Below are 140134 nucleotides of genomic sequence, written 5' to 3'. Positions count from 1 at the left end.
ACAGGGTCTCACTGAGTTGCTTAGTGCCTCCCAATTGCTGAGCCTGGTTTTGAACTTGCAATTCTCCTGTCTCAGCCCCCCAAGCCTCTGGGATTTCAGACCTGCGCCACCACACCTGACTCTCAATAGTCATTTCTCTAGTGCTTTTTTGAGCTCAGATTACCTACTTTGAGTATGTCATCATTTTGCTGTTAGACTTTGCCAGATTAAAAAAAAAATGTGTTTATCTGATGTTCAGACCTAAGTCCAAGCATGCTTCCACGCACCTCTCATCCTGTACAGGGCAGTGTGGGGTGGGTGCCACTTCAGTCCGGGCAGAGCCTACCAGTTGGCAAAGAGCATAGAGTCAGGCAGTATCCCCCTAACCTCCCTGCCTTTTCAATGCCCTTTCAGTATCTCCGGTGAATTGCTTGGGGAGCAGGGGCCAGAGGATAGGCTGAACCAGCACACAGATGCCGTGAGTGGCATCCTGGGAAAAGGAGCAGGGCCCACTGAATAAATGTCCCCAGATGAGAGAGCCTGCGATAGGATCAAAGAGGAAGATTTTGTGTGAGAAGATGGGACATCCCTTGGGATGTCTTGGACAACAGAGCTAGTCATCATGCCATATGTTATGGCATCATCCTCAGAACGGAGCCACTGTGGTGGCACAGTTGCCCCTCACTGGGGGGAAGGCAGCCTGTTTCTACTAGTTCCATCTGGGATGACTTGTTCCCTCCCTCCTACCTTTGTTGCTTTTCCAACTTTGTTTTTTGATTCATAGGGTTTTTGTCGTTTGTTTTTTTGGTACTGGGGATTGGATCCAGGGGTGCTTTACCCCTGGACCACAATTCTAGCCATTTTTATTATTATATTTTTTTAAATTTTGAGATAGCATCTCTTTAATTTGCTTAGGGCCTTGCTAAATTGCTGAGGCTGGCCTTGAATTTGTGATCCTCCTGCCTCAGCCTTCTGAGCCGCTGAGATTACAGACATGCCACGGGCACCCAGCTCCACCTTTGTTTTTAAATTTTTTTTTTCATTTGTAGATGAACACTATACCTTTATTTTATTTATTTGTTTTTATATGGTGCTAAGGATCAAACCCTTTGCCTCACACATGCTAGGCAAGTGCTCTACCACTTAACTACAATCCCAGCCCCTCCACCTTTTTATTTTTTATCACAAATGCTCAATAAGCATTTCTGAGTGCAGCATCACTTTGAAGAAATGTTCCGCACAGAGAAAACCAGCTACTCCTATGGACAGAATCAAGGGAATCAAGGGGGAAACTATCCCCTTGCTCAGCTGTTCCAGCCATATTCCTTCCAAGACCTGAGATTCTTCCATCATGTCAGTTACTCTTACACCAGAAACCAGTCCAGAATCAAGGGCCTCGGACTTGACCTTACTCCACCCATCAGCGCCCAGCATGGTGGCCAGTTTGTAGAGCTTAATGGCCCCAAGTCCAAACCCTGACTCCAGGTCAAGGATGTGGCTCAGTATACAGTGCTTGCCTAACATGTATGAGGTCCTGGGTTCCATCCCTACCCAGTACTATAAAACAGGTAAATAGATATAATGTCCTGACTCTACCACTTGGTATTTGCATCTGTCTGGGTGTTTCTTGTTTGTTCGTTTGTTTTGTTTTGTTTTAGTTCTGGGAATTGAACCCAGTTGCTCTACCACTGAGCTATACTCCTAGCCCTTTTTTATTTTTTATTCTGAGATGGACTCTCTAAATTGTGCTGACTGACCTCAAACTTGCAATCTTCCTGCCTCAGCCTCCCAAGTAGCTAAGATTGTGCCATTGTGCCTGGGTAGGAAATGTTTTGTGTAAATTCTAGGCTTATTTCTACAGGTCCATGTGGATAGAAAGTGGGAGATGATGAGAATCCCCAAATTCCCCCATCACATCCTAAGAAGGCAAGAACAGAGTCAGTGGGGTCCATTCAAAGGCAATCTTTGAACTATAAATGGTGCCTGGGATTTCCAAAGGCTTTAGACATTGTCAACAAAACCTAGGCCCTGCACCAAGATTTGCTCCATCATGGGTGAAAGGCAACCTTTCCTTCCTTGAGTCCTCAGAGTCTCAGAAAAGGCAGATCAAGGGTTCTTTGCTATGGCTGTCCCTGACTGGACTTTAATAGGATCTGGGCACTCTATGGAGCATCTGACATTCCTGATTAGAATTGAGGTGGACGGTGGAATCTTTCACAGTGGATTCACTTTACCCCCAAAGGGAAGGAGATTAAGGGTGATGGTGTGGGCAGGGACTCAGAGCTTAAGGGTCAGGAGCTCTGTGAAGGGAGGTAAGTCTTCATAAACCTTAGACCCTGGGGACACCCACAGCAGCAGGCCTCTGCGCAGGGCCCTGCTCTCAAGCTTCTTTCATTTTTCCTGTCCATCAAGAGCTCTTTTCAGAAACATTTGGAGAGGGCAGCTCCTGCTCAGTCCAGTATATCCATCTACAGCTCTGATGTTTAGGCTCCAATTTGCTTTTGCTCTAATTCTCAGTCCAGTTTCTTGTGCTGAGCCAGATCAGATTAACTTCCCAAATCTCCCTCTTACAGATATGTTACTTCATCAATACTGGGCCTGGGCCCTTCTGGAGTAGGATCAGATCCAGGGATGGGAGGTCCCTGCTGGTCTTCTTTATGACTGTCCTGGGGGCCCAGCAGCCTCCAGTGGATGAGGTAGATGCCATACTCTGGCTTTGGGGCTGGTGGCTCTGTGGAGAGAGTAGCATGGCCTTGGTGCAGCCTTGGCCCAAAGTGGACTGCCACCACAATACAGACCGCAAGCAGGACAAAGGCAGCAACAATGATGGTGAGTGGTGGCAGCCCGTCTCCTTGAAGTGGTTCCCAGGCTCCACCAAGCACCTCTGGAAGCTGCCTCTGGGGCTCCTGCCCCAATGAACCATTCACAGCTGGAGGAGGAGTCATCAGTCTGGGAAGGGAGGAGAAAAGAGAGGCTGAAGTGGGCAGGTACACACAGAAAAAGGTCAAAATGGAGCTGGGAGTGATGGTGCATCCCTGTAATCCTGGCAACTCAGGAGGCTGAGTCGGGAGGATTGCAAGTTCAAGACCTGCCTCAGCAATTTAGCAGGAAATTAAAAAACAAAAAGGGCTGGTGAGGGCTGGGATTGTGGCTCAGAGAAAGAGCACTTGCCTCGCATGTGTGAGGCACTGGGTTTGATCCTCAGCACCACATAAAAATAAATAGACTGTGTTCATCTATAACTAAAAAATAAATTTTTTTTAAAGAGCTGGGGATGTAGCTCAGAAGTAAAGCGCCCCTGGGTTCAATCCCTAGTGACCCCCTCCAAAGAAAAAGACAAAAATAGAAAGAGATTGACACCCAAAGGAAACAGAGAGAGAAACTCAGAGAGGAAAACACACACACACACACACACACACACACACACACACACACACACGAGACAGAGAAACAGAGATAATCACACACATAAACAGAAAATAAAAGACAAAGACAAAAGACAGAGGGGGATACAGCGAGAAAGATACACATGGGAAAAGGAAAAGAAAAGGAGATAAAGATGGAGACTGAAATAAAGATGAAGACAGAGACAAAGAAATGGAAAGACAGCAAGTTAAAGTTGCTCAGAAAAGGGCGAAGAGAAGGGCATCATTATAATCTGGCCAATAGTTTGGTCCCAAGTCCCTTCCCACTGCTTGCCTGCTTTCCCCAGGTCTTAGCAAGATTCCTAAATAGGTCCTGTGTCCTGGGTCAAGAATCTGAGCATGCTATGGGCTGCTGTCCCACGTCCTGGGCAGTGGGCAGTGAACAGCTGCTTCTTAAAGTCCTGGAGAAAGGGAATCATTGTCTGGCCTCTTAGGCTCCCCTACTCCCACTCACTGGAAGGCAAAAAGGTGTTCCTCTGAGGGAGGAAACAGAGAGCATAAAGAACCCCAGAAGCTTGGGGTGGGGCGGGGAGGCCTCATTCTATACTATGTGCCCCCTGCTCCCAGGCCTCAGGGTCAAGTTCTGGAGGCTTGAGGGGGCAGTATCCACCGTGTTTTGCTGGCTCTGCCAAGGACAAACTGAGGAGATTCAGTGCCAGTCTACACCCTGTCAGGATCTCTGGGTTCTACCAAAAGCATGGGACATAATCCCCACCTATCTATCTCCACCCTGATGGATGGTAGTGAAGGAAACAAAGCTCAAAACTGTAATCCCCAGAGTGAGGTTCCCCTTCCCATCAGGACCATGCTACAGACCCTAGGGGGAGGGGCACCCTTCTAGCCCTCAGCGCTGCCCTCCTCGTGGGTAGGCAACTGGGGCTCAGGAATGGCTTGCCCCAATTGTCCTCTGTCACACTGTCCTTTCTATCCCATCTCCCCTTGCATAATGTGGAAAGCCCGATACTCACCGCCCCTCCTTGAGTTTTCAGGGACCAGCCATAGGGCTTCCAGGGCAGAGGACAGGAAAGCAGCACCGGATGTAGGGGGTTGGGGGGGAAGCCCAGGACTGGGAAAGGCTTGGGGCCCCTGCAGGGAGTCAGGCCAGCCTGGCAGGAAGGGATGAGCAAGAGTCTACCTGGTTCATTGTCCGGGACTGGTGCAGGGCTCCCGTGGAATTCGAGGCCAGGTAGGCAAAGGCGAGCTGGCTGCCCCCGCTCAGCCCCTACCCGGAGCTGCCACGTCTTCAGGGCTCATGGGGCACACACCCTCTGCACACAATTTTACTACTCTTTCCCGCGCTTGCACTTCCGGGAACATTTGAGCTACCCTGGGCCAGTCGTTAACTCGGATAGTTGATCTTCCTCCTTGGCCCCTCCTTTCTGGCTGCCTGCCAACTTCAGGAGCTGGGTCAGCCCGCCCACCCCTCCTCCACCAGATCTCAGCCTCTCCCGCACCAGGATATGCACTCCCCACCGCCACCTATTTCCTGAAGTTACTGTCCTTTGATCTTCTTTTTATATATTATACTTCAAACTCAAAGGAAAATGTAGATTAACATACACTCCCTATGTAACATATTGCATATATAATAAATCTCTATCTATGGCCCAACCTCCGGCTCTGTTCCTTTCTTATTAGTTTTCTGACATTTATTTATAAAATGTTAAGAATTAAAGTTTATTTTAAAAATCTATTTTTACTTCACGCCTGTTATCCCAGCACTCAGGAGGCTGAGTCAGGAGGATCACAAGTTCAAGGCCAGCCTCAGCAATTTAGCAAGACCATAAGCAACTTAGTGAGACCCTGCCTCAAAATATAAAATATAGAAAAGGTCTGGGGATGTGATTCAATGGTTACATACCCCTGGGTTCAATCCCCAGGAGAAAAAAAAAATCGATTTTTACTTTTAGTTAATTTGGTGTGCGGTGGTGCATGCCTATCATCCCAGCTACTCAAGTGGCTGAGGCAGAAAGATCCCAACTTCAAAGCCAACCTCAGCTATTTAGCTAGACCCTGCCTCAAAAAAAAAAAAAAAAAAAAAAGAGTTGGGTACATAGTTTAGTGTTAGAGCACCCCTGTGTTTAATTCCCAGTACTGCAAAAGAAAATCCATTTTCACTTTTTATTTATTATTATTGTTGTTGTTATTATTATGCAAGTAATACTGGGAATTGAACACACACCTGAGGTAAGGGCTCTATCACTTAGCTACTTCCCAGCCCTTTTACTATTTATTTATTTATTTATTACTTTTTTTTTTTTTTTTTTTTGGTACTGGGGATTTAACCCAGAGGTACTACTGCTGAGCTACAATCTCCAGCCCTTTTTGTTTTTTATTTTGAGACAGGGTCTCACCAAGTTGCTTAGGGAATCGCTAAATTGCTGAGTCTGGCTTTGAATTTGCAATCCTCTTCCCTCTGTCTGGAGTTGCTGGGATTACAGGCATGTGCCATGGCATCCAGCAAAAAAAAAAACCAAACAACAAAAAAAAAACATTCCTTTTCTTTTGGGTTCTCTCTCTCTCTCTCTCTCTCTCTCTCTCTCTCTCTCTCTCTCTCTCTCTCTCTCCTCTCTCTCTCTCTTTGGCAGTTGTAGATGGACAGAATGCCTTTATTTTATTTGTTTATTTTTATGTGGTGCTGAGGATCAAACGCAGTGCCTCACGCATGCTAGGCAAGCGCTCTGCCTCTGAGCAATAGCCTCAGCCCTGGTTTTTACAAATATGAATTTTATATCTCTTTGTATTTATTTGAATGTAACTTCAATTGCAAAAGTGTTTTATTTAATGTGTCAAAGTCACAAAAAGTGTCCAACAGAGTGCTCTCTAGTCAGTTGTTTGTTTGTTTGTTCCAGGACTGGGGATTCAACTCAGGGGCACTGAGCCACATTCCCAATCCTTTTTTGTTTTTTATTTTAACACAGGGTCTCGATAAATTGCTGAGGCTGGCCTTGAGGTTGTGATCCTCCTGCCTCAGACTCCTGAGTCCCTGGGATTAACAGGTACATGCCATGCACCCAGTTCAGAGACAGTTTTTACAAGATTTTTTTTTCTGGCTGGCTTCACGGGACCAGCCATTCTTCATCCTGCCACCTGATGCACATGCATTATTACCAGAGGATATAGGTCACTGGAAGAGGGTTTCCAAAGTGTTCCCAGAGAGGGCAGAACAAGTTCCTGAGTCAAGCTCAGGATAAGTGGGGTCCTTGGTTTATGTGACAGAAAGGAATTTCAGTACACACCAATACTTACACGGAGATTTATTAAGAAAAACAAGTAATGCACATTCAAGGAGAATGCAGAGAGTGAGACACAGTTCTGGGTTCTCTGACTCTTCTTTTAAAGGAAACTTGGTGAGGGGTGGACATGAGTGGGTATGCTAGGATGGCATCAGTATGGTTCTTCTCAATGTACTTAGGCTGTCCAGGTCTTCATTATCTGATCAGTAGAAAATATTGGAAAGTCCTCTAAGTTGTAAGTTTCTATTTATTGGGCTAATTAACAGCGTGAAAGGTAATTTTCCTAAGTGAGTCAATTTATAGTAAATTTAAGATTTCCCAGAAATTTGGGAGGGACCTGCCTGGGAGAGAGAGTGGCTCAGAGAGTGACAGGCCTGGAAAGGTATGTCAAACCTCAAATCAAAATTATATTTCCTCATTGGACGCAGTGGTGAACTCCTGTAACCCCAGTGACTCAGGAGGCTAAGACAGGAAGATTGAAAGATCAAGACCAGCCTGGGCAATTTAGAAAGACCCTGTCTCACACTGAAAAATAAAAAGGATTGGGATTGTAGTTCAGAGGTAAAGCACCCCTAGGTTCAATTTCCGATACCAAAAAAAAAAATGTTTTTGAAAAGAGGAAATGTTTCCTTTTCCTTTTTTTTTTTTTTAAAAAAAATATGTTTTTAGTTGTTGATGGACCTTTATTTTATTCATTTATTTATAGGCTCAGAATTGAACCCAGTGCCTCACACGTGCTAGGCAAGTGCTTCCTCACTGAGTTACAACCCCAGCCCCTCCTTATCCTTTCTTTTTTTATATATATATTTATTTTTTCGTTGTAGTTGGACAAAACACCTTTATTTTTATTTATTTATTTTTTATGTGGTGCTGAGGATCAAACTCAGTGCCTCATGCCTACTAGGAGAGCGCTGTACTGCTGAGCCACAACCCCATCCCTCCTTGATGTCTCCTTTCTACTTTTTTTTTTAAATTGTACTGAGATCAAACCCAGGGACCCACTGAGCTACATCCCCAGCCCTTTTTATTTATTATAGAGGCTGGCCTCAAGCTTAAGATCCTCCTCCCTCAGACTTCAGAGTTGCTGGGATTGATTCCAGGCTAGTGCCACAGCACCCAGCTGTCTACCTATTTTTTATGTCTTTTATCCAACTCCAACCTCAGCACCACTCTGTCTTTTAGATGGGAGACCAGGAACCCCCCCTTACCCATGACTTGATGAAACAGGGTATAACCTCTTGGTTCCTTGTCTCTTAGCCAAACAGCCTACACCCTGACATGCAGGGAGTCCACTGAGCACTCCATGATCACTTGAGCCCAGGTACCTTGAGCTGAACTGACCCTTGAATTACATGAGCATGGTTGCTGGTTGATTCTGAAGCCTCTGGTTAGCACTTGCCCATGCAGTTAAGGGCTCTGGTCATCCTCTGCCTTCTACTCTGATCCACTTAGACATTAGCCAGTGGGAATCTGGAGTGTGTCCCAAGTCCAAGGTTTTAGCCACTGCTTCTTGCCTCCCCCCTTCTCAAGACACATGTGACAATGCTCTTATAGGCACCTTCACTGGGGCCTTGGGTCAAAAAGCTCAATTTATAATCCTTCTGATGGAGATATATATATATATATTTCATCAATACTGGATCTGTCTCTTAAAGGGGTCCATGGAGGATAAGAAGGTGGAACTTCTCCACCACTTTCCTATCTCCACACTCAGTATTGTGAATTGCCTTTCCCCATTCCTACCCTCTAAACCTTAACCATCGATATGGCTTAATTCTAGTGTCACCTCCTTCCAGAATGTATTCTACCACCCATTATACTTGAGTAGCCTTCTTTCTTTTTCTTTTCTTTCTTTCCTCTCAGTACTCCCTAGTACCAGGGACACTTTATCACTGAGCTACATATCCAGCCCGTTTTTATTCTTTGTTTTGACATAGGCTCTCACCTCTAACTAAATTGTTGAAAGTCTCACTAAATTGCTGAGGCTGACCTCGAACATGTGATTCTCCTACCTCAGCCTCCTGAGTTGCTGGGATTACAGGCATGTACCACCATGCCTGGCACCTTCTTTCTTTTCTTTAAACCCTATAGTAGTTGGTTTCTCAACAGCTTCTAATATTTGTTACATTTTTATTATTTGGTACTGGGATTGAACCCAGGGGCACTTAACCACTGAGTAACAGCACCAGCCCTTTTTAAATTTTTTTTATTTAAAGACAGCATCTCACTAAATTGCTTAGGGCCTCACTATGTTGCTGAGGCTAGGGGATCACATGTTGCAATCCTCCTGTCTCAGCCTCCTAAGACACTGAGATTACAGGCATGCACCACCATGCCTGGCCATTTTATTTTTATTTTAAGACAGGATCTTACTAAATTACTGAGGCTGGTCTCAAACTTGAATCTCCTGCCTTGGCCTCTAGAGTCACTAGGAGCAGAGGTATATGCCATTATGACCTTCTCACTCTGCAGGAGGTGTGGGATTTCTTTTGGGGGTAATAAAAATATTCTAAAATCTATTTTAGATGTGATGGTTACACAAGTATCTGAATATACTAGTGCCACTGAATTGTACATTCTATCTTATTTTATTTTTTGATACTGAAGATGGAACCCAAGGGCACTTTACTACTGAGCTACGTCCCCTGTTCTATTTATTTATTTATTTAGGGGAAGTACCAGGGATTGAACCACTGAGCCACATGCCCAGCCCTATTTTGTATTTTATTTAGAGACAGAGTCTCACTGAGTTGCTTAGCGCCTCACTTTTGCTGAGGCTGGCTTTGAACTCAAAATCCTCCTGCCTCAGCCTCCCGAGCTGCTGGTAGTATAGATGTGAGCCACCATACTGTGCTTATTTTTAATTTTGAGACAGGGTCTCACTAAATTGCTGAGGCTATCTTTGAACTTGAGATCTTGCTGCCTCAGACTCCCGAGTTGCTGGGGTTACATGAGCCACCATAACCAACTCTGAATTACACTTTGACTGAGGATGATTGAAGGTGATGAAGGTATCCTTACAATGGTGGGATGTCTATCACCTGAGTGGGATGAGGAAGGCATCCATGAGGCAGGGTGTGGAAACAGAGACTGTAGAGTGGTTACTGAAAAGGAAGTGATCAAATAAATAAACATATCAAGAATATGTGAGGGCTGGGGTTGTGGCCCAGCGGTAGAGCGCTCCCCTAAGCATGTGCAAGATCTTGGGTTCGATCCTTAGCACTACATAAAAAACAAACAAATAGGGCTGGGGTTGTGGTTCAGTGGTAGAGTCCTTGCCTAGCATACATGAGGCATTGGGTTCGATCCTCAGCACCACATAAAAATAAAATAAAGATATTGTGTCCACCTAAAAACTAAAAAATAGATATCTTTTAAAAAATAAATAAAATAGAGTTATTGTGTCCAACTAAAACTAAAAAACAAAATATTTTTTTTAAAAAAAGAATATGTGGGGCTGGGGATGTGGCTCAAGCGGTAGCGCGCTCGCCTGGCATGCGTGTGGCCCGGGTTCGATCCTCAGCACCACATACAAACAAAGATGTTGTGTCCGCCAATAACTAAAAAAAAATAAATAAATATTTAAAAATTCTCTCTTTCTCTCACTCTCAAAAAAAAAAAAAAAAAGAATATATGGGGCTGGGGTTGTGGCTTAGTGGTAGAGCACTCGCCTAGTGTGTGTGGGGCGCTTGATTCAATCCTCAGCACATCTATAAAAATAAAGGTATTGTGTCCAACTATAACTAAAATAAAACATTAAAAAAAAAGTATGTGAGCCAGTTGGGCAGTGGTGCACACCTGTAATCTCAGTGACTTAGGAGACTGAGGCAGGAGAATTCCAAGTTTGAAGACAGTCAGGGCAACTTAGAGAAATCCCATCTTAAAATTAAAAAAACAAAAACAAAAACAAAAAACCTGGGATTGTAGCTCAGTTGTAGAGCGCGTCTGGGTTCAATCCTCAATATTACATACACACACAAAAAGGATATGTGAGTGGGTCTGCAGTGGCATACACAGCTCCAGAGGCTGAGACAGGGGGATCACAATTTCAAAGATAGCCTCAGCAACTTAACATCTAAGGAACTCATCGAGACCCTGTCTCAAAAGAAGGGGCTGGGGATGTTGCTCAGTGGTTAAGTACACCTAGGTTCAATCACTGGTACAAAAAAAAAAAAAAAGATGCATGAGTCAGATTGGCCTGGGAGAAGCTACCAGTTTCACCATCTGCTTGTAAAAGGAACTAAGTTTCCTTGGAGAAATTGCTGATTCCAAGACTAGGCAGGTTACACAATAAACTTGGAAGATCTCATTAAGCTAGGAAGTAAAAACAGTGCTCATGATGGAGCTTTGTCAGAAGGACTCAGAAACCAGCTTGAAGGGGCTCCCACTGGCCAAAAAGGGAACAATTGGAGCAGCAAAATCATAAATTATTATGATATATTATAATCCATTGAATAAAACAGGAATGACTTCATACAAATATGAATTTGAAAATAAAGTTGAAAATTTGTTGAAGAGTGAAATATTTAGATAGTTTCTAAGTATCTCCCCACAAAATACCCACTAATGATACAAAGGAGAAAAGTATAACTTTAGTATAGAGAAAACCAGCTGATTAGTGACCTCCACCCTCACTCCTCACACTCCCTTCCCTACCACAAGATATAACCCTTAGAATTTGTGAATGTTACTTCTTTGGAAAAAAAAAGAGCCTTTGCAGATGTAATTAAGCCATGGTCCTTGAACTGAGATGATCATCTTAAATATGCAGATGAGTCCTAAATTCAATGGCAAATGTCCTTCTAAAAGACACACAGAAAACAGGGAGGAGAAGGAAAGACATAGGCACAGATTAAAGTGATGTGGCATAAGCCAAGGAGTTCCAAGGAAAGACCAACAGCCACCAGAAGCTGGAAGAAGGCAAGGAAGGTTCTTTCCTAGAGCTTTCAGGGTAGAATGGCCTTGCTGACATCTTGATTTCAACTTCTGGCCTCCAGAATTGTGAGTGGTGCTGGGGATTGAACCCATGAGTTCTCTACCACTGAGCTACATTCACAGACTGTTTTATTTATTTATTTATTTATTTAGAGACAAGGTCTCTATAAATTGCCAAGGCTGTCCTGGAACTTAGGCTCCTCCTGCCTCAGCCTCCCAAATCAGTGGGATTACAGATGGATACCACTGCACCTGACAATTTCTGTTGTTTAAAGCCATCGCTGTGTGGTAATTTGTTAAGAGGACACAGAAAATGGATATAGTGGTAGACACCATCTCGAGCAAGTGATCAATGTGAACACCCTCAGTAATGGAACAAATAAAAATCATGCATCACTAAATAGAATATGAAGGCAGGACACAGCACTGCTTCTGTGATACTCCTGCCAAAGACATAAACCTAAATCTGATCATGAGGACACATATTGAGGGACAGTCAACAAAATAACCAGATCAAAATCTTCAAAAGTGTAAAGGTCTTAGAAGTCAAGGAAAGCTGGGCACACTAGTACACACCTATAACCCCAGCGACTAGGGAGGCTGAGGCAGGAGGATCACAAGTTCAAGGCTAGCCTTAGCAACTTGTGAGACCCTTCCTTTAAAAAGGGAGGTGGTGGTGGTGGGAGGAGGTCTCAAAATATAAAAGAAAAAGGGCTGGGGATGTGGCTCAGTGGTAGAGTTCCCTGGCTTCAATCCCCAGTTCTACAAAAAGAAAAAAAAAAAAAAGCAAAAAAGATTTGTATTTTTAATTTTTTTAATAAATGGTGTAGGGTTGAACCAATGCTCCTAAAATTTTTGAGTTTACTTCAGTAACCTGCCATATGGGAGGCATTATGCCTGGTCCTAGGGGTACTGAAAAAAGTAACCATGCGGGCTGGGGATGTGGCTCAAGCGGTAGCGCGCTCGCCTGGCATGCGTGTGGCCCGGGTTCGATCCTCAGCACCACATACAAACAAAGATGTTGTGTCCGCCGAGAACTAAAAAAAAAATAAATGTTAAAAATTCTCTCTCTCTCTCTCCTCTCTCACTCTCTCTTTAAAAAAAAAAAAAAAGTAACCATGCTGGTCTATAGTCTGCAGGAGAGAATATCATGAGATGCAGATGAGTGATAGATGGAGGCTAAGGACAGGGTGCTGCCAGAGCACAGGGAGCACCTAACTCCAATGGGGTCAGGAGGCAGAGGGAGGGATGCTTAGCACGTGGTGTTCTTGCTTTTCTATTAGGAAAAATAATAATATTTATAAATTCTCCTTGAAAGATGTTGGGAGTCCTGTATGGATTGGGAGCCCTGAGGAGGAGAGGAATGTGGAGAATTCAGAGTCTACAGAGCATGGGCGGCTAGTGGGCTCAGCCTCAAGCTCGATCCTGGGAGAGGAAAACCTGGTCTGAAACAGCCTGCTCCAGGAAAACCTCCAAGTAGTATAGGGAAGGACTTAAGGGACCCCCTAGGCAAGGAAGGCAGAGATGTGACCAGATTGCTATCATTGCTCATCGGGCCCTAGAGCCAACCGGAGGCACACTGGCCACAGTCACTGCTGCTCAGCATCACATCCTCATCTGGGCTGCGTGCTGAGCTTGGCCCCTGGAGCCAGTCCCAATCTGTTTCCTTCTATTCTTTGACAGGAAGCTCCTGGAGAGCCAACCCCCACCCCACACCCCGCCCCAGTACTCCCTTTCTCTTCTCCACTATGGATAGAGTCTCCACAGAGCAGCTGCCTGCTGGCCACCTACCCAGCTGACATGGGGACCATAGGAGCCAGGCAGCTGTGCTGGGCGATCCTGGGCTTGCTCTTCCTCCAAGGTAAGGAACGCTTGCCACTTTCCCTTAGTAATTCCCACTCATCCCTCCCCTGGGACACAGGCCACACATGCTCTGCATCCATGGATCTGCCTGAGGGAGGGAAATTCCAGACCCTTTCCACAATGGGGATCAGTCCGACTGGGGGGTGGGGTAGGCATTACCAGGCAGGGACAAAACAGAAATACTATTAAATCCATTTGTGGAAAAATTTTCAGGGAGAACTGAGTCCCTCATAGAGGTAGGCCCCCTGAAATGTGAGAAGCAACTGGCTTAGCTTGAGCTTGAGGCTGGAAAGTTCCTTCCAGAAGGTACACAGGCAGGAAGAAGCCTGCAGCTGTTCCATCCAACCTTTCCCTTGGGTCTGGGTGCTATGGTCACCCTATAGATTGTTGGAGTACAAAATTGTGTCCGGGCCTTTACAGATCACCTTTCTCTTTTTTTTTTCTTTTCTTTCTCCTTCTCCTTCTCTTTCTCCTTCTTCTTCTTCTTTTTTCCTTGCTGGTGAGAGGTAAGAACCTGGGATTTCTAAAAGCTCAAATCACAGCAAGAAGGCCTAAGGTTAGACACAAAGAACTATTTACCAAAGCAATTGTGTATAACATTCTCACCCAGGGGGCTAGATGAGATGACTTCCAGAGGAGAGGACTCAGAAGCAACGCCTCTCAGACAGGTCTCTTGCCAGCTCATGAAGGAGCTCTAATTAGGGAGCAGTTGCTGGTAACCGTGAGAAGTCCAGGACACTCTGACTCACAGGGTAGCAACTTCCCTTTGGTCAATCCACCCCCCCACCACCACCACCTCCCAAGTCCTCTATGGAAGATTTAGGAGGTTGTGTTCAAAGCAGCAGAAAGAGAGAGTGCAAGAGCACTTCAATAGAGAGAGGTGACTGCCCTGATTGGTGGTAGGATGAGAGGGCCTGAGTACCAGAATATTCTGCCTCCTAGAGATACCGACATTTTTCTGAAAGCCACTGGCTGGGAATAAAACTCTAACCAGGCCTCTCTGCCCACAGAGAGAGGACAGAGTCAGAGATTTGATCTGGGGCTGAAGAGGAGGCTGTAACAGAAACTGCAGGGGGAGACTCATGAGGCATTTTCAAGGGCCTAGACTTCTCCCAGTTTTCTGACCCACTGCCCTGTCCCAGGCACATACCCAGGCTTTATATACACTCTACCTAAGTGACTAGCCTCCTTGGGTTCCCTAAACCTCTCATCCTCAGAGCTCTGGGCATTTGCTATCTCCTTCATTTTGGTAAACCGAGGAATCCTTTTGAGCATATTCATGCCCACAAAGAGACTTGACTGTGGCTACAGAGTCAGGGCCGACTTGTAACTCAGAGGATTTGAGAAAGTGGGGCAAAAATTAAAATGTCTAGCATTGATTGAGCATGTACTGTCAGGCACCATGTTAAGTGTTGAACATGTGTTTTCTTTTCCTTGCAACAACTTATACGATACTAACATCTCATGGGGTTTTTTTGTGTTTATTTATTAATTAGTTAATTTTGGCCCTGGGGATTGAATCCAGGACTTTGCCCATGCTAAGCAAATGAGCCCCACCACTGAGCCACACCTCTATCCCCTCATAAAAATTGCATTTTAAAGAAAACTGAGTCTGATGTCAGACAGTGAGTGAGTGACAAAGGCAGGATTTGAACCCAAGCTTGTCAGACTGTAAAATCCATGATTTTACCTACTAAACATGCATCTCTGAGGAAAACAGAGGGATAGGGAAGTGGTAGATTGGGAGGAAATGAAGCAGGGAGGAGTTAGGGAATGGAGACCAGGAAAATCAGAAATTCCCTTGGCCACAGTTCTTTGGGTGTCTACATGCCAAGTGGTCAGAGGTACCTGGCCTGCTGAAAAAAACCTGACTCTAGTTCCTCCCTTACTTGCAAGTGAATCTTTGCAGGTGAATCTTTACAGGTGACAAGTTGAGGGAGCAGAAGGGGACAGGAGTCAAAGAGAGGACAGGCAAATGAGACTTGAAGCTTGTGACTTTGGAACTCCTTCCAAGATGCTAGACAGGTTTCTTTCTAGGTAAATGCTGAAGTTGGTGCACTGTGACCACTTCTTGCAGCACTTCGATAATATGTAAGATACGCTGGATCAGTAACTGATAGTGTTAAGGTGCGCTATGGGTTGAAAGTCTTCCCCAAGTTATCCCCAGCTAGAAAGGCTTCTTTCTAGCCTGGGGTTTCTATAAGTTTTAACTCCTCTCTCTATCCTTCACCCACAAAGGAATGGGGTTGTCAGATTGTGCCCTGATAAAACATGGCCTAGGGTTTGGGCAAGCTTGGGCTTGGAAACAATTAATTCCACACTCTCTAAGTGATAGCCCCATGGAGGAAGGCAGTGGCTTAAGAAAAATAAACAAACCAGCAGGCTGCCACAGGCGGGGGTGGGCTCCTGGCACCCAGCCGCCTCCATCCACCCAGGTTTGGGCTCGATGCTTCCCTGATGATGATAGGCCATGGGAGCAGAAGGGCCAGGCAGGGGCCTTTGGCCCAGGCTGAGTAAAGGGACGGGAACCCAGCTGGGCGGCTCCACTTCCCCGTTGTTTTCCTTTCACATTGTTCACAGGTTTCAAGCATGATTTCATTGTGGAAAGTGAGCAAACCCAACTGACCCTTGAGGGCCCACATCCACAGCAGGATACAGATAGGGGACCATAAGCACACACACATCTGTAATAAAAACCCACAGACACACATACAAATGTACTAAATGGCTAATGAGGACTTCTGACCTGGGACTCCTAGTAACTGACTCCTCTCTGGGTTTGGTCAATAATGACCATTTCCAAAGAAGCCTCTGCCTGTGAAAGTAAACTCGTAGGTAGCTCCTTATAGAGCTTCTTTGCCTTCTGTACACATCTCAGAACCTGCTTCCTGTGCAGGCCCCTACCACTGGCTGGGAAGAGGGGGGGGGAGAGAGAGAGAGAGAGAGAGAGAGAGAGAGAGAGAGAGAGAGAGACCCTAATATAAGCATTATATCTCTGTGCCCTTCTCTTCTTCTCTATATCTGGCATTTTCTGGTCTTTCTTCCTACCCATTTCATTCATTCACCTTCCCATCTCCTCCCCTTGGGAGAACAATCTTCACAGAGGAAAATGAATGGCCTGAGCAGTAGTATAGGGTGCGCATTAGCCTAGAGACCTGGAATCCTGGGTCCTTGTCCAGTCATGCCAGGCTACTGACTCTCTCTCTTTGAACATGCCGTTCATTTAAAGTAACCTTCCTCTGGGCTGGGTAGAGTGCTTTCCTAGCATGCATGAGATTGGGTTCAATCCCCAGTACCACAAAAAACAAAACCAAAAAATCCTTCCCCTGATCTTGTGTGAGGTTGGTACCGTACCCATAGATTAGTCAAGAGCCAGGAAAGGACTCTGGGACTCTGTACCATGAGGTGGTGGTAATGATGCAATCGCGTCCCATTTCTAATGGAAGCCAACACCATGAGCTGGAGACCTATCCTTTAGCCCTCTGCCATGTGCGCCTTCCTTCCAGTCCATGAAAATCCAGACTGCTCAGGGTAGGATCCAATTTGTGGGTCCTATTCTAGCATCTGGGCCTAGAAGCTTAGGAAAGGTAAGAGGAGCGCTAGGCCAGTTTAGCACTGACCCCAGGGCTCTGGGGCTGGGGCCACAGTTCTCAGTGGCTCAAGGCTGAGCTCACAGAGGGATATTTTTCACTTGGCCCAGCCTAACATGTCTTGAAAGAGGGGAGAAATGAAGGGGGTGGAGGACGGGTAGGAAGAAAGACCAGAAAATGCCAAATATAGAGAAGAAGAGAAGGGCACAGAGAGCTAGGAGGTAGCAGACCCTTCAACCTAAGATGATCTGTTTCAGGACCCTTTAGCAGTTTAAGTCTGGTCACGGAGCCAACTTCTCCCAATACAGGTGAGTGAGTGTGCTTGCCTGGGGGCCTTCCCTCTCCCCATCCCCTTCCCCCAGCCATTCAAACCTGTTTAAAGCTCCAGAGTTCTTGGATGGGCAAGGGATTGGGGTGTCACCAAACCTGCCTAACCCCCAACTCTCCATCTGCCTCCATCCTTGCAGGAGAAAAATCTTCCTCCGAGTTTGGCAGCCCAAGGCTTCTTTTCAGCTCCAGTATTCCAGGTACTCGGCCTTTGATACCACAAATGCCATCCAGGGAAGAACTGGGGAGGACCCAGACACTGCATCTTCTCTACAGGAGACTATAGACCAGTGGGGGAAGGGACAAGCCTACAAAGCCTCACACTAGCAATTTTTATAAAGCAGGGGAAAAGTTCATGGGCAAGAGTAAAAAATGCTGTAAAGGCCAGACAAATATCAGCCTTCAGACTTGGGGGGCCAGGGATGATTCCCAGAGGCATTGGCCTCCAAAACTGACCCAAGAAGGAGTTATGAATAGGTGAAGGTGGTGAGGTGGAGGATGATGGGGTATGTGCCAGGCAGAATGAACATCAAGGGTAAAGGCCCAGAGGTGAACCAGAGAATGGCCGCTTCTGGAGTTGTAAGCAGTAAAGAAGAGGAGGATTTTGGACTAACAAGCCCTCTCTGTGCATGGGCTGCCTGAGGCCCTGAGCAGGCCATTTGTGTTTCCTAATGCACAGCAACTTCACAGAAGACCCCACAAAGCCCCCTGGGATCCAGGAACCCTGTAACAGGGAGATCAAGCGTCACAGATGGGCACTCCTTTAAGAACCTGACTCAGGCCCAGGCACAGAAGCACACAGCGGAACTTAGTGAGTACCCAGGGTGGGAGGGGCAGGGGGTGAAGAACCCTGGGTTACATCTGGGTGGGGTCCTTCTTCCCCTCCTTGGGAGGCGTGGGGGTGTGGGGGTCTTGAGGCCAGGAGCCGAATCAGTTGCACCTTAGTTTGGAAGTAATGAAAGAGATCTGGAGAGGAGTTGAGACAGGAAGTTAGGCCTGGCCACAGAGAAGGCAAAATGAGACTGGACCTGGGACCAAGAAAGGCATAGATGAAGAGAAGAAGGGGCCGGAGGGCAGAAAAGGTCGAGAAAGGCTATGCTTCTCAGACAAGGCTGGGGAGGGTGGACACCCTCTGTTGTGGCCACCTGTTTCCCGCACAGGCACTGGAGCTCCACACAGCAGTAGCAGCAGTGGCGGAGGCGGCAGCAGCGCAAGGGGAGGTATGTCCTGCATGGCAAAGAGGGGGGTTGGAGATGTCTTGTGGCCCTTTCTCTCAAGCTGTCCCGTGGCTCTTGGATAGTTTACTCTCCAGACTTATTTGGGAGGGGGGTGAGGAGAGATAAGGAAATGGAATAGCAGTCTGGCCTGAGATACAATTAGTTGAACAGGGGAGGAGTGGAGTGACATGCCACTTTTTAAGAGGGTCCAACACCTGTACTGTCTCCTTAACTGACAACCTAATTTGTTGAATCATTTCCAATCCTTGGCAAAACACAGACAACTCTACCTAGCCTGATCTGGCTTCCTAGCTCTAAAGCATAAATCCTTTTCCTGTGGGCTCCAAAGAGTAGTGGGAAACATCCTGAACCTTCTGGAATCCTCTGAAACCAGTAACGTGAGCAACTAGCAATGCTGTTCAGATGAGCCCACATCTTCACAGTCCACATTTCCAACCTCTATCCCCATGAGATCTGGCCAGAGCAGCAAAGAAGTCTTGTAGGGTGTGGCTCTGTAGCCTTGTATATGGGGAGCAGGAGAGAAGCTAGCTGTCTTTGGTAGCTGTGTCAGCACCCTTCACTGATACATCAAACCCACTCTGTTTCAGAAACATCTCAAAATGATACTTCTAATTCAGTCACCATGAACTCAAGTATGATGGAAGACTTGACCATCCTGCCTAGCCCCACATTAGCGACTGTGCTCACTGTGGCTGCCTTTGGTGAGAAAGGAAGGGAAGATTAGGATGTGGGGGTAGGATCTGGGTCTGAGCACACAAATTCAAATCTTACCCATTTGTTCCAGGAGGGATTGGCTAATGAGCAAGGCACTGATGGAAGAAAGGTTCTATTGGCCCTCTAGCCAGCTCTTTTTGGCTGTGCTGGACTCCATGTTCTTATGACAGGAGGGAGCTAGGCTGTAAAGCCCACTCCAGCCAGGGACAGCAGGCTGATAGCTCATTTGTTCAGCAGAGAAGTGAAATTCACTTTATTCCCCAAGCCTGTCTATATAGTACTTAGCCAGGAAGGGTATTCTGAACTCTTGTTGCCCCCTCTTGTCCCCTGTCATCATCTTTCCTTAACCCCATTCTTTTCCCTGTTCAGGTGTGATCAGCTTCATTGTCATCTTGGTGGTTGTGGTGATCATCCTAGTCGCTGTGGTCAGTCTAAGGTTTAAGTGTCGGAAGAACAAGGAGTCAGAAGGTATATGTCTTTCCCCCGTGCTGGGGGACCTGGAGCCCAAGGCCAAGGTGGACACCCAGTTCAGGCTGAGGGAAGGAATGGCACAAGCCTATAAGCCCCATGGATGAGTTGGAAAGATCCCCTTGGGTGGGCTTTGAGGGGAAGGCTGAACTTCTGAATTATAGCATGTTACCCTAATGTACGTCCTTGCATTTTTACAGATCCCCAGAAACCAGGGAGTTCAGGACTATCTGAAAGGTAAGACTGTCAGAAGTTCAAGGGAGGCATCTTCTATCTGACCCTCTTTTTCTCTACTCCAAAAGGAAAACACTTCCTGCCTCCCACACACATGTGTGCACACACACACACACACACATCACTCGCCACACACCACGCATCACGTACACCTCACACATATATACACACCCCATACACACTCACCATACAAATCACACATCACACACCACTGACACACACACACCATAATCCTGCTGCCTTTACTGAGGCAGGGGATAGGTGTAGGAAGGCCAGTGGTAGATCTGAAAAGAAACAACCAAGTGACACGAGATGGATGGGAACTCTTCTTTTTTGATACCAGGAATTGAACCCAGTGCTTAACCACTGAGCCCCATCCCCAGTCTGTTTTATGTTTTATTTTGAGACAGGTTCTCCCTAAGTTTCTTAGGGCCTCGCTAAGTTGCTAAGGCTGGCTTTGAACCTGTGATATTCCTGTCTCATCCTCCTAACCTGCTGGGATTCTGGGCAAATGCCACGCCCGCCTGCCCCCCCCCCCCCATGGAACTCTTCAGCTCCAGGGCTAAGCCCTTAATGATAATTATAGGAATGCAGATTCTAAGATAAGACCTCTCCTCTAAGTTTAGGAACCTCTTATTGACTGGGCCACTCGTAATAGTATGTAATGTGCAATATGAGCTCAAATCCTTTCAACAATTCTCCAAGGTAAATATGACTTCATTTTATATAATTAAAAACCTGAGGGGGTCAGCTGTGGTGGCACATTCCTATAATCTGAGCTACTTGGGAGGTTGAGGCAGCAATTTAGCAAGACCCTGTCTCAAATTTAAAAAATAAAAAGGGCTGGGGGTGTAGCTGGGGGTGTATCTCAGTGGTAGAGTGCCCTGGGTCCAATCTCCAATACCAAATATAAAAATAAAATTTAAAAATTGAGGCTGTAGGGAAGTTGTAACTTGATCAAGATCAAATCAGTAATGGATAGTAAATGCAAGTCTTTGAAGCTTCAAATCTCACTCTTTAAAAAAAAAAATTTATTTATTTTTTCGTTGTAGTTGGACACAATACCTTTATTCCATTCATTTAGTTTTACGTGGTGCTGAGGATTGAACCCAGGGCCCCGCGCATGCTAGGCAAGCGCTCTACCACTGAGCCACAATACCAGCCCCTCAGAGCTCACTCTTGGTTCACTATGGTGCATCCCCTAAATATAGATGTTTTTGAAGCGTACCCCCCCCCCGCCCCTGCTGGGTTCCTTGCCTCTCATTGCCCTTCCAGCTTCTTTCTGTAACACAAACTTCCTTCCTGTCCCAGCTGCTCCACAGCCAATGGAGAAAAAGACAGCATCACCCTCATCTCCATGAAGAATATCAACATGAATAACAGCAAAGGCTGCCCCTCAGCAGAGAAGGTACGTTTATCTATTTCCTTCCTTCTCCGAATTCATATTTCCCTCCTCCTGCTCCTATTTTCAGGCTCTGGTTCTTGGTCAGCAAGGAAATACTTCCAAAGACCCATGTTCTTCTGCCCTTTCCCCTACCCTCCCCTTCCTAAGAAGTTCACCCTTCCTCATTATGTATTCATTTTGCAGGTTCTTTAAAAGTGACTTTGGTCCCCATGGGTCCAAGGATGATGCAGCTATTCCATGACTATAAGGAGGAAGAGATGAAATTGATAGAGGCAATAAACCATATATAAATTATTTTATTGTTTTGTGTCTGCTCCTGGATCTAAAGGACACTGGCACTCCTCCAGATCTGGCAGCAAGCTTCCAGCATGAGAGACTGCTTCCCACACAGACAGAAATATGGCCTGATCCTCTTCTTTCTAGAGTCATATGAAGGAGCAGCCTATAAAGCAAGAAGAAGGAAAAATACCGCAGTGGACTGATCCTTTATGCTTGCATTAAAATTATTTTCTAGTCTGGCAGTCCAATTTCTTTTAAGGTCTATGTTTCCATGCACATTTCTTCCTCTTTGTGTGTGTGGTACAAATACAGGACCTCATACTTTCAAGCACTTTATCACTGAGCTACATCCCCAGTCCTTTTTGTGTTTTGAGACAGGATCTCCCTAAATTGCCCTGGCTGGCCTTGAACTTGTAATCCTCCTGTATCAGCCTCCTGAGTTGCTGGGATTACAAGTGTGCACCACCATGCCTGGATCCCTTGTACATTTTTTAACATTCCAGAAGCTTTCCAGATTTCTTTGCTAGGCCAAGCATGCATACCTCTTTCTGCTTCTGTGGGAAGCTCTCTGAGAAATGTGGGAGAGGAACTTTTTATTCAGTCTGCCTCTGTTCACCTATTTTATTAAGTGGGGTTGAGGTAACTGACTGACCTACTCAACAGAAATGAGACACAAGGGACTGTAAACAGAGACCAGTCATCACCAATAAAAAGGTTGTTTTTTGAAGTGCTGGGTATTGAACAATCACCTTACCACTGAGCCACATTCTCAGCCCAGGCAATACAAAGTTTTAAATCTGTAGAATAAAAACAAGGGAAGCACAATCCATTTTGACAAAGAAACTCCAGGAGTGAAAGCTGAATGAAATTCAAGTGTTCTCTGCCAGCATGGATACACTTCATTTTGGCTCTGAGCATGAGATGAGCACTGGGAAGATTTACTTCAAGGATAGGTCTTTAAGGTCCAAAAACCCACACATTTGACCTTTGACTGACATTGTGTTTGTGTCCTAGAAACATAATAAAGGATTGCAGACATACTATGAAGTCATTAAAAAGAAAGGAAATATCTGTTTTCTTAGTAATAGTCATGTCTACTATGTCATTGGTTTGGAAATGAATCAAGAGAAGTCATCTGTGTATATCTAATCTACTGCTAATTGGCAGTTTAGGACACAGGGAGAATGGAGCTTACTCACCTGCAGGAACAGTATGCTATTTTCTTCTGGCTTTGACTTCATAAAGTGGTATGAGACAGAATGTCTAGAACAAAAAGTTTTGTTTTATTTGTCTCAGTTAAACTATAAAATACTAGGCATGGTGGTACATGCCTGTAATCCCAGGAATTCAGGATGCTGAGGCAGAAGGATTGCAAGTTCAAAGTCAGCCTCAGCAATTCATATAGGCCCTCATCAAGTTAGCAAGGCCCTGTGTCAAAATAAAAAATAAAAAGGACTGGGGGTGTAGCTCAGTAAGGTGCCACTGGATTCAATCCCTAGTGCCCGAAACCCCTCCAAAAAACTATTAAAGTGGGCTAGGCACGGTGGCACACACCTATTGTCTCAGTGGCTCTGGAGGTTGAGGGAGGGTGGAGGGAGATATTAAAGAGAGCTTGTTGGGGACTAAAGGTGTGTAGCTCAGTGGTACAGCATCTGCTTTGCATGTACAAGGCTGTAAGTTCAATCGTTAGCACCAAAAATAAATAATAAAGTGAGGTGGCTGGACTACTTGGCTTTCACTAACTTCTTTTGTTTTATATCCCACAGTTCTGTGAACTCTAGATATTAAAAAATAAAATGAATGAATGAATGAAATGAATCTGTTGAGCAGAGTTTACTCTGGTGGGAGCCTAGGTGTCACTGGCAAGTCTTTAACATTCTTAGGAATTCCTCACAAGCTACTGGGTAGGTAAAATGAAATAACAAGTGGAGATACTTGGGAAGTAAAGTACTCATTAGCAATCGTAGCAGACAGTCTAAAGCAGTACCACCCAGGTCCCACTTCAGGACTAAGATATTTGTTCCCCAATTGCAGCAGTGTGCTGGCAGCAGAGAGCTTTTGGCTGCTTGATGGCTGGCTGGTGGGGGTGAGGGAAGGTATGAAAACCTGGACCCCTTGCCTCAATTTTCCCCCCTGCTCAATCCTGCTCCTCTTACTCTTCACAACTGTAGTTTTCAGAAGCATCACCAATAAACCCTCAGTAGGCAAATCTCAGCATTTCAGTAATTTCCTAGAAGATCCAACCTATGTAGCAATACTACAGCATTTTTAAAAAAATAATTCACATACATTTGATTTATACCACACTGCAAAAGGCACATGACTTACTAGTCAGTTCCAATACAAAAATCTATCACTGGGATAGAACCCCCAGGTGACATAACAATGTATAAAAAAGTCTTGGATTCTGTTTAGGGCACTTATTCAAATGCTTAGCATACTGAACTAATTGGTCAAGTGTGTGGATCTCACTCTAGATAATTCAGTCAGCGTTTCCATTATAAAGCCACAGATTTCTCCTGACTCTGGACAATGTCCTGCAAATATGAGCTGTTAGTCATAAGGTATTTATTTGTGTGGGAGAAGGGGTGACTGGTATTAATATCTTTGGGTTTAAAAATCTCTTACTCTACTGCTGAAACTGCAGTATCACATTAGCCATGTTGATTTTCCTGCTGCTAAGTAAACTTTATACTTTGGGAGGGGTTGAGGATGAACTCAATGCTGAATTCTGCTCTTGAGCAAACTATGTTAGAGGGGGTTATTTGGGAGGATACTTTTATTTATGCAAATACAAGACCCCACCTCTGACAGGAAATCCGAGTGTAGCCTTCTGCTGCCCTTGCAGCTTCCCTAAGACCACATCTCCTCCTTGTTGTCTAGACAACAGGATGGTGGCCATTTACAAATGACTTCCTCCCTTTTCTGATATAGGACTACATGGTCCTAAAGCAGGAGCAAGTAGTGGGGTGGGGAGACTTATGTAAAGTGTCCTCTCATTTATTCCCCAATCCTATGGGAGGGCAACCAGCTCAGGCACACAGGCCCCATGGGCGGGAGGACTGTTTTCCCAGCATCTTTCTTTCAGGTCTGGATGGGGCAGAACTCAGTCTTACAGGGCACATCGAAAACCTCTGGATCAACAGGAAAAATTCACTGCAATTCAACAAGTATTTTTTTAAAGTAAGTGTAGAAAATGAGAAAACCTGGCTGCAGGCCTCCTTGGCCTAACTTTGGCACACAATTTCCCCAAATCAGGCTATTCCTAAAAAATTCTATGTGAATCTGTCGGAAAACATTTATGACTCTTTTTACCAGTCTTTCCTGGGTTTGTGGATATCCTCCTTTTTATTTTATTACTAGGGGTTAAACCCAGGACTTTGCACATGCTAGGAAAGTGCTCTACCACTGAGCTATATTCCCAGGACTTTTTATTTGGAGACAGGGTCTCACTAAGTTGCCAGAACAGCCAAAACTTGCAATCCTCCTGCCTCAGCTTTCCCAGTACCTGGAATTACAGGTGTGTACCACTATACCCAGCCTTTCCAGTACCTGGATTCTGCTCCTAACTAGTTTCTTTATTCATGGTACCCCTTCTCAATCCTGCACTCCCCCTCTCAGCCAGAAACCCATGACTTCATGATATTGAGACATCTCTGAGTACCTGTAGACTTTGACCATGTGATTCTGGCTCCAAGTTGCAGTCGATCTCAGCTGGCCATCTTCTCGAGCAGGCTGTCTACCCTCCCAGAAACAAAAAAAACCCTTCCTTATATACAACCACCTGCTAGATGTTACTGATTAGGTTCCTGAGCCACAGATCACAAGTATCTTCTTCAGGATCTAGATTTCTGTAATCACACTGCTGCCTGGAATATATAAGCTGGTCATAGGCCCAGGGTCCCAGCATAGAGCCTTTGACTCATCTTATGGTTTGGGTGCCTCCCTTGCCACTCAAGAGCATAACAATCTAATTATGATGGACATTTCTTCTCATATTTTTGTCATCTTCTGCTCTTTCTGAAATATGGGATAATCACTGGCTTTGGCTGCTGGTTCAGGGGTTAGGGTGAAGGGAAAAGCAGCTTTCCCGCCATTCTTGGTAGTGCTATGCTCTTTCCTACTTGTAGTAATTTTGCCACATATATATGCTCAGGAGTCCAGTTAGTCATAACCATGACCTTATGACATACTCCAGTGTAGACATGCCCAGTATACACTCCTACATTTTTAAAAATATTCTTCTTTAGTTGTAGATGGACACAATTGACTTTATTTATTTATTTTTAGGTGGCATTGAGGATCAAATCCAGTACCCCACCTGTGTTAAGTGAGCACTGTACCACTGAGCCACAACCCCAACCCTACATCCCTACTGTTAATTTGCTATAACAAAACACACATAAAATGATTTCTTGCTGGGCACAGTGGCACACACACCTGTAATTCCAGCTACTCAGGAGGCTGAGGCATGAGGATCATAAGTTTGAGGCCAACCTGGACAACTTAGTGAAGCCCTATCTCAAAATAAAATTTAAAAAGGGGCTAGGGCTTGGCTCATACTTGTAATCCCAGAGGCTCTAGATGCTGAGGTAGGACTATTGTGAGTTCAAAGCCAGCCTCAAGGGCTGGGGATGTGGCTCAAGCGGTAGCGCGCTCGCCTGGCATGCGTGTGGCCCGGGTTTGATCCTCAGCACCACATACCAACAAAGATGTTGTGTCCACCGAGAACTAAAAAATAAATATTAAAAATTCTCTCTCTCTCTCTCTCTCTCTCTCTCTCTCTCTCTCTCTCTCTCTCTCTCTCTCTCTCTCTCCTCACTGTCTTTAAAAAAAAAAAAAAAAGCCAGCCTCAACAAAAGTGAAGCATTAAGCAACTCAGTGAAACCCTGTCTCTAAATAAAAAATATAAAATAGGGCTGAGGATGAGGCTCAGCGGTCAAGTGCTCCTGCTTCAATCCCCAGTATCCCCTACCCCCCCCCAAAAAAAAAAGGCTGGGGAAGTAGCTCAGTGGTAGAGCATCTACTATCATATATGAGGTCCTGGATTCAACCCCCAGAACCACACACAAACACACACAAACGTTTCTCTTTCACCAAGCTAGTTCATAATGGTTGGCTACAATGTATTAAACACATACTACATGCAATATAAGATACTAAATACAAACACTCTTATTATATTCTATAACAATCTTATTCAGATCTCTCAACAACTATGCTAATTCTCCCTGCTCAGTCAAATGAAAATGATCCAATATCAGTGCTTACTGGGATTGAGGGCACTGCAGAGCATTATCTTAAGGACTTGTTTTGTAATTGATGCTACAAATGACACAAGCATTTAGTGGTCAATTAGTTTGGTAGTTTTCAAATAGTGGGTTTTTTTTCCTTTAGTAGACCACAAAATATAAGCCAGAAAAAAAGCAGAGCTACTTTGATTGAAGAAGCAAAGAAAGGTAAGATGCTAGAGCCTTCCCTGATGTGCCTTCCTTCCTCTTCCCACTCTCTATATAAGATCCCAGAGACAGGGTTGGGGATGTAGCCCAGTGGTAGAGCACTTGTCCAGTACTGCAAGGCCTTAGGTTCAATCTCCTGCACTGCAAAATAAAATAGAAAGATAGATAGATAGATAGATAGATAGATAGATAGATAGATAGATAGATAGATAGATAGATAAAATTAAAGCCACCAATCTAATCTAATCTAACCTCATAGGTGAGATGTATGTGAGGACTTGGGTTCAAATCCCAATATAATTCCCATCCAAAAAATTCTATAAGGTGGAAATCATCTTACAGGTAAGAAAACTGAGGCCAAAGGAGAAGAAGGGAGTTGGCCAGGGCCACACAATGATTTGTTGCAGGGAATTGCTGAAATTGCATGCCATTTGGGACTTTTCCTCTTCCAGTTCCTGTTATCCATCAGGGTTATCCATCATCACCACACTTACCCCACTCCCCCAAAAGCCTAAGTAGCTACTGCTATCATAATTGATTTAGTCTTCTTGGGTGAAGCTCTGAATGAATTCCAGTTTTTTTTCATGTGTATTTTGTTTGTTTTTGAGATGACAGTTTTGCCATTTCCTAGATCTGATCTTTGGACATTCCAACCCACCCACATCTTCCTGCATGCATGAGTCAGTGAATGAGGATACTGTAGCCAGTAGAGCCATCCAGCCTTTTTCTTTCTTTCTTTCTTTCTTTCTTTCTTTCTTTCTTTCTTTCTTTCTTTCTTTCTTTCTTTCTTTCTTTCTTTCTTTCTTTTCTTTCTTTCTTTCTTTCCTTCTCTCTCTCTCTCTCTCTCCCATATTTATTTTTTAGTTGTAGTTGAACACAATACCTTTGTTTTATTTATTTATTTTTATGTGGTGCTGAGGATCGAACCCAGGGCCTTGCATGTGCTAGGAGTGCTCTACTGCTGAGCCACAACCCTAGCGCCTCTCTATCTAGCGCTCTCTCTCTCTCTCTCTCTCTCTCTCTCTCTCTCTCTCTCTCTCTCTCTCTCCAGGGGATTGAACCTACTTGCTTTACCACTGAGTCACATCCCAGCCCTTTTTTATTCGTTTATCTTTGTTGTTGTTGTGTTGTTTATGTTTTTTGGTACCAGGGATTGAACACATGGGCGCTTAAACGCTGAGCCACATCCCCAGCCTTTTTTTATTTTTTGAGACAGGGGTCTTGCTAAATTGCTTAGGGCCTCACTAAATTGAAGTCGGCCTTGAACTTGCAATCCTCCTGCTTTAGCCTCTGCAATAGCTGGGATTACGTGTGAGGCCCTGGGTTCGATCCTCAGCACCAGATTTGGTACTTCAGAAAAGGAACCGGCCAAAGAAACGCCTGCGTGGGAGAAAAGTCTCGAGCACTGGGTTCGATCATTAGCACCACGTAAAAATAAACAAATAAAATAAAGGTATGCTGTCCATCTACAACTACAAGCGCGTTTCTACTTCATTTTTCTAATTCTAATTTCGTGGCTCTTAAGCTCCCCAGAACTGGAGTGTGCACCCCACAAACCATCTCTAAATCTCTGGGGCCCAACACAGACTTCACACTAACAGGAATTGGTGTATTTTACAAAGGACATCCTGAAGAGTAGAGTCAAATTGTCACCCTCTACCCTATAGATTGCGAAGCTCTTCGCAGGCAGGACGCTCAGTTGCGCCTCCTTGGATGCACTGAGGTAGAGGCAGGGCAGAAGCCGCTACTCGCTCTCTACTGGTGAGGAAGGGTCGTTTAGCCGCACCCGCGCTATTCTCTGGGTCGAGCCCCTTGGTCAGTCTGCACCTCCGCAGACCTTTCTCGTGAGGCCTGCCGGGAATTGTAGTCCCGTGCCCCTTGTAGCCCATACAGACAACTACAATGACCAGCGTGCCCCGCGCTCCGTGCCCCCCTTCTCTTTCAGCCTCGGGCGACCAGGAGGCTCCAAGCATCTGCTGACTGGGAACGGATATGGCGGCCACTCTGGGCAGCGGGGAGCGCTGGACCGAAGGTACCAGGTCCTGGCTTGAGGGTGGGATAAGGTGGCATTCCGGAGAAATCAGGGATGGGGCTCCTGAAAGAGCATAAAGGTTGAGATCCTGAGCTCGAGGTGAAGGATGGAGGCCTGTAAGAAGATGCTAAGCTTAAGTAGCATTCCGAAAAGGGTGGAGGACAGCCCAGGATACAGGCCAGAATCCCGGAACGGGAACTCTGGCCGGAGCTAGGGCCCCGGCGGGAACTTAGAGTCACCGGTGACGATTTGTTGCCTCCGGCCCCCAGCCCCGCCCTGCCCTGCCCCGTGCCCCGCCCAGGGCCCCCGAGGCCATCCTGCCCCTCCTTCACCAAGGTAACTGGAGGGTCCCCCGGGTGCTGCTGCTGCGGTCTCCTGCAGCTTGCTATCTTAACCTTATCTATTACCCCATCAAACTGGGCCGCAGGACCCTCAATCCTGGTTTGATCTTGCCCCTGCAATATGAATCAGGACCTATAGGCTGCCCTTTTCCATCCTATAGCCAAGCAAAAAGTATTGATCCATTACTTACTGTGTTGAACCTATAATGGGGATTTGACAGACATGGGCCTCTGAGCCAAAAGAACTGTAGGCTCAATGAGAGAGTTTGAAGGGTTATCAACTAATTACAAAACAAGCCCAGAAAACCTTGGGCTAACATAGCAAAGTTGGGGGTTTGAAGCACACTGATAAGGCCCAGCACAGCCCTGAGTGTCAAGGGAGGCTTCTTGAAGTAAATGTTACAAATGATAGTATGAAGGATTCATTGGAGTTAGGCCCACTTATAGGAGGAGTGTCAGGAAGCAATGGATAGTCACTGAAGGATGTTAAGCAGGAAATGATGTTTTTAAAGCCTTTCCCTGATTCTCCAGACAAGACATGAGGCTCTGCTCTCTTTGAATTCATGAAACTCTCTTTACATTCTGCTGGTGTTATGATTTATTGAATCCTCTCCTATTAAACTAACCTCTTTGGTTTAGGAGTAGGTCTTACTCCTACATTCCCCCCTGAACTATCTAGCCAAGTTTCTTGGTATATATAATTGTTAGTTTAAAATAATTGAATTTCTCTCTACTTTAAATCTTCGGAGTAAGAGGCATTGCAACAAAAAGTTTCATTTTCTGAGCAATGTTGCTTCTGACCATGGAGCAGAGAGAAATAAATTTCCCCCTGTACGGGGCTGGGGATGTGGCTCAAGCGGTAGCGCGCTCGCCTAGCATGCGTGCGGCCCGGGTTCGATCCCCAGCAGCACCGCATACCAACAATGATGTTGTGTCTGCCGAGAATTAAGAAAAAATAAATAAATGTTAAAATTCTCTCTCTCTCTCTCTGTGCCCCCCTCTCTCTCACTCTCTCTTTAAAAAAAAAAAAAAAAAAAAAAAAAAAAAAAAATTTCCCCCTGTATTGCACTAGAAGCAGGGTTTTAAGTAGATACCCCCTTTTCTGACTTTATTTGATGATTGACCATTGTTACGTATGGTAGACTTTCTATACTTCATGTTTCTTTTCTTTGTTCCTCTTTTTCCCTTTGTAGTACTAGGGATTGAATCCAGGGGCACTTTATTACTGGCCTACATCCACAGCCCTATTTATTTATTTACTTTTTAGTTGTTGATAGACCTTTATTTTATTTATTCATATGTGGTTCTTAGAATCGTACCCAGTGCCTCACACATGCCAGGCAAATGTGCTACCCCTGAGCCACAGCCCCAGCCCTGCCCTTTTTATTTTAAGGCAAGGTCTCACTAAGTTGCAGAGGCTAGCCTGGAACTTGTGATCCTCCTGCAGTCTCCCAAGTTGCTGGGAATATAGGCTGTGCTTCATATTTCTAGCATTTCTAAGTTTTTTTCAGCTGCTTTCTCATATTTTCTGTAATAGTTTTCCAGGAAAGATGTTTATTCAGCTTTGTATAAGTACTCAAAAGTCAGCATGTTGGGTATATAGCTTATAATAAAGCATTTGCCTAGCGTGCTCAAGGCCCTAGGTTCACTCCCTAGGACCACTCCCCTGCAAAAAAAAAAAAAAAAGTCGGCATAATGTCCTTTGCCTCTTCCTAATACCTTCCTTCTCTTGTCTCCAAGCAACCTCTAACTAAGAGAGTTAATGCATATAGCAACGTTGATTTGCAGAGTCAGGCAGAGGCCTTATTGAGAAGCTATTACTTTGCAGCTTATATTGATGCAGTTAGAAGAAACAAATACCCAGAAGACAAACCTCCTGAGAGTCATGACCCCTGTGGTTGCTGTAACTGCATGAAGGCACAGAAGGAAAAGAAGTGCGAGAATGAGTGGAATCAGAACCGACAGGGTGAAGGGAGCTCCACTTATACTGAGGAACAGCTGCTTGGGGTACAAAGGTAAGCATGTGGTGAGATGAAATGAATGATTGTATGTAAAGTGCTTAGAAGAATGCCTGGCACAAAGGATGTGCTTTGTAAGTATTGACATTATTACTTCTATTTTTAAAGCACAATAGCTTCTTGACCTCATAGGAAAGACTGGGTAGAAGAGGAATATTGAATATTGAGTATAATGTGAGCTGTCTGCCCTGCTATGGCTTTAAGAGAGGCAGAGGAAACCAGCTAGACATTACAGATATCTATTAGAATATTTTATCTAACGACCAGAGAATACACATTCTTTTCAAGGATACATGGGATATTCTTTGGAATGGACCATATCTTAGGTCAAAACAAATCTCGATAAATGTTAAAAGATTGAAATCATAAGCCATGATTTCATGGCGGTACGATGCACACCTGTAATCCCGGTTGCTCAGGAGGCAGAGGCAGGAGGATCGGTGGTTGAGTGCCCCTCTGGGTCAATTCCTGGTGCAAAAAAAAAAGGAAAAAAGAAAGAAAGAAATCATATAGTGTTTATGCTGCGAAATTGATAACAAAAGGAAATTTGGTATACTTACAACCAGTGGAAATTAAACCACAAAGTCCCCCAAAACAATTCTGTCATGGCAGATTAAAAAATTTCTTTTTTTGGGGGTGTGGTACTAGGGATTGAACCCAAGGTCTTGTGCATGCTAGGCATGTTGTACCACTGAGCTACACACCCAGCCCCTAGAAAATGCTTTAAGATGAATGAAAATGAAAATACAATATACCAAAACTGTGAGATGCAACTAAAATACTGCTTACAAGGAAATTTATGACTATAAAATTATGAGTTTTGTTTTGTTTTATAGTTGCAGTTGGACACAATACCTTTATTTTTTTTTACTTTTATATGGTGCTGAGGATCGAACCCAGGTCCTAGAATGCGCTAAGTGAGCACTCTACTGCTGAGCCACAACCCCACCCCTACTTATGTGTTTTTTTACAAAGACAATCAGTAACCTAATCTTCTACCTTAAGAAAATAGAAACAGAACAAACTAAACACACACAAGCAGGATAAATAGAATAATGTAACATAGAAATAAATGAAGTAGAGAATGGAAAAACAATAGAGAAAGTCAATAAAATCACAAGGTAGTTCTTTGAAAATATCAACAAAATTGACACATCTTTGGATAGACTGGCCAAGAAAAAAAGAGAGATGGCTCAAATAACTAAAATCAAGTAATAAAACAGGGGACATCACTACTACTGCAAAAATAAAAAGGATTTTTTTTTTTTTTTTTTTTTTGGTACCAGGGATTGAACCCAAGGGCACTTAACCACTGAGCCACATCCCCAACCCTTTTTATTTCTTTATTTTGAGACAGGGTCTCACTAGGTTGCTTACAGCCTCACTAAATTGCTGAGGCTAGCTTTGAACCTTCAGTCCTCCTGCCTGAGCCTCCTGAGTCACTGGGATTAGAGGTGAGCACCACCACTCCCGGCTAAAAAGGATTATAAGAGAATACTATGAACAACAAATTAGATAACCTAGATGAAATACACAAATTCTTCTGTCTGGATTGAGAAATAATGGAGGAGAGGGTGCGAGGAAGGGTGGGCACTATTAAAACATAATATGTGCATGTATGAAAAACATCACAGTGAGCCAGGTCTGGTGGTGCATGCCTATGTATCCAGCAACTCAGGCTAAGACAGTAGGATCACAAGTTTGAGGACAGTCTCAGCAACTTATTGAGACCCTGTCTCAAAATAAAAAGGGCTGGGGGTATAGCTCAATGGTAAAACACCTCTGGGTTTTATCTCCAGTACCACAAAAAGAAAGAAAGAAAGAAAATGTCATTGTGAAACCTGTTAATTTATATGATTAATATTGGTTAGTATGTATTTTTTTTTAAATATTTCAACAGTTTTATTAAATGCTTTCTCTTCAGACACATGTGGTGGCTACAGAGAGGGGAATAGCTGACAGTGACCTAGGTGTTAGAGAAAGGGAAATTTGAGGGGAAAAAAAAAGCGGGGGGAGGGGGGTGCTTTCCAAAACCTTCCAGTGACCACCAAAGTTAACACAAAAGCAACTAGGCATATTTCACAATTCTCAAATTCTCATTAGTTGACTGTCAGTAATTAATGTTGGCACCATGTTGCAATTACAGAACACTAATGCAAACACTACTGTCTTTGGTATTCCTGCAATGTTTTTTCATTTGAGAAAACCTGCAGTAAGAAGTCTGCTTACACCTGAATAAGTAACAAGGAAACAGGGTACCGTAGAATAATAAGGCCCTAATAGTAGGTATTTTTTAAAAAATTAGAAAAATTAGCTTGGTGTAGTGGTACATGCCTATAATTCCAGCTACTTGGGAGGCTGAGGCAGGAAGATCTCAAGTTCAAGGCCAGCTTGTGCAAATTAGTGAGACCCTGTCTCAAAATAAAAAATAAAATGAGCTGGGAATTATCATGTGTGAGGCCTTGAATTCAGCTGACTTCACTGGTAATTCTACCAAACATTATTTATTTATTTATTAGTATTAGGGATTGAACTTAGTGGTGCTTAACCACTAAGCCATATCCTTAGTCCTTTTTATTTTTTATTTTGAAACAGCATCTCACTAAATTCCTAACCACTAAATTGCTGAGGCTGGTCTTGAACTTGTAATCCTCCACCTCAGCTTCCCAAGAGTATGGGATTACAGGTGTGTGCAACCACATCCAGTTCTACCAAACATTTGAAGAATTAATCCTTCATAAACTCTTACAAAAAAATTATGAATGAAGTTAATACTTACAAACTCATTCTGTGAGGCTAATGTTACCCAAACCAGACAAAACACACACACACACACACACACACACACACACACACACACACACAAATAAAACCACTGGGGCTGAGGGTATAGCTCAGTGATAGAGCCCTTCTCTAACACACATGAGGCTCTGGGTTTTATCCCCACCACAAAAGGGGAAAAAAAGGAAAGCACAAATCTACTAATCATTATCCCTTTAGATATAGTTCCAGAAATCTTTAATACTAGCAAGCCAAATGCAGCATTTTGTAAAAAGAATTATGCACCTTGACCAACTGGAATTCATCCCTGTTTAGAAACATTACATAATACAAAAATCAATCAGTGTAATATACTGTTAATAGAATAAACAACCAAAAAAATGCACACTCATTTCAATATTTTCAGAAAAAAATATTTGACAGACTGGGTATGGTGGTGCATGCCTGTGATCCCAGCTACTCAGGAGGCCGAGGGAGGAGAATTGCAAGTTTGAAGCTACTCAAACTGTACAATTTAGGGAGATCCTGTCTCCCTAAGGGAATGTAGCTCACAAATAGAGTGCTTGCCTAGTATATGCAAGATTCTGGGTCCATCTCCTAGTACTCCACTTCCCACACAAACACAAAAGCATTTGACATGATAAAAGCTCTCATACGAAGAGAACTTCCTCAATCTGATAACAGTCATCTACAAAAAAATCCATAGCAATATTATATTTAATGTTAAAAATTTCTGTTTTCCCACCATGATTAAGAAAAAAGAGGGGGCTGGGGATGTGGCTCAAGCGGTAGCGCGCTCGCCTAGCATGCGTGCGGCCCGGGTTCGATCCTCAGCAGCACCACATACCAACAAAGATGTCGTGTCCGCCAAGAACTAAGAAAAAAATAAATAAATGTTAAAATTCTCTCTCTCTCTCTCTCTATCCCCCTCTGTCTCTCACTCTCTCTTTAAAAAAAAAAAAAAAAAAAAGAAAAAAGACAGGTAAGATCTACCCCTTACCACTTCTATTCAGCTTTTTTTTAGAGGTACAGGCCAGGGCATTTAAGCAAGAAAAAGAAATAAAAGCCAACCAAATTGGAATGAACAGTAAAATTATGTCTGTAGATAACAATATCTTGTGTATAGGAATCCTAAGGAATTGCATACACACAAAAATACTATTAGAACTAATAAGTTAAGCAAAGGTGTTAAGATATAAGATCAATATGCAAAATTAATTGTTTTTTATATACTGGCAATAAATAATTTAAAAATTAAGTTAAAATAATTTCATTTATAAATGCATTAAAAAAAACCAAAATGCTGGCCAGGAGTGGTGGTGCACACCTCCGATTCCAGCAACTTAGAAGGCTAAAGCAGGAGGATCAAAGGTTTGAGGTCAGCTTCAGCAATGTAGTGTGGCCCTACACAACTTAGCAAGACCCTGTCTTGAAATTTAAAAAAGGGCTGGGATATAGCTCAGTGGTGGAGTACCCTGGGTTCATCCCCTGTACTAAAAACTTTAAATAAAATAAATAAATAAATAGATATATAAGACTTGTACATTATGAACTATAAGACTTCATTAAAGAAATTAAAGAAGACCTGAATAAAGTAGAAGATATATTTTCAGAAATTAGAAGGCTTAGCATTGGTAATATGAAGATAAGCGCCATGGCTCACATCTATAATCCTAGCAGATCTGTAGACTGACGCAGGAGGATCTCAAGTCAAAGTCAGCCAGCCTCAGCAACTTAGCAAGGTCCTATGCCCTTAGTGAGACTCTGTTTCAAGAAATAAATAAAAGAACAAACAAACAAACAATTAAAAAGGGCTGGAAATGTGGTTCAGTTGGTTAAGTGCCCTGGGTTTAATTCCCTATACCAAAATAAAATTTTGATAATATGATAATATTCCTCAAATTGATTTACAGATTCAGTACAATTCCTACCAAAATCCTAGCTGTCCTTCTTTTTAAATATGTTTGAGTTGTTGATGGACCTTTATTTTATTTGCTTATTTATACACAGTGCTGAGAATCAAACCCAGTGCCTCACACATGTGAAGCAACGCTACAACTCCAGCCCCAGCTGTCTTTTTTTATTTTTGTTTTTGGTAGTATTGGGGTTTGAACCCAGGGACTCACACATTTACTAAGCAAGAATTCTACCACTGTGCTACATCCCCAGTCCCTTTTAAAATATTTTTTTTTGAGGTGGAGTCTCACTAAATTGCCCAGGCTAGCCTTGAATTTGCAATCCTTCTGCCTCTGCCTCCTGAAAAGCTGAGATTACAGGGGTGCCACCACATCCAGCTCTATCTGTATTTTATTGAGAAAATTGACAAGCTGATTCTAAAATTCATAAGGAAATGCAAGGGACCCAGAACAGACAAAATTATTTTGAAAAAGTGGAACAAAATTGAAGGACATATGCTTCCTGATTCAAATCTTAGCACAAAGCTACAATAATAAGACCATGCAGACTGATATAAAGAGAGACATATACATCAGTGGAATAGAATTGAGAGTCCAGAAATAAACTTTCATATTGATTTGGTGGGGGTGGGGGGGTGAGACGGTACTCAACCACTGAGTCACATCTCCAGCCCTTTTTGTATTTTATTTAAGGTTTCACTGAGTTGCTTAGTGCCTCAGCAACTGGCTTTGAACTCTAGATCCTCCTGCCTCAACCTCCTGAGCCATTGGCATTACAGGCATGCACCACTGTACCTAGATGGACCATTGATTTTTTTTAAAGTTGTTGATAGACCTTTATTTTATTTATTTAAATGTGGTGCTGAGAATTGAATCCTGTGCCTCACACATGCCAGGCAAGTACACTACAGCTGAGCCCCAGCCCCAGCCCACTGAATTTTTTTTAAAAATATTTCTTTTAGTTGTTGATAGACCTTTATTTTATTTATTTATATGCGGTGCTGAGACTCAAACCCAGTGCCTCACACATGCCAGGCAAGTGTGCTACTGCTGAGCCACAGCTCCAGCCCCTTGGACCATTCATTTTTGACAAGAGTGCTAAGACCTTCTCATGGAGAAAAGAGTAGTATTCAACAATATCGTTGGAGCACCTGGATATCCACTTGCAAAAGAATGAATTTGGATTCCTACCTTGAACCATATACTTAAATTAACTCAAAGACCTTAAGACCTAAATATAAAAGCTGAAACTATACAACTCTTAGAAGAAAATATAAATGTAAGTCTTTATGTCATTGGATTAGGGAGTGGTTTTTAAATACAACAACCAAACCTAAGTGACAAAAGAAAAAAAAATAGATAAATTAGATTTCATCAAAATTTTAAAACTTTTGGGCCTGGGGATGTGGCTTTGGAATAGAGTACTTGCCTAGCATGTATGAGGCCCTGGGGTTCAATTATCAGACATGGGGGGGGGGGCGGAACTAAAGCTTCAAAGGATGCTAATTTAAAAATTAATATTTCAAAGAATGTTATCGATCAAAGCCATAGCTGGGTGTGGTGTCACAGGCGTATAATTCTAGCAATTTGGGAGGCTGAAGCAGGAAGATTGCAAGTTTGAGGCCAATTTAGCAGGGCCCTATCTCAAAATAAAATAAAAACGGTGGGGGATGAAGCTCAGTGGTAGAAGACCTTGGGTTCAATCCCCAGTAACAAACAAACAAACAAACAAATAAATAAATAAATAAGAAATTTGGAGTCCTGAGTTCAATCCCTAGTAATCAATCAATCAATCAATAATTTGGAATAAGCAAATCTATAGGTACGGAAAGTAGATAAGTAGTTGCCAGGGGCTAAAGGAAGGGAAGATGCTGTGTTATAGTCCAGCCTGTTACTGATTTACTATGCATCCCTCAACAAAATTGTGGGCCTCTGCATACCTAAGTGAATTATATAGTAGCCAAAGATTAGAGGCATTTTAAATGCTCGTGATTATGAGCTGGGGATGTGGCTCAGGTGGTGGCGCGCTCCCCTGGCATGGATGCAGCCCGAGTTCGATCCTCAGCACCACATACAAACAAAGATGTTGTGTCTGCCAAAAACTAAAATGTAAATTAAAAAACAAAACAAAACAGTGTTTTAAAAAAATAATAAATGCTTGTGATTACGAATGTATATGCATCCATACTATACAAAAAGATGGATTAATGCTTTTTTTCTGTACCTGGGATTGAACCCAGGGGTGCTTAACCACTGGGCCACATCCCCAGCCCATTTTTTGTATTTTATTTAGAGACAAGGTCTCACTGAGTAGCTAAGTGCCTCGCCAAGTTGCTAAGCCTGGCTTTGAATTTTCAATCCTCCTGCCTCAGCCTCCTGAGTTGCTGGGATTACAGGCATGTGCCACCTCACCCAGTTGACTAATGCTTTTTGAAAGAATGAGGTAGAGGCTAGGATTGTGGCTGAGTGGTAGAACACTCACATAGCACTTTCGAGGCCCTGGGTTCAATCCTCAGCACCAAGTAAAAATAAAATAAACGTATTGTGTCTAACTACAACTAAAAATATATATATTGAAAAAAAAGAATGAGGTAGTTATATAATACTTAATGTTTAGTATTAGATGCTGTTAATCACTTTGATAAATGCTTTATTTAATCATTGCACTAACTCTCTGAAATATGAGTATAATTTTAGTTCATTTTAGAAGGCAGCACTAGGTACACAGGTTAAATATACAGGAGGATCAGATTCAAACCAAAGTATTTTGACCTTAAGTTCATATTCTAGTCCAGTAGTTCTCAAAGCATGGCTTGGGAACTCCCAAGACCTTTCCAGGGTGTTCTGTACATTTAAGACTATTTTTATAATGCAAACATGTTACTTTTCTTTTTTACTCTTATTTTCTTATGATTATACAGGGAAGCTTTTGAAAGTCTATATGGCATAATTATATCATCACTCTATTTTTTAAATATTTGTTTTCAGCCAGACACAGTGGCTCACCTCTATAATCCCAGTGATTCGGGAGGATGAGGCAAAAGGATTACAAGTTCTAGCTGGATGCAGTGGTGTATACCTGTAATCTCAGCTACGTAGGAGGCTGAGGCAGGAGGATTGTAAGTTTGAAGCCAGCCTCAGCAATTTAGTGAGGCCCTAAGCAACTAGCAAGACTCTCTCAAAATACAAAAGACTGAGGATATGGCTCAGGGTTTAAGCACCCCTGGATTTAATTCCCAGTACCAAAAAAGGGGAGTGGTGTGCTAGGGGTGCAGCTCAGTGGCAAAGTGCCCCTCCATTCAATCCCCAGTATTTATTTATTTATTTATTTATTTATTTAATTTTTTTTAGATTTTTTTTTTTTAAAGAGAGAGTGAGAGAGGAGAGAGAGAGAATTTTTTTTTTAAATATTTATTTTTTGTTCTCAGTGGACACAACACCTTTGTTGGTATGTGGTGCTGAGGATCGAACCCGGGCCGCACGCATGCCAGGCAAGCGCGCTACCGCTTGAGCCACATCCCCAGCCCCAATCCCCAGTATTTAAAAAAAAAAAAAAATACCCTGCAAGATGAAAAAGTGATGATGTTTCCTTTAGGCAAGAAAAAATGGGGTGGTTTAGTTGCATATTCTCTCTGTACATAGAATTCACAAAAAACATCTAATGGTGGTTTTCCCTAAGGTGGGGTACAAGGGAACCAGGAATAAGGGAGCAGGAAGATTTTTCATTGTATATACTTTAGTAATGGTGGCTATTTTTTTTCTGTGTGTATATATTAACTTTTTACAAACACAGTTTAAATAGATAGCCATAAGGGAAATGAAAGAAGGGACCTAAATAAATAAATAGCTATTTCTTCTGGCTTTGAAATCCAGTGGTTCATCTCTTAAAATCTGAGCCTGAACTTTGATGTAAGGATTAATATTGTTGTTCTATCCACTCACAGGAATATAGGGAAAATAAAATACTAGATTTAAAAGTACTTTGAAAGGCATTAAAGCCTGGATGGGAGGATTTGAATGTTTCATTAATGAGTTCATTAATTTTCTTTTAAGTCTGTTTTGAGTCTCACAGATTGAAAGAGGATTGATGTATTATTTTTCAGCTAATAATATAAAAATGCCCTTTGTAAACATATTTCTGATTATTTCTCTTTTTATAGGATCAAGAAATGCAGAAATTACTATGAAATTCTGGGAGTTTCTCGAAATGCCAGTGACGAAGAGCTTAAGAAAGCTTATAGAAAACTTGCTCTGAAATTTCACCCTGACAAGAACTGTGCTCCAGGAGCAACAGATGCTTTCAAAGGTTTGATTCTGAGCTGATGCTGAATTTTTCCCTTGTTATGGTTTCTCATAGCCAGTTGTTTTCAATCTTCCCTGCAGTTGTTTTATAAGACCTTAAGCAGGTTTTTTTTTCTTGCCACACTTCATAAGTAGTGATTATCAGCAAAGCTTTCTCCTGCCTTCATCCATGTAACCTTAATTTGTTTTGAAAATAAAGTATTTGGTTTCTTTTCCTTATTTTTGTGATACTGGGAATTGAACTCAGGTCCTCATGCATGTTAGACAGATTTCTCTCAGAGCTACATCCCCAGCCCTTTTTATTTTATTTTATTTTGAGACAGTGTCTTGGTAAGTTGCTGAGGCCAAGGGTTGCTAAGGCTGGCCTCAAATTGAAGATTCTCCTAACTCAGTTATTCAAGTTGCTGGGATTATATGTATGTGCCACCACACTTAGCTCAGGGAAAAAATATATATATATATTTTTATTTGTCAAAGGATCTTTATTTACTTATATGCAGTGCTGAGAATCGAGCCTAGTGCCTCACACATGCTAGGCCAAGTGCTGTACCCCAGTCCTGAAATATATTCTTTTTTTTTTTTTTTTTAAGGAAAGAGAGAGAGATTTTTTTTAATATTTATTTTTTAGTTCTCGGCAGACACAACATCTTTGTATGTGGTGCTGAGGATTGAACCCGGGCCGCACACATGCCAGGCGAGCGTGCTACCGCTTGAGCCACATCCCCAGCCCCAGAAATATATTCTTAAAAAAAATATTTTGGGTTTGGCAGAGTGATGCATACCTATAATCCTAGTGACTTGGGAGGCTGAGGAAGGAGAATCCTAAATTCAAGGCCACTCTGATTATTTATTTTTGTATTGTGGATTGAACCCAGGAATGTTTTTATGTTACTCAGGTACATCCCCAGTCTTTTATTTTGAGAAAGGGGCCCCCTAAGTTGCAGAGGCCCTATGAAACTTAGTAAAAACCCAGTCTCAAAATAACAAAGGGCTGGAGGGGCTGGGGATATAGCTCAGTTGGGAGAGTGCTTGCCTCACATGCACAAAGCCATGGGTTCAAACCCTAGCACCACAGAAAAAAAAAAAAAAAAAGAGAGAGGAGGGGGTTGGAGATTTATTTCAATGGTAAAGTACCCTGGTTTCAAACCCCAGTTTTGGGGGAAAACATTTTTTTTTTTGGCCAACATATGAATAAAAACTTAAGAGCATGATTCACAATGAAGTCATTGATTAATGTAAGACTCATCAGTAGATGCTAAAACTATTGGATGATAGATTGTTGTTCCATGAACTTAAAGTTTTATCCCACAGAATACTTACTGATTACAAAGGGGAAAAATTCCTCTATAATGGAGAGACCTGGGTGTCACCACTATAACCAAGTGATCCAACTTAGCATTACTAATACTAGGACAACCTAACATGATAGAGCACCTGTATGGTACCTTGTCAATTTTTTTTTCCTTTTTTTTAATACTGGGGATTTAACAGGAGTACTTACCCACTGTGCTACATTCCCCAGCCCTTTTTATTTTGGACAAGGATCCAAAAGGGTCTAGTTAAGGTACTTAGGACCTTGCTAAATTGCTGGGGCTGGTCTCAAACTTGCAATCCTCCTGCCTCAGCCTGCTGAGTCACTGGGATTACAAATATGTGCTACTGTGTCCAACCAAGAACATATTTTTGATGCATGAGTGTTGGACAATTGGAAGACATTTCCCCAACATGTCTGAGACTTGCAGTGATTGGCAATCTGAACTGAGGCACTTGGGTCCCAATTTCCAGTACAGCTATGATGATGTAAGAACTTTTTTATTTTTTATTTTTTGGTGTTACTGGGGATTAAACCCAGGGCCTTTGCATGCTAGGCAAATGTACTCTACCAATGAGCTGCATTTCCAACCCTTTTAAAATTTTTTTATTTTATTTTTGAGACAAGGTCTCACTGAGTTGTCCAGGCTGGCCTCAAACTTATGATCCTTCTGCCCTAGCCTCCTGCAGTGGCCCACCAGGACAGTTTCAAGAATTTTTTTTTTTTTTTTTTTTTTTGGTATTAGGGATTGAACCCAGCGGCATTTAACCACTGAGCCACATCTCCAGTCCTCCCTAAATTGTTTAGGGCCTCAATAAGTTGCTGGAGCTGGCTTTGAACTTGGAGTCCTTCTTCCTCATCCTCCTTAGCTGCTGGGATTATAGGCGAGGGCCACTGCGCCTGACAAGAATTGATTAAGAGTTAACTCTCACATCAGCAGTTTTTATTTGTCTGATTTCAGCGTTGTTATTTCTGGCTTACCAAACTAGATCACAAGCTATCACAAGCACTTTGGGGAAATTTGAAGGCCAAAGATCCTCTCCTTGGGCCCTTGGAAGGTTGTCTAACACCAATCAACTCTGGGCTCCTCATGGCTACTGCTGTGATTACCCTCAACCACAGTAAAGACTGTGCTTATGTGCTTCTTCTTGGTTGCAGCAATAGGAAATGCCTTTGCAGTTCTGAGCAATCCTGATAAGAGACTCCGCTATGATGAATATGGAGATGAACAGGTGACTTTCACTGCACCTCAAGCCAGACCTTATAATTATTACAGGGATTTTGAAGCTGACATCACTCCAGAAGAGCTATTCAATGTCTTCTTTGGAGGCCATTTTCCTACAGGTTAGTAACCCAAAGCTATGATTTTTTTTTTTTTTTTTTTTTGCCAGGAATTGAGGCCAGGATTGTTCTACCACTGACCTACATCCCCAGCCCTTGTTTTATGTTTCATTTTGTTTAATTTTGAGATTTCTTTTTTTAAGGTGCCCAAGCTGGCCTTGATCTTGTAATCCTTCTGCCTCAGTCTCCCAAATCACTGGGATTATAGGTATGTGCCACTGCGCCTGACCAATGTTATGATTCTTAAAAATATTTCTTTATTTATGGCTTGTAACAAGCTCCTGTTTGAAGATCTAAATAAAAGGACAGTGGTTTGATGGGAACAACAGGAATTTCAAATCAGTTGCACAGGAATTTGAAGCAAATCTCAAGCCTCTAGTTGTGGATAATTTTGACCAGTATTTAGCATTTCTCATTATCTAGTTCCTCACCCAAAAAATGGGGCTGATCATAATGTCTACTTTGCAAGTTGCTATGAGGATTAGATAAATATATTTAAGTGTTTTATAAATGAATAGAAAAAATACTATTATCATTATAAAAATAGCAGTTATAAATATATTAGAAAATTACCCTGTCAGTACATGGCTGTAATTCCCACAACTCTGGAGGCTGAGGCCAGACAATTAGAAGTTTGAGGCCAGCCTCAGCAACTTAGTGAGACACTGAATAACCCGGTGAGACCCTATCTATCTCCAAATAAAAAGGGTTGGGGATATAACTTTGTGGCAAAGACCTGGGTTCAATCTCCAGAACACATACACAAACACACAAAAAGCAAAAGAAAAGAACACAGGCCCAGTGGTATGTGCCAGCTACTTAGAAGTCTAAGACAGCAGGATCACCTAAGTGTACAGGTTCAAGAGTAGCTTAGAGCCAGGTGCAGTGGCACACACCTGTAATCCCAGCTAGTTTGATATCTTTCTGTTTCAAAGTGAAAAAGTAAAAAGGGATTGGATATAGCTCGGTGGTAGAATGCCACTGGGTTCCATCCTTGATTCTGCAAAAAAAAAACACAAAAACTAGCCAGGAACATAGCAAGATCCCATCTCTAAAAAACAAAAAAGATTGACCAATGAGCATCCAATTCAGTGTTAAAATGTTTTAAAAAATATCTTCTAAATGTGTTAGAAATTGAGATAATTCAATATACAGGAAATAAATGGAAAAATTTTTGTGGTACCAGTGACACAATCTGATTTTAGTCACAGAAGTAGTCCTAGGATTTATGGCCCAAATGTACTTTCTCTCTCTCAGAGCCTTTCAGTGTTCTCTCCCTTGTTAGTTGCAAAAGACTATTTAAACCAAGTCAGAAGAGCTAAGCACCATCTGTTTCCAGCTGACTTATGTCTTACCCATTCTCTTCTACTGGGTAAAATAGGGCAGTACTGTATCCTTAAAGAACCTAGTTTGGAGTAAATATCTTGCCAGAAAGGAATGTTTGCCATATCCTCTATTTAGTGGCTATTTTCTTTCTTTTCCAGGAAATATTCATATGTTTTCAAATGTGACAGATGACACTCACTATTATCGACGGCGGCATCGACATGAGAAAACACAGACACGGAAAGAAGAGGAAGACGATAAACCTCAGGTGCCTAGGGAAGAAAGGAGAGCTGCTTCTCATAAACAGTTGTACTGAGCCCACCTTTATTGTGCATGATCAAGTTCTAGAAGTTAAACTTGAGATATGTTGCCAAAGTGTCCTTTAGGGAAGCAGAGGCAATAGTGTGAAAAGCTGAATCAGTGGCCCAAGTAGGCCAGAATGGTAACCCCATCCTGCCCACCTAGTTTTTGTGACTCTCCCAGTATTTCAGACTCTGCCAGTATTTCAGTCTTCCTATGGGGATGGTTTCTTCTTCTTCTTCTTCTTCTTCTTCTTCTTCTTCTTCTTCTTCTTCTTCTTCTTCTTCTTCTTCTTCTTCTTCTCCTTCTTCCTTCTTCCTTCTTTCTTCTTTCTTCTTCTTCTTTCTTCTTCCTTCCAGGGACTGAACCCAGGGGCACTTAATCACTGAGCCACATCCCCAGCCCTTTTTATTTTATTTTTTGTTTTGAGACAGGGTCTCATAAATTGCTTAGGGCCTTGCTAAGTTGCTGAGTTTGGCTTTGAACTTGCAGCCCTCCTGCCATAGCCTCCTAAGCTGCTGGGATTATAGGCATGTGTCACCAAACCTGGCAAGGAGTTTTTTTTTTTTTTTTTTTTTAATTCTTCTACACAGTACCTTTATTTTATTTATTTATTTATTTATTTTTATGTGTTGCTGAGAATCAAACCCAGTGCCTCTCATGTTCTAGGCAAGCGCTCTGCCGCTGAGCTACAACCCCAGCCCCATGGCGCTATATCTTGATCAAGGTTTTCATGACTACAGAAAATAGGACCCTCCTTTGAAATATGCAGAACTAGTCAGGAATGGTGGCACATGCCTGTAATCCCAGCAATTCAGGAGGCTGAGACAGGAGAATTGCCAATTCAGTGCTAGCCAGGGCAATTTAACAAGATTCTATCTCAGAATAAAAAGAGCTGGGAATATAACTCTGTGGTGAAATATCCCTGTATTTAATCCCCGGTACTTCAACAAGCAAAAAAATTAAATTAAAAGGGATGGTAATATAGTTCAATGGTAGAGTGCCCTTGAGTTAACTCCCAGTACTACAAAAAAAACAAAACAAACAAAAAAACAGAACTAAGAGGTTAACCCAACCAAGGGAGTCTCATGAAATTCAATGGCAAGAAGCACAGCTGGGCCTCCTGACAGATAGGAACCACGAACTGAGTGCTGGCAGGCTTCCAGGCAGTTAAGCTCACCATAATTTTTTTTTTTTTTTTTTTTTTTTTTGGTACTGGTGATTAACCCCAGGAGTACTTTGTCACTGAGCTACATCCCCAGCCCTTTTTAATTTTTATTTTGAGACAGGATCTCGCTAAATTGCTTAGGGTCTTGCTAAGTTGCTGAAACTATCCTTGAACTTGAAATCCTTCTTCCTCAGTCTCCTGAGTCTAGAATTACAGGCATGCATCACCACACCCGGCTCACCATGTTTTTTTAGGGCCAAATTATCTCCAGTTTTCCCACCACTCTGCCTCTCTTTTGTTCTTTCTAGCAGTCTAACTTGTTCTACTTCCCCTTTCAAATGGCTGGTTCACAGCTTGTAAGAGTGAATATGTATCCTTTTTTCAAATGCCTAGCAGCAAAGGGTGATGAATCTCAACCCCAAATTCCCCCCAAGGAGGAAGAACGTGGTTATCCCTGCTAGAGTTAGATGTCTCCCAGTTCAGTCAGCTGTGGCCAAGGCAAGAGTTGCCTCATATTAATATGGCTTCTAAAGTCCCAGTGCTGTGAGAGTCACAGTTGGGAAGACCTTAGTTAGAGGTGTCTGCTTCATTGGTCTAGGGCTGCAGGAAGATTGCTGGGAGTCAGTCCAGTTTGTGGGTAGGCCTCCTTCATCCTTCTCAGCAAAGAGTATAAATAAGGTTGCATGGTACCTCTCAGTTGCTGGTACAGCCTTGCCAGAAAAGCCTTGGGCATTATGAAATCTGTGCAGTGCTTTGATAATTTGTATTTTCTTTGAGACTTCTTTGCATTTGTATTTTTTTATATTGAGAAAGGAAACTTCTAAATATTTTTTTCTTTATTTTTAGACCACATATTCTGCATTTATTCAGTTACTTCCAGTTCTTGTGATTGTAATTGTATCTGTCATTACTCAGCTGCTGGCTGCTAATCCTCCATACAGTCTATTCTATAAATCGTAAGTCAAATACTTATAAATCTTCCTTAATAATAGTCTGGTGAATGAAAGTCTTGAAGGTTTTGCTGATATATTACTAATGCTTTGTTTCACCTTTCACTGTAGAAAAACACTGATTTTATATTTAAAGTAGTCATAGTGCAGACTCAAATGCTGTAAGCAGTCTCACGTGTGCCTTATGAGATAAAGTTTGTTGTTCTACAGTGACATCATCTGGTCAGCTGCAGAACAGCAACCAGTAGTTTCTGAAGGATCAATAGAATTCTGAAGAGTTCTATTGAAGAAAGTCCTTCTCTCACCATGGTGGAGTTAGAAAGGACACTAATGAGTCTTTAAAGAGAATAAACTATATATGCTGAAGCTGAATTTACAATATGAACGTGCTCATGTTAATATTGATAATGAAGGCTTTTTGCTTTCTACTTTACTAGGGAAATAAGAAGTTTTGAGTATATTATAAAAATGGTATCTGCCTCTGAGCCTGGGGTTGTGGCACAGTGACAGAACGCTCGCCTAGTGTGTGTGAGGCACTGGGTTTGATTCTCAGCACTGCATATAAATAAATTAATTAAATAAAGATTCATTGACAACTAAAAAATATATATATAAAAAAAAAAAAAAAAAAAAACTGGTATCTGCTTCTGCCCTGTGAGGAGGTGATGGTGACATGGAGTCTACGAGGCTAGAACTAAGAGTGACATTGCGAAATACTGCAAACTCTCCAAGCCTTTCACTCTTTGTTTCAGGACCTTGGGCTACACCATTTCCAGAGAAACTCAGAACCTGCAGGTGCCTTACTTCGTGGATAAAAACTTTGACAAGGCCTATAGAGGGGCTTCTTTGCATGACCTGGAGAAGACGATAGAGAAGGATTACATCGATTACATCCAGACAAGTTGTTGGAAGGAGAAACAGCAAAGTAAGATCTGTCAAAGGGGCTTTCACTATGGCCAGACTCCCAGCATAAGGTGGACCCAGCTTCCTGATCCCTTCTCTCTTCTTGTTGGGGTTATATATTTATGTAAACAGAGTCAGAGGCCCATTCGGGATGCAAAAAGGGAGGAAATTACTGACAGGATTCATGTGCTCAGGACTTAGAAATTGTAGAAACTTAGACAGTGCTTATTGCCTGTCTCTCTTTGGGTCTCTGCCTCTCTCTACCCATCTGCTGCACTGTCCTCTCCGCCATCTGCCTTTTATCTCCTCAAACATCTCTCCTTCATAACTGTTGCTACCCTCCTTGTTGCTCTCCCAGCTTCCAAATCCCACCTGTCATTGGCCCATTTCTTCATTACAAGCTCCCTCGTGAAGCTCTTAATGCTAGTCCACAGTTTTGGTCCATAATTTCCAAATTCCACATTCCCCATAGGGAAATCTGATTGAGCTAGCCTAACTTTTTGAATCAAGCCAAATGTTTAGATGTTACTCCTATTGAGTCAGGTGTCCCCTACCCTCACACAGAATAAAAATAACCCTCTGATTCTGCCTCTTCAATATGGGTGAATATGAGCAAGTCCTGCACACTCTTTTCTTCTCTGGAGACAGTGAGAGTGACAATATCTGCCACTTGGCTTACAACTCCAGTTGTTACTAGGGAGAGCTGGCAGCTGGGCTACCCCAACCTCAGCTAGCAGCTTCACTTTGTATTCCACTTGAATTACACAAACACACACACACAAACCATTAGGAATTGTATATTATAAAACTAGGCTTTGGTTAATTTTTTTTCAAAGTAAATGCTAAGTCATCTTTTAAACCTTATTACTGGGTATAGTTAAATATCTAACAGTGTCTGTTAAAATTAGTTACTTGGTCATAGCTAAGGCCTCACTGACCCATCACACACTCCCAACCCCAACCCCCAGTTCATCTGTCCTTCCTGTATGATCTTAAACCACTTTGTTCTTCCTGCTAGCATAGTACTGATTACATAGTATTAATGTTCCATGGGTACCTGTCAATCTGACGTGCAGGACTACTGGTTCTCCAAAGATAAGACGATGTCTTAACTAATTTTAATGTCACAAGCTGCTGGCACAGTCCTTGCTTCAAAACAGGTGCTCAACAAATGTCTTTGGACAAGGGTGCATTCTCAGGAGTGGAAAGGAATGGAAATGCTGAGGATTATGAATAACAGATCAGGGCTAATGTCTATTTCTGATCTTTATGGGTCTCTTATTTCTGTATAGCAGAACTCAGCCGCCCTCTCAAGGTACATTAATTGGTGGGCAGTGACTCTAGGACATAATGGGCAATTCAACAGGAGGAGGAAGTTGATTTTTTTAATGAAAAAATGGATAAGCTGTGTGCAGTGGCACACTCCTGTAATCCCAGCAACTAGGTAGGCTAAGGCGGGAGGATTGCAAAGTCAAGGCCAACCTCAGCAACCTAGTAAGACTGAAAATAAAAAATAAAAAGGGCTGGGGGTGTACCTAAGAAGTAAAGTGCCTGTGGATTCAATCCATTGTACGAGAAAGAAAATGAGAAAGAAAGGCAGGGACAGAGGGATAAAGGAAGGAAGAATTTTTGGAATAAGATAAAGGCCTGGGGCTAAAAGACTTTATAAAGATGGATCCAAAACAAGTGAAAGCCATTGAATTCCTAAACATCTCCATTATTCTGGACACTAGGTGGTCTTGAATATGTTGCTCAATGCAAGAATTGAATGGAAAAATCTAAATTTCATATCTTTAAAACACACATATACCCCCACATCCTACACACACACACACACACACACACACATACACACATACACACACCTCCCTTCTTCTGTGGCATTAAAATGTTAGAACTATACAAAAAGTTCTGGTAGAAATTGCAGTGAAGGTGGCTTCTAAATTTTTGTTCCCATCTACTTGAGGCCTAGTTTTAGAGCTTTGGCACAAGTAAAAATCCAACGAGTAAGTGGGCTGCGTGCACTCACAGACTCTGAACAGGGGTTCATATCACGTACCCCTTAAAAATCTATTTCTGGCATTTAAGTACAATGGCTGAATGGAGCCTCCACACTGCTCAAGTGCCATTTGAGAACAGGCAGCATCTGCCTTCTGAATCCAGCAGCAAATGCAGCCAACAAGGTTAAATTTAGCACTTGGAGGTTGTAAAAATAAACCCACTTGAGTACAGAGTTCACTCTTGGCAAAATACAAATGGAAACTGTTTTTATCAAAACAAAGTTAGCCATTGTCTTTTTGAGTCTTATTTCTGTTCTCTGCTTTTCCTTAGAATACTTAATATGGATTAATTTTTATGAGTTATTCTTTACTATGAACACTGATTGCCCTGTTGTCTCTGCCACTGGGCGGGGCGGAACAAAAGTAACAGTTGGGAACTGCATCCTGGCCTACTTGAGCTGACTGAGACCCTGACCTAGACCCTGCACTGACAGAGTCGCACTTCTTAACATGCTCTTGAACAGGTTAATGAGTGGGTAGAGGCAGAGGCTTTGAAAATGGGAATTAACTTCCTCCTGGAAAGGGTATATGGAGTATAGGAGATTGTGAGGATATAACTCAGCACAGTGCCTGGCATATAAATGCCTGATTCCTGGTGGAGTTCAGGTTTTTGCGTGTCCTTGCACTGTAGACTGGTGGCAACAATATCTCATGGGGCTGGATCCTGAGGGTAGTTGGGATTTGTTGGGACCTTCCAGCTGTCAAGCTCCAATCTGGGCTCTTGCACAGACTATTCTTGAGAGAGGCTCTGGGATTTGCTTTGCTTGGCAATTTGCCAGAGTCAGTTTACCTTCAAGGCTCAGTGCTCTGTCCATCTGTTATACTGGCATTAGGGGCAAAGAGGAACATTTTGTTAAGAAAAGATGTTCTCTTGATCCTCCCCTCCCAAAGATTTTTTTCAGCTACTTAAAAGTTACTGAATATTAACAAAATTCATCAAAATAACATTCTTTGAGTTGACCCTTTGCACATGTAAGAGTGAAGGGATTCACCTATAGCTTGGAGAGGTTTCTCAAGAGTGTGGTAGAGAGGGTGTGGGACACCACTCCTTGAAATGCTGACCTTATGCCAGGTCATCACTTTGGAGCAGGGGTCCCTGACCCAATTTCTGTAGTTTTATGAAAAGAATGTGATGTTTTGAGAAAAGCATTCACATATGTACAGTTATCTTTCATCAGCTTGTTAACAGTGTTCTGCAATGTGGAAAATATGGGGAATCAGTAGCCTTTAGTGTTTTCTGGAATGAAAATTCAGGGAATGAGGCATTGTAAAAAGGCCAGTAACCAAAAAACCTAAGGAAATAATGTCCATGAAAAGCAAACCATAGAATCTATTTCATATACTGGTGTAACTGTGATTCTGAAGGACCAAAAGCATAGACTGATTTCATGGAAGATTCCTGATTAGGTTTCCCACATGCCAGAGAAGCTGGAGAAATAGTGCTGAGTTCTGGGCAGAACACAGGAGCAGAAGATTTTTCATTTGGGTGCTGCACATGATCCTCTATGAAGTGCCATCACCTGCAAGGCTGACTCTGCCAAGGCAAGCTCTAGCTTGCTGGCGCTGCAGGCACCCTCCCCACGGGGTGAGAGCACATTGTCCTAGAGCCTAGGGGACTCGCTGCTTGCCAAGTCACTGCTGGGCTAGAGCCCAGGCTCTGCAGCTCCATTGTAGAGGGAGGGTTTTCATGCATATCCATCCTTCACCCTGGAGTCCTGCACTTAATCGCACTTTGAGTCCTATGTGGTGCAAATAGAATTATTGTGAACAGAAATACCAGCAAGTGCTTTGTTTTGATAGAAACTTATTCAGAAAGCAATGGCCATTGTTTCTCCTGGCTAAATATTAATTCCTGTTTCCAGGCAGTTTGCTGATTAATCAGACAGGTGCCTCTTGTTCCCCCAAGAAAAGCAAAATCTGTCACCAAGATGATTAAGAATGATTAGACATATTTCCAAATGATTAAGATAGTATTTTCACAAGTGTGGTCCTTTAAATATGAAGAAGCTGCCTGCTGTAGGAGGCTCTATGAAGCCATACACCATCCAGGCATGCCCTCCTATTAATGTGTCCTGTTGGGCATACCTCTGAAGATGCTTTTTAGGCCTTCCTCAATTAGAATATTTCTGAAACCTCACAAAAGAATAAAAAGTCAAGAGAGCCAAACCACCATAGGGTCAGGGAACACAGCAGAGATTATATTCTAGTTAAAAATAGAATGACCTTCTCTATCATGAAGAGAAAATGAAATTTATTTAGCCAAGGAGACAAAGGTCACCAAATCCAGATGATTTCATTTTAAGAGTCTCATTCTCTACTGACTGAGCTAGTTGGACACTATGATTTCACTTTTAAAAGAGCCCAGTTGGGCTCGCCTGGCATGCGTGCGGCCCGGGTTCGATCCTCAGCACCACATACAGACAAAGATGTTGTGTCCGCCAAATACTAAAAAATAAATATTAAAATTCTCTTTCTCTCTCCCTCTCTCTCCCTCTCTCTCACTCTTTCTTTTAAAAAAAAAAAAAAGAGCCCAGTTGCTTTTGGCCTTTAAGTTGGGGACCCCACATGTAGAGAGAGAGAGAGGGGCAGTAAAGAAAGCCACTAGCATCCTGGCCTTCTGTAGACACTTCCCAACAGAGATAGGCCCTGTGTCATGTGAGTTATGATCCATCAAGGCCAGAGAAAGAATGAAGCAGCTGTCTTTGTTTCAGATGACAGGAACAGGCCATTGGACTTCAGTCTCTCCAACTGCCATCTGAATACCATTGGTGGGAAGGTGGTGACAGTCTCCTCTTACTGCACACGTGCATATTTCCTAAGTCTGGTGCCAAATGTTTTATAGATAAGAACTACATCCAGTGCTTTTATAATAGAGCACAGATACTATAGGACAGCAGGATCACAGGTGTCCTTTAATCCTCAGCACCTGGTCTAGTGCTAGAACATGTTTCTTGAATAAATGAGTAAATGTTGCTTAAGTTTATTTTATTTTTTTTATTTTTATTTGCATTTATTTTATGCTGAATTTATTCTCGTGCCATGAGTTTCTGTTTGTTCAGTTTCTTTTGGAATATCTTTTCCTTCTGTGCAACCTCCTTTTCTGGTTTAGGAACAGTTTGTTCCTTTTCAGTGAAATGATTCTCAATGTGGCATGGTTTATCTGACCATGAGCTCTGTAAATACAGCAGCGCATCTTGGTGCTTTGTTCATTTGGATATGTTCAGTGATCAGAGAATCTCTGTCTATACCCTTAAGTTCATTACTCTCTGCATTTTTAAGCATGAGCAGCAAAAATTCAGCATTCTTTTTGGCCATCAACCCTATGACCAGCTCCACTCTTTGGCCTGGCATACCTCCCAATTCCACCATTATAACTCCAGAATGGCACACATTATTTCTTTAAAGTAACATCTTTGCTTCGGGAGGCTGAAACAGAAGAATCACGAGTTCAAAGCCAGCCTCAGCAAAAGTGAGGCACTAAGCAACTCAGTGAGACCCTGTCTGAAGGTGCTTTTTAGGCTTAAACTAAAAAATAGGGCTGGGAATGTGGCTCAGTGGTCAAGTGCCCCTGAGTTCAATCCCCTGTATACCCCCCCCCCCAAAAAAATGTGACATCTTTCAGGTACTTGGTATCTTTTCGCCTATGCATGTCCCTGATGGCCTATGCAGTTTCATGGGTGTTCTTAAACTGAACTTGAGAACCTCTTGATTTACATCATTTTGTGGGGTTTTTCGGGTCAACAGAGTAGGGAATCATTTTCACAGATCACCTCAGGCAGATTACAGGAAGAGCTGTTGCTTAAATTTAAAGGAAAAGAAAAGCATTAAAATAAAAGGCACTTTGGCTGGGCATGGTGGTGCATGCCTGTAATCCCAGCAGTTTAGGAGGCAAGGCAGGAGTATCTCAAGCTCAAAGCCAGCCTCAGCAAAAGTGGGCTGCAGGTAACTCAGCTGAGACCCTGTCTCTAAATAAAATACAAAATAGGACTAAGGATGTGGCTCAGTGGTTGAGTGCCCCTGAGTTCAATCCCTGGTACCCGAAATAAATAAATAAATAAATGGCACTTTGATTCTAGAAATGTTGAAATGAAACAAGCTCGACACTTGATGAATTTGTTATTTATTTATTTTTTTATCTTTCAGAATCGGAGTTGACAAATTTAGCAGGATTATACAGAGATGAACGATTGAAACAGAAAGCAGAGTCACTCAAACTTGAAAACTGTGAAAAACTTTCCAAACTTATTGGCCTCCGCAGAGGTGGTTGAGAGAATGATGGTCCAGGGCAGGGTTGGGGTTTTGTTATTTGTTACTATTTATGTTCCTAATTCCATTTTATAATACAAAATTAGGAAATGACAAACATTTTACAATTTACTAACTTTGTTTACTGAGCAGAATTAAGAGCTTGAGCATGGAGCCAGACTTGTCATCACAGATTCCTTCCCAGGGAGTGGCTCCCAGGACAGGAACATTCCTAAGTGACATGAATGGCAAAGCGTTTCACTGAGTCCCCTTGCGCCAGGCCTACCCTGTCTCTGTGAATGTAAGTTAAGGGCATCCCAGAGAAGATCTACATTTTTTCCCTTCCCTTCTTCAGTGAATTTTCCTTACCTAGGTACCCTGGACTTATCCAAAGCAGCTTTATATTACTTACAATGTCTGAAAAATTATACCTCTCCTTGCATTAGAGACATCATCTCCCCTAAGATTCAGCCTTCGGAACTTGTTACTGTTCAACTTTCCATTTTCTAAGGGGAATATGGAGACATTTAAACAATTTAACCAATAGTTATTTGTTATCCTAGTCTCTGTTCAGTCAGGGGCAATAGCAAACTGAATGATTTGAGGTTCTTTTATTTTCCTTACTCCTCCCTCCCGTAGAGGGGCCAGAAATTAGAAACTGTTGAGCTGTGATACAGTTCCACTGACAACTCAGCAGCAGGAAGCAAGGACTGAGGGAGAAGATAAAATGCAAGACAAAGTTTCAGCTCCTCAGCGCACATTCTCAAGTATTTATCACACATCTAGAGAATGTTCTTTTTGTCATTTCCCCTTGGTATCATCATTTGGTATCATCGTTTTTGAGCCAAGTCCCTACACCCCACAGAGGAACAGTGATCAGACCTAAGAGGAGGCATTCCAGCCAGGCTATGGCTCATGCCTAGAGACAGAAGGGGAAGATTGCCTCTGTGTCCATCAGAGGCTAGCATTGGCCCCAGCAGTCATTTTATTTTACCCTCGAGTTTGTGGTATAAAATGGTTTCATTCATTCAACATTTATTGAGTGCCTGCTATAAAACACAGGCTCTCACATATATTTTTTTAGTGAAGCTTCCTCACAACTCTGTGAAGTAGGTGTATTATCTTTGCTTTTATGAATGAGAACCTTGACCAGAGAGGATGGTTGACCTTGGTTGTACAACTGGCAGTGGCAGAGCTGGTTGGTAGGTGGATTATCAGTGGAAAATGTGAGAGCTCATCCTCATTTCTCAGGTGATTCAAGCCAGACTGGCAAAGCAGCATCTTTCCCAAGGATGCCTCTGTTGCCCACAACTCACTCCTCTGTTCTTTTTATGGCAGTCCTGCATTCCTGTTATTCATTGGAAGCAGGACCACATGAATAAATTCTGTATACAAAGTAAGAGTTTCCTTAAAGGCAGGCAGCCCTTCCCACTGGTGACAAGGAAGAAATAAGTCGCTGCCTAGACTATGTGGTTCTACGCTTTTCCTATGGAAGGGAGCGACTTGGAATGCGCTGCCCAGATTATTATGAGCCTCTAAAATTGAAAGGACCATAGTCTACATTCTTCTCTGGATTTGGAAGAAGAGTTCCTATTGAAAGGAGGGTCTACATTAAGTCTGAGTTCCAAAGTAAAGTTTCTCCATTCCGATGTCTAGCACTGTTCATATGTGCACATTCCACAGGGACAGGAGATGAGTTCTCAGGTAAAGAATGGGGGCTTTGGGCCTGGTATGGTAGCATACATCTGTAATCCCAGAGTCTTAGGAGGCTGAGACAGGAAGATTGCAAGTTCAAAGCTAGCCTCAGTAATTTAAGGAGGCCCTGAGCAACTTAGCAAGTCCCTGACTCAAAATAAAACATAAAAAGGACTGGGGATGTGGTTCAGTGGTAAAGTGGGTTCAATCCAAGGTGCCAGAAAAAAGGCGGGGGTTGGCGGGGGGTGGGGGAGGGCTGGTGACTGGTAGTGACAAATGTTCAGTTATAGGAAGGAGAAACAGTTCTGAATATAGCCAGATTTTGCTGGCCAGCTAGGTCTATTCTGGGTTTTGTTGGGTCTTCCTGATCTCTGAGTGACAGAGGATTTACACTATAAAATTGTTTCCATGAGTCAAACAGTCTTATGGAAAGCTCTTACACACACAAAAATCAAAGCTCTCCTCAACTTCTGCTAGAAAGTGAACCATATCTGGTCACAACTGTGCACACCTATAATCCCAGCCACTCTCCAACCTCCACCTCTGCCAGAAAATGAGCCATAACTGAATATCGTGGTACACACCTGTAATCCCAGTCCAGGGATTACAGGGAAGCAGGCAGATTGTAAATTCAAGGCCAGCTTTGACAATTTAGTGAGATCCTGGCTCAAAATAAAAAGGGCTGGGGGTATAGCTCAGTAGTAGAGTGCTTGTCTAGCATGCATGAGGCCCTAGGTTCAATCTCCAGTACTGCAAAAAAAAAAAAAAAAAAAAAAAACACCACAGTGGAAACAGTGATAGGTTAAAAGGCAAAAGACCCTGCCCTAGAAGATATCCACAAATAGTGTTGTCAAACATTTTATGGATTTCATGGTAGTGATTAATTAAATGTGATGCTACTAAATAGAGACAATACTAACTCCATTAAATATCACACTAATTGTTTTTATAGCATTAATAGTTTGTTTAATTTGTTACTACTGGACCACAATACCCACATCTGGTTTTTCTCAAGGGAACCATATTTGCTTTTGGTTGAAAGATAAATTAATCTATTTGGTACTATCAAGAATAATGTTAAACAAATATCCTTGGCTGTATTGTAGATGGGTTGCCTGCATGGTGGTAAAATAAGATTTTCCTTCTTGCCTAAATCCTTTGGAAGATTTTTACTGGTATATAAACTCTTTAGGGAAGGCTATTCTCATTGTTGGAACTTGGCACACAGCTCAAAACTACTTGTTGGAGGGCTACTACAGATTAGACCCTGGTGTTGGGAGTGAGGCTAAGAAAGAGGGCTTGAAGCTCACACAGAAACAAGCTCTCATTCAAGTGAAGATGCTCTCCTGCACTGCTTGATCAGAACTAAGGAGGGAAGAATGAAAATCCTTCTCACAAAGAAACTTGCAGCTTGAAGGAACCCATGTACCCAGGTCAGTAGACCTGGAGTTCATCTGCTCAAACCCAGAAAACTTTTAAACTTCCTTAACAGGCCTCATGGCTTAAGAGTGAGAAAATAATGTTGCACTGAGTGCAGTGGTTTATGCCTGTAATCCCTGTAACTTGGGAAGCTGAGACAGGAGGATCACAAATTCAAGGCCAGCCTCAGCAACTTAATGAAACCTTGTCTCAAAAAAATAAAATTTAAAAAGGGCTGTGGATACAGCTCAGAGGCAGAATGCTCCTGGGTTCAATCCCCAGTACCAAAAAGAAAAAAAAGAACATTGCTGCGCTCTCTGGAAACCATTAGAAATTACAGTAACTCCAGACCTCACCAGAACATGAGATTCAGCAGCTTGGCCAAGCTATGTACTCCTTATTTTTATCCTCACACTCAGGACAACACTGTGAGGAAGCATGTTGGAATTCCAGAAGCTTTCTGTTAACAACTGGCCATACAACCAAGTCTCTGCATGCACTGCTCCTCACAGGAGCTAGCAATTTGCATTTATTTTGGACTAATTAAAGTGTTCGCTTAGTGTCTTAATTATTTTTGGAGATAGACAAGTTACTATACATCGTATATTTTGAGGCTGCATTGTTGATACCTTGTGCAGTGGCCACTACGTAATTATATACCCATGTGTTAGGTACTGATTACATCATTTGCATCATATTCAGTATGCAGATTTATAGATGTGAATGTTCTGTGACCAGAGTCAGGGAGGACACAGATGAAATCAGCTCCTGGTGGAGTTCAAATCCTGAACACTCTGTTCATCTGATCTACTGCATCTAGATTGAGTGTATTTTAACAAAGAAAACATTAAATGATTTTATGTAAAAAGAATGGCTTTTTTTTCCCCTTTATTATTTTACCCTCTGCCCATGGTATCCTTGGGCACTGCACATGCTTGACTTCCTTACGGTATTTCAGGCTACAGAAGCTGTTGTCCTCTGCTTCAGTCTTACATCATCCATGGGTGGAATTATTTGTGTTTACAACAGTAGATAGTATCTATGGCATCATGGAGTCCATATTTTCTATCACATAACAGCAGCTGCAGCATATCATAGTCAATCTACAGATGAAGACAAGATTGAGCATCAGAAAAATCAGGTATAGTCCAAGTTCCTTGTTGGCTTCTTCCCAGTGCCCCATGTTTAGGAAAGTCGATTTAAAAATACAATGCATGGTATTTACATAAGCCCAGATTGTCATATCTTTCAGTTTAAAAAAAATGGACATGAGATTCAATTCAGCAAAGTTTGAGAACTTGCTATGTGACATATGGTCTGCATTTTTGAGATAGGAGTCAGGGAACAAGTGAGACCTAGGTCCAAAACTCTTGAAGTGAACATTTAGCAGGGAAGCCAGACTTTAGACAATGCTCTCAGTGGGATGAATGTCAAAGGGAAGACCTAAGGGAGCAAGGAATCCATAACAGGGACTTAACTCAATCTGAAGGATCAGTGAAAGCAACTCCTCAGAGAGTTTCAATTCAGACTTGCAACAAAATCACTCTTCTTCCTACAGAGATGAATTTTTTTTAAATGTAGGAGCGTGGAAGCCACACCTAGGGCTTCCATTCCCATGAACAGCATCACTCTCTATCCAAGTACAAAAGTCAGAATCCCAGGAGGGATTCTGTGTGGTCACTGGATTTGGTGTTCCCCAATAGACCACATATCTTCATGCCCTTGTGTAGTCCCCATTCTAAATCTGAGTTGGTTGTTGATCTTCAACTGATAGAATGTGGCAAAACTGGCAGTTTCCATTTTTGCACTTTGGGGGATGCCAGTCACCATATGAATCCAACTACCTGAGACTGCTATTCAACCACATAGAAAAGCCATGCAGAAGAGACCCAAGGAACAGCTGACAGCAAAAATCTGAGATCCCAGTTGGGTGAGGTGACACATGCCTATAATCCCAACTGAGGCAGGAAGTTCCTAAGCTCAAGGCCAACCTCAGCAATTTAGCAAGACCCTGTCTCGAAAAATAAAAAGGGCTCGCAGTGTAGCTCCTGGTAAAGTGCCCATGGGTTCAATCTGCTGTGCCAGCAAATAAAACATTTCAAGTAGCTTTCCTTTGCCTCTGGGATGAAAATTGTCAGTCTTCAGAATAGCCTGCCATGGTTTGGCAAAGCTCTGCCAAATTCCTGGCTTCTACTCACTGTCCTAGAGATTTTTTTAGTTTTCTAACATAATAATCTTTTACTTTCTACCCTCTGCCAACATCTTTTGCCTCAGAGATTTTGTGTATACTGTTCTCTCTTTCTAGAATCCTTTTCTACTCACCTGTCCCTACCTCCTTTGCTAAGTACCTCCTGGTTATCTTTGTAGATTTAAGCAAGAAAATCACTTCCTTGCAGATGCTTTTCCTTCCATAGACAGGGCTAAATCTCCCTTGAAATTCCTCTCATTCCTTTCTTTTTTAGCACTTGTCTTAGGTATAATATTCATTTGAACGATGGCATCATTTGGAATTTGTGTGAGTGTTTTACTTAAGTATTTTCTGACTCGTCCACTAGACTGAGCTCAAATTTGGTCTTATGCGAGATCAACCTTTGAGGGAGTAACATACCATCTGTGATGGAGCAGCCAAATTCTTTGATGCTACTCCCATTGATGGGGGTGGGGGTGGTAAGGGTGTCCCTTCAAATCTGACTCCATGATCCTTGACTAAAAGAGTACAGCAGAGGGTGCTGGGGATATAGCTCAGTTGGTGGAGTGCTTGCCTTATTAAAACACTGGCACTTTCTGTTTTCTGTCAATTTGGATGCTTTCTCTTTAGCTCAACTACTATGCTATGAGAAAGCTCAAGCAGTCCATGAAGAGAACCAAGACCTTGGTCCTCAGTTCTGGCTGAGACCCAACATGTCAGTCATAAGAGTGAACCATCTTAGAAGTGGCACTTCTGACCCCAAGTTAAACCATTCCAGCTGACACTGTATGAAACAGAGAGCAGCTCGAATCCTTGAACTCTCCCCATAATGAAGATTCATGAACAAAATTAGTATTAGTACTATAAATTTTGGGGTAGTGAGGATCGGGCCCAGGAGCATTCTGCCTCTGAGCTACATCCACAGCCCTTTTTAAAAATTTTATTTTGAGATAAGTTTTTACTAATTTGCCTAGGCTGTCCTTGAGCTTGGAATCCTTCTGCCTTAGCCTCCCAAATTGCTGGGATTACAGGCATGTCCCACTGTGCCCAGCTTAGCAAAATGATTTATTTTATTTTATTTAAATATTTTTTAATTTTAGGTGAACACAATGTCTTTATTTTATTTTTATTTGATGCTGAGGATCGAACCCAGTGCCTCACGCATGCTAGGTGAGCGCTCTACCATTTGAGACACATCCCCAGCCCCAGAAAAATTATTTAAGTGATTTACAAAAAAATGGGAATAGTTTGTTATAAAACAATAGATAGCCTGAATATCAATTAGGATGACAAACCTTTCCTGGGGCAGGATCACAGGCTATTTGTGATGTCATGTCATCCTGAGTCTCACTGAGCCTTGGTTGGCCAAAAATCTGAGTGCTTTTGACTTATAAAGTGGGAGTCTGTGGTGGGCCCCAACCAGGGTGACCACCCCTCATGTCCATGCTGGAACACAGATGTAGACTTAGATCCAAGGTTCTCTTTTCTCATAACCTCCCATCCCGGGGAACTGGCTGCTAGAGTCTACTGCTCTCCAGGGTTTTGTCCCAAATACCTGAAGAACAGCCTCTTCCAGCTGGTGGAGGTGAACATGGACAAGAGAAAACAAGCTGTACCTCATAAAAGATTCTAGGAAGGGAACACAGTTCATGGGGACAATTCAGGGATCACTGTCCGAGAGGAATGTGCAGCTTTGTCCAGGGTGATCTGGGTGAACAAAATTCTGAGAAGGCTTAATGCTAACACACAAAACCTACATAGTAACTTCTAGGCCCAAATTGTCCAATACAGTAGCCACTAGCCATGTATGCTTATTAAAATTTAAATTGTTGGGGCTGGGGATGTGGCACAAACTGTAGCACACTCGCCTGGCATGTGTGGGGTGCTGGATTCGATCAGCACCATATACAAATAAAATAAAGATGTTGTATCCACTGAAAACTAAAAAATACTAAAAAAAAATTTAATTGTTGGGATAGTGACGTAGCTCAGTATATGGCACTTGTCTAGTATGTACAAGGCACCAAGTTTGATCTCCAGCATGCAAAAATAAACAAGTGTAAATTGCCACTAACATATATTTTTTTTTAATTTGCAGTACTGGGGATTGAACCCAGGGGTGTTCTACCACTGAGCTACATCCCCAGCCCTTTTTATTTTATGAGACAGGGTCTTTCTATATTGCTGAAGCTCATCTGGAACTTGTAATCCTCCTGCCTCCTAAGCAGCTGGGATTACAGTCAGGTGCCACCATGCCCAGCAAATGTTTTTAGAATTTAGAAAGCACTGGGACCCAGTGGTGCACACCTGTAATAAGAGCAACTCAGGAGGCTAAGACGGGGATCACAAGTTCAAGACTAGCCTCAGCAACTTAGTGAGACCCTCTCTCAAAAAAAAAAAAAAAAAAAAGGCTGGGAATGTGGCTCAGTGGCAAAAGTGCCCCTGAGTTAAATCCCCGGTCCAAAAAAGGCTATTCCTCAGGCACACAAGATACATTTCAAGTACTAAACAGTCATGTGTAACTAGTAGCTCCCTATGGGACATGCAGATGTGGAACATTTCCATCACTGATATTCTATTGAACTATGCTGTTTAGGGCATTTAACAGAAATCAACAGAGATGGCCTTGACCCCCAAGGAATGAGAATGGGTGCAAGAAATAAGGAAAAACAAAACAAGAGCTACCGCCATGAAACCCATAGCAATGGCAAAGTTTGTCAGCCCACACCATCCATCACAAGAGGCCCTTGCAGAGCTCCAGGGAACAGTGTGGCTTACCTGAACTTTACACTTCACTTAGTGGACACGGTTACGTTTTTTTCCCAAATTCATTTTTAACTTAGTCATTTCCTGCTTGTGGGGTATCAAATTCCATAACTTTATTATCCACTTTGTTCAATAAAAATGCATCCATAAAGCAGGGTGTGGTGGCACATGCACACCTGTATACCCAGTGACTCAGGTGGGAAGCTGAGGAAGGAGGATTGCAAATTCGAGGTCAGCCTCAGCAACTTCATGAGACCCTGTCTCAAAAAATAAAAAGGGGGGGCTGGGTTTGTGGCTCAGAGGTTGAGTGCTTGCCTACCACGCATGAGGCTCTGGGTTTGATCCTCAGCACCACATTAAAAATAAAATATTGTGTCCACCTACAATTAAAAAATAAATATAATAAATAAATAAATAAATAAAAAGGACTGGAAGTGTAGCTCAATGATGAAGAATCTCTGGGTTTAATCTCTAATACCAAAAAAAAAAAAAAAAAAAAAGGCAAGCTGGGGATGTGGCTCAAGCGGTAGCGCGCTCACCTGGCATGCGTGTGGCCCGGGTTAGATCCTCAGCACCATGTACAAACAAAGATGCTGTGTCCGCCGAAAACTAAAGAATAAATATTAAAATTCTCTCTCTCTCTCTCTCTCTCTCTCTAAAAAAAAAAAAAAAAAAAAAAAAAAAAAGGCAACACAGCATCACAATTAAGCGCATGGACTCTGGAATAAACTTCTCATGGCAGAGCCCTGTTTCACAATTTACTAGCTTGTATGACCTTGAAAAATGGAACTCCAACCTCCTTGAACACAATAGTCCTTAGGAGGCCTAAGCCTATGCAATAAAGACAGAAAAAGAAAATGAGAAGACTTCACTCAGGATGAATCCTCATATCTCATACTCTGATATCAGGTTCTGTTTCTGCAAACCACATGGCCACATGCCCCAGGCCCCAGTTGTAAGAACAGAATCCAGTGATTTGATCTTGAAGCCCTGTACCAGTGAGCTGCATCCCCAGCCTGATATCAGGCTCCAGGCTATAGACAGCCACTCTACCACACTAGAGTCCTGTGCAACCATGTCCAGGAGTCATTACAGGACTCATTCTCACAGAGCTGCCATTTCATTTATAAAATGGGGAAAGTATAACCTACTTCACAAAACTATGAGTATCACACTGAGGTACAATAGAAAAAGCAAGAAATGGTAAAAAGGAGACACACAAGAAGGACAATAAAATGGTTAGAACTTCTACATACTTTTCCAGGCCTGTCACCCATTAAACCTGTCCCTTTTCCAGACTTGTTACTACCAAATTCCTGAGAAATCTATAAATCTACCTGTGCACTGTTAAAAACAAAAAACAATAACTAGATTAAGCAAAGAAATAAGATATCTTGAGGAAACTATAATTTAAGGGACTTTTTAAGCATTCTCTATTGATCAGATAATGAAGGCCACATCAACTTGAGATCACTGACTGATATCACTCCCATATACCTTCCCACAAAGTTTCCTTTAAAAGAAGAGCTGGGAACCTCCAAAATAAGACTCTCCCTGGATTTGGCCAGAATATTCTCTCTCTCTCTCTCTCTCTCTCTCTCTCTCTCTCTCTCTCTGTACTGGGTATTAAACTCAGGGGCACTTGACCACTGAACCAAATCCCCAGCCCTATTTTGTATTTTATTTAGAGACAGGGTCTCACTGAGTTGCTTCGTGCCTCGCTTTTGCTGAGACTGGCTTTAAACACACGATCTTCCTGCCTCAGCTTCCCCAGCCACTGGGATTACAGGCATGTGCCACCACGCCCACAGTATTCTCTCTTGAAATGTGTGTTCCTTGGTATACCCTCTAAAGGCAGCTTCTCTCTTTTGATGGTCCTCATTCTCTCTTCAATTTATATTTTCCTAAATAAAGCTCTGTCTCTGCCTTTGACTGACACATGCTAATTTTTTTTTTCCTATCACATATACCAAGAACCCCACTGTTTCTGAGCTGCATTCCCTCTAAGAACTCCTTAGACTTTTGGGAGAAACCTCTTCTCCAGGGACATCATGAAATAATATTCAGAAAGCATAACAGATGACTGAGGATGTAATTCAGTAGTAGACTGCTGCACTACCGTGCCTGAAGCCCTGAGTTCAATTCCTAGTACTGGGGCAAGGGGGCAGGGACAATGATGCCATAATATAGTGAACACTTAATTATATCAACTCTGAGTCTTCCCAAGTCTCATCTTATTGGGGTGGGGGGTGGGGGATAAAAAGAAAAAGAAAAAAAGCCTTTGGTGGGGATTTGGAAAATATGTGATCACTTTGTTCTTCCCTGCCTCCATTTTCTATTTTAGAGTATTTTTCCTTCAAGCCCCACTTCAGCCTTCTTAATCTCTTTTGGTTCTTTAGGGCTTCCTGGTCACGGTTGCACATGGCTCTAGTGTGGCTGTCCAGAGCCTTATATCAGGCTAGAAATGTAGCTCAGTAGTAGAACACTTACCTAGCGTGTGCAAAGTCCTGAATTCAATCACACATAGAGAAAGAGAGAGAGAGACAGAGAGTCAGAGAGACAGAGAGAGCAAGCGCCTGATATCAGTATGAGGATTCATCCTGGGTGAAGTCTTCTCGTTTATTTATGTATTTTTCCCCCTATCTTCATTGCATAGGTTTAGCCTTCCTAAGTACTATGTGTGCTCCAGGAGGCTCATACTATAGGGGAAATTTGGAGATTACCGTAGGGAAAAGAAATCTGTGAAGCAAAACACACAAGGGTGCCTAAACTGACTGTTGCTTCCCCTTTTTGTAGTATAATAGGACCTGGAAGAAGGCTCAGGGTTGGTGTTTGAGTGCTGCCCACTCATTGACTCTTAAAGGAAGTAGGGCCTGCCTGTCCTCAGGACTGATTGAGCAGTAGAAGATATAATAGAGGGGCTGGGGTTGTGGCTTATTGGTTGAAGCACTGGGTTCAATCCTCAGCATCACATAAAAATAAATAAACAAAATAAAGGTATTTGTAAATAATGATAATTATATATGTATAATTTGCTTATCTAGTGTATATATGTATACATATGTATATCTAGTGTATATATGTGTATATATGTGTACATATACATATACACATATATACACTAGATAAGCAAATTTCCTGTAAACTTAAATTCTCAAGAATTGTTGGGGGGCCGGGTTTGTAGCTCAGTGGTAGAGCGCTTGCCTAGCATGTGTGAGGCACTGGGTTCAATCATCACCACCACATAAAAATAAACATTAAATAAAGGAATTAAAAATATTCTAAAAACTATGTTCTTTAAAATATTAAACTAAAAATATTCTTTAAAAAAAAAGAGTTGATAGGATTCCCCTATCCCATGCGGCTCCTTTAAGAGGCGGGACCTACTCCTGCTAACAGAGGAAGTCCCCACCCCCTGTTGCCAGGGTGCTCTGTGGCGTCGCATTCTCATTGGTGGGCGCCGTAGTGAGGCGCCTGGCGGCAGCCATTTCCAACGAGCTGGCGGGGGCGAAAGATGGCGACGCCCCTCGGGTGGTCGCAGGGGGGGTCAGGATCTGTTTGTCTCGCCTTCGATCAACTGCGGGACGTGATTGAATCTCAGGAGGAACTAATCCACCAGCTGAGGAATGTGGTACGCAGCGGAAGAATTCTGATAGAGGCTGGACTGGACGCCTCATTGGCGGGGGCGGGGCCAGGCCCTGTTTCGATGCAAGGGGCGTGGCTAGGACACGACTAAAGGCGTCTTTGGGGAGGCAGAGACCGAATGGGACTTGGCTGGAAGGGGTAGAGCCAAAAGGGGGTGGGACCTTCCAGAATATTTACCAAGGAATTCAAATCTAAATTAAGTAACTCTCTCTGTACTCTGCGTTATTGCTGCAGGGCATAGTAAAGAGTCACTGAGCTTCAATTTCTCTATTTTTAGTGGACTTCACTGATTTCCTAGTGCCCTCACTTGCACGCAGAAAACATTGTATCATTTCTTCTATTATGTGTCAAATACATTGCCATAATGAGTGCAGTAAGCACAGATTTGGCCCTTGATCACGTTAACTCAAGAACCTCCAGCCAAGCCTGTGTGTCCCTTTGCTTTTGCCTTCTCAAATTCCAGCTAATAGATGCATAAATGCTAATTGGAGCCACAGATTACTTCCAGTGCTAGACAGCTGGAGTTCATAGTTTTTCTGGTTTTGCTTTTCTATCTTGGTAAGAATGTTCAGCTGTATCTCCATCTCAGAAATAAAACTGGCTTCACATCAGTTTCTCACTCTAATGATTCTTAGACAACTTCTTCCCTTCTGGGAAGTTGGATGTGGGAGGAAGAAGCAAGACACATGCTCCCTTGGCTACCCTAATACCCTATTTCAACAAAATGTATGCAGCTCTAGGTACTGAATTACCTTCCATTCCCTGAAGGTATCCATATCTTTTTCTTGGCAGCTGGCCTTGGCATGTGTGTTCCAACCATCTGGAACACTTTTCTCTATGTCTCTTCTATCTTATTTAGCAATCAGATCTCAGAACTCATGTTACCTCTTCAAAAGCAAATCTAACCCTTCCCCAAGTTGGATCAGAAGCCCCTATGGGCACCACACCCCCTTGTGCTTTCCCATCACTGGCATTAAACACATCTGTGGAATGTCCCTCCTTGAGCCCGTTATTCCTTGAGGGCAGGACTTTTTTTTTTTTTTAAGATGTTGATGGACCTTTATTTTATTCATTTATATGAGTGCTGAGAATAGAACCTAGTGCCTCACATGTGCTGGGCAAGTGCTCTACCACTGAGCCACAACTCCAGCCCAGAGGGCAAGACTTAGAGATGGAATTCAGTGAATGTGTGGAACTGATTATTCCTTCCAAGGACCTGCCTCATCCTAGGTGCCCTGGGCATCATCCCATTATCCATCCTTTATCCTGGTCCTAGAGGATTCTCTGTGTACCCCTCCCTGAGCCAGGCTCTGTTGCAGATGATTCTCCAGGACGAAAATTTTGTCAGTAAAGAAGAGTTCCAGGCAGTGGAGAAGAAGCTGGTGGTGAGTAATCCCTCTTCAGGCTCCTAATCTCCATTTCCCAAGATCCCTGTGGTTGGGCAGAGTATTGGCTTTTGAGAACCTCCATCCCCCATAGTAAGGCAAGAATCTTTCTATACCCTGACTTCTGTGTGCCCATCTGAGAATGGGAGCTGCTTAATGGAGCCTAGGAGACCCAAAGTGGCTTGAGGTATTAAGGTGACTGCTGCTGCTCCTGCAGGAAGAGAAAGCTGCCCATGCTAAGACCAAGGTCCTCCTGGCCAAGGAAGAGGAGAAATTGCAGTTTGCCCTTGGTGAGGTGGAAGTATTGTCCAAGCAGCTGGAGAAAGAGAAGCTGGCCTTTGAAAAAGCGTGAGTGGGCCTCAGGATGGACTCTGGAGGGTGGGGGTCCTATTGCCTGCTGTCCTGCTCATCATCTTGTCTTATCCTCCCTACAAAGGCTCTCCAATGTCAAGAGTAGAGTCTTGCAGGAGTCCAGCAAGAAGGACCAGCTCATCACCAAGTGCAATGGTAGGCGGGAGGTTCGTACTCCCCACCACGCTATCATACACGGGCTCTTTCCTAACAGCCCAGCGCCTGTGTCAAAAACAGGGTTGCACCCCAACTTCTGTTCCCGGATGAGGATACAGGCATGCCCAAGCGGGCCATACCTTCGAAAAGGCCTTCAGGTACCAGGCAGGCCACGGAAATGAGGGAAGCAGTTGGTGTACAATATTCTTCTTGGCCATAAAAGAACGGGCTCGCTCCCACTTTTCTTGAAACATACAACCTTCTTAGTCCACCTTTTGTTTTCCCACTTTGGTAAGTTTTAGAAATAGTGTACTTTACTCATAACCCTTCTACAAGAATAACAGGGCAAGAACAGTCCTGTTGAAGAGCTGACTGATAGTCTCAGAGTCTGTGGTGACATGGAGAGCTGAAATCCAGGGCCTCACACATGCCAGGCAAGTGCTGTACCACTGAGCCACAACTCCAGCCCCAAGACCCTTTCTTAAAATAAAAAAAGGGCTGGGATGTAACCCAATGATAAAGTGACCCTGGATTCAAGCCTTAGTACCAAGAACAAAAACAACAAAAAGCTAGAAACCAAGTTTTGTTTTATTGGTACCAGGGATTGAACCCAGGGGTGCTTTGCCACTAAGCCACATCCCCAGCCTTTTATTTATATATATATATTTTTAATTTTGAGACAGCGTCTCACTGAATTACATAGGGCCTTGCTAAGTTGCTGAGGCTGCTTTGAACTTGTGATCCTCCTGCCTCAGCCTCCCAAGTCACTGGGATTAATAGGCTTGCGCTGCCATGCCCAGCTGAAACCAAGTTTTGTAGGGTTTTTTTTTTTTTTTTTTTTGGTACCAAGGTTTTTTTTTTAACCCAGGTGTGCTTAATCATGGAGCCACACACCAAGCCCTTTATATTTTTTATTTTGAGATTAGGTCTCACTGAGTAACTGGGATGATAGGCCTATGCACCACACTTGGCTGAAACCAAGGGTTTGTTTTTTTTTTTTTTTTTTTTTTTTGTTCATTTGTTTGTTTTTTAGTTGCTTATGGACCTTTATTTTATTCATTTATTTCTATGCAGTGCTTCACACATGGTAAGCAAGCGCTCTACCAACTCCAGCCCTGAAACCAAGTTTTAATGAAAGCTTTTCTGATTTTTATAGTATTTGCAAATAATTTAAAGATTTTTTAAAAATTATGGGAACCAATGACAATATATCTGGGCCACCATTTTCAACTCTGCTCTACATACATACTTACAGCCACTTGCTGGCTCTGTTGATGCTGTGAGTTGAGGGGACTTTCAAAGTCAGCTACCCAGTGTCCTCAGGAACCTCTTTTACCTGGAATGCTGAGCTACCCTTACCTAGCTTAAGAAATGGATATAAATTCCATATGCAACATCTGTAGGGAGATCTCAAATAGGCCAGAAATCAGTCCAAGCCCCAAAGAGGGTCATGGTGTCCCTACACACACGGCTCTAACCTCTGTCCCTACTGGTGAAAATTCCTACTGGGAAATGCCAGAAGGCTGCCATTTTGATCTAGTCAAGCAGGTTGAAAGGCCTCAGTGATGTTTGAGCATTGGCACCCTCCTGGCCCCAACAAGTAGTCTCTGCCTTTATACCGAGGTTAAAGTTCCCCTCGTACTTTTCTCTCACTGGGCATCTCCCCTTCTTCCTCCAAAGGAACCTGGGGTTCTCCCCCACTACTTCCAGAGACATCTTTCCTCTGAGGCATTTCCTTCCAACTAAGATCAGCCCAGGCCATGGATTAATTCAGTATTTACTCATGTATCATAGGGACAGAGTTTGGCTGCCTGCCCCCAGAATGTCCTGAACCCCTCCAGTGGGTAATAACACCTTGCCTGACTCAGTCTGATGTGAATCTTACCCTGACCCACTCCCATCCCCACCACTTCCCCCTTGTGAAGTTTCAGTTTGATTTTTACACTTAACATAGCTCTTTATTCTTATCAAAGGGATTTTCTAACCATTCTCATTTGGATACTACAGATTTTTATTTTAAGAGTCACACAAATTTTTAATCTTTGTTCCCAAAAGAACTTAATAAGCAATTAATCTGGAGCTGGTTGACCTTGGGAGGGAGATTCGGTAGTCCTGGTCCCATCACCCAGTGAGCTCATTTTCATTCTCTCCCTCCGCCTGTCTCTTTCCTCCTTTCCATGCTGTACCTTCACTTGGTACCAGATCTTCTCTCCTGAAAACCTACATGTGTCAGCATTTCTGTATTGTCAGAGCTGGGTGCTAGTTAATTCTGTCTGACATCTAAAAGCAGTGGGATTTTTTCCTGTGTAAATCCAAATTTCCCAGGGCTCCATGAAGGGCAATTACATGAATAAAGCACCCCCAGGTCCCTGTAGCTCCTTGGATTTTGACCCAAAACACAAATTTTGGGGGTCTTCTCCACCCCACTATAGAAAAGAAACTATCTCTGTCCCCAATTTACGGAAGAAACACATCTGAAAAGGGAGATAACTGGCACAAATGGTAACATTGCCTCATCAATATGAGCATTATTGGAATGTAGCCTTGTCCTGTTCTCTAATCAGTTTCTGACACCCTTTTTTTCCCTCCTGTGGTGCTGGGGGTATAAGCCAAGCCCACATGCATGCAAGGCAAGTGCTCCACCACTGAGCTGTATACCAGCCCTCAGCTTCTGGGTCTTAATGTTCCTTTCAGGATCTGTCTCATGCCGGTAGGGATTCCACCTTCTCCCATTACCCCTGAAGCCCCAGCACACTGCTGGGCATCTAGTCAGCCCTCTTGGTGGGTACCTTGGGAAGTTGGGGAAGACTTTTTTGGGGGGAGGGTACTAGGGATAGGACCCCTACTAAGCGGCTTCTCTAATCCTTAGTGAGTCAGTTGGATGGAAATGGCTGATCAAGATGAGATTTCTAAGTCCTAGACCCCCAGAGGATGTCCTGTTCATTCATTTCATAAATATGCTTAGTATGTACCCATTACATGCTGTTAACTATTGTGAGCCTTAAGGATAAAGCAGTGAATAACATAAAAATCGCTTGTGGACCTTATACACTAGAGAGAGAGAGAAAGAATGAAATTTATGGTGTGATAGATGCTTAAGGAAGAAAATGCAGCAGGAAAGGGGGATAGGTAGTATTAGGAATGATTGTAATTTTTAGTCTTAGGAGGGTCTCACCAAGGAGGTGACATCTGTAAATATTTGTAGGAATGAGGACAGGAGTCATTCATCCTCCTGCCTTTAGGATCATTTCTCCCAAGGGCCTTCATCTGCCTCAGCCGGGTGAGGTCCAGAATAGAGTTGTAAAGACACTGACACACTCATCAGACATTGTCCCTCTTCCCAAAACTCCATAATAAACTCATTCCTACTAAGGTATTAGCAGTTGTTCCCAGAGAGGCCCTGGGTGGGGGGAACAAAGTTCTAAAAGTCCCATGAGGGACTTAGCTCATGAAGGGGCTCTTGGGATGGGAACCACTCCTCCTCCCTGCCTCTCTCCCCCACAGAAATTGAGTCTCACATTATAAAGCAAGAAGATATACTTAATGGCAAAGAAAATGAGATTAAGGAGTTGCAGCAAGTTATCTGCCAGCAGAAACAGATATTCAGGTGAGGGCCCTGGGCCAGGCTGGGGGTTGTTGATGGAAGTGGGGAGCCTGACCTCTGGCCCCTACCCTGAGCTGTCTGCAGCCCACGACCAGCCAGCTGGCTCCGTTGCAGGAATCACATGTCTGACTTCCGGATCCAGAAGCAGCAGGAGAACTACATGGCCCAGGTGCTGGACCAGAAGCATAAGAAAACTTCAGGAATGCGTCAGGCCCGAAGGCACCAACGTCTCAGGGAAAAATAAAATGGTGGTCGCCTACCTATTCTTTGCCCAACCTATGCCTTTTCTGCTCTGGGGGATCCTCAACCCTTCCTTTCCCATTCTGGTGGGTCCAGTTACCCCAGGTCTGACCTCCAAGAAAGGGGCAAGAGAAGAGGCAACAGTCACTTCTGTCCGTCTGCCTCCTGGTCCTTGATGACCTGTAGTCAACAGGAATTGCTTGGGGTACATGCATTGAACCACTGCCTTCCAGGCTACTTCTGGGCTCCTGAGGGGGGATGCTCCTCAATCCTCCAACTCCTGAAAGCAGGGCGGGGGTGGGGTCCATGGGAGTCAGGGTTATAGCTAAGAGGGGAGCTGGGTCTTTGCTAGTTGGCACCATCCCTTACTTTTGGTATTTAATCCATATATATATATATATGTATATATATATATATATATATATCAACATCTCACCCCACTCTCCCACTCTCAGTACTCTTTAAATATATCTCTGTGCATGAGAAGCCCTGACCAGAGACTTCAAAGACAGCAGGTTCCAGGACCCCCAACAGATCTGAGAAACCAGTTGCTATCGCCTAACAAGAATATTATACCTGTGAATCACAGTTGTATCCTCTTCTACCTCCCCCAAACAGAAGCTCATCAGTCTTCACAAATGGATGCGGGAAAACCACAATGCTGTATCTTTTTCTTTTTAAATACTGGGGATTGAACGCAAGGCCTCACACATGCTAGGCAAGTGTTCTATCACTGACCTGCATCTTTTTTTAAGGTGAGAAATCATCTGGGAAGGAGCAGCCACTTGCCCAAGTTGCACAGGTAGGGCTCAATTGAAAGGACAGGATATATCCTTTCAGAAGCCATCACTGAGTGTGCTCCAGGTGAACAAGGGGATACTCAGGCAGGGCACCCATGAGGCTGAGTCAGATTTGTCAAGTATAGCCTCTTCTGGGTCAATGTGAGGGTGAATATACAGGCCAGAGTTCTTGATCCAGGGCCAGCTGGGGCCTGAGTCATGGCAAGACCTTGAAGCCAGAATTGAAGGGCAAGTGGTGCCCATTGTCATTAGACAATGACAGGTGGTGGCAGCTCCCCCACCAATGCCTGTCCCTAGGGCAGGACCAAAGATTGTGGGGGTTGGAATGAGGGCCTGTGAGGGCACACAGGGCTTCTTTTTTGCCTGAGGGCTTTAGAGGGGACCACACAAGTTTCCCAAGGGCATATCCAGGGCATCTTCTGGGCACTAAGGCAGTTTATAAAAAGTAAAGCTGTCCACTTCAGCCCTTTCCAAAGCCTCACTAAGGGCAATCTGTCTTGCGGTGATCAGAACCATCTTGAGGCCCCAGCACAACTTTTGTTGGAGCTGGGGGAGGCCTCTCATGATGCTCCACGCTATGGAAGGTTGTTGGGGCAGGATGAGTGTGGTAGAGGAAATTCATGACAGGGCAAGCCATGAGAGGGTGGGGGAGGGGTCTTGCCTTGCAAAATCAAGAAGCTTGGGACTGAGGGGAGGTGGCAATAGCAAGACCTGAGTTCTCTGGCCTGATGGTCTGATTTCCTGTTCAACTTGAATAGCACACACGCTGCACACCACAGGCTTGACCTCAGGCTAGCCCCTGCTTAGCCCAGGTTCCCTCACTTGTATTAGGTGAAGTTCGATCTAGCTGCCTGCGCCAAAGGTGGGCCTGCCTTCCTCTCACCTGTCAGTCCAAACCTTGGAGTCCTACCCTGGAGTCTTGGAGAAAGGGGGAGGTTTGCCTTGGGGGCTTGAGGCTCACTTCTCTCCTGCTGCCAATGCCGCTGACTTGCGAGTGGACGCGGCCGCTTTAAGGCGCTTTGACCCCATCGCATCCTCTGGCGGGGCGGGGACAGTACCCGCGCCACCAGCAGAGGCACTGCGAGAGAGGTAGTGCGCGGTGTCCGGCCCACCATGCTGACCGCAGTCGTCCCGCAAGAGCTGCCTGGGCTCCCGAGGTGGATGCCCGCGGCCCCCGCGCGTCGCCAGGATTCCTCAGGTTCATCTGGCTCCTACCACACAGCTCCGGATTCTCCAGAGCCCCCGGACTTTGGGCCGGACGCAGAAGGCCAGGAGAATTGGCCCTGCGTGGTACCTAGGCGGGGGGTGGATGCGCAGCCTCGCCTGTCTGTCAGCTCCCAGAATAGCAGCCAGCAGATCTGGTGCAGCTCGGGTTTCCCCCGAGGTCCGGGCTTCGGCCCGCCACCACCCCAGCCCCAGCTGCGCATGCTGCCGTCGGGGGAGATGGAAGTCATCTTCAGCGCCAGGCCTCTGTTCAGCAGCTCAGATGCCGAGGACTGCGAGGTGCAAGAGCTCATGGCGCCGGCTTTAAGCAAACCGCCGGAGCCAGCGTCACCCTCCCCTATGCAACTGCAGCCCCAGTCCCCCGACGGTGGCTCCCGCTGGGCCACCTATCTGGAGCTGCGGCCCGGTGGGCCAAGTCCTGTGGCCTCAGCACAGTTCGAGTGTGTGGAGGTGGCGCTGGAGGAGGAGCACACCGCTCCAGGCAGGCCCAGGACGGTGCCGAAGCGTCAGATCGAGCTTCGCCCCCGACCCACAAGTCCCTCGAGAACGGCTGGCGCGCCGCGCCCCCCACTGTTCCTGCGCACCGGCTCCCTAGACGAGTCAATGGGACGCCTGCAGGCCGCTGCAGGCCTAGTGCAGACAGCATTGGCCAGAAAAATGGGCCCCACTGCCCCAGAGCCAAGCAGCACCACCTTTCGGCCCACTAAGCGGCCAGAACCTGAGACTCGGGAAACGTCCGGCAGCACCCACGTGGTCCTGGAAGAGGCTAAGTCTCGGCTACTTCGAGATCAAGATAATCTGGTCCGGGCGAGAGCCCCGCGGCCTTGGCCCAGCCTACGCGAGCGCGCGATTCGGCGCGACAAGCCCATGCCCGGCACCGAGCCTTTGGGTCCTGTTAGTTCCAGTATCTTCCTGCAATCGGAGGAAAAGATCCAGGAGGCACGAAACCAGGAACCCAAGACTCGGTTCCCACGAGAGACCCCGAATCGAACTTTTCTTAGGGCATACAGTCCACCTTTTAAGTTTAGGGACCCCTCGGAGATTCCGAGTAGGTCTGTGAGGCCAAGGAGCCCTTCTCCATTGTGGCAGGCTCCAAATGGGGCCGAGCGGGGTCCCCACTGCCCGTTCCCACGGGATCAGACTGGACCGAGGGTGAGTAGCCCGTCTTTCCCTGAAGCATCCTCTGCTTGGGAAAATCAGAATCCCTCTGTGGAGGAAACTTCCAGCAGGAGGACCCCTTCCCCTCCAACTCTTTCCCACTGGAATCAGGGTGCTCCTGGAGTAAGGAGCTCACCCCCCGAAGTTCCTTCCCTGTGGGACGCCCCGCAGCCAGCAGTAAGAGAGGCTGTAGGGCCGGGTACAAGCCGGTCTCCGTTGGCCTTGTTCCCTTGGGAGGCGGAAGATCGTGCCGTTGGAACGCGGAGCCCATCGCCCCAAGGGACAGGGGGTCCCAAGGTCCAGGGCTCGTCGACAGCGTTTACGCGGGAAGCTATGAATGGTTTAGCTGAGGAGTTGGCACCGCCTACACCAGCCGCACCCGGGACTCCAGAACTAACCGAGGTGCAGAGCACCCCCACGCGAGAGAGTCCGAATCTCGTCCTCACAAGCACGGAGCCATCGCCAAAGACAGAGGCCCCTGAGCCGCCCCTGAGCAGTCACGTCGTGAGGACCCTGGACGCTGATGTGCCCCCAGAAGCTTTGTACTCTGAAGTGGCCTCTGGACGCTCACGCGTGGCCGTTCCGCGGCCGCGAGATGTGCGCAAGATAGTTAAGACCACGTACGCTCCAAGCTTCCCATCCGGAAGCCCAAGCTCAGGGCTACCTGGGCCTCCTTCGGATTCTAGCGGGGAGGAGGGCGATGCTTCAAAGACGCCAGAGCATCAGGTGCTGGGGTCCCCCGCACCAGCTCACTACACTTCCGTTTTTCTCAAGGATTTTCTGCCTGTCGTGCAGCACCCCTACGAGTCCCCTGAGCCATCCCTCGACACAGTCCCACGGGACGCCTCGCAGCCCAACGGGGTCTTGCGGCGGAGGGCAGAGAATAGCACAGCCAAACCCTTCGCGCGCACTGAAATCCGCTTGCCTGGTGCTCTGGCCTTGAGCGGGCGGCCAGAGAGGATCTCGAGAGTCCTAGTCCACAGTCCGGGCGGAGAGAATCCGGACGCCAAAACACCGCGCCTGGTTCCCGACGGCGAGGGTCGGACCAGCCCCCTAGGCGGCGCTCGCAGCTCACCCCAGCGGTCCTCTTTAGGACCCTCAGTGACCCGACTATCCTGCCCCGGCTCCCCTCAGGCATACCCTAACTCGAGCCCTGGGATTGCACCCAAACTAGAGGCCCCTGCTGCGACCCCCGAATCCGCAGCTTCCCCCGCTCTGCCGGAGTCCCAGGCGTTGGCCAGCATGACAGCTCGGCCCCAGCCCCGCGCTGCTTCTGCACCTCCCACGGACCGGTCCCCTCAAGGCCTCTCCCAGGCAATGCGCAGGCCTCTGGGAGCCACGCACCCGGGGAAGGTCCTAGTGGACCCAGAAACCGGCCGCTACTACTTTGTGGAGGCGCCGCGGCAGCCGAGGCTGCGGCTGCTCTTCGACCCGGAGAGCGGGCAGTATGTGGAGGTTCTGCTACCGCACTCATCCCCCAGGCAGCCCAGCCACATCTACACCCCGCTATCCCTGGGGCCTGGCCTCTACCCGCCTGCCTATGGGTCTATTCCTGGTCTCTCACTCCCGCCATCCTCGGGCCTGCCAGCCCTCAGCAGCTCCCAGCTGCCCTGGGCCTCTGAGGCAGGACCCCTGGACGGGATGTACTACCTCCCCATGAGCGGGACTCCCAGTCCTGCCCCATCTCTGCTCCTCTGTGCCCCACCTGCCCGCTCGGATCCCACCCAGCCTAGCAAGGGCTCTGTGTTCCCGTTGTGAGGCCTTAGGGCCTGATCCACATGGAGTTGAGGCCCCCTAAATGGTCTAGAGTTTCTGGCTTCCAATTCCCTGACCTTTCCTTCCATCACCATTTTTGGTCTGTTCCAGCCAGTCTTCAGGCCAGAAGTCATTTTCAAAGAAGGTATGTGAGACCCCAGGTTGATGGAGCTGGAGTTCAGGAGGTAGCTGGCTTCTTCCTACCCCAACAAAAATGTATATCCCTTTCCCACCGCATTCCCAGGGTGTGGCGTGTTTGTGTATGTGTTTATGTTGGCAAGGAATGGGAGGAAACCAGCCTGAGGGGGTGTTCTCCAAAGGGCAGTGGGAATGAGATGTGCAGGAACAGGGTGGTCTCCAGAGGTGGTGAGCTGTCTGTCCTCTCCTGAAAATGGGCCTAGTTGATGTGGAGCAGGCCAGTGGGCACTGTTGAGATGAAGAGGAAGGACTCTGGTCATCAAGTCTGTTTTTTGGAAAAGTAGCTGAGCTTTGGTCTGGGAGGCTGTGGGGGAAAATGGCTAGCGCAGCCCCAGGCCAAGTTGGAACTAAGAAAGGGAGCTGTGCAGGCAGCAGGTGGAGGTGGAGTGAGCAAGCAATGTAGCGGGGGAGTGGGGAGTCAGCCTGGAATTGGGGGTGAAAAGGCTGGAGTGAGGTAGGTCCAGGTGGCTGTGGCCCTCATTGGGGAGCCTAGCTTTTCCTTCCTCCCCTCAACTCCAGTCTCTGATTCTCAGAGCCCTGGGAGCTGAGCTGGCTCATCTTAGAAGTGCAGGCATCAGCCATTTCCACTCAGGTAAGAACAGGTAAAATAAATCACCAAGGATTTACAAAGCTGGATGCAAAAGTTCAAGACCAGCCTCAGCAAATTAGTGAGACACTGTCTCAAAATAAATAAATTTTGGGGCTGGGGTTATAGCTCAGTTGGTAGAGTGCTTGCCTCACATGCATGAGGCCTTGGGTTCAATCCCCAGCACCACAAAAATAAATAAATAAATAAAAATTTTAAAAAGGGCTGGGGATGTAGGTTAGTGCTAAAGGTTAAGTTCCCCTAGGTTCCATCCCCAACACAGAAAAAATAAAAATAAAAAACTTACAAGAGGAGGAAGTTGGGCTGTTGGCTTCCAGGGGAGGCTTTGACCCCTCTGAGTGGCTGGAAGGTGGGTTTGGGCTGGCAGTAGGAGGGGTGGGCCCTGTGTGAGGTAGACTGGAGAGGACAAAATTCTCAGTTTTTATCACACATGTGATAACAGTGCTCAGAGAGGAGCTGGATGGTCATAGCACAGGAAAGGACAGGACCCTGAACCTGTGCTCCAACTTTCCTGAGATTCTAGGAGCTTCTGAGAGATTCTAAGAGCCTCTGAGGAGGCTGAAGGAGCTGGAGGGGGGTGTGTGTGTATGCCTGGGGGTCTGTGTGTGATTCCGAGCCTGGAATGACTGGGGTGTGAAGTGATGTGTTTGGGAAAAACAGTTCTCATTAGAAACAGTGTCAGAGATGGGAATCAATGCCTTCCTTGTTACAGACCTTGGGGCCCATGTTCCTTGTGTTCCAGTCCCTTGCCCTGGACTGGAAGCTGAGTAGGTGAACTTTGAGTCAGAATAACCTGGACAGCTCTTGGCCAGGGACACAGGTCCTGATGGTATGGAAAACCTTGGGTCCCAGGCCACCTCTGGGCACCTTGCCTCATCCTGTTGTGCAATAAATAGCTGACCATGAGCCATGGTGGCTGAAATGATGATTGGTGTAAGGTGCCTAATTTCCTGCTTGGGCCTCTTAAGACCTCCCACAATGTCCTTTCATGCCTAGGTCTGCCCTAGGTTGAGGGGAACCCAGGGTTATGGAAGGACATATGCCTTTACACGCTCTGACCTCCCTGCCTGGATGAACTTGCCTCCCAGGAAGAGAGACCTAAGTTGGCAACCACCCTTATGGCCACATTCATCTCAGTGGCTGAGGGGCCAGTGGACTTTGGGAGTCAATCAGGCTTGGATTCCAATCTCAACATGGCCTCTCTAGCTGGAGGATTTGTCACTTCTCTGTGAGCTTTCATGTCTTCAGGGTAGAATAAAAATGACAATAATCAACTACTTCCTCATGCAAGTGCCTGCCACTTGACCAGATCCCAGCGTGAGGTTGCAGCCAACTCCTATGTGTCCTTGCACAGGCGCAGCCCCCCTATTTGCCTCATTTTTCCCTGACTATGAAATGGAGCTGAGTTGCCAGGGTCCTGCTGAAGGAAGAGCACACGTGGCATCTCTAGGGCCCTGGGGGAGGGGTGAGGTGTCAGTTCCCCATTGGTCTGGGACAGAGGCAGTTCCCACTGCACCCATGAGCACGTACATCTGCACCCCAACCACAGTGCATGCTCAGTGAGCTCACTCAGGAGGCCATGAGACTGTCACTGCCACTGCTGCTGCTGTTAGGAACCTGGGCTGCCCCCAGGGGCCTTGGAGAAAAGGCCTGGCTCTCAGCCACTGCCCCACAGCTTGATGAGGAGGAGAAGTACTCAGCCCACATGCCTGCTCACCTGCGATGTGATGCTTGCAGGGCCGTATCCTTTCAGGTGAGTCCTTCCCCTCCAGCAGTTCCCCCTGTCCCTACCCAGACCCCTCTATCTACCTCAGATTCCACCACTGGCCTTTAATCCTCAACCCCCACCACCAGGCATCAAGCCCAGACCCAGCCTTACAAAAGATTACAACCCCACCTCACCTGAACCTCAGTTTACTCATCCGCCTGCCCAACAGAAAGCAGACTATCTGGGACGCCCCCACAGTATCCTGAGATACTGTTTAGCGAGGGAATTACTCATTTTCTTAGACTCCCTTTCAGACCCACCCTTAGGTCTGACTCCTTCCCCAAATCCACAGGGTGCCTTGTATATGTATATGTGGGGTACATATGTTGCGTGGATACATGTACAAATATGTTTCTCAGTGCACACTTGCCTCGTTGAGCATACCAACATGCCTCTGTGTGTGTGCACACGCACCCATGCGCATGCTTATACACATGGCTTAGGATTACGTGCGTGCGTGCATGTGTGTGTGTGTGTGTGTGTGTGTGTGTGTGTGTGTGTGTGTTTCTTTCTGCTTTCCTTGTTCTTGTGGTTTAAAATGGCATGTGCTTCTGGGAGATGTGCCCAAGTGGCAGGCACAGTGCCTGGGCCTAAACTTCCATCTCAGTATTCCCATCCCCATCTCAGGGGAGTGGATGCTGCCTCCATTGGCCCAGTCCCAGCTTTGGGGACCTGGGGGATAAGTCCCAAAGCCTGCTTCACAGGTGCTTCCTGCTTGAACCGCTCCCTTGCCACATCATCCCCAGAGACTTGTGTTCCCCTCCTCCCCACCACTGACCTATAGCCAACCCCCTGGCTCCTAGCCCCTCCATGTTCTAGATGTGGCAACATCTGGCAAAGGCAGAGGCCAAGCTTCATCATCCAGACTCCTGGGGGACACAGGGGCTGAGTGAGTCCATATACACAGACATCCTGGACCGATGCTGCTCCCAGAACTGGCAGGAGTGAGTTGTCAATTCGGCCCCTGCCTCCCTCCTTCAGGAATAGGGCTGGTGGGTGCAGATCCCCCTTTCCACTCCCACCACTCCTTGGGGGCTCTGGCCTGGCTTGAGGGAGGGGGCTGGCTACCATGAACTCTGGGCTCTAGAGCTGGGAGCAAGTTCGAGACAAAATGGCCAACAGAAAGTCTCTGTGCAACCTTGAGCCAGGGTCTTTCCCTCTCAGCTCAAATGCCCAAGTGCCCAGCCTGTTGTGGAAACAGGTCTCTCTCCCTGGTTTGACTCCCACCAATGGTTATCCTTCCCCTTCCTGCTGACCAGCTATGGTGTCCAAGAAGTGAACCAGGTGAAACATCTCACTGGCCCAGGTCTTAGCAAGGGGACAGAGCCAAGCATCAGTGTGATGATCACAGGAGGCCCCTGGCCCATCAGGTGATGATGGGGTGGGGGATGGGGTGGGGCCATGGGAGCCTTGGTCTGCCCACGACTTCCTTGTGGGCTGGGCCGAGTCCAAGTCTCCTACTGGGCTTCCGTAGGCTCTCTGAAACATGCTTTCACTACCTGGGAGAGTTTGGAGAAGACCAGATCTACAAAGCCCACCAACAAGGCCAAGGAGCTCTGGAGGCACTGCTGTGTGGGGGCTCCCAGGGGGCCTGTTTGGACAAGGAGACAGCCACAAGGAAAGAGCTCTAGTCCATCACTACTCCTATCCCTTAAAGAGAAGCTGGGACCGCCTCTGGACCTTTCCTGTTGCTTTCTGCAGGCTACCAGAGGGCAGGGAGGTGCTGCTGCTCTTTCCTCCTACACTCTGGGGCACTAGGGCCTGGGAGGGACATAGTCTTTCTCTGAACTCAAATAAAACCCAGTGATCTTGACTCCTGCCTGCAAAAGGTGTGTTGGGGGCTGGGAAGACAGACATTGGTATTTCTACCGGTGTTCCTTCTAGAAAAGGCCAAATAGACATCACTACAACTCCCTAGAGGTGTGTGAGAGCTGGCTTGGCTGGAAATATGAGTAAGCTATGAAAGGCATATGGAACAGGGACAGCCCCGATCGATCCTCAGCTTCAACAAGAGAGAAAGAAAATCAAGGAAACCACAGGCGGCCACCTTGTGGCCACATATATGCATCTCCACCATGCAATCTGTGCTGCTCCCAGAACATGTCTCCTGTCAGGCTTGGTGGCACACCTACGTAATCCCAGTGTCTCTGGAGGCTGAGGCAAGAGGATCTCAAAATTGAGGTCAGCCTCAGCAATTTTAGTAAGGCCCTAAGCAACTTAGTAAGACCTTGTCTCAAAAAATAAAAAAGTTTGGGAATGTGTCTCAGAGATTAAGCACCCCTGGGTTCAATTCCTGGTACCAAACAAACAAACAAAGACAACAGAATATGTCTCCTTGCTCTCTGCCTAGTGGCCCTTACTCTCTGCACTCTTCCATGGGCTGCAGCTGGGGTGATTGGACCACAGTGCACACCTGGGCCAGGGCAGGATTCCTAGAACTAGCTGAGTCAGCATCTTGGCTCTCATACAGCTCTCTCTAGAAATTCTGGCCAAGGACCTTACCCTTCGGAAAGGAGCCCTGGGCCCCACCTGGGTATGGGAACCTGGGATCAGGTAGCAGTGGGACAGTGGACCACTTTATGCTTTGAATGTAGCCCTTGATGCTCTGCCACTGCAACTGATTCTGAAAAGGATGTTTCTTTCTCTACCTCTCTTCCTGCTCCTCCCTAATCCCTCTCTCTCCCCCATCTCAGGGGAAACAGGATTACCTTTCTTGTCCACCCTAGGAAGAGTTATCTGTCCCAGTACAGACCCACTATAGGAACAAGTAATTCACCGGAAGATCTCAGAAATTACCATCTCCCAAATTAACAAGTGAATTACAACTCTGATAACCCCTGATGGGCAGAATCACAACCTCTGGGACAGGAGTCCTCTGTGTTGCTCCTTTGCTAGCAAAGCAATAAAACTTCTTTTTCCTTTTTCTTAAAGCCATGTCCTTGTTATTGGATTGGCATCAGGGGCAAGGACCGAGCTTTTAGTAACAGCACTACAACTTACAGTTTCCCTCATGTTTCTGACCCACTGATGTCCTGGAAGATGGGCAGAACACACTCTAATCCCCATTGACAGATGCAGAAACTAAGATTTAGACAACAGAGGTTCAGGCCAAGTCCCAGGCCTAGTAGTGGTGGGGCTGTATGGAGATTCAGATTTGGAGGGTAGGGTAAGCTCCACTCTAGAGGAATGGGGTGTCCCAGACACGCCCCGACCACTCCAGTTGCCCTGTGAGCCTCTCTGGAGCCCTAACTCCACACATCCCATCACCTCCTGGCCCTTACCCCAGAAGAGATGGAACCCCCAGGCACTGGTTCCAGAGCCCAAGGAACTGGTGGAGCCAACAAAAATATAAAATGTGAATGTGGGTGGTTGCCTCTGAGAGGTCTATGACCCTGTGTTTTGGTAGGGACTGTGTGAGTCTGAGTGGTGTAGGGCCATTTGGGCTACTATGCCTCAGGACATAGACAATTCCTGCCAGTCAGGTGCCTTGAGGTGTGGTATCAGTTAAATTGAGTGTCCAAGGAGCTGTGCCTGCAGGGGGTGGAGGTGGAAAGGCCAGTCCTAAGGAGTTGCAGAGGTTCCAAACTAGTCAGACGACTTTAGGAACCTGGGAGCAGGAGCCAAGAGGAAGAGAAGCAGCAAGGTGGACAAAAGAATAAACTGAAGGAAAGACAAACAACCGGACTCAGGGCTACAAGATGAAGCTTTTGCCCAGATGGAGAGCGGTGCTGCCTTTGGGCCTCTGGGGTCACGACTGGCCATGGGCACAGCAACCCCCAAGTAGGTGCAACCTGGGGTGGCTAGGGATGGAGCAGACCAGAGGGAAGTATATGGGGAACCCAGGCCCACTCCCTATCAGCTTGGGCTCTAAGCTGGCACACCCCGCTTCCTCTTTGGCAGTCCCTAGACTTTTGGCTGGGTTGGGCTAGAAGCTCAGAAAGGAAATAGGTTGGGCACAGGACTGGCTTATGGGGTTGTGTGACATGGGCACATGGGGCCCAGTCCTTACAAAGACCCCATGCTCAGTTTAATTATCTGTTGTTGCTATATTAAGATTCCTAATACAACAGATAATTAAACTGACCCCATGCTCAGTTTAATTATCTGTTGTTGCTATATTAAGATTCGCAATGGCCCATACCACTATTTCCTGAGATTTGGGAGGCTGAGCCAGGAGGATCACAAGTTTGAGGTTAGGTTAGGAAGGCCTTCAGCTTTAAGGAGACCCTGTCTCAAAATAAAAAATAAAGAGGAACCAGACATGGTGGCATAAGCTGAGGCAGGAGGATTGTAAGTTCAAAGCCAGCTTCAGCAATTTAGTGAGGCCCTAAGCAAGTTAGCTAGACTCTGTTTCAAAATAAAATATAAGAGGCTTGGGCTGGAGTTGTGGCTCAGTGGTAGAGTGCTCGCCTAGCACATTTGAGGTCCTGGGTTGGATCCTCAGCACCACATAAAAATAAATAGACTAAAGGTATTGTGTCCACCTACAATTAAAAAATAAATATTAAAAAAAAAAGAGGCTGGAGTTGTGTTAGAGTTAGTGTTAGAGTGCTCACCTAACAGGTACGAGGCACTGGGTTTGATCCTCAGCACCACATAAAAATAAATTATATATATATAAAATAAATTATATACATAGGCTGGTGATGTGGCTCAGTAATTAAGTGCCTCTGGGTTCAATCCCCTGTACTATAGCTAACTAACTAAATAAATAAATAGAATTGAGAGGACTGGGAATGTAGCTCAGTGGCAAAGCACCCCTAGGTTAAATCTCTAGTGCCAAAAAATACAGGCTGCACAGACCTGTCTGCTACTGCCTCAGGATCCCGAGTGATGAAGGGCTGTAGAGACTGGACAGCTTCAGTCAACCTGAATTTTAGGGCTTGTTTTCTGAAATCTAGCTACCTGCGTGGCCTTGGTCATATTACTCTCTTGTATCCTGAGCCGTGAAAGGGTTAATACACTGAGCCCCAGGGCATTCACGTGACAGTGCATATATATATATATAAAGGTATGGCCTGGCATGCAATCATTCCTCCGTAATGAGAATGATTATGACAATGATGATAAGGGTTAACTTGTTATTAATTAATGGCAGAGCGTGACATCACAAGTGCCCATTTCCAATCCCTTTCTTCTCACCTCACCTGTGGTGAACTTCCAAGACTGTCCCCACCTCACCCCTCGACCCTGGCCCTCTCTGGGAAACAAGCACAGGTCTCGTGCCAGGCTCAGGTGTGGGCAGAGAGGGGAGGGCCCAGGAGGCAAACGTGGCAGAGACTTGGGTGGCCTTTACCACCTAGCCAGGGTTAATACCTTACCTCTGCCCAGATCCCCCTTTCGCAATCTGGAGCTAGGGACCTGGTTACAGATTTACTTCGAACAATGTCTGATGCATGGAGTAAAGTCCTCCTTGGCCTTCATAAAGTCATCCTCTTTTTCTCAGGAGCTTCTCAAACCTGTGCCCCAAACATGAGGGCTCAGACGGATCCCGAGGGCCGGACACAGGTGCTGGGGGACTGGGGGAAGCTGGGCAGGGGCAGGGTGAGTGGGGGCTGGAGGACCTGTATAGGCCTCTCTGGGAGGGCAGGGACAGAAATTCTGATGAACTTGATAACAAGTGACAGTCCCAAGCTGAATGTGGCAATAGGGAGATGGGATGGGATGGAGGGGGAGGTGAAGGAGCCTTTAATTTTGTAACTGGCTGGCTTGAACTTGAGGGCCAGTAGGGACCCAACCTCATTGTCAGCCACACCCTTAAGGACCTCCAGGAGCAGTGGTGGGACCAGAGTTGTTTCTCCACAGTTTCTTGCTCTCTGGGCTCCCTCCCTAGTTCTTCAGGGGTCTTCTGACTTGGACCATCCCCCTGCTAAAATGTCCTTATCCTGAGGGCTCTCGGGGCCAGCACAGAGTATCCTGCCCCTGCAGGGAGCACTGTGATGAGGGGGCCAAGTGCATCTTGGCCAGGTGATAGTGGGATGAAAGGACTGTGGGGGAGGGTGGGGAGAGCCCAGCCAGGGCCTCGCTCTACATTCCTGACAGGCCACTCAGGTTACCTGATTGATTCTGGGACAGCCTGAATCTTGCCCACCCTATTATTTCACCTTGAGCTGCTTCTCTTTACTGCCCCAGCATGAGTCTCCCAGCTCAACAGGAAATTCCACCAGGGATCCACAGATGCCCCTGCCCACGGAGCCCAAATTTGACATGTTGTATAAGATTGAGGATGTGCCACCTTGGTACCTGTGTATCCTGCTTGGCTTCCAGGTAGGTTGTCCCCTCCCTGCCCTAGGGCCTCTCTGGCACTCCCCAAGTATCCCAGCCCCTCCCTGGCCAGCAAGGTTACCTTGGGTAAGAGGAAAAGAAAGCTAAGGTCAGCATGGTGTCTGTCACCAAGCAGAAACACAAAGACACAGAGAAGGCCTGGGAAAAGATTTTTGTGTCTACCAGGTTGAGAGTTGGTGGCAGTGAGGAGGGCCCAGACACAGGAACAACTTGGGGGAAGATTTAGTGACTCCCAGAGTGGGAATGCCTTGTGGGGAGTGTAATGGGGGTGCACTGCCAGGGCACCGGGGTTCAGGCCCTGTGAGAAAGGCATGAGGACCTAGGGTGGCCCTTTCCCCGTGAGCTCTGCAGGCCCTGCCTCATGATTCTTCTCTTGCCACTCACAGCATTACCTGACATGCTTTAGCGGCACCATCGCTGTTCCCTTCCTCCTGGCCGAGGCACTGTGTGTGGGCCAAGACCAGAACATGATCAGCCAGCTCATCGGCACCATCTTCGTGTGTGTGGGTATCACCACTCTCATCCAGACCACACTGGGCATCCGGTAAGCTGCCTCGGCCCCCAACACACACACACACACACACACACACACACACACACACACACACACACACACTCTGTGACACACAGGACCAATTGGTCTCCCTCAGAGGGCTTTTATGGACCAAAAAAACCTAACCACTTCAGGCCCTACCTGCCACTCCTACCCCTGGGCCAGCCGCAGAGCCAGGCATCAGGGCTTCTACTCTGAATTTAGGGAACTTGCTCTGGGGCTCCTCAAGAACAGAGTCTGTAGGCTTAAGGAATGTGCCCTACCTGGGTTCACCTCCTCTTAGGCTCTACTTTGAATGCTCAGGACCACACACCTCTGTGTCCCAAGGGTATGAGCCGGCTTCGAGCTGCTGTGTGGGCTGGGAGCCTCTGTCCCAATGCATAGTCCTAGGCCAGGATGGCAAAAAGATGGCTGGGAGGGGGCTGGAGATGTGGCTCAAGCGGTAGCGCGCTCGCCTGGCATGCGTGCGGCCTGGGTTCAATCCTCAGCACCACATACAAACAAAGATGTTGTGTCCGCTGAGAACTAAAAAATTAATAAATATTAGAAAAATAAAAAGATGGCTGGGAGGTGGCTGGGGGAAGGTGGTAAGTACATCTCTGATGCCAGAACTAAGATGTCCACTTCCGTCAGGCTGGCCCTCACAGTGAGGTGTAGGTTTGGAGCTGGGGGAACCTGTTGTCTTTTTTCTTTGTTAGAGACTGTTAGTGGCCCACATTGAATCCCAGTTACTGGTGGTAGGGAGCTGAGGCAGGAGGATCATAAATTCAGGCCAATCTCAGCAACTTCATGAGACCCCATCTCAAAACAAAAACTAAAAGGGACTGGGGATGTTACTCAGTGGAAAAGCACCCCCAGGGTTGAATCTCCAGCAACATCCCCCTCCAAGAAAAGGAAAAACAAATGTTAAAGTCCTGCATGGGGTCTCAATGACTTCCCTCTGCCCTCCCCTTTTCTTGTCCCTCTGTGTCCCTGGGCCTCTCTATGTCTCTCCTCCCACCCCACCTCACCCTTCTGCTCTGTTCTCTCCTCCAGGCTGCCACTGTTCCAGGCCAGTGCCTTTGCGTTTTTGGTTCCAGCCAAAGCCATCCTGGCCCTGGAGAAATGGAAATGTCCCCCAGAAGGTGGGCACATGTTTTGGATCTGGGTTGAAAGAGAGGGGAGGCCCAGGGATCTGGAAGTCTGAGCAAATGTCCTGAGTCCAGACACCAAGATGTGTTCATGGCAACATCTTCTTCCCCTGTCCATCTTTTGTCCGTGTCATGTCTCTGTCCACAGAGGAGATCTACGGTAACTGGAGTCAGCCCTTGAACACCTCTCATATCTGGCACCCACGGATTCGAGAGGTGGGTAGAGGATGCCAGGACCTGGGGAGGGAGCTAGATGGCAGTGAGGGCCACTGCTATGTGGGGGATTTGAAGAGGTAATCTTGGAACTTTTGTCCTGCTGGTAGCCATGTCATGACCTTTACATAATGACATATAGCTCATTTTGCCCTTCTAGGTCCAGGGTGCAATCATGGTGGCCAGTGTGGTGGAGGTGGTGATTGGGCTGATGGGGCTGCCTGGGGCCCTGCTCAGCTACATTGGGCCTCTCACAGTCACCCCTACTGTCTCACTCATTGGCCTGTCTGTCTTCCAAGCTGCTGGTGATCGAGCAGGCTCCCATTGGGGCATCTCAGCTTGGTGAGCAGGTGCCGGGCCTGATCCTGTCCAAACCCAGCCCTCACCTTCCCACCCCTTTATGTCCTACTGCCTTAGTCCTGTCTCCTGGCCCCAATGGAGCTTACCAATTTCCTCCTCCTTTGCCTCTGCCCCTAGCTCCATTCTCCTGATCATCCTCTTCTCCCAGTACCTGCGCAATGTCACCTTCCTGCTGCCTGTCTACCGCTGGGGCAAGGGCCTCACTCTCTTCCGAATCCAGATCTTCAAGATGTTTCCCGTAAGGAGGGGCTGGGACTAGAACAGGGGCTTGACCTGTGCCAGGGTCAAGGTGGGAGCAAAGCAGGAACAGTGTAGGCACTAGAGCCAGAGCAGAGATGAGGTGCTACCCAGAGGCTGTAGCAGGTTTGGGGCTGAAGTCAGCAGGGGCTGGGCCTAGTGCTGGGCTAGGCTGGGCTGGGGCTAAAGTAGAAGCAGGTCAGCTTGGAGGGAGGTCTCCAGTTCCTGCAGTGAACCTCTTAACTTTCCTGTTTCAGATTGTGCTGGCCATCATGACTGTGTGGCTGCTCTGCTACGTGCTGACCCTGACAGATGTGCTGCCTAAAGACCCAACAGCCTATGGCTACCAGGCACGAACTGATGCCCGTGGAGACATCATGAGTATTTCACCCTGGATCCGCATTCCATACCCCTGTAAGCAACCCCACTTGGGCGCCCTTTGCTTCCAACTCAGACACTTGTGAGCCCCCTGGTGATACTGATGGCACAAGCCACACGTTTATAGTGGACCAAGTAATGGGTTTTTTTTTTTTTTTTTTGTGTGTGTGTGTGTGTGTGTGTGTGCACGTGTATGTGCTGGGGGTTGAACCCAGGGCCTTGTGCATGCGATGCAAGTACTCTATCATCTGAACTATATCCCCAGCCCAGTAATGGTATTTGACTCAAAGCTTCACTACAACTCCACACATCTGGATGACCCAAATAAGCTCCGACATCTGTAGGCTCCTGTTCTTGCTTAAGACAACCCAGTGCTCCCTCTCCCTCTCAAGGACTGCCCTGTCCTGCCAACCCACCACAGGCTCCTCAGTGTATTCATCCTCCTGTCTTCCCGCAACCCAGGTCAGTGGGGCCTGCCTACAGTGACTGTGGCTGCTGTGTTGGGAATGTTCAGTGCCACACTGGCAGGCATCATCGAGTCCATTGGTGATTACTATGCTTGTGCCCGCCTGGCTGGTGCACCACCCCCTCCAGTACATGCTATCAATAGGTATGCTTATTCGTCTTCCTCAATGTCTGATGCTTCAAGGAGCCACTCAGGGTAGGGATGGGATTGAGTCCCAGAGGTGCAGACTTGGGCAAGTCACTAATCCCTCCAGACCTCATAGTCCTTGCTTATGAATTGGGAAAGAGCTCATCACCCAGTGATTGAGGAGATAAGGGAGTTCCAGGGAAACCACAGTCACTGACAACCTTCTGGTATGTTCAGCCCTCCATGTGCATGCTCTTATGTAATCTGTAACCATCCTGTGAGTCAGGGACCATTACCAAGTCCATAGTACCGATGAGGAAACTGAAGCCCAGAATTATCCAAGGGAATAAGTGCCAGGGCACTGGAACTAGCTCCTATACCAGGGTTTCTAGTCTCCAGACTCCCTCTGGCCTGGAGTGGGGAGTATTATGGACAGATCCACAGCTCACAGCCCGGGGGTGGGGCGGGCAGCCGGGCCCGTGTGATAAGAGGACACTGTTGGAAGACGCTGGACCAAGGCTCCAATCGTCCTTTCCTTACAGGGGTATCTTCACCGAAGGCATCTGCTGCATTATCGCGGGGCTACTGGGCACAGGCAACGGGTCCACCTCGTCCAGTCCCAACATTGGCGTCCTAGGGATTACCAAGGTGCAGTACCACCCAGAACAGCCCAAAGCAGGCTTCTGGGTTCCTGGTGCCGGAAGCCCCGCCCCAAACCCGTCCCCACTTTGGCCTAGCCCCTCCCTATCCTTGAAAAGCCTTGCCCCCACGCCAAGACCCAGCCCATTTATGCCTAGTTCTTATAACAGGCCCCGCCCCCTGGACTAACCCCACCCCAGCCTCGCCCCCACGTCTAGCCTCGCCTCTGGATTCCTGGCAGGTGGGCAGCCGTCGCGTGGTGCAGTACGGTGCCGGTATCATGCTGGTCCTGGGTGCCATCGGCAAGTTCACAGCTCTCTTTGCCTCGCTCCCCGACCCTATCCTGGGGGGCATGTTCTGCACCCTTTTCGGTGAGTGCCCCGCGCGAGCCCCGGGGGCGCGGCGCGGGTGGCTAAGTGGTGGCACCCACTAAGGCGCGTGAGGCGCCTTTAGCTTTTTCACTGTGACCCCCAGGTATGATCACGGCTGTGGGGCTCTCCAACCTGCAGTTCGTGGACATGAACTCCTCCCGCAACCTCTTTGTGCTTGGATTTTCCATGTTCTTCGGGCTCACACTGCCCAACTATCTGGATTCCAACCCTGGCGCTATCGACACAGGTGCCTACAGGCTGTCTACTGACTCCAGAGGTGTGGGAAGGGGGTGGGCGCAAAACTCGGAGCACATGGGCTGGGAGTGTAGCTCAGTGTTAGAGTGCTTGCTTATCATGCACAAGGTTCTGGATTTGTTTCCCCAGCACAAGACAAAAAACAAAAACCTGTGAGCACAGCCCCCTCCCTCAAGGGCTCCACACAGGTAGAACCGCAAATCAATCCTTTCCAACTCTGGATGCTAATCAGCAGCTGAGAGACTATTAGCAGCTGTCCCTGACTAAAACACTTTCTGTAGATAGGTATTGAGCTTTACATGTGCTCATTTAATTTTCAGAACGGCTCAAGACAGATACCACTATCATCTCTATCTCTGCTTTACAGATGACAAACATGAGGCTCAGAGAGCTTTGGTTCCAAGTCAACAAATAGCAGCTGGCAGAACTGGGATTTTTTTTTTTTAAATGTTTTTTTTTTTTTTTAAAGAGAGTGAGAGAGGAGAGGGAGAGGGAGAGGGAGAGGGAGAGGGAGAGAGAGAGAGAGAGAGAGAGAGAGAGAGAGAGAGAGAGAGAGAGAATTTTTAATATTTATTTTTCAGTTCTTGGCAGACACAACATCTTTGTTTGTATGTGGTGCTGAGGATCGAACCAGGGCCGCATGCATGCCAGGCGATCGTGCTACCGCTTGAGCCACATCCCCAGCCCTTTTTTTTTTTTAACATGTTGATGGGCCTTTATTTTATTCATGTATTTATATGTGGTGCTGAGAATCAAACCCAGTGCCTCACACATGCTAATTTTTAAAAATATTTTTATTTTTTTATTTTTATGTGGTGCTGAGGATTGAACCCAGTGCGAGGCAAGTGCTCCACCACTGAGCCACAGCCCCAGCCCTCACACATGCTAATTTTTTAAAAAAATTATTTATTTATTCAGAACTGGGATTTAAACCCAAAGATGGGAGAGATGGGTAAAGATAGGCTTAAAAGTCAGGACTTTGTGCCATTCCAATGTCACAACTGCTCAAGGAAGTCAGTAGGGTGCAGAAGTAGGACACCCCGGGTTCTGCTCTACAGAGGGGCCATGACACCCTTTGGTCCTTGGCCTATTCCACAGGTGTTGCTGAAATTGACCAGATTCTGACTGTGCTGCTGACCACCGAGATGTTTGTGGGCGGATGCCTTGCTTTCATTCTGGATAACACAGTGCCAGGTATGGGTCAGCCCTGGGAGGGCAGTGCAGAATGCTAGACTCATACTTACTTCAACAGATGCCCCTGAGCCAAGATGTGGCCAGGTCTGATGTCACACAAGCCCTGGAGGGAGTAGCAGGAACAGATGGTCTGGTGGACTGCCTGCTGGCTGAGAGGAGAAGAGGAGGCAAAGACAAGGCTCATTGGCCTTGAAGAGGCCAAGGCCAGTTGTTATTTTTGGGTTTTGCAAGTCTTTTCCTCATTATTTCTTTTTTTTTTTTGGTGGTGGGGGGGTATACCCAGGATTGAACTTAGGAGCACTTGACCACTAAGCCACATCTCCAGCTCTATTTTGTATTTTATTTAGAGACAGCATCTCACTGAGTTGCTTAACACCTTGCCTTTGCTGAGCCTGGTTTTGAATTCATGATCCTCCTGTCTCAGCCTCCCGAGCCACTGGGATTATAGGAATGTACCACCATACCCAGCTCCTCACTATTTCTTGATAGCCCCTGGGCTGAGGCATATCTTTGCTTTCATAGAGTTGAACTGGTGTAAATGCAGCATCCATTTTTAGCAGCCTTCCCCATGGGCTAATAGAGGAGCCCCCAACATGTCCCTTTGATCCCAGAACTTTTGGCAGGGATTATGGAAACTTCATGGTATCCCTGTACACATGTACCCAGTAAATGTATTAAAAAAACTGAATGTCATCAGGTGCTGTAATAAGCACAGTTACAATTTAATGAACATCTACTATGTGTCAGGCATGTAATTAAATGTTTCATGTCATCCTTTAAAGATGTAACTGTGCCAGGCGTGGTGGAACACACCTATAATACCAGTGGCTCTGCAGGCTGAGGTAGGAAGTTAAAGACCAGCTTCAGCAATTTAGTGAGGCGCTAAGCACTTCATTGAGACCCTGTTTCAAAAGAAAAAAATACAAAGGGCTGGGATGTGGCTCAGTGGATTCAATCCCAATAACAAAAAAAAAAAAAAAAGACACAGGTCCTGCCTGTCTCATCTCTCTGCAGACGCATTGGTAGCACATAGCAATCAGAGACTGTGCTTAGTTCGTGGGTCACAGGGGAGAGTGGGGGAAGGACCAAGGCTCCTCAGTGAATTTTGGGTAGAATCAGAGGGAGCTTTTGGTAGTAGCTGTCTGTCCCTTAGATAGATGGGCATGTACCTGACCATGACACTTCCCTTCCCATTCAGCAGACACTGGAGCAGCCCAGCCTGTGGTTCTGAGATAGTGAAATGGCAGCTTCCATGCCTAGGGAATCTAGGGAGATGGAGGGCCATTGGGTGGGCGGCTATACACATAGAGGCATTTTTTTTCTTCTTTTTTATATGATCTGGGTGGCTAAAGTTATCCAGATGTCTAACAATAGCTTCAGAACTGCCTCACACTCCAATCTTTCAACCAGCTGAACTTCAGCAACCATCCTTGCCAGGGATCATAGGCAATATGCCACATAATCTTCAATAGTCCTTCAATGTGCATTGATGAGGAATATGAAGCTTAGGGTGGTGAAGTCACTTGCCTGCAGTCACAACCTGCATTCAAACCCAGGTCTGCATGGCTCAGAACCCAATCCTTAATCATGGAAAAGCACAGCTTTCTCCAGTCCTTAATTTGCAGACGAGCCATTATGCATTCCCCCCCCCCTCTCTCTCTCTCTTTTTTTTTTTTTTGTGGTGCTGGGGATTAAACCCAGGGCCTTATGCATTTGAGGCAAACATTGTACCAACTGAGCTATGTCCCCAGCCCCATTTGCTTTCTCTTTATCTATCCACAATCCAACCTTAGAAGATATTGTAGTTTAGCAAATGCTGGTGGAGCTTAGCAGCTTGGCCTGAATCAGACAAAGGAGGATGTGCAGAACAATATTGAGTCACATTTTTTTTAATGTCCTAAAGATTCTTTTATTGAATTAATTAGAAAAAGAAATTAAGGAGTGCAAAATGAAAACAACCCTAGTTTATAATGGAGATTTTCATAAAAATGTGACTTTGGGCTGGGGCTGGGGCTCAGCGGTAGCACACTTGCCTGGCATGTGCGAGGCACTGGGTTCGATTCTCAGCACCACATATAAATAAATAAAAATAAAGATCTATCAACAATTAAAAACATTTTTTTAAAAAATGTGACTTTGATGACCTCTTGAGTTGGTCAGAGGAAGAAACTTAACACAGGCTCTTCTATGTCAACTCCAAATTTATACTTTCTCAGTCTTTATTATTATTGGTGCATAATACATAGTATGGTATTGTGACATGTTCATACATGCACATAATTTGGTCAATTTAATTCCCCAGTATTTCCCTTTTTCCTCTGCTCTTCCCACTTCCCAGTCCCACCCCCCCCACCCCGCCACTTCAATTTTCATGAGATTACCCCACTTTTTTTTTCTCTTTTTCTCTCTAGTTCTACCTAAGGGAAAACATTCAACCCTTGACTTCCTAAGTTTGGCTTATTTCACTTAATATAATACTCCCAAATTCTATCCATTTTCCTAAAATAACAAAAGACAATTTTGTTCTTACGGCTGAATATAATTGTGTATGTATGTGTGTGTGTATGTATATATATGTGTGTGTTTATGTATGTATGTGTGTGTGTGTGTGTGTGTATTTTTTATTCATTCATTTATTTTATCCATTCATCTATTGACACCTAGGCTGGCTCCATAAGTTGGCTATTGTGAAATGCATTGCTATAAGCATGGGTTGCTGGTGGCTTCATTCCTAGTCTTTTTTTTTTTTAATTTTGTTTTATTTTACCCTTGAAGTACTAGGGATTGAACTCAGGATTTCATGTATGCTAGGCAAGTGCTTTACCATGCGGTCACATCCCTATTCTTTTGAGGAAGCTCCAAATTAATTTCCATAGTGATTATATTGGTTTACAATCCCATCAACAGTGTTTAAGAGTTCCTTTTATCCCACATCTTTGCCAGCATTTATTTGTATTCTTTTTTTAAAAATATTTTTAAATTTATTTTTTAGTTTTAGGTGGACACAATATCTTTATTTTTATGTGGTGCTGAGGATTGAACTCAGTGCCCCATGCATGCTAGGCGAGCACTCTACCACTGAGCCACAACCCCAGCCCCTTATTTTTATTCTTAAAGATTGCCATTATAACTGGAATGAGATCTCAATTTAGTTTTTCTTTTTTTGGTACCAGGGTGCTTAACCACTGAGCCACATCCCCAGTTCTTTTTATTTTATATTTTGAGACAAGATCTCAATAGATTGCTTTCAGCCTAGCTGTTGCTAATCCTGACTCCGAACCTGAGTTGCTGATTACAGTCATGCACCACCACACCTGACTCAATGTAGTTTTTCTTCTTTTTTTTTTAATATTTATTTTTTAGTTGTAGATGGACACAATACCTTTATTTTATTTTTTATATGGTGCTGAGGATCAAACCCAGGGCCTTGCATGAGCTAGGCAAGTGCTCTACCACTGAGCTACAACCCCAGAGCTTCAATGTGCATTTCCCTAATTGTTAGATGGTGAATTTTTTTCCTTTATTTGTTGGCCATTTGTATTTCTTCTTTCAAGAATGTTTAGTTCATTTACTCACTTGCTGATTGGAATTTCTTGGTGGTAAGTGTTTTGCGTTCTTTATATGTTCTGGATTTAATTGTGTCAGAGGAATAACTGGGGAAGGTTGGTTTTCTCCCTTTCTATAGGCTTGCTCTTCATGTTTGTTTACTTTGCTATGCAGAAGCTTTGTGTGTGTGTGTGTGTGTGTGTGTGTGTGTGTGTGTATGGTACCAGGGATTGAACCTTGGAGTGCTTAACCACTGAGTGGCATATTCCCAGACTTTTTATATATTTTATTTAGAGACAGAGTCTTGCTGATTTGCTGCTTAGGGCCTTGCTAAATTGCTGAGGCTGGCTTTGAACTCACGATCCTCCTGCCTCAGCCTCCTTAGGTGCTGGGATTACAGATGTGTGCCACTGAGCACAGCCAGTAGTTTAATTTGACGCCATCCCATTAATTAATTCTTGGCATTATTTCCTAAGCTTTAGGGGACTTGCTGAGGAAGTCTTGCCTGTGTTTGTTGGGGGAGGGGCACAAAAGATCTCAGATTTTACTGGGTACGATGGCACACACCTGTAATCCCAATGGATGGGGAAGTTGGGGCAGGATAGCAAGTTCAAAAGCCAGCCTCAGGCCAATTCCGTTTCAAAGCATCTCTAAGCCTGCAGAGTAGATAATATGAGCAAGGCTCATTCTCCCGAGCTGAAAAATTTATGGACAAGAAGTTATCATTGAAATTAAATGGTGGCAGACATGTCCAAGGAATATTGCGAGGATTTGATCCCTTCATGAATCTTGTAATAGATGAATGTGTGGAGATGGCAACTAGTGGACAACAGAACAATATTGGAATGGTGGCAATACGAGGAAACAGTATCATCACGTTAGAAGCCTTAGAACTAGTATAAATAAAGGCTGTTCAGAGAAATCCGTGTCCTCCCTCCAGAAGCCCTGTTTAATTATGACTTGAAAATTGGGTCATGTACATTTTCATATTAAACTTTTTGTTAAATAAACTTCAGTAGCAAAAAAAAAACAAAAACAAACAAACAAACAAAAAAACGCCAGCCTCAGCAATTTAGCGAGGCACTTAGCAACTCAGTGAGACCCTGTCTCTAAATAAAATATATAAAAGGGCTTGGGATGGGGCTGGGGTTGTGGCTCAGTAGTAGGGTGCTTGCCCAAGATGTGTAAGGCACTGGGTTAGATTCTCAGCACTGCAAATAAATAAATGAATAAAATAAAGGTCCATCAACATCTAAAAAAATGTTTTGTTTTGTTTTGTTTAAAAAAAGGTCTGGAATGTGGCTCAGTGGTTAAGCGACCCTGAGTTCAATCTTCAGTACCAAAAAATAAATAAAGATCTCCAGTTTTCATAAAAGGGCTGGGGGGCTGACCAAAACTGAAATACTGTAAAACTTGTCAAAGGAGTGAAGTCAGCCTAGGCTCAAACAATCCATCTGTATCACAAACCAAATGCATTCCCAAGTCAGCAGAGGGCACTGAAGGAATGCTGGGGTGTTGAGTCTATATTGGAGGGTTTACCCTATTTTCTTTTAGCAGTTGCAAAGGTCACATTTTGTTTTGAGGAGCTCCTAACACAAGATGGGAGGTAAAACTGGATTAATTAATCAATAATCAGTGAGGCTGGGCTGGAATCATTTGCAAGGACTTCTAGATAAGGGAATCCACAGCCCAGGAAAAGAGGTTGAAGCAGAAGAGAAGGCAGAGCAGTAAAGCAGTGGAGGAGGCTGACCAGTTTGTCAGAGGGAGGGAGCTTCAGGCCCAGCCAGATGTTAAGTGTCCTGCCAGGGGAGAAACATTGGGACCATTATCCTGTGCATGCCTATGCCTCTTCTCTGGTCATCTGTGCTCTTTGTGCTTGTGCAGCCAGGCCCAGTTCCAAAAGATCCTTCTCCTGGAAGTCTTTCCTGAACCCCAGCACTCCTTCAGAGTCCTTTCTGCCAATTTTGGGACACATCTGGTTTGTGTCTTTATGGGTTATTCTCAGCCTGGAGTGACCTCACTCTGTTGACTAGATTTATATTTCAGTTTTTGTCAGCCGCCAGCTCTTTTATGAAAACTTGAGATATCATGTGCCCCTCCCCCACAGGAGACTTCCTTAGTTGCAAATGCATCCCTAACCCCATCATAGATTTTGCTTAGTTTGACCTTCTGAAGTTTGTATGTAAAAACAAGATTTTCCAAAAATGTGAAATCCTAAATTAATACTGATTATAGTATTTCAAAATATACTTCTCTACCCAAGAGTACTGCCTTAGCAACATCTGGTGAGGACCCAGCATACACCATCCCCATACTAACAAATGTAAGTTCACAATTATTTAACCTGTTTCTCCATCTTAAAAGTCTGTGTAACACTTCCTACATTTTGAATAAATGAGATAATAAAATTACAGCACTAAGCAAAGAGTCTGGCACACTGTAGTTACATATTACTAACTACCTTTAGAGATCTCAAGAGTTCTGGCAAAGCTTAGGAGCTCAGAAATCATGGATTTAGCAACGTTTTAGTATCGGAAGATCTGAAGGCTGAGGGTGTAGCTCAGTGGTAGAGTGCTTCCCTAGCATATGCAAGGGCCTGGGTTCAATTCCAGCACCACGGGAAGGGGGGGGGGCCGGGGGACATACAGACACATTCACATATTTGATTCACAAGGCTGACTTACTACTAGGTTATGGAAAGGGGAGGTAGTAGAGGGTTGCTGGCTGTGGTGAATGACCTTATTTTCCCCTTCTAGGCAGTCCAGAGGAACGAGGCCTGATACAGTGGAAAGCTGGGGCCCATGCCAACAGTGAGACATCTGCCAGCCTGAAGAGCTATGACTTTCCCATTGGGATGGGTACAGTAAAAAGGATTGCGTTTCTGAAATACATTCCTGTCTGCCCAGTCTTCAAAGGATTTTCTTCAAGGTCAAAAACTCAGTCTCGTGTTCCAGAAGACATTCCAGAAAATATAGAAACTGGGTCTGGGTGCACCAAGGTCTGAACATTACTTTGAAAAAAGGTAGGAAGTCTCTATGGTTTTTGTGGGAAGGTTGAACAAAACATTCTTATGTTTCAACAAAAGAAAACCCAAACTATTAAGTTCCCATTTTTATGACCTATTTGAGGATCTTCAAGGGAAAAGTGGACTAAAGTCAACATATGGGCTGGGCACAGTGGTTCATGCCTGTAATTCCAACAGCTCAGGAGGCTGAGGCAGGAAGATCGCGTGTTCAAAGCCAGCCTCAGCAAAAGCCAGGTGCTAAGCAACTCAATGAGACCCTGTCTCTAAATAAAATACAAAATAGGGCTGGGGATGTGGCTCAGTGGTCGAATGCCCCGGAGTTCAATCCCCTGTATCCCCCCCAAAAATAAAGTCAATATATGGATTCTGGACCGAATTCCACGGCCATTTTGGGACTTCTCAACTTTTCCAGGTAATTAAGTTGATATAAGTATGCTGAAATATTAATCTTCCCACATACTTAGCAGAATTCTAGGCCAACTACAGTCCATGAGCCAACTGGGCAGCCTCATTCTTAAACTCCAGTGAGGTAAACAAATACCTGACATTTAACATGGGAAAGGCTGAAGTATTGAAAGAGCAAACTGACAGGAAAAATCTTCTCATCTATTCTATCCTGTTTCAATACTGGTCATATAATTAAAACCTTCTAAAAAGGAGATGTCAGCCTAAAACTATGCTAGTACAATCCCTGGTGAGGTTATCATTTGTCCCTAGGACTTGAAAATGTGTGGTAGCTGATACTCTGAAACTCTCTACCTGAAATGCAGATGTTAGGCTCTTATTTAATGGGCATGTTCCTTCATACCGACAAGCTGAGCCTAGACATTTTTTTTTTTAAAATACAGTGCTGGGGATGAACCTAGTCTTTGCACATGATATACCACTGAGCTACATCCACAGCCTTAGACTCTTTTTTTTAGATTAAAAAAAATTTTTTTTTAGTTGTAGATGGACACAATATCTTTATTTATTTTTATGTGGTGCCGGGGATTGAACCCAGAGCCCTCAAGCATGGAAGACAAGCACTCTACCAAAGTATATTTAATAATCACTCACTAACTACGGTGGCACACAACTGCAAACCCAGTGACTTGGGAGGCTGAAGCAGGACTGCAAGTTCAAGGCCAGCCTGTGTGTTTTGCAAGACCCTGTCTCAAAAAAAAAAAAAAAGTGGCAGCTGGGGATGCAACTCAGCGGCAGAGCACTTGCCTACCATAAGCAAGGAATTAGGTTCCATCCCAGTGCCAAAAAATGAACAAAATAGTCACGTAATCCAGAGAGATATTGTTATCTCAGATTGAGTATCAGAATTGTTTCAGATTGGGGTTTTTCAGATTCTGGAATATTTGCATCAAATTTTTTGGTTAAGACAGGTGAGGTGACACATGCCTGTAACATCAGTGGCTAGGGAGGCTGAGACAGGAGGATCTTGAGTTCAAAGCCAGACTCAGCCTAAGCAACTTAGTGAGACCCTGTCTCTAAATAAAATACAGAATAGGGCTGGAGATGTGGCTCAGTGGTTGAGTGCCTATGAATTCAATCCCCACTACAAACACACACACACACACACACACACACACACACATATTTATTTATATATATGTATGTATTTTTTCTTGGTTAAGCACCCCTCATCTGTAAATCTGAAATCCAAAATGCTCTGAAATCCAGAATTGCTTAATCCCCAACACCAAAAACCCAAAATGATTTGAAACCCCAACTTTTTAAGTGTCATGTCAGCATTTTAGAGATGTGGAAACAAAGTTACAGAAAGGTTAAATGATTTGCACATGATCACAGGATTTGCATCCACAAAGTACAGCCAGAATCTTTTTGTTGTTGTTGTTGTTGTTGGGGGGAGGTTTGGAAGAACCGGCGATTGAGCCCAGGGACACTTTACCACAAGCTATATCCCCAATACTTTTTAACCTTTTTAAAAAAATATATTTATTTTTTAGTTGTAGTTGCACGCAATACCTTTATTTTATTTATTTCTATGTGGTGGTGAGGATCCATCCCAGGGTCTTGCACATGCTAGGTGAGTGCTCTACCACTGAGCCACAACCCCAGCCCCACTTTTTACTTTTTATTTTAAAACAGGGTTTTGCTGAGTTGCTTAAGGTGTCAAACCCATGATCCTTTTGCCTCAGCCTCTACAGTTGCTGGGATTACTTACTGGTATGCACCACCATGAAGTAGAATTTTTTTTTTTCCTAATCATTAGGTTACAGTGCCTTTCTAATTGGTGCAAATTATACTGCACTGTAATAATTAGGAAGTATATGGAAATGAACTTACCTGCCCTTGTCTAAGCTCAGAGACACAGGACTAGTAAGATTTATATATTTGGCAGGTAGCCATGCCTCTTATACTGAGTTAAGAAACAGAGAGGACAGTTGTATCATGGCACCAAAAAGAAGTCAAGAATAATTATTTGTTTCAGAGGTTCTTCAAAAAACACCTGTAAGATTATTAAGGTAACTATTAAGCCAGGAGCAGTAGTGCTCACCTATAATTCTAGCAACTTAAGAAACTAAGGCAGAAGGATCACAAGTTGAAGACCCACTTGGTAATTAAATGACTATCTGTCTCCAAACAAAAAAATTAAAAGATCTTGGGATGTAGTTAAATGGCAAAATGCCTCTGGGTTCAAACCCTAGTCCTAACAAAATACGAGTCATCAAAAATTCGACCCCAAGGCTAAAGGTATGGCTCAATGGTAGAGCACTTGCCTAGCATGTGTGAGGCACCGAGTTGGATTATCAAGCACACATAAAAATTACCACAAAGGTTCACTGGCAGTGGCACATGCATGTAATCCCAGCAGCTCGGGAGACTGTGGCAGGAGGATCGAGAGTTCAAAGCCAGCCTCAGCAAAAGCCAGGTGCTAATCAACTCAGCGAGACCCTGTCTCTAAATAAAATACAAAATAGGGATGTCGAGGTGGGCTTAGGGGTTGAGTGCCCCTGAGTTTAATCCCCAGTACCAATAAAAATAAAGGTTCACCCACAGTTTTTGTTTCCCAATATCTTTGTCTTTATTCATTTTTATGTAGTGCTGAGGATCAAACCCAGTACCTCCTATGTGCAAGGCAACACTCTGCCACTGAGCACAACCCCAGCCCTCACCCACAGCTTAAACCCCCCACCCCTTGCGCACTCACGCAGTGGTGCACACCTATAATCCCAGTAATTTGGGTGGTTAAGGCAGGAGGATCTCAAGTTTTGTAAGTTCAAGGTAAGCCTCAGCAATTTAGCAAAGTCCTAAGCAACTTAGCAAGACTCTGTGTCAAAAAAAAAAATCAAAGGGGTGGAAATGGTGGTTAAGTATTTCTGGTTTAAATCCACAGTACCCCCCCCCAAAAAAAATACCCTCATTGAGGCTTTGAGTGTAGCTCAGTGAGAAGTGAAACCCCTAGGTTGTATCCCCAGCACTTCAGGGTGTGAGGAAAGATTACTGGTGCCTCTCCTCACAAAGAATATGAGCCAGACATGATTACATGGCCCTTCTTCCTAATTTCTAGTCCAACAATCTCAAGAAAATTTTTTTAGAAGGGTGTATGAGATTTACTGAGATTATACTATAGTAAGGTCACCATTGTATTGGTCAGTCATAATTCTTTTTGTGGTGCTGGGATTTGTGCCCTAGGCAATAACTCTACAATTGTACTACATCCCCAGTCCAGTCATAGTTTCATTTTAAAATGGCTGCTTACGAATGTCTTTACATTGCAGTCTTGGGCAATAAAAAGCAAAGACAAGGCAATAGGGTTTATTTTAGTGCTGTACTAACAGATATTTATATAGCAACATACTTGCTACTATGGATTCTAAAAAATCCTTCTCTAAGCACATTTTGCCAGCAGGGTTGTCCTGAGGTATTGGGCCCATACTCAAGTGAATATCACCACTGGAGAATCTGCAGTCTAGCATCAATAAACACAAGCATCAGCTCAGTTCTACCATTATTTATTTTTTTAAATATTTTTGAAAAAATATAATTTTTTTACAATATTTTCAACTTAAACACTATTCACACTGAACACGTATGGCAGCTTAACCTACTCAAATATGAAGTTTAAGAAGCCAAAACTGTTCTAGCTTTGTTAAAAGAAAAGTTGTGCTGCAGACTATTGTCGTGATGGTTATTTAACAAAGCAAGGAAAAGCACCACTCAAATTATGTTGCAAATCTCTTTGTTCAATTGGGTTATGGGTTTCTATTGGTCCTAAGTTAGACTTCACACAGGTATGAATGGCTGTGATGCAGTGACTCCTCAAGAGATGCAATTCTCAAATCACATACTTCCTCAAATGTAACATTAGGAACAAAATTTGACATTTCTAACATGATAACATACCAGAAAAGCCAGGACTAACTCTTACCTGATCACTACCTTGTGTAAGCTTAGTCATTAAAGACACACTTGTCTCTAATGAATTATTTTTAAATTAACAGACCTTCTTCAGAAAAATTAGATTCTTTTTGATGACGACAAATAGAACTGAGAAATCTGCTTAGCAATTAGGACTTAATTTAAATTTACTCATTTTACAAACTATCAACATCAACAAATGTTAGTTAATCCTAAGGGACCAGTTTAGCCTCAAAGACAACAATTCAGTAAGATTTAGAGGTCATTTAATTTGGTGCTTTGTTACAACTTGACTGGTGCTTCTTTCCTTGCTGTCTTTACATTAAGCCAAGGGGCCAATTCTATTTTTCAGTAAATGTTTGACAGGTTTTTACTTAATAACAGTCTCAGCACTTTTATTAAGCATGCAAGACTAACAAAAACTTTGGCAATGCATAAGTGTAACACAGTGACAAGAGAGAGCTTTTACAATTAAGTCTTCTAATACTGCCTTCACAGTGTGGAAATTGTGCTACATCCACCAAAAGAGGGCCCCGTCTACTCAAATATTTTAGTACTTCACCCCAGGAACAAACTCCTTTGCATTTGGATTCAGATTGCTCTTGACCTGGAAAAAAAGTACATAAAAAAAAGCAAGTTCATTACAGATGGCTTCAGATACTCAGAATCATTCAGCCTAGCAGCAAAAGTATCTTCCAGAAAAATATAAAAAAGCAAGAACTAGAACAGTAAGGTTTAACTTAAATTGTATCAATTTTCTAAAGAGAAAGCAGCAACTGAAACTAAGTTTGCTTAAATGTAATCAGAAACCCACTACCTTCATATCTAAAGGAATAGAACTGATTAAGAAATTCTGTAAATTTAACTGAAACCTTTCTTAAAACACTTTTATATTATGCAAACATGTTAAGCTTTGAAATGATTAAAATAACCTAGGCATTGTTGATGGATTAATTTTACTTTCTGATCCTCACTGAAAACATGGAGTTGTCTTTCTACAATTGCTATCTTCTAATTCCCACAGGAAGCATGGTATATAACAGCAAAAGAAAACTACATGGGGGAGCCAGAAGACCTAAGTATGAAATCCCAGCTCTGCCTCTATCTAACTTCTTGTGTAAGCTTGGATAAATCACTGAGACTCCATTTTTGCATCAATTAAAAAAAAAAAAAGGGAGGGAGGATCCTGGGGCTGGGGTAGTGGCTCAGTGGTAGAGTGCTTGCCTAGCATGTGTAAGGCCTTGGGTTCGATTCTCAGCACCACATATGAATAAACAAAGTAAAAAAAAAAAATCCATTGGCAACTTAAAAATGTTAAAAAAAAAAAAAAAGGGTGGAGTGGGCCAAAGTCTCTAAGAGCTGTAAAGACTTGTACTAACATTATGCTATGTTTTTTTTAGTACAAGTCTTTACTTTCCTAAGCAGATATATCTGTGTATAGGAAGAACAGCTGGAAATTCTTCTCTACCACATTTTGGATTCCAAGTAGATAAAAATAAAAAGAAGCCAGGACAGATTCCAAGACCTAAATATAGGCATGCTGGTAGAGTTTTACACTAATTTGAACCCTATGTCACTTAGACCAAAACATAATATTAAACATCATACTGGAGCAATAATTTTAGTTTCATAATTTATACTTGAGCATCTGCTTAACATGCTCAAAGCACTGGGTTTAACCCCCACACACATACACACACACAAAAGTAGCAGTGTACAGTTTAAATAAAAAAGCAGTATACTTGAATGTACAATCTCTTGGCTACAGAAAAGTTAGAACAAATTAATCTCAGGCTGAGTAAAACAAAACAGTTTCTATACTAAGGAATTATACGGGGTCCCAATTACAATTATATATTAAACCTGGCAAAGGGCTTTACTCATCAGGGCAATCAGGATTATCTGTGACTTGAATAATGTAGTCATAAGCAAGCATGTCCCAACAAAGTATAAGATCATAGATGTGTTCAATTGGTTATCTTTATTTACTGCAACAAAATATGCCATAATGTAAATTTTAGTGTTCTCCAAACAGTCCTTTAGAAGAATAGTTTCTAAATGTCTGATGGGTAGAATAGCTGTATAATGAATTCTCTGGGGTGCTTCTAAAAAATTAACATGCCTAGAAGATTAATGCTCCCAAGCTTACAATGCACAAGAGGAACTGATTTTTAGTTTTGAAGCTTCATAAGTAATTATCAAGTACAGATTAGGAAACAAAGAAAGTGAAAGACAATTGCAAAAAACACTTCAGAGTCCACTGAGTAGGAGAAGCAACCAGATATTATAAATATGGACTAAAAGGCAAATATTCAAGTCAGGTGTGGGATGTACACCTGAAATCCAGCTAGTCAGAGGCTCAGGAAGGAGGGTTGCAAGTTCTAAACCAGCTTCAGCATTAGCAAGACACTGTCTCAGTAAGGCTGGGGATGTGGCTCAGTGGTTAAGTGCCTCTGAGTTCAATCCCTGTACCGCACCCGCCCCCCCCCCCAAAAGTCAACATTCAGACCTAGAGAAAATTGTTTGCTTTCAGAAAAAATCATTTATTTAACTTTAGCAAAGGACTCATAAATTTCTTCCTTAGTACTAATGTTATCATAATTCTTGAATAAACTTTTTACTGCAAATATATTAACATTGATGAAACACTAGAAATACAACTGTATGTTCCTTTTCTGCCAAGAGCTTGTAAAATCCTTACAATATCACAGTTCTAATTAGGCTACTTTTGCAAAAGCAAGTCCCATGGTAATATCTTGTATTTTTCTAGATCAACTCTTAAAAGATCTTTAAATATTCTAGGGCAACACCATGACTTAAGAGCAGTTGCCAAGATTTCGGTTAATTGTCTAAGACTGGATAGTGTTACCAAAAGTCACTCCATGTCATATGTGACATGGGAGGCCTCTGTAAGGGGAAGATATGGAGAACTCTTCTTAAACAGATGATGGCCGGCTTTTCCACTTATGAGAAAGATGACCTAGGATCTAAAAAGATGAAAAAATAACTTTTACCACAAGATCTTCCAGAGAAGAGCCATCACTGATAACAAGGTCATTAAACTGGTCTTGGATTTGGTCCATTGTTTGTGGGAGATCTCGAGCTGGAATAAACCACTCGTGTTCCTCTTCCTCTTCCAGCATTTCCTGGAAACAGCGCTCAATAAATTCTTCTTCCCACAACTCCTCTTCTATCTAGATTTACAATAAATAAAGGATAATTTGTAGCACACTTGTTAAGTTTTAACTAGGAATGGCTTAAAATATCTTAACTAAGCTATTTAAAACCACAATGACACCAGGCATGGTGGTGTATGCCTGTTATTTCAGTGATGTTGGAGACTGTGGCAGGAGGACTGTAAGTTCGGGTTTAACCTTAGCAATTTGGCAAGACACTGCCTCCAAAAAAAGGGGACTGAGGATGTAGCTCAGTGTCCTTAGGTCCAATCCCCAGCACCATAAATAAACAAATAAATAAATAAATAGGGGTGGGAGTTGTGGCTCATTGGCACAGTATGTGTGAGACACTGGGTTCAATTCTTAACACCACATAACGAATAAAGTAAAGGCATCTGTCCATCTACAACTACAAAAAATAATTTAAATAAAAATAGTTAACAATGTTTGGGGTTGGTGGGGGCAGACAACTCAGTGGTAGAGTACATGCTTAGAACGCACTAGGCCCTAGGTTCAATACACATACACACACACACACACACACACAAAAGGTACTAGAGATTGAACCCAGGGATGCTTTACCACTGAGCTACATTCACAGTTCCACAATTTTTGAATTTTGAGACAGGGGCTTGTTAAGTTGCTTAGGGCCTCTCTAGGTTGCTGAGGCTGGTCTTGAACTTTGATGTTCCTGCCTCAACTTCCTGAGTAGCTGGGATTACAGGCATGTAATTTTTTTTTTTTTAAATATAAAAGTAAAAATAGTGTCATGCTTTCTACTCTACTTCTGTGCTAAAGAAAAATAAATGCTTACCATAAATATCAAGAAGATCTGTTTAGGGTTTTTCTATGTCTTTACTTGTATTACCAGAATACATTTTTCTTATTGAGGATGGCAGGTAAGAAATAAAGAGAGTTCTCTTGAGAAATATGTATCAGAGTTATCTGTGATATCTAAAACTATACAAACTCATCCTACCCAATGTCTAGGGGTAGAGTCAGGGCATGGGTAATTAAAAAAACAAAACTGGGGGCTGGGGTTGTGGCTTAGCGGCTTGCACATGTGAGACCCTGGGTTCGATCCTCAGCACCACATAAAAATATATGAATAAAATAAAGGTATTGTGTCCAACTACAACTAAAAAAAACAAATCAAAAACAAAACAAAACAAAAAAAAAAGAAACCAACAACAACTGGGTGTGGACGTGCACGCCTGTAATCCCAGCTACAGGGAGGCTGAGGCAAGAGGATTACAAATTGGAGACTCAATCTCAAAATTGAAGAATAGGGCTGGGCATGTGAATCAGTGGTAGAGGGCTTCTAGGTCAATCCCTACTACCCAGAATGGGGAATGGTGACACTTCAACTGACCCTAGCATGTCTGAGGGCTGGGTTCCAGCATTAAAAAGAAAATTAAATACACCACCTGATACTTACTGAAATAATACTAAACTGTTTTACTCTGGAATGTCTATCAATGCCTATGGAGAAGCTAAGTTAGCTACTGATTACCAAAATCCTAATCAGGGGAGGAATGAAAAAGTAGATGAGAAGAGATATCAGAGTATCAAAATAAAAGACAACATTTATCAACATATGAGAGTTCTCTAAAGAGAAAAGTGGGACTGGGGATGGTGGTGCACACCTGTGATCCCAGCAACTCAGGAGGCTGAGGCAGGAGTATCAGGGGTTCAAAACCAACCTCTCAGCAACATAGTGTTCCCCTAATCAAGTTTGCCAGATCCTGTCTCTAAGTACCCCAGCAAAAAAAAAAAAAAACAAAAAGAGAAAAGTGGTGCCAGATTTTTCAGGATGATCAGATAAGGGATCTCAGCTGAAATTTTGTACCCTAATATGTGTCCATTTGTTCTTGATTCCTGGATTTTTTTTGACTTGCAGTGTAATACAGCAATCTGACTGGTGTAAGCCAGTGGTTTTAAAACTTGACTGCTCACTAGAATTGTCTGGAAGCTTTTGAAAAACAGGTTCCCAGGCTCTACCCTAATCCTCCTGAATCAGAATTTCCAGGGTGGAATACTGAAACATACATGCTCTCCAAGTAATACCAATGAAATATTAAGCCTGGTAGTAATCAGAAGCTAATTAAAATAGGAGTAGTGAAAAAAATCCACACATTTAATAAATGACAAGATAAACACATTTCAGTGATAGGCACAAATCAATCATATTTTACAGGCAATAATAGCTATGAAAAAGTACACATTTGTATACAAAACTAACTTGTCTGTTGAATTCTTCTTCATTTTCCATCCACATATACTCTGCAAATGGATTGTCATCTTCATGAGAATGACCGTTAATAATCACATCTTCATTGATGATGCTTGGGCTAGTACTGCTGCGACTTGGATCTTTCATGGTTGGCGTTAGTTGTCGTTTTTAACCTTAAAAGTAGAACAATACAATTAACTTAGTTATTCTTTCAATCTTAGCATCTATTATTATCTATTATTAGCTATTGTAGGTACATGATCTATTAAGTAACTGGAAAGCTTCCTATTTTTTCCCCAAATGATCTTAATGATTAAAATATCTGAGATGCCTAGTGCTGTGGCACATGCCTGTAATCTTGTTGGTTTGGGAGGCCAGGGCAGGAGGATGTTGAGTTCAAAGGCCAGCCTCAGTAACTTAGTAGGGCCATAAGCAATTGAATGAGATCTTGTCTCAATAAATAAAAAGGGGGAGAAAAAAAGAAATAGCAGAAACTGGGTGTCATGGCACAAGCCTGTAATCACAGTGACTTGAGAGATTGAGGCAGGAGAACTGAAGGTTCAAGGCTAGCTATAGCAACTTGGTGAGGCCCTAAGCAACTTAGTGAGACCCTAAGTTAAAAAAAAAAAAAGGCAGGAGATATAATCCAGTGGCAAAACATCCCTGGGTTCAATACCCAATATCCAAAACAAACAAAAAAATCACCTGTAATCACAGCTACTTGGGAGGCTGAGGTATGACTGCAAGTTTGAGGCCAGTCTCAGCAACTTAGTGAAGGCCTAGGCCCTGTCTCAAATTAAATAAATAAAAAGGAACTCGGTGGTTAATCAATCCCTAGGTAAACAAAAGAAAAATCAAAGTATTAAATTACTTATATAAAATCTCCAAATCATCATATTTATTTTTCAATGTCCTGTTTATATTTCAAAAAAAAAGCACACCTGGAAGACTTAGTCTTAAAGTGATGAAAATCAAAAAAATTTTTTTTCTTTTCTTTTTTTTTTAATTTTGTTTTTTATTATTGTTGGTCGTTCAAAACATTACACAGTTCTTAATACCTCATCTTTCACAGTTTGATTCAAGTGGGTTATGAACTCCCAACTTTACCCCGTATACAAATTGCTGTATCACATCAGTTACCCTTCCATTGATTGACATATTGCTTTTCTAGTGTCTGATATATTCTGCTGTCAGTCCTATTCTCTACTATCCCCCCTCCCCTCCCCTCCCCTCCCCTCCCCTTTTCTCTCTCTACCCCTTCTACTATAAATCATTTCTTCCATTTGTATTATCTTGTCTTACCCCTCCTTTCCTCTTATATATCATTCTCACTCCCTTTCCCTCCCACCTCTCATCCCTGTTTAATGTAAATCTTCTTCTCAAGCTCTTCGTCCCTACCCTGTCCTTGTTTACTCCCCTTATATCAAAGGGGTCATTTGGTATTTGTTTTTTAACGATTGACTAGCTTCACTTAGCATAATCTGCTCTAATGCCATCCATTTCCCTCAAAATTCTATGATTTTGTCGTTCCTTAATGCAGAGTAATACTCCATTGTGTATAAATGCCACATTTTTTTTATCCATTCATCTATTGAAGGGCATCTAGGTTGGTTCCACAATCTTGCTATCGTGAATTGTGCTGCTATGAACATGGATGCAGCAGTGTCCCTGTAGCATGCTCTTTTTAAGTCTTTAGGGAATAGACCGAGAAGGGGAATAGCTGGGTCAAATGGTGGTTCCATTCCCAGCTTTCCAAGAAATCTCCATACTGCTTTCCAAATTGGCTGCACCAATTTGCATTCCCACCAGCAATGAACAAGAGTGCCCTTTTCTCCGCATCCTCTCCAGCACTTATTGTTGTTTGACTTCCTAATGGCTGCCAATCTTACTGGAGTGAGATGGTATCTTAGGGTAGTTTTGATTTGCATTTCTCTGACTGCTAGCGATGGTGAGCATTTCTTCATGTACTTATTGATTGATTGTATGTCCTCCTCTGAGAAGTGTCTATTCAGGTCCTTGGCCCATTTATTGATTGGGTTATTTGTTATCTTATTGTCTAATTTTTTGAGTTCTTTGTATATTCTGGTTATTAGGGCTCTATCTGAAGTGTGTGGATTAAAGATTTGTTCCCAGGATGTAGGCTCCCTATTTATCTCTCTTATTGTTTCTTTTGCTGAGAAAAAACTTTTTAGTTTGAGTAAGTCCCATTTGTTGATTCTAGTTGTTAACTCTTGCGCTATGGGTGTCCTATTGAGGAATTTGGGGCCCGATCCCACAGTATGTAGATCGTAGCCAACTTTTTCTTCTATCAGATGCCGTGTCTCTGATTTAATATCAAGCTCCTTGATCCATTTTGAGTTAACTTTTGTGCATGGCGAGAGATAGGGATTCAAAATTTTTTTTCTTGATACCAGGGATTGAACTCAGGGGTACTAGACCACTGAGCCATATCCCCAGTCCTTTTCTCTAAAGAGACAGGGTCTGAGTTTTTAGCACCTCGCTTTTTGCTGAGGCTGGCTTTGAATTCACGATCCTCTTGCATCAGCCTCCTGAGCTGCTGGGATTACAGGCGTGCCCCACTAAAACCAAATTAATTTTAAAACTGATTTCAACAAGTCCAGAGATTGAAAGTAAAAACAAACCAATGCCTTAGGCCCTCAGTCCACTGTCATTAAGTTTCTTCAGAGTCCACTACCTTATTTGCTTTTTTCCAGGTCTACAATGAATTCCTCTGTGTCTGGATTTCACTGAAATACAATTTTAAGCTTTTTAAAAATTTTTTGGCAGGGGGTGGATATTAAGGATCGATTCCAGGCTATTTTGTACCACTGAGCTACACTGCTGGCTCTTTCTACATTTTCTATTATTTCTAGAATCTGAAACATAATGCTTTAACTTTTAGCCTACAATGTATCAACTAGGTTACATCATGTTATCAGCTATTGAAGAGATTCTAAAAAACCCAGACCTACTATTTGATACTACTTCCACTCAAATAAAAAGATATTAATTAGGCAGTGGTGGGATAGGGTAGTGTGTGGCCTATGCCTGTAATTCCAGTGGTTCAAAAAGCTGAGGCAGGGGTTTGAGGCCAGTCTGGACAACTTAGCAAAACTGTGTCTTGAGAAGGGTTGGGGAGATGCACTCTTAGGTTTAATTTCTAGTAGTGGGGGGAATGGGTGGGAGAGGCAGATTCAGACTGAGAGTCATGTGCCAGAGTGTCAGTAGAGTATTGCTAGGCTTGGTGGCACATGCCTATAATCCTAGCAACTCAGGAAACTGAGACAGGAGGACATCAAGTTTCAGGCCAGCCTCAGCAATTTATCAAGACCTTGTTTCAAAATAAAAATAAAAGCCAGCCTCAGCAAAAAGCAAGATGCTAAGTACTCAGTGAGACCCTGTTTCAAATGAAATACAAAATAAGGCTCGGGATGTGGCTCAGAGGTTGTGTGTCCCTGAGTTCAATTCCCAGTACCAAAAAAAGTTGAGTGAAAGGGCTAGGGATATGGCTCAGTGCCAGAGCACTTGCACAACATGCACAAAGTCTGGAGTTTGATTTCCAGCACCTTCCCCCCAAAAAATGTTTGGATGAAATAAACTATTTTGATGACAAAATAGTTTGACTAAACAGCAATCAGTTCCTCTACAGAAAATTACTCATTCTTCTAAGTCAAGTTACCAAACACTTATTTATGTTCATCTTCAAATGAATTACATTTTAGGTTTTCCTCAATAGCTATTAGTAACAGGGATTGACCTTGCTTTGCAATTTACTTAATTACATCTCAACCAACCATTAAGTTTAGCTATATTCTCTATTGTACAGTAGCTCTTTATTTATCATTTCCCAACTTGTATACTATCCCAACTTATATCAACTAAATCCAACCTTCCAAAAGACTACCATATCAGTAAGTATTAGCATAAACCATCTTTTTTCTTTAACCAGGGATTGAACTACTCAGGGACACACTTATATATATATTTTTTTAATACACTTTTTAGTTGTAGATGGACATAATACCTTTTTTTTTAATGTGGTGCTGAGGATCGAACCCAGAGCCTCACATGTGCCAGGCAAGTGCTCTACCACTTAGCCCCTGCTCCAGCCCCTATGTCTTTAATTATTAGAAAAAATAACAGAGAAAAATTAAGTTTAGGGCTGGTGATGTGGCTCAGTAATTAAGTGTCCCTGAGTTCAATCCCCGGTAACCGCCCCCCCCCAAATTAAGTTTAGCACCAAGAATAGAATATTCAATATTGAGCTGGAATTAAAAAATTAAAAGTAGTAACTCTATGTCTAAAACATATACATGTAGAATAGTCCTAACTTGCTTTTAAAAAATGTTCTACCGGGGATAGTGGCGAACACCTGCAATCCCAGCAGCTCGGTAGGCTGAAAAAGGGAGGCTAGTTCAAAGCTAGCCTCAGCAATTTAGCAAAGCGCTAAGCAACTCATTAAGAAACTGTTTCTAAATAAAATACAAAATAGGGCTAGTGATGTGGTTCAGTAGTAGAGTGCTTGAGTTCAATCTCTGGCACCCCTCCAAACAAAATGTTCTAACTGCCAGGTATGGTGGCACAGGTGTGTAATCACAGCTATTGGTGGTGGAGGGGCTGAAGCAGAAGCGGCACAGTTCCATGCCAGCTTTGGCAATTTAACGAGACCCTGTCTCAAAGTGAAAAATGAAGGGCCTGGGGATACAGCTCAGGTGGTAAAATGCTTGCCTAGCATGCACAAAGTCCTGGGTTCAATCTCTAGTACTACCAATAATAAATAAAATAAAAAGAACCAGGGATATAATTCAGTGGTGGAATACCCTTGGATTTAATCCCCAGAACCAAAAAACAAACAAACAAACAAAAGGCTTCCACTGACTAAAGTTTACTTAAATAAACACAAAAGCAATCTCTCTTTTTTAAGTTTGTACTAACAATAAAAATCTGACTCAGCAAATTCCAGAGTCAACAGGGAACTCTCTCCTTTCTTCTTTGATGCTCACCAGTAGAGAATTAAAATATAAACAGTAAGTAGCAGAGACTAATCCCCCCAACCCCTCTTGAGGTCAGATTTTTGCCTATCATCACCTCATCAAACAACCTGTGATTTCAGTATACATCCCAATGAAAGATAATAATTAATAATAATCTGTCAAGCAATGTCTGGAAAACAAATCAAAACTGAAGTCATCAAAAATGATCTAAAGGGCTGGGGATATAGCTCAGTTGGTTGAGTGCTTGCCTTGCATGTGTGAGGCACTGGGTTCAAAATTCTCAGCACCACATATAAGTACATAAATGAATAAAAATAAAGTTAAGTACATAAATGAATAAAATAAAGGGCCACTGACAACTTTAAAAAAAGCCCAACAGCTTAGAAGACTGAGACAGGAGGATCTTCAGTTCAAAGTCAGCCTCAGAAATTTAGTAAGGCCCTAAGCAACTGAGACCAACCCTGTCTCTAAATAAAATATAACAAGGATGTGGCTCAAGCGGTAGCATGCTCGCCTGGCATGCGTGCAGCCCGGGTTCGATCCTCAGCACCACATACTAACAACGATGTTGCGTCCGCCAAAAAATGAAAAATAAATATTAAAATTCTCTCTCTCCTCTAAAAAAAAATGTGTGTTCCTTCCTTTCTAAAAAAAAAAAAAGAAAAAAAATAAAATATAACAAAAGGCTGGGAAGGCTGGGGATATGGCTCAGTTGGTAGAGTGCTTGCCTTGTATGCACAAGGCCCTGGGTTTAATCCCCAGCAGGATAACCCCCCCCCCATGTGGCTCAATGATTAAATACCCCTGGGTTCAATCCCTCGTACCAAAACAAAGAAAAATCTAGTAACCAAAACACTTCCTATGGCTTCCATGTGGCAATGTGATTACAATCCCAGTAACTCGGGAGGCTGAGGCAGGAGGATCACAAGTTTGAGGCCAGCCTGGGCAACTTAGCAAGACTCTGTTTCAAAAATAAAAAATAGCAGCAGGGATGTGGTTCAGCAGTACACAGGGGTGGTGGTGGGGGAAGTCTCATTGATGGAGGCATTATGATCAAATTCATTTCAATAATGAAGAAACTTGGACTTAAGTGACCTGTTCTAGGTTACACATCAGTGAACCACAGAGATAGCAGGTACCTGGTCAAGTCAAATCAAGGCACCAGGTATTCAAGGCTTTTTTTTAATTATTATTATTTTTTATTTGTAGATGGACCTTTATTTTTGTTCATTTATATGACATGCTGAGACTCAAACTCAGTGCCTCACACATACTAGACAAACCCTCTACCACTGAGCTACAAGCCCAGCCCTCAAGGCTGCCTTTATACATACCATTTTTTAAAATATTTTTTAGTTGCACATGGGCACAATACCTTTATTTTATTTGTCTTGTTTTAAATGTGGTGATGATGGGCTAGGAATGTAGCTCAGTTGGTAGAGTGCCTGCCTCGCATGCATAAGGCCCTGGGTTTAATCCCTAGCATCGCCAAAAAAAAAAAAAAGATTAATTGTGGTGCTGAGGATTGACCCCAGTGTCTCACACATGCCAGGCAAGTACTTTATAACTGGGCCACAACCCCAGCCCCTATACATATTATTTTTTAAAAATATTTTTTAGTTGTAGATAGGTATTATACCTAAGGATGAAACCCAGTGTCTCACGTGCTAGGCAAGAGCTCTACCACTAAGCTACAACCTAGCCTCTATATATCATTTTGATTGAATTTGAATACTCATTAGAGTATTGAATTCAACTAGCCTAGAGCCAGGAATGGTTGTATGACTGCAATATCAGTATCTCAGGAGGTTGAGGGAGGAGGATCCCAAGTTTGAGACCAGTCTCAGCAACTCAGAGAGACCCTGTCTCAAAAAATAAAAAGGCCAAGTATAGTAGCCCAGGTCTGTAATCCCAGTGGTTTAAGAGGCCAAGACAAGAGGATTTTGAGTTCAAATCCATCCCCAGAAATTTAGCAAGGCGCTAAGCAACTCAGCAAGACCCTGTCTCTTGGGGGCTGGGGATGTGGCTCAAGCAGTAGCGTGCTTGCCTGGCATGCGTGCGGCCCGGGTTCGATCCTCAGCACCACATACCAACAAAGATGTTGTGTCCGCCGAGAACTAAAAAAATAAATATTAAAAATTCTCTCTCTCTCTAAAAAAAAAAAAAAAAAAAAAGACCCTGTCTCTAAATAAAAATATTAGAAAAGGGTTGGGGAAACTGCTCAGTGGCTAGGCACCCCTGGGTTCCAGTCCTCAGTACAAAAAATAAAGTCTGTGGTGGCTGAGTGGCAGCACTCACATATTTGTTGAAAACAAAAATAAGCCAGGAATCATCTCTAGTTCCATCCATTTTCCTGCAAATGACATAATTTCTGTTTTCTTCATGACTGAATAAAACTCTACTGTGTATATTTAAATAAATAAATAAATAAATAAAAGCCAGGAACGGTGGCACACGTCTATAATTCCAGCACCTTAGGCAGGAGGACTGCAAGTTCAAAGTCAGCCTCAGCAACTTAGTGGGGCCCTTGGCAAAAGGGCTGGGGATGTGGCTCTGCGGTTCAATCCCCTTGTATACAATCCCTGGTGCCTAAATAAATAAATGCAGCAGCACTATCATTTGGGGCAAGCAACAGACAAAGCAAATAAAATTTGGGGAAAAAAGCCAGTGAGGAAATAGTCTGAGCACAAGAGGTTTGGGAAACCTGAAATGCCATGGGCAAAAAAAAATCTGAGAAAACCCTAGGCTCCCACCTCTGACTGACTTTCAGGTTCTGCACATGTGGGAAGTGAAGGCTGAGGCAGAGTTCTATACTGTCCAAGTGCTGAAACTGCCTCAACACATTGAGCCCATTTGTGAAGACTTGCAGAGTTTTGTTTTTTTGTTTTCAGGTATTTAAAGAAATCTCTTAAATCACTAAGCTGACTACTCTTCTAATGAAACAGAAACCTTGATGGCGAGACATACAAAAAGAGGACAAAATTTGCAAAGCATTTCAGAAGGTCACTAAACAGACAACTACAAAAAGTAAGTAAGTAATCCTGGGGAGGGTAGAATATAATTTCCAGAGTTACCTCATTATAATATCCAAAATGTCATTGTCAAAAAAATTATGAGATGTGCAATGAAACAAGAAAGTATGTGCCAGGTATGGTGGTGCCTAAAGCAAAGGCAGGAGGATCACAGGTTCAAGGCCAATCTCAGCAATTCAGTGAGATCCTCAGCAATTTATTCAAGACCGTTTCTCAAAACAAAAACAAAACAACAGTAAGAACAAAGGGGCTAGGAATGTTACTCAATGGTAAAGCACCCCTGGGTTACCAAAATACAAACAAACAAACAAACAAACCCAAAACCATTAAAACTGGGGCTGGGATGTGGCTCAAGCATGCGTGCTGCCCAGGGTTCCATCCTCAGCACCACATACAAAGATGTTGTGTATGCCGAAAACTAAAAAAAAATAAATAAATATTAAAATTTCTCTCTTAAAAAAAATCTTTAAAAAAAAACCCATTAAAACTATCAGAATATACATTTAAAACATTACAATTTTCAGCATTAATCTCATGAAAATGAGACTTTTTTTTTACTTTATTTTTTTTAAGTTGTAGTTGGACACAATATCTTTATTTTCTTTATTTTTATGTGGTGCTGAGTTCCACCCTCACATGTGTTAAGTGAGCACTGCTCCACTGCTGAGCCACAACCCCAGCCAACTTTATTCTTTTTTTTCCCCCTTCTTTATTTTTTTATGGTACTGGAGCTCAAACCTAGGGCCTCCCAGATGTTAGGGAAATGCTCTGCCACTGAGCCATATAACAGCCCTTTTTATTTTGAGGTCTTGCTAAATTGCCTAGACAGGCCTCAATGTGGTAATCCTCCAGACTCAGCCTCTCAAGTAGCTGGGATTACAGGCATGTGCCACGATGCTCAGCTCATTTTGAAGAATTTTAAAGCTATAGAAAAACTGAAACAGTACAATGAATACTTTTGCTATAGTTTTCTCTAATTTTTTCCTTAACTTGTGGATAAATTGCACCCTTAGGGCCTTGCATCATGCTCTTTCATTCTCAAATATTTCAGCCCCATCACCTTACTGTTTTGATATGCATATTTTCTTCCACACTTTCTTTTGTAGTACTGGGGATTAAACCCAAGCCCCCAGCATGCTAGGCAAGTAAGTGCTCCACCACTGAGTCACACCCCTAGCTCCTTCTCAGACTTGCTTTAGAATCATTTTGCCAGAATAATCTACCATTTTCATTACATTGCAATTTAATCAGGATTGATATTTTAATATTATGTCTTCTGGTCAGAAAAGATGGAATGATATTCTGATTTTAGTCTTAAAACACACATGGAGATTTCTTTTTCCAATTATGGTGGGCTAGATTATATGCATCAGTCTTCCAACTGGAAAGTAAAAGTGATGAAAAACTTTTTTGTTGTTTTTGGTAAAAGGGACTGAACCAGGGGTTCAGGAGTGCTAAGTGGAACTTTCAATCAATGAAAGCAATGAGGGCTTTTGTTTATTAGACTTCTGTGGGTTGCCTCCTTGGCTGACTCATGGGGCAAGATGCACAAAATTCAAATTTGAGGGCTGGGGATGTGGCTCAAGCGGTAGCGCGCTCGCCTGGCATGTGTGCGGCCCAGGTTCAATCCTCAGCACCACATACAAACAAAGATGTTGTGTCCACCAAGAATTAAAAAATAAATATTAAAAAATTCTCTCTCTCTCTCTCTCTAAAAAAAAAAATTCAAATTTGAAAATCTAACAGCAGGAGATTCTCCTTATCTACTCTAAACTGGAACCTCAAAGGGTAGGGCAGTCTCAAGGTAAAGATGAACCCAAAGAAATTCATACTGCCTACCAAGTTGCCTTGGCTCTAGCAAATCAAGAAAAAAAAAGTCCAAAATGTTCTAAACCATGAAGTGAGTATAAGGTGGTCTTGAACTGGTAGTGTCCTGGTGCCTGATAAAACCAAATATAAAGGACCAAGGCATGATGGCACTTGCCTGTAACCTCTGCAACCCTTTAACCCTCCTCAGAAGGCAGGAGGGTTAAAGTTTAAAAGGGCTGGAGACTGGGTTCAGCAATAGGATGCTTCTAAGTTATATACTCAGTACCAAAAAAAAAGAAATAAATAAAAAGGGTTAGGGGTGTTAACTCAGTGGTTAAACACCTCTGGGTTCAATTCCCATTACTGAAAACAAAACAACCCTATCTTTGTTTTACTTAATAAAATATATATCTATAAATTTTCCCTATAAGTTTTTTGTTGTTTTTCCTTTGGTACTGGGGATTGAACTCAGGGGCACTTTACCATGGAGCCACATCCTCAGCTCTTTTTGAGACAGGGTGTTGCTAAATTGGTCTTGAACTTGTGACCCTCCTGCCTCAGCCTCCAAAATTGCTGATATTACAGGTATGCACCATCATACCCAACTCTTTTGGTTATCATCTAATGCAACAATTTCTTCCCTTTTTTTGCGGGGGGGGGGGGAGGGGGGGTGCCGGGGACTGAACTCTGGGGTACTGAGCCACATCCCTAGCCCTATTTTGTATTTAAAGGACAGGGCCTCACTGAGTTGCTTAGTGCCTTGCTTTTTGCTGAGACGGGCTTTGAACTTGATATCCTCCTGCCTCAGCCTCCTGAGCTACTAGGATCACAGGCATGTGCCACTGCGCCTGGCTGATTACAGTTTCTCATCTTATGGTATAAAATGCAACCATAAAAATTTTTGGAATTTATTATAAATTTATTTGCATAAAATTATGAGTACATGATTACTTTTTGCAAAACGTTCCTTGGGCCTAAAGAAAAGCATACCTATAATCCCAACAAGTCAGGAGGCTGAGGCAGGAAGATGGAAGTTTAAGGCCAGGCTGGGCAACTTAGTGAGATCATGCTAAAATAAAAATTTTAAAAAAGTCTGGTGGTATATCTTAGTGGCAAAGCATCCCAGTACCAAAAAAAAAAAAAAAAAAAAAAAAAAGGGAAGAATAAATGATTTCTAAGACACAAATGTAATATGTACATAATAAGTTAATAATTTTCACTTGATCTGTGAAATTTTTAAAGTACCTTATTCAAATCCTCCCCTATAATAGTATTATTTGACCCAGTGTACAAATCTTCACTAAATTGTTTAGACTGGGCCTTGAACTTGCAATCCTCCTGCTTCAGCCTCCTAAGTCACTGAGATTATAGGTATACACCACTGTGCCTAAAGTGTTTGTTTATTCATTTTTTGTGGTACAGGAAACTGAACCCAAGGGCATTCTACCACTGAGCCACATCCTAAGCTAATTTCATTTTGAGACAGAGTCTTGCTAAGTTACCCATGCTAGCCTGTATCTTATGATCCTCCTGCCTTAGCCTCTCAAGTATAGGACCACAGGCAAGTGCCACACTGCCCAGCTGACTTTAATTTAAATGGAGCATTTCTTCGAAAGGTTACCTGCAGACATATATGTCCAAGCCACTGACTGCATGTCCAAAAATGCCTATATATTTGAATACAAATTTTAGCTTGATGAATTCTTCAACTTCTGTCCTTTAGGTCAATAATCAGCCTTTTTATATTATTCCAAGTTTCACTGCTGCAGAAAACCAGTTTTCTTTGTAAACATCTTAAACAGAATTTAAACTTCTTTTTTGGGGGGGAGGGGCGGGGGGTTGTACTAGGGATTGAACCCAATGGCACTGTACCACTAAGCTACATGCCTAGCCCTTTTTAAAAATTTTAAGATGGTATATCACTAAGTTTCTGAGGCTAGCCTCAAACTTGCAATCTTACTGCCCAAGCCTCCTGACTCACTAAGATCATAGGCATGTGCTACCATGCCTGGTGACAGCTAAGATGTTTTAACACTTAAAGAACAATTTTATCTCTATTAATGTTTCCTGAAAGCCAGCAAAACCTTTCAATTTACAAACTCAAGTCTTTACTAAATTACTTCTTCAGCTGTTTTTTCCCTACAAAAGTGGCTTTACTGACATACTGGTTTCCAACAGTGTCCTTTTATTCACTATAAAATTTCAAAACATAGCTTCAGCTCTTAAGAATTCTCGGGGGGATATAGCTCAGTTGGTACAGTGCTTGCCTCAAATGCACAAGGGTTCAATCCCCAGCACAGACCCCCTCCCCCCCAAAAAAAACTCATTTGGGGCTGGGAATGTGGCTCAAGCAGTAGCGTGCTCACCTGGCATGCGCGGGGCACTGGGTTCAATCCTCAACACCACATAAAAATTTTAAAAATAGGGGGCTGGGGATGTGGCTCAAGCGGTAGCGCGCTCGCCTGGCATGCGTGCAGCCCGGGTTCGATCCTCAGCACCACATACCAACAAAGATGTTGTGTCTGCCGAGAACTTAAAAAAAAAAAAAAAAAGATATTGTGTCCATCTAAAACTAAAAAATAAATATTAAAAAAATGTAATCCTGGGCTGGGGATGTGGCTCAAGCGGTAGTGCGCTCGCCTGGCATGTGTGCAGCCCGGGTTCAATCCTCAGCACCACATACAAACAAAGATGTTGTGTCCGCCGAAAAAACTAAAAAAATAAATATTAAAAAATTCTCTTTTAAAAAAAATGTAATCCTATCTACTAGGGAGGCTGAAGTAGGATGATCACATGGTCAAGGTTAGCCTGGGCAATTCAGGTGAGATCCTGTCTCGAAAAAAAAAAAAAAGGCTACGGGTGTACTCACTAGTAAAACCCCCAGGGTACCATCCCCAGTACCCCCCACCAAAAAAAAAATAATTCTCCTTAAAATTTGAATAGAATTCCCTTCTGATTCTTTCATTAATTTGCCTTTATAGGCATCATGTTATTCTCTAGGACTCTACTTTGAACTATTGTGACTTTTTTAGTTACACACACACACACACACTTTTTTTGGGGGGGAGGGGATCAGGGATTGAATCCCAGGGTGCATAACCACGGAGCCACATCCCCCTTTTTATTTTTTAGTTTCAAACAGTGTTTCTGAGGCTGGCCTCAACCTCATGATCCTCCTGCCTCAACCTCCCAAGTCACTAGGATTGTAGGCATGCACCACCGTGCTCAGTTTTTTATTTTAATTTTGGGCAGTGTAAAATAACAGTTGGAAAAAAAAAAAAACTATGGATGCTGAGACCAGGCTGCCTTATTAGCTTTTATGACTATGGATGGGCAAGCTATTTAATCAGAGTCTGTTTCCTAATCTGAAAAATGAGCAATAATAAAAGTACTAAGGTAGAGCACCTGGCACATAATAAGTACTACTGTCTATCTTGGTGTTTATTAAACATTTGTAGAAGTTAAAAGTTATAGAGTAAGGTACAGGTAAAAGTCATAGGTATTAAATCTGTAGGAATGAAAAAATACCATAGACAAATCCTAGTCAGGCCTGGCATGGTGACCCACATTTGTAACCCCAGCTACTTGAGAGGCTTAGGCAGGAAGATGTCAGGTTCAAGGTCAGTCTGGGCAACTTTGTGAAAAATAAAATCTGAAAAGGGTGGGGATGTAGTTCAGTGGTAGAGTACTTGTGTAGCACATACAAAGGCCTTGAGTAGAATCCCCAATACTGCAGGGGGAAAAAAAATCTTAAAGGCTATAACCCTAATTTCCACTGTAATATAACAAAAGGAGATTACGTGAAATGGCTCACCACTCCCACTGTCATTATTATTAGAAGCTCAAGCACATCATAAACACTATCCTAACTTATACAAACATATAAAAAATAAGCAGGGGGGGCTAGGGATATAGCTCAGTTGTTAGAATGCATGCCTCCCACACACAAGGCACTGGGTTCAATGCACAGCATTTCTCTCTCTCTCTCTCTCTCTCTCTCACACACACACACACACACACAGCAGGAATTAAAACTCTGCAAACCTGTGCCACTCAATATAGCAGCCTAATTGTGTATAGCTATCTAAATGAATTAAAATTCAGCTGTTTAGCTGCAAGAGCCACATTTCAAGTGCTCAATAGCCACAATTATGTAGGTAATAACTACTTTACTGAACAGAACTGTTGAAAACAACAAGGAAATTACAAAAAAAAAAAAGTTATCAGAACTGAACTTTTAGGCTGTATCAAATACAAAGTACTAATGCACCCATGAAATGGGTGGTCACAAAGGAAATGTCTTAGACAATCCTAATCTTGAGCCAGAGTGAGAAGAACCAGATCCAAAGCCTATGCCTAACCTATGCCACTAGCCACCTACAGGATCTGCCATGTTACTAAATCACATGCAGTTCAGTATAACAGTTAGGAGCACACACTATTCAGACTATGTGGTTTTGAAATCTAGCTCTTACTATCTATGTGACATTGGGCAATACTTCACATCTCCTATTTGTTAGCTTTATTTTACAGTAGTGTCTATGACATAGAGAAATGGAGAATTAGTCAATATTTGTAAAAGCACTTAAAACAAGGCCTGACATTACTAAGTGCTATGTATTTGCTAAATACAATAACCTCTCAATCTTCTATTTCCTCAGTTTCAAAATGGGCAATATAAAATTTGATCTATCTATTTCACAGCTTTTCATGACAGTAAATATGAAAAGTTTATAAATTACTAAGAGTCATAAAGGGATACATGGACCTGAATAAGACTTATTGAAGGAAAAATCAGCAAAAAAATATGTCCCAAAGTGGTTGGAAATTACCTACTTCAATTTGAGTTCTCAAATAGTAATATGACCAGCCTTTTACTGTAATATAACATTTAATCTATTTAACTATTAAATCTCCATTCCCCCCCATACCCTTGAGAAACATAAACAGGCTATAATTTTCAGGAAAGTCACCTATCTTTATTTGTGAGAAAAAAGAAATTTGTTCAAAGTCACATCTAACAAATTACAGACTGATTTGACCCAAATATTCTTTCACAAAACAGAAACAGACCTCAAAAGAGCAAACAATGGGAGTCACATTAAAAATTCTTTGCCACCCTTTCTTTACCTGTTTACAAACATAACCTATAGTCGAAATTTCAAATGTCATTTAATGAAAATGAGTACCTGATTAGGTTCTCAAATGAAATTTGTGAAAAGCAATGCCACCAAGGTACAAGAAAAGATTAGCTAGCACACTCAAAACAGAAATTTGTCTTTTGTTGAAATAAAAGTCAACGTCTATCAGCTATGTAGACCTTCTCCTAAGGCAAATTGGAAGCCAAATTCTCTCTACTTTGAGATTTCCCTGAGGAATGGAGCTGTAAAATCAGGAAAAGCAAAACAAAAGGAAGCAGGGTACCTTTTAGGAGTCATTAAAAAAAAAAAAACAAAAAACCCTGCTGGCTACAGCAATAAATGTTTTCAAAACATTAACCACACCACAACTTTCCCACATCCCACTTTTTGGTTTTGGTGAGGGAGGAGAGCAAGTACATATTATTTAAAGGTAAGAGGAACAGAAACAAAGAATGTTGGGCTCTTAAATTTATTAATCTCAAAGCCCTCCTAGAATAAGAATTCTCAGTACCCTCAAAGATTATCCGATCTGGAGCATGCGACAAAATAAAACTAGGAGGCAGGGATGGTTAAGAAATGGGAGAAGAAATCAGAAAGGTAGAAGCCCGCCTATGGTTGCAGAGTGCAGCCCTAGGAAGCCTCTAGCCCGCCAGCCCGCGGGTCCCTCCGCCCCTCTCTCCAATCCTAGTCTCGGCAGGAACACGCACGCGCAGCGAGTAGGGGCTGCGCGTGCGACGCGCAGGCGTAAAGTGGGTAGAAACAATGAGCTTTGTTGCCGAGGCGGTAGAGGGGGGCAGGGGAGAGGGTAAAACGGGTTGGGGGGAGGGACTGGGGTTGAGGAACGGGAGAAAGTGCTATCCCGGCAACCCCCGCGCGCGACCGAGGACCCGGATAGAAAGCTTCGAGATCCAAATCATAAATGACAATGGGAAAAAAAGCGACGGCCATTTCTCAAAAAAGAAAGAAATGAAGTCGGCCCAATCTAATCCCTCAGACTAGGTGGACATAAAGCAGGGAACAACGAAGGCCATACAGGACTTGGTGGCTAACAACCCGGAGGACCCTTTAGGCCCCTCAGCAGTCGCGGAGGTGGACCACCAGAGGCGACGCACCCTTTTTGCTGCTCCGCCCGAAGGGACCCCTCACCCAGTGCACGGCAGCGGGGACGGCAGCCAACGAATCCTGTCGGCCTCCGCGGATCTCCACAAGCAGCGCCGCTCCCCCGCTCGACGTGCGCTTCGCCCGCCGCCTCCCTTCTCCAGTCCAAACAAACACCCCAGCCCGGAAGTGACTTCACTTCCGCCGCCGGCGGCCCCGCCCTCTCGTTCTGTCAGCGTTGCCCTCCTTAGGCCGCTAGAGAGCGCACCGGAGAACGCGCGCCTGCAAAGGTCTCTTGGTCTCTTGAGCCACTCACGTGTGCGTGTGCAACGGCGAGGGACCGCAGGGTTTTATGAATAGTCCTGTCGCATTCTCTCTGGGAGGCAGGACTGGAGAGAAGACACTGTCCCATACCTGCCCAACCTTCGAGAATGGATACAGAGAGTGGAGGAGCTGGGGACTAAGATACACAGATGTGGACTCTACAGACCTCAAATACATACGAAGAACATCTAGTTAACCCAGCAAACACACCCACCCAGACACACACGCGGAAAGTAATACACAGTGTCACAATGAGTGACATATACCGACGTCACATCGAGATCCTTACACAGAAAAATAATAAAGACACTGACAGAAGAATAGTAACTGATCACAAAGCTGTATGTGCAAACGCACCAACAACTTCTTTTTTGTTTGTTTTTTTTTTTTTACACCAACAACTTCTAAGTCGGACCTACGCAGACAAAAAATATCAGTAAGTGGTTCCCAGCCTGTGGAGCTGCCTTTGAGTCTGAGAGAGAAAATGCCTAGGGTAGAAGGGTTCAAGAATTTCCTAGTCCACGATCCTTGGTGAATTGGGACCTATGCCTTATTGTTAAGCATGCTTCCTTGCTATCATCGTTGGTAAGCTTCAAGATATATTTCTAGTAAATATATATAAAGAACATAAATGATAAATAAAACATCAATGATAGGTAAAGAGAAGTACCTGTGAAAACAAACAAAAAAATGGATGTTCAGATATGTATACTCCATATTTGAAAGGGGACATACAAACCCTAGTAATTTCTTCCCTCTGGGGAGGGAAAATGAACTAGGGAATGAATACAAAGAATTATATTTTTTACTCTTATAAACTTTGAATATTTCAAAAATCATATGCTTGACTGGGAAAAGTGGCACATACCTGTAATCCCAGCATCTTGGGAGGCTAAAGCAGGAAGATTGAGAGTTCAAAGCCAGCCTCAGCAACTTAATAAGGCCCTGTCTCTAAAATATGAGAAGCCAGGTACAGTGGTATCCACCTATAATCCTAGCAGCTCAGCAGTCTGAAACAAGAAGATTGCGAGTTCAAAACCAGCCTCAGCAACTCAAGGAGACCCAGTCTCTAAAAAGAAAAAATACAAAATACAAAATAGGGCTTGTGGTTGTGGCTCAGTGGTGGAGTGCCCCCAAGTTCAATCCTGGTACCAAAATAAATAAACTAAAAAATCAGATGCTGGTGCCAGGTGCAATAGCACATGCCTATAATCCTAGAGATTTGGGAGGTTGTGACTTAAGGATCACAAATTCCAGGCCACCCTCAGCAATTTAGTAAGGCTTTAAGCAACTTAGCAAGGCTCTTTCTCAAAATAAAAAATAAAAAGGTTGTAGCTCATTGATAAAGTGCCCCTGGGTTTAAACCCAGTACCAAAAAAATTAATAAAATAAAAAATAGAAACGTTTATAATATCCACTTAAATTTAAAAATAAATCTCCAGAGGAAAACTTGAATCCAGAAACAAGTTTATTTCTCCTCAGGGCAATTTTCATTCATTGAAAAATGCTCTGGTCCAGCCCACAGCCTCCCAAAATCAATACAGGTATTATGCTCTAACCCCTGGTTCAACCATTTTGTCCACATTTACAGATCTATATCCTAAACTGGGAATGAAAAGAAAGCTAGGAACTGGGAGAAGGTGAGCAAGAAATGAAAGATGGAGACCAGGCAGAGATAGACAGGAGAGTTTATTTGTCAGAGCTGACAAATAAAGGCACATCTCTCAATAGACCGAGAGAGGCAAAACAGGCTTGAAGTTTAGAACTTTCATGGGGCAGACTCAGGGATTAGAGCTGGGCGAGTCCTAATGCTGGTGGTTAAGGATGAGGTTGGTATGAAGGAGTGATGAGCCTTTGTCAGAAATGCCTTTAGGCAGGAAATTTAAGAGAAATTTTTCTTAAAATGGTGGCTGTCACTTAAGATTGCTGTTCAAATACTAAGCAAGGAACTTACAGGGAGGAAAGGTTTGACTTTGTTGCCTGCTGAGCAAAAGAGATGGTGCTGTTTTGACAGTCTGTGGTATATGATTCATTCAAAGGGGGCTGGTGAGGAATCTGGAAGGTAGGCAATCAATCTGAGACTAGAAGAGGTATAAAGAGAACAAAAATCAAGGTAGATATTTAAATAATTTGTAGTTGACCCAGATACTCTTAGAGGCTAATCATGAGGTTACTGAACTCATTATTTAGTAACACAAACCTTTTAATTTATTATAATGGTAATATTTTAAAAATTTGCTAGGGGCTAGGGATGTGGCTCAAGTGGTAGTGTGCTCACCTAGCATGTGTGAGGCACTGGGTTTGATTCTCAGCACCACATAAAAATAAAGATATTGGGCTGGGGATGTGGCTCAAGCGGTAGCGCACTCACCTGGCATGCTTGCGGCCTGGGTTTGATTCTCAGCACCACAAACAAAACAAAGATGTTGTGTCCGCCAATAACTAAAAAACAAATATTAAAAAAAATAAAAATATATTGTGTCCACCTAAATCTAAAAAATAAATATTAAAAAAAAATTGCTAAACCCTGGTTTAGTTTCAAGTGAACAAGTCAAAGAACTATGCTATTTAAACCCATACAAAGGGAGTTATAATATCAATTCCCTGATCACAGAGCTCACCATCATGATTGAGAAAGTTTGATGGACCCGGTTATCCCTTGGCATCCTCGAGACATGAAGAACCTCTGATGGCTTGCAAGATGGACTTTAATACAGTGATGCTGCCAAGTGTGGTAGTACACACTTGCACTCCCAGCAATTTGGAAGGCCGAAGCAGGAGGATTACAAATTCAAGGCCAGCCTCAGCAAAATTTGGTGAGACCCTAAGCAACTTAGCAAGACCCTGTCTCAAAATTTAAAAAGGGAATGCTGGTGGTGATGATCTACGAATGAAAAACACTGTCAAAAGCTGGGCATGGTGGCTTTCCCCTATAATCCCAGCTACTTGGAGGCTGAGGCAGGAGGATCACAAATTCAGGGACAGCCTGGGCAATTTAGCCAGGCCCTGTCTCAAAACAAAAAGTTGAAGATGGAGATGTAGCTAAGTGCTAAAGAGCTGGCGTAGGAGGCATGTAGCCCTGGGTTCAATCACCAGTACCACACACACAAAGACCAAAGGCTAAGAAGTTCACTAATGATGAGGACAGACACTGCAATCAGACTAGCAGAGATCAAGCTTGAAGATAATGTAGAGCCAGCTGGGTGCAGTAGAGAACCCCTGTATTCCCAGAAGTTTGGGAGGCTGAAACAGGAGGATATTGAGTTCAAAGCCAGCATCAATGATGGTGAGGTGTTAAGCAACTCAGTGAGACCCTGTCTCTAATTTTTTTTTAAATATTTATTTCCTGTCTCTAAATTTAAAAAAATAAATTAAATAGGGCTGGGGAGGTGGTTCGGTGCCCCTGAGTTCAATCCACAGTATCCCCCCGCAAAAAAAAAAAAAAAAGAATGTAGAATTAACCTGTTTGGTTCATAGAGTAACAATCTTAAGATGGAAGTTTAAAGGCTGGGGCTTAGCTCAGTGGCAGAGTGCTTGCCTAGCCTGTGTGAGGCAATGGGTTCAATCATCAGCACCACATAAAAATAAACAAAGGCATTCTGTCCATTCACAACTACAAAAAAATTTTTTTTTAATGATGGAAGTTTAAGTAGGAATCAGAAGAGTATGGTGATGAGGATCCAAGATGGCTGTGATTAGGCTCATGCTGTACACTAACCACCTTTCTGCAGATCTGTTTATTAATATGTAAGAAGTATTTTCTTCCAGGCGCAGTGGTGCATGCCTGCAATGTCAGTGGCTCAGGAGGCTGAGGCAGGAGGATCACAAGTTCAATGCCAGCTTCAGCAACAGTGAGGTGCTAAGCAACTCAATGAGACACTGTCTCTAAATAAAATATAAAATAAGGCTGGGGATGTGGCTCAGTGGTTGAATACCCCAGAGTTCAATCCCCAGTACCCCCCAAAAAAGTATTTTCTCACCCAAACACTTCACATATAGGAATCTACCTAAAGATACTGGACATGTGTAAAGATTTGTTAGTCAAGCAATGTCATAAATAACCAGAAAACTGAAAAGTCTATCAATAGGGAACTGCTTATATTACTGTGTTAATAGAATCATATAGTTGTTACAAAAATGTATATCCATTGATATACAAGTTTTTTTTATTTTAAAAGGCTGAAAAACAGCATGTATAATTTTCTAATATATGAAAACATGGGCATACATGGGTATAAATGCCAAGTTATCAGAATGGTCACCAAAAATAAGTTATTTTTGGTACTAGGTATCAAATCCAGGATCCTCATACATGCTGGGTCAAGTGTTATAGCACTAAACTATACCTCCAGCCCTCATCAAAATGCTATTAACATATAACCTATCTCTAGGTAGTAATGTTTGGAAGGATCTACTATTTCCTATACTTTTTTTTTTGCGGGGGGGGGGGAGGGTATGGGGAATTGAAGAGTATGGTGATGAGGATCCAAGATGGCTGTGATTAGGCTCATGCTGTACACTAACCACCTGTTTAACCACTGAGCCACAAACCTAGCCCCTTTTCCTTTTTTTTTTAATATATATATTTTATTTAGAGACAGGGTCTCACTGAGTTGCTTAGTGCCTTGCTAAATTGCTGAGGCTGGTTTTGAACTTGCAATCCTCCTGCCTCAGCCTTGGAAGATGCTGGGATTACAGGTGTGTGCGACCTCACCTGGATTCCTATACTTTTTAATATGGTCTAATTTTTTAAAAACTTGCCTGCATTTATAAACAGGAGGAAAAATCCAGACACCAAATAAAAACCAACATATGCTCTTATGGTAACTTAGTAATGAATGGCCTTAGCCCAATGCTTAATTTGTATCATGTGGAAGCTACCCTAGTATGTACCCTAGTATGAACTTGTTGAATAAGTTTCTACCACTGTGAGGATAAACAAAGTTCCCTGCTCTGTTTAACAGCTGAGAGGAGGCATTAGTAGTAAGTAATACATTCTCTCTCTTTCTCTTTCTCTCTCTCTCCTTCCCTCCCTCGTTCGGAATAGAGCCCAGGGTGCTTTACCATGGAGCCATAGTCCTACTCCTTTTTATTTTCTATTTTTGAGGCAGGGTCTCACTAAATTGCCAAGGCTAGTCTTGAACTTTCTATATTCCTGCCTTAGACTCCCAAGTTTCTGGGATTACAGGCATGTTCCATGGCATCTGCCTAGTCAATACTGACCCAACTAGTCAATCCCGTTTATTTATTTTTGTATTAGGAATTGAACCCAGTGGTGCTTAACTGAGTCAGCCCTTTTATTTATTTATTTTTAATGTGTGTGTGTTTTTTTTTTTTAGTTCTACATGGACACAATATCTTTGTTTATGTGGTGCTGAGGATCGAACCCAGTACCTCACACGAGCAAGGCAAGTGCTCTGTCACTGAGCCACAACCCCAGCCCCCCATTTTTTATTTTATGATCTTGCTGAGTTGTGTAGGGCCTCACTAAAATCCTCCTGCCTCAGCCACCCAAGATGTTGGGTGTGTGCCATCGTGCCTGGCTAGTCAATACATTTTTTTTTTTGAGAGAGAGAGAGAGAGAGAGAGAGAGAGAGAGAGAGAGAGAGAGAGAGAGAGAGAGAGAGAGAGAGAGAGAGAGAGAATTTTAATATTTATTTTTTAGTTCTCCGCGGACACAACATCTTTGTTGGTATGTGGTGCTGAGGATCGAACCCGGGCCGCACACATGCCAGGCGAGCACGCTACCTCTTGAGCCACATCCCCAGCCCCCTAGTCAATACATTTTTAATGCCTACTATACCATCAATGATCTAGGCACTGAAGATACACAGGCAATAGAGTGACATGAGTTTTTCCTAGAAAAGCTTTTCATCTGGGCATAGTGGTACAAGCCTGTAATCCCAGTGATTCAGGAAGCTGAGACAGGAGGATCTGAAGTTAGAGGCCAGCCTGGACAACATAGATCCAGTTTCAAAATAAAATAGGCTGAGGGCTGGGGCTGTAGCTCAGTGGCAGAGAGTTTGCCTAGCATATGTGAGGCACTGGGTTTGATCCTCAGCACCACATAAAAATGAAAAAATAAAGGCATTCTGTCCATCTACAAAAAGAGATTTTTAAAAAATTAAAAAATAAAATCAAGGTGCTGAGGATATAGCTCAGTTGCCTGTCATGACAAGGCCCTGGGTTCAATCCCCGACAATACACACACTTACAAAGATAAAATGGGCTGCGCAAAGCACCCATGGTTTCAATCCCCAGTACCAAAATAAATAAGTGTAAATAAATGATTGAAAATAAATAGAAGGGCCAAAACTGTAGAGGTCTACTAGGCAGGGCAAGCAGGATTTGGAAAATAAGGTGTAGATGGGGAATAGGTAAACATTTTTGCAGAAGAGTGATGATGAGTTTATACTTGTCAGTACTAGAAAGGCAGAAGCAATTCTTCTTCTCCAGCCTGGGCTGGGCAAGTGGTCAAGCCCTTTCCTGCTGTCTTTCAAATAAGATGGGTCAGGGCTGGGCTGTAGCTCAGTAGTAGAGCACTTGCGTAGCATGTGTGAGACACTGTGCCCTAGCATCACACAAAAATAAATAAAATAAAGGCATTCTGTTCATTTACAACTACCAAAAAAATAAAAATAAAAATAAAGGGTCAGATACATTTGGTTCTTGTGAGCTGCAACTGCAATCAGGAAAGTGAAATTAGGAGGTATCTTTTGATTCTCAAATCATCATTCAAGCCACAATCCCTTTCCACAAGCTCTCATGACTTTGCTAGAATTTTCATTTTTGGTGCTGAATACATGCTAGGCAAGGACAACCACTGAGATACATCTCCATCCTTTCTCTGTAGAAGTGGACCCAACTTAAAAAGGAATCTTGGGCTGGGGATGTGGCTCAATCGGTAGCGGATCCTCAGCACCACATACCAACAAAAAGATGTTGTGTCCGCCGAGAACTAAAAAATAAATATTAAAAAAAAATTCTCTCTCTCTCTTTAAAAAAAAAAAAAAAGGAATCTCATGTAGAACTTGAAAGTAGCCAAGAAATTAGCTGGGATGAATTGCTTTTCATATTTATAGCCATTATTTTATTTTTTAAAGAGAGAGAATTTTTTTAATATATATATTTTTTAACATCTTTGTTTGTATATGGTGCTGAGGATCGAACCCGGGCCGCATGCATGCCAGGCGAGCGCTTGAGCCACATCCCCAGCCCCATTATTTTATTTTTTATTATTTTTTGGTATTAAGGATAGAACCTAAGGTTGCTTTAAAAGATCACTGAGCTACATCCCCAAGCCATTTTTATTTTTATTTTTGGCAGGTGAGTGGGGGAGTCGGGTGTACTGAACTCAAAGGCACTTGACCACTGAGCCACATCACCAGTCCTTTTTGTATTTTATTTAGAGACAGGGTCTGAGATGCTTAGCACCTCGCTTTTTGCTGAGGCTGGCTTTGAACTCAAGATCCTCCTGTCTCAGCCTCCTGAGTTGCTGGGATTACAAACCTGTGATACTATACCTATTTTAATTGAGATAGGGTCTATTGCCCAGACTGCTCTCAAAGTCATGTTATACACCTGCCTTAGCCTCCCAACTAGCTGGGACTATATGGCTAACCTTCAATCAAATAGCCAATGAGTACCCATCACTCCTGACAAAATTGAGCAAACAGAAATTGGTCCTGCTGTTTAATAGGCAGGGGGAAAGAGTGAAACACAAACAGCATTCATTCCTAATTAAAAGTAAGACTCACACTAGGGTTGATCCCCAATATCATGAAAGGAAAAAATGAAAGAAAAACTGCTCTTGGTATATCCTTAGGAGCAACTAATTAAACTACCATGTATAAAGCATGGTATCACGCGTTTGAAGAAAGGCTATCCAACCTCTACTCAGTGACAGTAATTTTTTTTTAATCTTTATTTTTTTAAATTTATTTTTATGTGGTGTGAGGATTGAACCCAGGGCCCACACTCATGCTAGGCGAGCACTCTACCGCTGAGCCACAATCTTGGCCCCCAATGACAGTAATTTTCAACGCCAGTGTACATATCCTTCTAAGGTAGGGAAGAGCATTGGCTTTAAAAACAAAAAACAAAAAACAAAAAAAACCCATTGGAGTTGAACCCAGGGACATTTTTCCTTTGAGATACATCCCTCCCCGGCCCTACCCTCGCTGAAGCCGGCTTAAGATTTTTTTTTTTTTGTACCAGGTTTGAACCCAGGGGCTCTGAACCACTGTATCACATCTCCAGCCCTTTTTATTTTTATTTAGAGACAGGGTATCTCTGAATTGCTTAGCTCCTCCCTGTTGCTGAGGCTGGCATTGAACTTGCCATCCTCCTGTCTCAGCCTGCCAAGCAGCTGAATTACAGGCCAAGCTCCCCGCAGCCCCTCTACACCGTTCTTAGAACTCTTGAGAATTGTATCCACTTTTGAGGTAAAAGTTCAAGGAGAGGCCAGGGCTGGGAACACAAAAGTAAATACTTTATTCTTTTGGGGAACTTTTCCAATGATTGTTATCTTCAAATTTTGCCCAATTACTAGTGCTGCCTTCTTTTTTTGCTGCTGTGTACATGAATCCAAAGCCTCAAGCATGCTGGTAAAGTGTTCTACCACTGAGATCCCCACAATTGTTGGTGCCATAACTGAATTCTAGCCAGTGCCAACAATATATTAATATGTATCAACAGAACTGAGGGTATAGCTCAGTAATAAAGCATATGCCTAGCATGTGCAAGGCCCTGGATTGGATCTCTAGTAGCATTGGAAAAAGATGGTATTAAAAAAAAGGAAAAGGAGAAGAAAACATGGCAGGAATAACAGCAAATCCCTGAAAACTTCTCTGTCCTATTTACCTTGATATTTCTGAAAGTTCCTATAAAATTATAAAACTTTGTACAAAAAACCCCAGCCAGACCCGACAAAGCAATACTTTAGGGAGTCTGAAAAAGGCTCTCCTGTGATTTTTAAAAATGCTTTGTATTGGACAGGAGTCCAAATGGTTAGCACTTCCTAGTCTTCCCTTTAGTTTTAGCATTTTGTTTGGGGAAAATATTGCACAAGGAACCCAGGAGCGCTGTTCCACTGAACTGCATATGCTTGAGACAATTGTCTTGATTGCCAAATTGCCTTAGCCTATCAAATCGCTGGGACTAGTTTTTTATTTTTATTTTAGAATTTTTAGTTGTAGATGGACACAATACCTTTATCTATTTTTATGTGGCGCTAAGGATTGAATACATTGAATACACTATCACATGGAAACCCATTTAAAATGCAAAAATTACTGCCAGACACAGAGGCACATACTTCTAATTCCACCTGCCAGGAAAGTGCTCTACCACTGAACCATAACTGCAGCCCCTGGTTTTAGCTTTTTATTTTTTATTTTTATTTATTTATTTATTTATTTATTTATTTTAAAGAGAGAGTGAGAGAGGAGAGAGATAGAGAATTTTTAATATTTTTTAGTTCTCGGTGGACACAACATCTTTGTTGGTATGTGGCCCTGAGGATCGAACCCGGGTCGCACGCATGCCAGGCGAGCACGCTACCGCTTGAGCCACATCCCCAGCCCGTGGTTTTAGCTTTTTGAAGTAAGGAATCTAGTATTATATAACTGTTAACCAACCATTCCAGGCATCTGGTTACAAATGCCAAGCACAAACTGTATTTTGGGTCCTGGGGATTTAACCCAGGGGTACTTTACTACTGAGGTATACCCCCAGATTATTTTGACAGGATCTCCCCAAGTTGCTGAGGCTGGCCTCAAACCTGCAATCCTCCTGCCTCAGTCTCCAAAATTGTGCCTGGGAAAAAACTTTTTTCCTTTTTGTACCAAGGATTGAATACAAGGGCACTTAACCACAATTCCCAGTCCTTTACGAGACAAGTTCTCACTAAATTGCTTAGAGCCAAATTGCTGAAGCTAGCCTCAAACTTGTGATACTCTTGCCTCCACCTCAAGAGTGGCTGGGATTACAGGAGTGCACCAGCACACCAACACTACAAACACATGTAGGTACATAATAGATCTTTGGATGGTCCCTAATCCTTTATTACATCACCATCACGTGGAAACCCATTTAAAATGCAAATTATTGCCAGACACAGAGGCACATACCTGTAATTCCAGCTGTTTTGGAGGCTGAAGCAGGAGGATCAGAAGTTTAAGGCCAGCCTGGGCAACTTTTAGAAAAACCCATCTCAAAATTAAAAAGGGCTTGGAGATATAACACAGTGGTAGAGTGCTCCTGGGTTCCAAAATGCAAATTATCAGTATTCCAAACTCAACAAATTAAAACTCTGGGTCATGCACTGTTCACACAGCCAGGTAATTTTGATGTATATTAACATTTGAAAACCACTGGTACTAAGAACAGAGTTCACACACCACTTTCTTGAGTCTAATAAACCTCCAATGGCTGTAAAAACTTTCATCATTCTTTAAATAGAGAAAGGCTGGGGGTTGTGGCTCAGCGGTAGAACACTTTTTTCTCGCATACATGCAAGGCCCTGGGTTCCATCCTCAGGACCACATAAAAATAAAATAAAGGTATTGTGCCCGACTTAAAAAAAACATATATACATATATTTATAGCTCAAAAATTGGCTCAGGGTCCTTTGTCAGTGAATACAATCTCAAACCCAAAACCATTAAACACTTGAACTAGCTTTCAAGTTATACTGAACTACATACTATGATGGATGGAGACCAACAAGTATCCTCACAGAGATGTAGTACGTTTTCTCTTTTGATGTACTGAGGATTCAACCCAGGGGCACTCAACAACTGAACTATGGCCCAAGTTTTTTTTCAGACAGGACTTGACCTTGAATGTGGTATCCTCTTGCCTCACCTCCCAAGTATCTGGGATTACAGGAACACCACCATACCCAGATCATAGTAAAAGTTACAGTGCATGAGCTTTTATCAATTAACATGTGCCGAAGTCTGGCTTGGCACAAATCAGGAGCCACTTGTCAAAAAGAAACTAACTTTATTTTTAGAACTACAAACGCCAAACAAAACAGCTCCAGGGAAAAACCCTCAGAGCCCAACTGCCACCACCGGCTTCCACAAGCCTCTCTCCCCCACACCAGCCTTTTCCTCCCACAATCCTCCTCCTCTTGAGGCCGATTGATGTTGAGAGCCACAGCCAAAGGGGCCCCAGCAAACTTCCAGCTGCCAGCAAGCTTCAGACTGCCCCAGCAACATCTAGCTGATTGGCTCCTCTGCGGTGATGTTCATTGGGCTGTTTCCCTGCCCTTCAGACTGCCAGCTGATGATTGGCTCACAGCTGCCCCAGCAACATCTAGCTGATTGGCTCCTCCACGGAGCTGCTCATTGGGTGACTTCTTTGGCTCTGCCCACGCAACCCAGCCAATCGGCCTCAAGAGGAGGAGGATTGTGGGAGGAAAAGGCTGGTGTGGGAGAGAGAGGCTTGTGGAAGCCGGTGGTGGCAGTTGGGCTCTGAGGGTTTTTCCTTGGAGCTGTTTTGTTTGGCGTTTGTAGTTCTAAAAATAAAGTTAGTTTCTTTTTGACAAGTGGCTCCTGATTTGTGCCAAGCCAGACTTCGGCATTTGGTGGCCCGTACGGGGAGCAACTGAGGGTAAGTAAACTGCTCGCCCTTGAGGGCAGGGCGAGAGGATGGGGAGCCATTCTAAGATTCCTCTTTTGTTTTGCTTCATTTTTGTTTTAACTTGCCTGTCCCTGGAGATGAGTGAGAGGGAAGAAAAACCACTCACATCTGAGGAAAAACTATTTGCGTTTGAGGAACAGATAGGGAGAAAGGACGGATGCATATGTCAGGAGGATAGAAAGGCTGTTATAATGATTTTGTGTGGTTCCCTTTTTATTGGATTCTGTCTCGGTTTTGTTTGGCGTCATCTTGTTGGGTTGTATTATAGTAGAAATACGGGATCAGCAATTAGTAAAAAACAAACCGAAAGAGTGTTAAGTAAATTGTTAGAGGAAGGAAGCTTCCCAGTAAAACCAAGAGCAGTCAGGGCATACGTTGATGTAATACAAGAATATAGCCCATGGCTTTTTAAGGAGGAGTTGTTAGATATATCACAATGGAACCATCATGGTGAAGATTTAAAAAGAATAGAAAAGAACAACCCAGGGACTCTGCCAGTTGGCACATTGTCATTGTGGACCTTGGTATCTAGTTTGCTTAGTCCAAAGCCTTCAGTTCAGACAGAGGTAGAGGAAGAAGAAGACATATTGATTCAAGTAGAAGAGGAAGTCTCTCAAGTTAGTCAGACAGAGGAAAAGATTCAAGTAAAAGCTCGAGCTAGTCAGAAAGAGGAAAAGATTCAAGTAAAAGAGAAGGTCTTTCGAGATAGTGAGACAGAGGAAGGAAGTTTAGAGCAGAAAAATCTATCAGGGGAAAAGTTAAAACAGGTGACTGCTAATAAGACCCTTTTATTAGAGAGCGTAAGTGTCCAACCAACAGCACCGCCTCTACAGGAGACTGCTACTAACAGCACTCTATCACCAGAGGGCATAAGTGTCCAATCAACAGCACCACCTCCATATGCTAAGAGACTCCCAACCCCCGCAGTTGATAGTTTGGATCCTGAGACAGGATCTCAAGTATGCCCTGTATTTGAGGTAGGAGGGCAGCGAACTTACCAGGGTTTAAATTTCAAATCAGTGAAGGAGCTAAAAGAGGCTGTAACAACCTATGGTCCTCAAGCACCCTTCACTGTAAGCTTGGTCGAATCCATTACCAACTTAAGCATGACGCCAGCAGATTGGGCTAGTTTGTGTAAAGCTGTGCTAAATGGAGGACAATACCTGTTATGGAAGGTTGCCAATGAGGAATTTTGCAAGGAGACGGCTAGTCGAAATGCAGCAGCTGGTTATCCTCAGAGAAATCTAGATATGTTGTTAGGAAAGGGACCTTATGAGGATCGGCAGCAACAACTTGCATATGATCCTGGTGTATATTTACAAATTGCTGTAGATGCAGTTAGGGCATGGAAGTCTTTACAAGAACCTGGAGGTTTACAAGGTCAATTATCTAAGATAATACAAGGAGCTAATGAACCTTACGCTGAATTTGTAGATAGGCTTATTCAAACAGCTACCAGAGTTTTTGGGAATACAGAACAAGCAATGCCATTTATAAAACAACTGGCTTATGACCAAGCGAATCGTTGGTGTAGAGATATCATTAGACCATGGAAACATGAAGATTTAAACACATATATTAAATTATGTAGAGACATTAATGAACAAGGGCAAATTGTGGCAGCTGCAGTAAAACAAGCTTTAGATGCCAGAGACATTAATGAACAAGGGCAAATTGTGGCAGCTGCAGTAAAACAGGCTTTAGATGCCAGAGACATTAATGAACAAGGGCAAATTGTGGCAGCTGCAGTAAAACAGGTTTTAGATGCCAGAGACATTAATGAACAAGGGCAAATTGTGGCAGCTGCAGTAAAACAGGCTTTAGATGCCAGGCCAAGAACATGCTACAATTGTCAACAAACAGGACATTTTAAAAGGAATTGCCCCATAGGAGGAGGGTTTAACAAAACTAGGTATCAAACAAGTAGAATACCGGGTATTTGCCCACGATGCCGTAGAGGGAGACATTGGGCTAATGAATGCCGAAGTCTGGCTTGGCACAAATCAGGAGCCACTTGTCAAAAAGAAACTAACTTTATTTTTAGAACTACAAACGCCAAACAAAACAGCTCCAGGGAAAAACCCTCAGAGCCCAACTGCCACCACCGGCTTCCACAAGCCTCTCTCTCCCACACCAGCCTTTTCCTCCCACAATCCTCCTCCTCTTGAGGCCGATTGGCTGGGTTGCGTGGGCAGAGCCAAAGAAGTCACCCAATGAGCAGCTCCGTGGAGGAGCCAATCAGCTAGATGTTGCTGGGGCAGCTGTGAGCCAATCATCAGCTGGCAGTCTGAAGGGCAGGGAAACAGCCCAATGAACATCACCGCAGAGGAGCCAATCAGCTAGATGTTGCTGGGGCAGTCTGAAGCTTGCTGGCAGCTGGAAGTTTGCTGGGGCCCCTTTGGCTGTGGCTCTCAACATCTCCTTTTAATTCAGCACAGTGCCTGCATGAAGTAAACACTCAGTACATAGCTGTTGATTGAATGTCTGCGATTTAATCAGACTCATCCCAAGAATGACGGAGAAGGGGACCTGGGGCTAGGGAATATTTGATCCAATCATGCCTCTCCCCAGGAGACGTTCGGAACCCAGGTTTGGCCTGCAAAGCATGGTCATAACACAGCACTGAGTGGTTATATTCTCCAAGCATTGCATATATATTCCCCAACAATTTTCCCAAAAGGAGCCGTCAGCCTCCTGTCTTAGGTTGGTACCATTGTAATTGGATCTTACCCGTCATTGACTACCGGTCCAGTACAGCCACACCTGTGGAGAGGTCTCAGCGGGGGGGGGGGGGGGTGTGAGGTTCTTTGCCTCACCTCTGTTGACCCCCAAATTTTAGCTGAATGATCATAACAAGCAGAAGGGAGGAAGATATACCAAGTCAATTGACGGCTCCTTTTGGGAAAATTGTACCACCGATGATATCATCAGCAAAAATATCCCAACACTACACAAGTCGCTGCACCAACAGATAGTTCACAATGCATACAAGTGACACATAGTTCTGTAAGCAGTTCAGTGTAAGTTCTGTAAGCAGTTCAGTGATGGCTATTGCAGAAACTGTAGATTAGTTTTATCTTTGTCTTCACCGGCACAGGGATGAAGATAGGAATTCTGGCAATAATGACTAAAGAAAAAATTAGGTAACATTCCAGAAGACACTAAAAGAAAACAATTTTCTTAACAATTTATATTATCTTCATCGGCACTGGGATGAAGATAGAAATTCTGGCAATAATGGCTAAAGAAAAAATTAGGTAACATTCCAGAAGGCACTAAAAGAAAACAATTTTCTTAAAAGAAAACAATTTTCTTAACAATTTATATTATCTTCATCGGCACTGGGATGAAGATAGAAATTCTGGCAATAATGGCTAAAGAAAAAATTAGGTAACATTCCAGAAGGCACTAAAAGAAAACAATTTTCTTAACAATTTACATTATAGTGAAGAGAATTATTAAATATAATGAAAACGAAAGGTGAGAGTAAACAAACAGATCTGTTAACCTCCTTTTTTGTTTACATATTAAAACAATTCTTAACAGTTATTTACCCAATTTAAATTAAACCATTTAAATCACGTGAATAAAAAAAAAATATTTGGATCCATCTTTTCATGAGCGCTCATCATATATGATATATGGAAATACGTACATTGGACATACGTACATTCAAACATATAACACAAAACACAAGTGTGCACACATAATATAATACATACAACACATAACATAATAGTAAAGGCCTTATAACTTTTTACAGGTAAAATCTCTATTGCAATGTTTAAAAACTCTATAGTCAAAAAAAAAATAGAACTGATCAGCAAAACATTAACCTAGGTCTGTATGAGCTCAAAAAAATAAAATAGAACTTCATGATATGGGAAAGGGCAATAATAAAATAGATATTGAAAAAAGCATCCTGGTTTTGTCGCAGATGTAAGGATAGCCAAATTGGAGTTTTGGATATCAGCTATTATGGATTTGAGCTAAATCATCTTCTTTTTGGTCTGTAGAAATCGCTTTAGTTAATCTCTCTGGAATCCAAATCGGCTGCTGTTCTCTCTGTGGAAACACAAAAACAGACCCCCGACTCCAGACAATCACTGGGTCAGGATTTTAGTTAATCTCTCCGGAATCCAAATCAGCTGCTGTTCTCCCTGTGGAAACACACAAACAGGCCCCCGACTCCAGACAATCACTGGGTCAGAACCTTGGTTAATCTCTCTGAAATCCAAATCGGCTGCTGTTCTGGGTCAGAACCTTGGTTAATCTCTCTGGAATCCAAATCGGCTGCTGTTCTTCCTGTGGAAACACACAAACAGACCCCCGATTCCAGACAATTACTGGGTCAGGACCTTTCCATTGTCCTGTTAGAATATCTTTCCAAAGTACCTTGGGCTTATGTACATTTTTT

General features: G+C 43.5%; 9 protein-coding genes and 1 pseudogene across 21 annotated transcripts in view; 8 read left to right on the top strand and 2 right to left on the bottom strand.

Annotated features, from left to right (window-relative positions):
- Positions 1 to 231, top strand: part of Sting1 (stimulator of interferon response cGAMP interactor 1) — a 7219-nt gene extending 6988 nt beyond the window's left edge. Inside the window, exon 8 of the mRNA XM_005327275.5 lies at positions 1 to 231. This exon is cut by the window's left edge and continues 951 nt beyond it. The gene's annotated coding sequence lies outside the window, so the exon portion shown is untranslated.
- Positions 232 to 1926: 1695 nt separating this feature from the next.
- Positions 1927 to 4753, bottom strand: Smim33 (small integral membrane protein 33). Its single transcript, XM_040273424.2, has 2 exons — positions 4540 to 4753; positions 1927 to 2928 (listed from the first exon to the last, which is right to left on the bottom strand). The coding sequence occupies exon 2, from the start codon at positions 2922 to 2924 to the stop codon at positions 2547 to 2549; it is 378 nt and encodes a 125-aa protein (XP_040129358.1). The 5' UTR covers positions 2925 to 2928; positions 4540 to 4753; the 3' UTR covers positions 1927 to 2546.
- An 8531-nt stretch (positions 4754 to 13284) lies between these two features.
- On the top strand, positions 13285 to 23511 carry Ecscr (endothelial cell surface expressed chemotaxis and apoptosis regulator). 3 transcript variants are annotated; one of them, XM_040273008.2, is made up of 10 exons: positions 13285 to 13436; positions 17286 to 17336; positions 17496 to 17555; positions 18035 to 18166; positions 18516 to 18575; positions 19181 to 19294; positions 19677 to 19775; positions 19976 to 20012; positions 21321 to 21417; positions 21743 to 23511. In XM_040273008.2, exons 1-10 carry the CDS (start codon positions 13376 to 13378, stop codon positions 21845 to 21847), a joined length of 816 nt encoding a protein of 271 aa, XP_040128942.2. In that variant the 5' UTR covers positions 13285 to 13375; the 3' UTR covers positions 21848 to 23511. The 3 variants fall into 3 exon arrangements, with proteins under 3 accessions (XP_040128942.2, XP_005327329.2, XP_077902294.1); XM_005327272.5 differs by having other exon boundaries at positions 13286 to 13436; positions 21598 to 23511; XM_078046168.1 differs by lacking the exon at positions 17286 to 17336 and having other exon boundaries at positions 13295 to 13436.
- Positions 23512 to 29053: 5542 nt separating this feature from the next.
- On the top strand, positions 29054 to 58132 carry Dnajc18 (DnaJ heat shock protein family (Hsp40) member C18). Of its 2 annotated transcripts, none has more exons than XM_005327273.4 (8): positions 29054 to 29184; positions 31354 to 31540; positions 40401 to 40546; positions 43013 to 43198; positions 44680 to 44789; positions 46836 to 46945; positions 47692 to 47864; positions 54046 to 58132. In XM_005327273.4, exons 1-8 carry the CDS (start codon positions 29145 to 29147, stop codon positions 54168 to 54170), a joined length of 1077 nt encoding a protein of 358 aa, XP_005327330.1. In that variant the 5' UTR covers positions 29054 to 29144; the 3' UTR covers positions 54171 to 58132. The 2 variants fall into 2 exon arrangements, with proteins under 2 accessions (XP_005327330.1, XP_077902254.1); XM_078046128.1 differs by having other exon boundaries at positions 29071 to 29184; positions 31369 to 31540.
- A 7525-nt stretch (positions 58133 to 65657) lies between these two features.
- Positions 65658 to 71619, top strand: Spata24 (spermatogenesis associated 24). 2 transcript variants are annotated; one of them, XM_005327270.5, is made up of 6 exons: positions 65658 to 65846; positions 67180 to 67245; positions 67463 to 67593; positions 67682 to 67752; positions 71257 to 71359; positions 71441 to 71619. In XM_005327270.5, the coding sequence occupies exons 1-6, from the start codon at positions 65730 to 65732 to the stop codon at positions 71598 to 71600; spliced, it is 648 nt and encodes a 215-aa protein (XP_005327327.1). In that variant the 5' UTR covers positions 65658 to 65729; the 3' UTR covers positions 71601 to 71619. The 2 variants fall into 2 exon arrangements, with proteins under 2 accessions (XP_005327327.1, XP_005327328.1); XM_005327271.4 differs by having other exon boundaries at positions 65660 to 65846; positions 71471 to 71619.
- A 377-nt stretch (positions 71620 to 71996) lies between these two features.
- On the top strand, positions 71997 to 78263 carry Prob1 (proline rich basic protein 1). The gene has a single exon (XM_005327269.5). The coding sequence runs from the start codon at positions 73510 to 73512 to the stop codon at positions 76534 to 76536; it is 3027 nt and encodes a 1008-aa protein (XP_005327326.1). The 5' UTR covers positions 71997 to 73509; the 3' UTR covers positions 76537 to 78263.
- A 142-nt stretch (positions 78264 to 78405) lies between these two features.
- On the top strand, positions 78406 to 80919 carry Mzb1 (marginal zone B and B1 cell specific protein). Its single transcript, XM_005327268.5, has 4 exons — positions 78406 to 79091; positions 79926 to 80050; positions 80366 to 80476; positions 80581 to 80919. The coding sequence occupies exons 1-4, from the start codon at positions 78891 to 78893 to the stop codon at positions 80735 to 80737; spliced, it is 594 nt and encodes a 197-aa protein (XP_005327325.2). The 5' UTR covers positions 78406 to 78890; the 3' UTR covers positions 80738 to 80919.
- A 3537-nt stretch (positions 80920 to 84456) lies between these two features.
- Positions 84457 to 115636, top strand: Slc23a1 (solute carrier family 23 member 1). Of its 6 annotated transcripts, none has more exons than XM_078046060.1 (15): positions 84457 to 84614; positions 85239 to 85373; positions 85778 to 85935; positions 86980 to 87068; positions 87223 to 87290; positions 87448 to 87629; positions 87765 to 87885; positions 88142 to 88298; positions 88725 to 88872; positions 89397 to 89502; positions 89735 to 89864; positions 89968 to 90141; positions 91218 to 91313; positions 97616 to 97881; positions 115556 to 115636. In XM_078046060.1, exons 1-14 carry the CDS (start codon positions 84492 to 84494, stop codon positions 97861 to 97863), a joined length of 1935 nt encoding a protein of 644 aa, XP_077902186.1. In that variant the 5' UTR covers positions 84457 to 84491; the 3' UTR covers positions 97864 to 97881; positions 115556 to 115636. The 6 variants fall into 6 exon arrangements, with proteins under 6 accessions (XP_077902186.1, XP_005327324.3, XP_077902175.1 ...); XM_005327267.4 differs by lacking the exon at positions 115556 to 115636 and adding an exon at positions 103286 to 106366 and having other exon boundaries at positions 89968 to 90111; XM_078046049.1 differs by lacking the exon at positions 115556 to 115636 and adding an exon at positions 103286 to 106366.
- Positions 91540 to 97116, top strand: LOC144377037 (small nuclear ribonucleoprotein G pseudogene; annotated as a pseudogene).
- Paip2 (poly(A) binding protein interacting protein 2) lies at positions 101840 to 123949 on the bottom strand. 4 transcript variants are annotated; one of them, XM_078046109.1, is made up of 5 exons: positions 123793 to 123934; positions 108376 to 108456; positions 107680 to 107843; positions 105276 to 105455; positions 101840 to 102868 (listed from the first exon to the last, which is right to left on the bottom strand). In XM_078046109.1, the coding sequence occupies exons 3-5, from the start codon at positions 107815 to 107817 to the stop codon at positions 102812 to 102814; spliced, it is 375 nt and encodes a 124-aa protein (XP_077902235.1). In that variant the 5' UTR covers positions 107818 to 107843; positions 108376 to 108456; positions 123793 to 123934; the 3' UTR covers positions 101840 to 102811. The 4 variants fall into 4 exon arrangements, with proteins under 4 accessions (XP_077902235.1, XP_005327323.2, XP_013215019.1 ...); XM_005327266.5 differs by lacking the exon at positions 108376 to 108456 and having other exon boundaries at positions 123793 to 123949; XM_013359565.4 differs by lacking the exon at positions 108376 to 108456 and having other exon boundaries at positions 123759 to 123934.
- Between the last annotated feature and the right edge of the window lie 16185 nt (positions 123950 to 140134).

Source organism: Ictidomys tridecemlineatus, chromosome 1, assembly GCF_052094955.1.
Source record: "Ictidomys tridecemlineatus isolate mIctTri1 chromosome 1, mIctTri1.hap1, whole genome shotgun sequence".
In the NCBI taxonomy this organism is placed as follows: Eukaryota; Metazoa; Chordata; class Mammalia; order Rodentia; family Sciuridae; genus Ictidomys; species Ictidomys tridecemlineatus.
The sequence above is the reverse complement of the archived record's forward strand: the minus strand, read 5'-3'. Positions and strand labels throughout refer to the sequence as shown.

What these genes read in the sequence shown, in the direction of transcription:
- Prob1 (XM_005327269.5), top strand. Translation starts at nt 73,510, where the DNA reads ATGCTGACCGCAGTCGTCCCGCAAGAGCTGCCTGGGCTCCCGAGGTGG.
- Dnajc18 (XM_005327273.4), top strand. Translation starts at nt 29,145, where the DNA reads ATGGCGGCCACTCTGGGCAGCGGGGAGCGCTGGACCGAAG. An exon ending in AGGAAGACGATAAACCTCAG is followed by an intron (nt 44,790 to 46,835) that starts GTGCCTAGGGAA and finishes CTTTATTTTTAG; the next exon opens with ACCACATATTCTGCATTTAT. An exon ending in TTGGAAGGAGAAACAGCAAA is followed by an intron (nt 47,865 to 54,045) that starts GTAAGATCTGTC and finishes TTTATCTTTCAG; the next exon opens with AATCGGAGTTGACAAATTTA.
- Ecscr (XM_040273008.2), top strand. Translation starts at nt 13,376, where the DNA reads ATGGGGACCATAGGAGCCAGGCAGCTGTGCTGGGCGATCCTGGGCTTG. An exon ending in GCCAACTTCTCCCAATACAG is followed by an intron (nt 17,337 to 17,495) that starts GTGAGTGAGTGT and finishes CCATCCTTGCAG; the next exon opens with GAGAAAAATCTTCCTCCGAG. An exon ending in GAAGCACACAGCGGAACTTA is followed by an intron (nt 18,167 to 18,515) that starts GTGAGTACCCAG and finishes TTTCCCGCACAG; the next exon opens with GCACTGGAGCTCCACACAGC.
- Smim33 (XM_040273424.2), bottom strand. Translation starts at nt 2,924, where the DNA reads ATGACTCCTCCTCCAGCTGTGAATGGTTCATTGGGGCAGGAGCCCCAG.
- Slc23a1 (XM_078046060.1), top strand. Translation starts at nt 84,492, where the DNA reads ATGTCTGATGCATGGAGTAAAGTCCTCCTTGGCCTTCATAAAGTCATC. An exon ending in CAGACCACACTGGGCATCCG is followed by an intron (nt 85,936 to 86,979) that starts GTAAGCTGCCTC and finishes TCTCTCCTCCAG; the next exon opens with GCTGCCACTGTTCCAGGCCA. An exon ending in TCTGGATAACACAGTGCCAG is followed by an intron (nt 91,314 to 97,615) that starts GTATGGGTCAGC and finishes TTCCCCTTCTAG; the next exon opens with GCAGTCCAGAGGAACGAGGC.
- Spata24 (XM_005327270.5), top strand. Translation starts at nt 65,730, where the DNA reads ATGGCGACGCCCCTCGGGTGGTCGCAGGGGGGGTCAGGATCTGTTTGT. An exon ending in CAGTGGAGAAGAAGCTGGTG is followed by an intron (nt 67,246 to 67,462) that starts GTGAGTAATCCC and finishes CTGCTCCTGCAG; the next exon opens with GAAGAGAAAGCTGCCCATGC. An exon ending in CAGCAGAAACAGATATTCAG is followed by an intron (nt 71,360 to 71,440) that starts GTGAGGGCCCTG and finishes AGCTGTCTGCAG; the next exon opens with CCCACGACCAGCCAGCTGGC.
- Mzb1 (XM_005327268.5), top strand. Translation starts at nt 78,891, where the DNA reads ATGCTCAGTGAGCTCACTCAGGAGGCCATGAGACTGTCACTGCCACTG. An exon ending in GCAGGGCCGTATCCTTTCAG is followed by an intron (nt 79,092 to 79,925) that starts GTGAGTCCTTCC and finishes TCCATGTTCTAG; the next exon opens with ATGTGGCAACATCTGGCAAA. An exon ending in GGAGGCCCCTGGCCCATCAG is followed by an intron (nt 80,477 to 80,580) that starts GTGATGATGGGG and finishes GGGCTTCCGTAG; the next exon opens with GCTCTCTGAAACATGCTTTC.
- Paip2 (XM_005327266.5), bottom strand. Translation starts at nt 107,817, where the DNA reads ATGAAAGATCCAAGTCGCAGCAGTACTAGCCCAAGCATCATCAATGAA. An exon ending in AAGAAGAATTCAACAGACAA is followed by an intron (nt 105,456 to 107,679) that starts GTTAGTTTTGTA and finishes TTGTAAATCTAG; the next exon opens with ATAGAAGAGGAGTTGTGGGA. An exon ending in CTTCTCTGGAAGATCTTGTG is followed by an intron (nt 102,869 to 105,275) that starts GTAAAAGTTATT and finishes CTTTTTTTCCAG; the next exon opens with GTCAAGAGCAATCTGAATCC.